Source organism: Bacillus rossius, chromosome 11 (assembly GCF_032445375.1).
Source record: "Bacillus rossius redtenbacheri isolate Brsri chromosome 11, Brsri_v3, whole genome shotgun sequence".
Classification (NCBI taxonomy): Eukaryota; Metazoa; Arthropoda; class Insecta; order Phasmatodea; family Bacillidae; genus Bacillus; species Bacillus rossius.
The window spans coordinates 53,205,053-53,349,231 of NC_086338.1; the positions used below are offsets into that span (position 1 = coordinate 53,205,053).

General features: G+C 38.3%; 1 protein-coding gene across 1 annotated transcript; it reads left to right on the plus strand.

Moving 5' to 3' along the window:
- The first annotated feature begins 68,439 nt into the window (after positions 1–68,439).
- LOC134536476 (homeobox protein slou-like) lies at positions 68,440–103,388 on the plus strand. The gene is given in 4 exon segments (XM_063376196.1): positions 68,440–68,444; positions 68,557–68,578; positions 68,581–68,845; positions 99,116–103,388. Coding segments are annotated over 4 exon segments (927 nt in total). The 3' UTR covers positions 99,751–103,388.
- Positions 103,389–144,179: the final 40,791 nt, after the last annotated feature.

Consider the following 144,179-nt stretch of genomic DNA (forward strand, 5'->3'; position numbering starts at 1 on the left):
TAAATACATTTTGTGAAAATTCCAAAAAGAGTCTTAAATTCCTCTACTACCAGCCTCCAGTAAGCCGAAAAAGACATATTGGATGCCAGCTGGGAAATCCATAATATTTAACCTAGAAATTCGGAAAAAAAATTCCATAAATCATCAAAAAATCATCTATTAATGTTAGATCGACACAATAGATTTTTCATCTTTGTTTGATTCTCGGCCAGTGATAAGAGTAACTAAAGCTTAAAATAAATTCTAAATTCAGTTTCTTATTACCTAACTTTCGTGGAGTTTATTAATAATTCATTCTACGAAAAACGACTCTACACAAGATACTTATCCGAAGAAATAAATACACTGTCGCTGTGCCTAACATGGATGTCTAATATTTCGATACATGGAATACGTTCCAACCAGGTATTGTTCAGTGTTAGGCGTATAGACAAAGCATCTCCGAAACAAGAAATATTTTTTAGATGATCCTCAAAATATATTTTTTAAACAGGCAGTGTTCAGTGTCAGCCGTTTAGACCAGACATTTCAGAGTCCAATCATGTCCCGAGTACAGACTTAACTATCCAAAATCAATGAAAAGGAAGATATTTAGAGGCAAATAAAAAAGGAAGTACAATCGGAAGCATAATCAACGAGAAAGAAGAACAATTGGAAGCACAATCAAAAAAGGAAGCACGTTCGGCAAAGAGGAAGCACAATCAACGAAAAGGAAGCACAATGTAAAAGAAGCACTTTTGGAAGCACAATAAAAAAGGAAGCTGTATTACGAAAACTCAGTCTTAGTTAGACATCAGATTACAAGTAATAAAAATAAATTTTTAAAAAACAATAATTTCTTTATTTTTCAATATAATACACATGCAAGTTAAACAAGTGATTATTGTATGTAGACAGCTTCTCTCAGTTATATAATATTATATGTCTTGGGAAGATCCTAACATATTAGTAGATCGCCTGAGACCATTGGTGGCATCGGTTCGTAGAGGAAACAACTCGCACATCGACGAAGTAGTCTCCATACTTAAAGAACTGAGGTAAGCTGGCTACATACAATAATCATTTGTTTAACTTGCATGTGTATAATATTAAAAAAAAATCGATTATTTAGATTTCAAAAATTCAATGTTTTCTTACTTGTAATTTGATTTCTAACTAAGACTGAGTTCTCGTAATACAGCTTTCTTTTTTTGATTGTGCTCCTAAATGTACTTCCTTTTTTATTGTGCTTTCTTTACGTTGATTTTGCTTTCTTTTTGTTGATTGTGCTTCCTCTTTGTCGAATATATTTCCGACTGTGCTTCCTTTTCGTTGTCTGTGCTTCCTTTTCGTTGACTGTGCTTCCTTTTCTTTGAATTGTGTTTCCAATTGTGCTTCTTTTTTGTTGATTGTGCTTCCAATTGTGCTTCGTTTTCGTTGATTGTACTTCATATTTGTCGAAAGTGTTTCCGATTCTGCTTTGTTTTTTGATTTTACTCTCACATGTTCTTTTTATTGTGCTTTCTTTTCGTTGATTGTACTTCATCTTTGTAGAATATGCTTCCTATTGTGCTTTCGTTTCGTTGATTGTGCTTCCTCTTTGTCGAATATTCTTCCGATTGTGCTTCATTTTCGTTGACTGTGCTTTCTTTTCGTTGACTGTGCTTCCTTTTCGTTGACTGTGCTTCCTTTACTTTGAATTGTGCTTCCATTTGTGCTTTTTTTCGTTGATTGTGCTTCCAATTGTGCTTCTTTTTCGTTGATTGTGCTTCCTATTTCTCGAAAGTGTTTCCGATTCTACTATCTTTTTCGATTGTGCTTCCAATTGTGCTTCCTTCTCGTTGATTGTGCTTCCGATTGTGGTTCCTTTTTATTGTGCTTCCTCCCCGTTGATTATGCTTCCTTTTCTTTGGTTGTAATTCCAATTGTGCAAACTTTACATTGACTGTGCTTGGTTTTTTATTGTGCTTCTATTGTTTTGATTGTGCTTCCAATTGCTTTTTCGATGATTGGGCTGTCAATTTTGCTTGTGCTTTTCAATTGTCGGATGTGCTTAGTATTGTGCTTCATTTTTGTTGATTGTGCTTCATTTTTGTTGATTGAGCTTCATTTTCGTTGAACGTGCTTTCAATTGTGCTTCCTTTTCGTTGATTGTGCTTCCTTTTTGTCGAATATGCTTCCTTTTTTGATTGTGCTTCCAATTGTGCTTCTTTCTCGTTGATTATGCTTCCGATTGTGCTTCCTTTTTTTATTTTGCCTCTAAATGTCTTCATTTTCATTGATTGTGGATAGTTAAGTCTGTACTCGGGACATGATTGGTCTCGGAAATGTCTGGTCTAAACGGCTGACGTTAGACACTGCCTGTTTAAAAAAAATATTTTGAGGATCAACTAAAATATTTCTTGTTTCGGAGATGCTTGGTCTATGCGTATAACACTGAACAATACCTGGTCGGACTTCTATGTTAGGCACAGCGACAGTGTATTTATTTCTTCGGATAAGTATCTTGTGTAGAGTCGTTTTTTGCAGAATTTCTAGGTTAAATATTATAGATTTCCCAGCTGGCATCCAATATGTCATTTTCGGCTTACTGGAGGCTGGTAGTAGAGGAATTTATGACTCTTTTTGGAATTTTCACCAAATTTATTAAATAAGAGTTTTAACCTAAAATTATATATATTTTTTTTGATCAAGCGAGAATCGAACCAAGCACTGAAATCGATCGAATAAATCAATTAATTATTTGCTGGTTATTTTTATTAATTTTGTAATTCCCAAATTTTTAGCTTAATAAATACAAATTTCCAAGATGGTAGCCAATATGTTATCATGGCTTACTGGAGAATGGTAGACTATAAACCTAAGCTGGTTTTACTGAATATAATTTTTTTACGTAAAATTATTTTTTTTGCATTGATCAAGTAGCTACCGAACCAAGGACACGAACTGGTCGAATCAATAAGAATATTGATTGCAGATTTTTTAAAAAAAATGGATTTTGGTATTCTCCCCGAATTTCTATCAAAATAAACACATATTTCCAAGATGGCGACCAATTGTTGGAATGGTGGTCATCCTGGCAATAAATAATTACTGCTCTTTAATGAGTTAAAATTAAAATAACACGATGGTAGCGCCCTTCGGCAGATGAGAACAAGATGGAGGCCTCCAGCAGACGAAAACAAGTCGGTCGTGACGTCATCCTAACTTTCGATATACGTAGCCTATCTACCTTGCCGTTAGTGGTGGGAGGTCTGTCTCTCGGTGGCTTCTGTGGAGGTAAGATCCGTTGTCATTTTATTTTTGCTCTCGCCGTTTTCGAACCGAAGACTCCATGACTAGAGCGCATTTTTATTAATTTTTTATTGTATATAATATTTTTTATAAATTAATTATTTTCCCCCATTTAAAACTGATAATAATTACGGATTTATAAATATGGCAGTCGTGATGTCTTATTTCAAAATGGCAGATTTTTTATTAAAATTTTATTTATTAATGTTTTTATTAATTTAAATTTTTTCCCAATTTCATAGCATAAATACTACAGATTTTCAAGATGGCGGCCGTAACGAAAATAGCAATGCTTACCTCATAATTTAAATGGCGGCCACGGCATCCTGATTGTCAAGGTCATGACCTTGGAGGCTTAGGGAGGCTTGTAGATGCGGACTTATAGCCTCTTTGCGGACTTTTCAAGTAATTTTTGAGGACTAAATCGGGAATTTTTACCTCGAAATATAGAAAAAAATTTTCATGTTTTTTATGATTTATTTCGTGGAATTGTTTCCAAAAAAAACTGGGAATTTTTGCGGCTTTTTGCAATCATCCAATTGGAATCCCTCATTTCATTTTAATGAACCAATTATGATATATTTCTGATTTAAGCCCACTGTATTTGTCACTGAATAGTGATGAAAGTAGCTTTAGGTCAACTCGCCGCAGAGTAGAACAGACTGCGCAAATTATTTCTTAGAATTTTTGCCATTAGAGGTTGGAGGTCTGTCTGTCGGTCTCTTCCGTGGAGGAAGGATACGTACTCATTTTTTTTTTTGCTCTCGCCAGGTTAGAACCGAAGACTCCATGACATATGTGCGTTTTTAAGTAATGTTTTAAAATTTTATCTAACTAATGTTTTTATAAATTTAAATATCTCCATTTGATGATTTCGGATTTTAAAAATGGCTGTCTTTATGTCTTATTACAAGATAACGGAATATTAGGGGGGGAAAAATGTAGGCCTATTAATAAAATTTTTATGTCCCGATTTTCTGCATAAATAATACGGATTTTCAAGATGGCAGCCGTAACTGAAATTGCATGGGGTATGTAATTAAAAATGGTGGTCATGGCATCCTAACTGTCCAGATCGTGACATCGGAGCCTAAGGGAGGCTTGTAAATGCAGACTTTAAACCTCTTTGCAGACTTTTCAAATCTTTGACATTTTTGAGGACTAGATTGAGAAAATTTTATCTCAAAACGGAAAGTTTTCCCTCGAAATAGAGTATTTTTTATTTTTCATAATTTTTGAGATTTCTTGGCTGATTTCCCCCCCCCCCCCCCCGAAACTGGTGAAATGGACGGATTTTGGCTAATTTGGGGCAAAATTTGGCCAATTTTAAGGAACTTTGTAAAATTTTGAAGGTCGTCATCCAAAATGGCTGCCCTGACGTCACAATCCAAGATGACTGTCAGCTCTTTCGGCTCCTATTGGCAAAGAAGCTTGGGCCAGAAAATACTTTTCTATACTACTTGTGACAAATAATATAGTTATAGGTATCTGTGTCCTTTCGGGTCGATGTATGTAGGCCTATTGAACCAAGAGGGTCTTCGCTGATAATTATCGCTAACGCCAAATATCACTGTGTTCGTCTGTGCTGTTATTATATTTTCACGACTGAATTCCTTCCGCGGGATTCTTGTGCTGTCTGATATTTCAAGTTTGAACGCGTCTGTGCGTCGTCGTGCTGTCCATAATGCATTGTCAGGAACATCGTTGGTTTTTATTTTCTGTTTGACAATCAGCTGATTTAGGCTCTGTTTTCTGTGGTTTTACGTTTTCATTCTTATTTCTTCTTCTTTTTTCACATATATTAATTTTTACATTGACAAACAGTGCAAAACTGTGCAATGGCGCATGACCAAGAAATTGTGTTGAATCATATACACATAGTGGCGCTTTCTATCGTGTCGATTTGAAACACACGGTCTGTTGGGAGTTGTCGGTATCCGCCTGATGCTGCAGCAACACAACACGGACGTCAAGAGAGAACTAGGAGCGGGAAGGGGGTGGGGGTGTAATAGGAAATACGCCTGGCGGCTCGTCTCGGAAGCTGCGCAACTCACTAAAAGCTCGCACGTCTCGGGAGCTTTCCCCTCCCCCCTATATTCATTCGACCTCGCCTCCCCCAACCGTCACACCCTCCGGTGGCGCGGCGGGGGAAGACTGTGGCGGGGTCTGTTGTGTCGCGACCTCCGGCTTCTCTTCTGCGCGCTGCGCCAACACGTGCGGACCGCGTGCGTCCGTCATCCGTCATCATCTGTGTCCGACAGACCTGACTGCCCGCCCACCCACGTCACACGTCCAACCACAACCCACCAGGGTTTAATTTCCAGCAACTCCGCGTTCGACACAATTTCTGTGTTTCCGTGGCCCTAAGATCCTCTGGAAGGGTCGTTACCACAACGCCGAACGTAAAAATATTAAAAATATTAAGATATTTGTAATGATTTACCAAAAGACGATTACCTGCCGGTTTTGTTTGTTTTTTTCAAAAACTAATCACTAACACACGTCAATAGCCTCATCTCAAAAATTCAACATCAAACAACAAAACAACACGCTGTTTACTAATGAAAGATTTTGGGGGATCCCGCGATAGTGATTCCGGACACAGACATGCCGCGTTATCTACCGTCAAACTTTCGAACTGAAAGAGCAGTTGGTTTTTTTTTTTTTCGGGAGCGTTCGGTTAAAACGTCACGAACTTACTTACCACTGCTACGATATTACCCGGGCTTACCTATTGGCATATCTTTGACATTTGGTACACTTGAGTTTAAAGTTACGGAAGAAAAAAAAAACTGGCAAATCTGATTTCGAAAAAAAAAAAAAAAAACACACGCCGAACGCCAAATTGACCACAACGCTGACAGCTAGAAAACTGCTGTGTACCACAACGCCGAAATACAGTAACGCCGAAAAATGTTGCTGTGGGGATGGGGGGGGGGGGAGGGGGCACAGGAGCAAAATGGAAAACAACTGAATGAATTTGTGTGCTAACCTTACCTAACCTAACCTTTGTGGCAGTCCTGCAATAACATTTTTCGGCGTTAATGTATTTCGGCGTTGTGGTACACAGCAGTTTTCTAGCTGTCGGCGTTGTAGTCAATTTGGCATTCGGCGTTATTGTACGTTCGGCGTTGTGGTGCGTCCCCCTCTGGAACGTTTGACACCCGAAATGCAAGATAATTTGTCCCCCGCATCTCCGGTGACGTACCACAATTATTTCGCCCGTTTGCGTGCCATGATTATGTCACGCGTTATACCGTGAAGATCGGGCGTGCCGGAAAACTTGGTGTTTGTTTGGAAACACGAGTATCTCGCTTTATTCCGACCTCCCCTGAACCAGCGAGACTTGTCGCTGCTGCTGCTCCACTTAACCTGGAAGTAAATCGAACTCACGCGAGCACACAACCATAGACTGACTCTGGCGAAGACTTGGGAGTGGAAATGCTGAATCAATATGTCGGATGTATCGTTATTTTGGTGTCAATATTTTAATGACAATATTTTTATATCGGTATTTTTTACCGATAGTATCGAACAGGATAAAAATAATACTATCCACATTTGGGAAATGTATTTTTAACTATACGTCGATTCTACACTCTTGAAGTACAAATATTAAATAACTAGCTGGCCGACACGGCTTCGCACGGCTATACTAATGGAAAAATTTAAGCCACATCTCCCATTTACAGTAATGGTAAATAAAAAATAATTCAGTGAAAATTTATTACAATGCTGTATAATGTACCGGAGAGAAAATGAATAGCACCGATGGTTTCCCGACTCGTGCACGCAACGTACAACTGATGTACCCGTACTTCGCTACGGCAGTCTACAGGCTGATCACTCTTGCACCGCTCATTATACATGCCCCTCCTTGTGGGTACGCCACTGCCGCGCGATGCCCGTTGCCATGGAGACGCAGAAGGCATGAACAATGCAAAATCCTGTTCTCATGCAGACAAAGTGCCCACTGTTGCCTGGCTTTAACCACCCATGGGATCTAATTTTCGGAAAATGTCATCCTGCGTAACATAAGGAACATTACTGTGAAGTTTGAAGTCTGTAAAATATATATACTTGAAAAAAAGGGAAATTTTTGATATTTAAAGTACCCGCAAAATTTCAACGGTGATGAGGACTGCACTAATAATGAAATAGTCGTTGCCATAGAGACGAATAAAGCATCAACAAAGCAACAGCCATGGTGATTGCCTACCAACAACTGGAATTTTTTATATATTACGCCCCAGAAACTCCCCTTGGGATCGTATTTCCGCATAATCCGTTCTTAGTGAGCGTCTACATCACAAAATGAGTAAGTATGCTAAATTTCAAGTCAATCGGGTGTATAGTTTTAGAGATCTCGTGATGAGTGAGTCAGTGAGTGGTATTTCGCTTTTATATTTTATATTTTATATTATATATATATATATATATATATATATATATATATACAAGTCCTTGTCAGAATTGTAACGGGAGAGGAAAATTATTGATGGTCCGAAAAATGAAAATTAATTAAAAAATAATAAAAATTATTCTATTAAAAGAAAAAAAAAAACAAATTATACACAGAGAGAGGAAAAAAAACAATAGTTTAGGTTTGCGATTTAAAGTGATAAAAAGTATTCAAATACTAATTGAACTCTTATAAGGGTACTGATTGCTTCGTGGTTAATATCACACGGGTGTTTTTTACTTGTATGGGAAAATTAAGAATGATAAGGCATATAGTGCGTGGCAACAATGTTAATAGGCAATAGGAAATAAACTTCTAGCGCCTGCGGCATTGTCAACACACACTTCGTACGTGTACTGCATGTTTTATCTAACCCCCTCCAACGCATTTGATTCTAAATTGGACTTTTAGTAAGGATCCCTAATGTTATTGATAATATAATATAGCTTATAGCCTTCCTCGATAAATGTACTATCCAACACTGAAAGAATGTTTCAAATCGGACCAGTGGTTCCTGAGATTAGCGCGTTCAAACAAACAAACAAACTCTTCCGCTTTATAATATTAGTATAGATAGATCGAGACCGGAAAAACTCACCCATTAATTCGCGATAGCCTGGACTCAACTCGTTCACATTCATGCTGCTTCAGTGACTGTATCACAGTACCTGAAGGACTCTCAGCTGGTCTCGAAATACCTGATCCTATATGTTACTAGGGGACTTGAAAAATTCGCGGTTTCAATGGCACCTCCAGGATAGACTCCACGAGCCTCTATGTACTCGGGCAAACTACACCTGCTAATTGGCTCCTGATTCGTGACACCTGGTAAACGGAATACTCGTGATTCGATACTTATTTTTTTTTTAGAGTTTTACATTGGCTCAAGAGTCCTTCAGGTAAACTGTGTTCTGATCACTGAAGCAGCATGAAGGTGAACGAGATCGTATTATAGCCTACACTGTAAAAAAATGTAATTTTTACAAGGAAAATTTTTGGAAGCCCAGTTGCCAACGATATCACTTGTAAAACTGCAAGGCAGAGTTTATTAAATTGCAAATGATACAAAGCTCTGCCTTGCAACTTCACAAGTGATATCGTTGGCAACTAAGTTTAAAAGAACTATGCTTGTAAAAGTACAAAAAATAATAATTACAGTGCATAGCAAAATGAATCCGCTAATTTTTCCGGTAGGTGCTTATTTTTTTAATAAAAATAAATCTGACGTTTGTTTCACGCGAGAAAAATCAAGGAAAAAAAAATACTGAGGTTGAGGGAGGATTGTCCTCGTTTATTTTTCTAGCAAAAAAGTGATGGTGGGGGGAGGGGGGTAGATGGGAAGAGAACTGGCAAGCTCCTCCTTCCAACTTCACTGCTGTCGCATAAAGTTCAGATTTACCAAGCGGCGTTAGGATGGCTTTGTAAATTTTTTATATATTTTTTTTTTTTGCTGTGTTCGGGAATCGAAATAGCTGCGGAGGAAGACACCATGCTCTTGTCGGTCGTCAGTCGCGTGTTTAAGGGGGTGCGGACACTAGGGTCGCGTGGGACAGCGAGCCAGAAGGACCGCAGCGGCTTCCAGGGACACCGTCAACGAGTGAGACCACGAGTACAGTCTGTCTCACTCTTGGATTGCAGTATACAGACCATGCGGAGACCACTGTTGCCAGATGTTGTTACCACCCACATCTTCAACATTAAATTCTTATTTTTGCATACCATCTTTGATTATAATAAATTTTAATATTTTTTGTAATATTTTTACTTTTTAGGACCATGAATTAGTGTATATTAAAAGTATTCTCACAATTGTAGTCATTCTGTCAAAAACATATTAACTCTATGCAAAACACCGATTATTATTTTAAAAAAATTGGTTGTCTGTAAAGTCGGTTTACGGACGATATTTTAACGTGACAACGCCATAGCAAAATATTGATGAAATGATTGCATACTTTATGAATAAAATTGAATCATTTTTATTTAATAATAAAATAATAAATAAGCTTGAAATTATATCTACTAGTCATCAGATTTTTAAAATGCAAGAATAATTAACCTTCATTGCCGAAATTGTTGTTGTAATAAGCAATGAAAACCACATTAACTTTTCACTTCATTTATAAACAGTCGAGTGGAAGAGAGATAGATGCGGCGCAAGCGTACAATGAGCGTAACGAGACTCAGCGTAACGGAACAATGTGTGTAACGGGACACTTTTTCGTGTGTGCAGCCGGTGTTAATCGACTTATTAGACGTTGTCACATCAAAAGAAAATATTTGTAACTCTCAAGTCACTTATTAACAAGGCATCACATGAAACTATGTGCTATTCTCAAAAGAGCGAACATTTTTAGTTATAAAATAGTGTTTAAAAACAATTGAAAGCAAGATTGCGTCTTTCAATTACGACTCCTTAGGAATATACAAATAGAATATTTCCATATGACACTCCTTGTGAAACACAAAAAGAAAATGTATTTCCAAAATTATTTTTTTCTAATTTTGCTTTACAAAAGAAGTAGTTTGGCTTATGGGTTGTAGCCGTGTCCTTGGCGAATAATTCACTGACGTTTCGGTCGACATTGCAGTCGCCATCATCAGGGAGCAGTTACCAGGATGATGGTGACTGCAATGTCGACCGAAACGTCAGTGAATTATTCGCCAAGGACACGGCTACAACCCAGAAGTCAAGCTTTTTCAGACAATGGCCGTGAAAGCCTGCGAACATTATTGCTTTACAAAATAAAAAGTTTCAGATACATTTTAATAATTTCTTATTACATTACACCATTTCGCTCCCTGGTGTAAGTACATCTGGCAAAATAATACACCGATACAAGGACAGAACTGGTGGCAGAAATCGTGCCTTGGAAAGAGAAAGTAGATACCCAATAGATTGCACACTGCATTCTACGGATGCGACGCGCAATAGCTAGAGACCGGAAAAATTCGCGGTTTCGATGGCCTTCAGGATAGACTGCACATTCCCCTGTACACTCGGGAAAACAACGCAACTTCATTGGCTGCCGACTTGTAAGTCGTCTCATCTGGTTTGTCTGTGATTCGATCCTTCTTTGGTTGAGAGTTTATAACTGGTTGAGATTCGTCCAGATGAACAGTAAGCCAATAGCAAAATCATCTAAGAGGTATATGTGTTTGAATTCTAGCCTATCACCGAATGAATCCGCGAATTTTGCAGGTCTCTAGCAATAGCTCTTGACACGACCCCGATGGCTGGCCAATCCCCTGCTAGCACATGATGCAAGCTACCTCTTCTTCATGGCTGAAACCCTGCATGATTAGAGCGTATATATAGGCTTCGGCCTGAGATGACTTGAGAGACTTTCCTGGTTAGACCCCTCCCAAACACACTTAGTTTAAGTTAGGTCCTTTTCGCTTCGGGAACATCTCCACAGTAAATGTTTCACGAGAACGTTGCATTAAAAATTCAGTCTCACCCCCACTTAAAAAAAAAAAAAAAACCAACATGGCGAGCCGTAAGATGGCTGCGAGCCGCAGAGGTGACGGATATTGGCGCTGGAAGAAATAAATAAAAAAGAAACCCACCCGCGACGATATTTCCCCCAATTCCGGGGCAGGATTAATTGGGTGTTTTGGGTGGCGCGACGCTGCCGACGGTAAACGCGGCGTATATCACGCCCGACTTAGCGCGAGCATGGCAATTAAAAACCCCAACCCCGCACCCCCCCCTTTTTCTACTCCAAAAAAGAAAAATAGGACCTTGCATGAGGGAGTGTAGGAAAGGGGGAGGGGCGGGACCGAGAATAGTCTAGGACAGAGGGTGGCCACGAGGGGGGGGGGGGGGGGGGAGGGGAATGAAGTGGCAGCCGAGATGGCGAAGGGATCAGCCACCAATTTGTCTGTCGAGATGCTGCGGGGACGGAAATAGACACCTGCCTGCCCCCTTCCTACTCCTTCCTTCCCCCTCTCCTATTTCCCAGCTCCCCCTTTCCGCGTCCCCCCCCCCCCCAACCTATATCCCGGACGGTGCTATAGTCTGGCTCACCCTGGGATTGCAGTACAGAGAAAATGGCGACCACTTTTGCCGCCCAGCTTGTTAACATTAAAAATATAATTTTGCGTAACATCTTTAATTATAATTACTTTTTAACATTGTTCTTAATTGTACTATTTGTTGATTATTCTAAGACCATAAATTAGTGTCCATTGACAGTGGTATTACAGTTGTAGTCATTCTGACAAAAAAATAATAACTCAATGCTAAACACCAATTATTGTCTCATCGTAAAATTACTTATAGCTAGGGACCGGAAAAATTCGCGGTTTCGATGGCCTTCAAGATAGACGGCACATTCCCCTGTAGACTCGGGAAAATAACGCAAGTTCATTGGCTGCCAATTTGTAGTCTTCTCAGCTGGTTTGTCTGTGATTAGATACTTCTTCGGTGAGGGTTTATAACTGGTTGAGATTTGTCAAGATGAACAGTAAGCCAATAGTAAAATCATCTAAAGGATATATCCTATGTGTTGGAATTCTATCCTATTGCCAAACGAATCTGCGAATTTTTCCGGTCTCTACTTATAGCAGTCGGTCGCTACTAATAACAAGGCATTCCATCTAATTATATGCAATGCTAAAAATAGCATGAATTTTAATTTGTTTAAAAATCGACGAAAACATTATTTGAAAACAAGATGGCGTCTTTCAATTACGATTCCTTATAAAAAAATAAAAATAATATCAGATGTGTCTCTTGATGAATTACAACAGGAAAATGTATTTACAAAATTCTCTTTCCAAATTTTTATATTCAAAATATAATGTTTCAGATACATTTGAAAGAATTTTTCACTGCATTTCAAAGTTGTGTCTAGAAAGTTTGTGCTCTATGGCGTGTATCTGGCAACAAAGCATCACAAAACAAAGGACAGCGCTGATTGCAGCTGAAAGTGCATCGGAAAGAATGAGTAAATGCTCGCTGCAAACTAAGAATGAGACACGATGTATCTCGTCGAGAAAACTCGTTAGCAAATTAGACCTCGAACTTTTAGTTTGATTAGGACCACGATTAGAGACACGCTGGCAATTTTTCCAGATAGACTGCAAACATCTATACCTTAGCATTGATTTGACATGTTCACAATGGTTCCACCACTCCCCTCTTCGACTGTGGGCCAGTCAACTACCAGCTGGCAGCGGAGAGAGAGAATCACATTGAGCCACTAAAAAATGGAAAGGTACTGGAGTAAAAAATTATCAGCCAATAGGAAAGCAAATGTGGGTGTAGTATCCGTAGCACGGTGGATTTTAGCCTGAAATCAAAACGAATCTGTGAAATTTCACGCCTCTAACCACGAATATTTCGCATGTTCATTAGAAGCCAGAAGAATTCGCGGATTCATTTCGCGACAGGCTAGAATCCAAACTCGTTCACATTCATGTTGCGTCGGTGATTGGACCACAGTTTACCTGAATGACTTTGAGTCAATGAAAAACCCTCACCAGAAGAAGTATAGAATCACAAGTATCCCAGTTGACAGTTTACACAAGCTAGAAGCCAATGAGCAGGTGAAATATATAACCCCGAATACGTAGAGGATTTTGGAGTCTATCCTCGAGGTCATTGAATCCACGAATTTTTCCAGTCACTAAGCATTCGTTTCACTCCTGACTAGACTCCACTTGCCTATACACAACCAAGTCTTTATAGAGTGCTCACTGGCCAATAATAAGCTCACATCCTTTGGCGGGTCACACGCGATAGGGTAACTACTTCTTCTCCTGAGTATTAGTATATAATGCCCGATACTGGCGTAATGTATTTCTTATGGGACTACGGCCTGATGGCTTGCCTATCGCGAGGATTCGACTATGTATGTTCGAGCGTGTCCGACGCTCGATGCCTATGATCGGGTGTTCGTCGACAATCTTCGGGCACTTTCGTCTTTTTCATCCACAATCCTGCACATTTTTTTTCATGGTATTGGTTACTCCTACTGTACAAATCATTTTACGTTAGACCTTATGATGGTTCCTTAAATCTATTTTTTTAAAAAGTTAAAATTTTACGGAGGTGGGCGGATTCGAATTCACTGTCAGTTTACCAGCTGAGCACTTTTGACCACACTGCTACCAAGCCAACTTTGAAGCAGGTGTCTTTATATGTTTATACCTAAGTACTATTTTTAATTTCGAAACATTACATATCAGACCTCTGGGTTGGAAAATGTACGCCTTCTGACTCGCTACCATTGAGACATTTACCCAACCGAGAATTAAATAAGGTATGATAAATAACTCATGCTTGGACTTGTAATTTTTTTTAATATGAAGGAATAATAGTATTATCTTCTAAAGTTCCCTGCCGCCATATTAGTTTAATTTTTACCCACTAGAGTTCAGTAGTATTTAGTTATTACCGGAACGTCCGAAAAATAAATACAAATACAAATAACATATATCTTATTATTGGTGGAAACGATACATTTGGCCGTATTGGACTGGAAATCGTTGTAATGGTAATTACCGTACTGTCTAGGTGAGATCCTGATAAAACCAATCCTTAAAGCAGATATTAATAATTATTCTTGATAATATTTCGTCATTGCATTGATATCTCATCGTTCATCCCATCTCTATGAAATTTTGCACGCTTGATTTTTCAAACCATGGAGGTATTAGTCTATGGAGTGGTTGTATGTTCTGTAGTTGAAGTCAACTGGCTAGCAATACAAATCATAGCCATGAATTTGTTTAATAGCTTGAAAAGAACACGCTAGGAAGAATAGTAAATATGCCACCATGTAGTGAGTATTGATAAAGATACATAATACCAACACATCTGCAAGAAATTATGGTTGGACGTCATTACAAACAAAAATTATTTTGCTATAGGATAGATTTTAAAAAAGGGGTTAGAGGTTGCTCTCATTTTGACTTATAGTGTTAAAATGACAAAGATTGGATACATCAACTCCCTTACCTACTTCTTAGCTCCATGTTTAAAACACGAGGAAGGTCACTGTTCAGGTGAGATTCCGATAATACCAACCCTTAAAGCAAAAATTAAGGTGGCGCGCGAGTAGTATCGAATAATTACCAGTAAGTACTTAATGTCAATTCCTCTTTTTTATGGTCAGACTAATAATGGTGGCGTGCAAGTCGAGAGAGAGAGAGCGATACAGAGATAGAGAGATAAAGAGAGATTAATATAGAGAAAGCGAAAGAAAGAGAAGTAGAGTGACGAAGTGAGATAAAGAGGGATAGAGATAGAGTGTGATGGAGAGATATATAGATTTAGAAATATACAGAGAGATATTTAGAGAGAGATAGAGAGTGATATATATAAATATGTATTATATATATAGGAGATTTATATATATACACATATATATATAGGGATAAAAATGAAGGGTTAGAGGTAAAGAGAATTATACAGCTATATTTCTATATAGTTATAGACAGATATATAGATATATAGATATGAAGATAGATATAGAGATATAGACGGATATGGATATATATAGTGAAATATAGAGATACATAGATAGAGAAATGGAAATTGAGAGATATTTAAAGATATGGAGGGATAAATAAAGGAGATAAAGATATATTAAGATATATATAGATACAGAGAGATAGAGAGAGATCCTTTGTATGTGTGTACAAACTTAAAAAAAATTACACAAAATAATTACAAAGAGGCATTGCAAAGCATGCCGGGCATTAGCCATTTTTAATTAAAAACAGTAAATTAATGAAATATGGTGAATAATCCTAATAGAGGCTAAAATTCTTCATCTACTAGTCTTCAGTAAACTGATGATGATATATTGACAGCCAACTGGAAAATCTGTAAATATTTAGCTAGATATTCGGAAAAAATTCTAATTTTTTTTAAAAATGCCTATTAATGTAAAGATTGATTCAATCGATTTAAGTACTTGGTTAGATTCTTGGTCAATGCAAAAAAATTAATTTAATCAAATATTACATTAATTTAAAATAAAAAGCGACAAGTTGAAGAAATAAAAAACCACAAGTTTTTTTACGAATAAAAAATATTAAATGATTTCCACAAGTACAAAAAAACAAGCAAATTACTAGCGTTTCTCGATTTCTAGTCTTATTAGAAGGCGAAGTAAGTCCTTTGCATGACTTGGCATGTGTTTTCAGGGCAGTTCTACATTACAGTCGATTATCCAGGCGCGTCTAATCAGTAGAGACCTGCAAAATTCGCGGATTAATTTCGTGATATGCTACAATTCAAATAATTATACCTTAGCGCTGCTTCTACCACTGGTTCACTGTTAATCTGGAGTAATGAGGGCCAGTTAGAGACCCTCGCTCAAAGAAGTGTCGAATCACAGACACTCAGTCGAGACGACTCACAAGTCAGCAGCCAATGAACAGGTGGCATTTGCCCGAGTGTGTAGAGTGTAGTAGAGTCTATCCTGGAGGTCATTGAACCCGCGAATTTTGCAGGTATCTACTAATCAGTGATCACGCACAGCCAATTTTCGGCCATGCATGTCCAGTCAGCGGCTAGGCTTGTCCAGATGTTGGCTAGACACATCAAGTTGGTGGTTAGGTACTTCCAGCATATGATCAGGCTAACACGATCCATTTGGCGGCCAGGCACGAGCAGTCGTTGGCTAGACACCTCCAGTCTGTGGCCAGATAAGTTATGTGGACTTTTTTTGTTGAAAATTCTAAGTTATGGCTGTTTAAGTCGTGTATTTGTAAGTTATTTGTGGATCCTTCTAGAAAGAAGTATCGAGTCACAGGCTACGCAGACGAGACGCCTCGCAAGTCAGCAGCCAATTAAAATTATTAAATTAAAAGGTGGCATTAAACGCAAGTACTGTGTACTGGGAATGATAAACGTAATCCTGCGCCTCCCCTCCCTTTTCCCACTCTCTTGGAATCCTACGGAATTCATCCCCTGGTGGAGTCTATCCTAGAAGCCATTGAATTTACAAAAATTTTCTGTTCACATTTATTTTAAATCGTTAGCGGCAGCCACTATTTCGTAAAAATATCTGAATGCTCATTAGACTCCAACGAGTTATACCCCACGCCAGCGTCTTCTTTCCTTGTAATTGGCGGCCGCCTGCAAGAGAAGCCATTGCCTTTTTTTTTTTTGGTCGGGCCATTCTGTGTGCTGACAGCAAACACGTACCTGAAAGGCAAACCCGACCAAACACTAAACACAGAGAGCTAGCTACACATGTTTTCAACACACATCGTCTGAAAATACTCTGTAGAAACTAACATTACTGTACCCACGCTGTTAGAAATCACAAGTAAATTACGGACTTTGCAAAGAAGAATTAACCTCTATTAAACTTAAGAGTTCTTCGTAATTTTCAAATAACTCAATCTTCTTAGAAACTACGCCGTAATTTGGATTTACGAGTTGTGTGTTTCGTTCTAAAAAAAATTGGTTGTCTGTAAAGTCGGTTTACGGACGATAGTTTTACGTGACAACGTCATAACAAAACATTGATGAAATTATTGCATACTTTTATGAATAAAAATTGAATAATTTTTATTGAACTATCACTATTTTGTATGGATACAAATAAGGAGTGAAATGAAATCTACAATTTAATTGATAAATATACTTTTATTTGTAATTATTAATACAAATATGTTTATTACTTCAACGAAGAGATTTTTTTAACTATAACTTTTATACATGTTTGCTATTTAAGTTCTTCCAATCTGTGTTATTCTGTTAAGGATAGGACGACGATAGGAAAAGTAGGAAACGAATGGGAGTGTTTCAAGTTTAATGTGCCTCGAAAAAGTCAAATTGATGGTTGTTCCAATCGAGTGGAAGAGAGATAGATGCTGCGCAAGCGTACAATGAGCGTAACGGGACAATGTGCGTAACGGGACACTTTTTCCGTGGGTGCATCGGTTTATTAGACGTTGTCACGTCAACAAATTAGTGGTCTAAACAAGTTTTTGAAAAGGGTTTTTTCAAAGAAAGTGATTTCAGTGTCCGTAAAATTTACGAATATCCCAGGATAGTGTGTAACCAGGTTTCCTCGTAAACGTGAGGGTGGAAAATCCTAACAGTGTAGGTATATCACATGGTTTGTCTGTGCCTGGGCGGCGGAGGGGTGGAGGAGGGGCCGAGCGAGGGGATGAGCCGCGAGGGAGGAATGAATCTGTCGTCGCCCGCCAGGGACGTCGGGGTGGCGATAAAAGCCGCAGGGGGCTGGTTACAGGAACCCGCTCCGCCCGTCGACGGCTTGACTGCCGACGAACCTCCCTTCTGCGCCCGGGGTCGGGTGCACGTGTCGCCCTCCCGTGGCGCCGACAGGAAGCACCACCTCGCGTCGACCCCCATAGCGCGCTCTCTGGACAGCTCTTGCAGACACGGCCCAGAGTAGCTTGTTCGCCAGTCAAACCGGCAGTGTTACGTGAAGAGGCCCAATGACAACGGGTTAGGGAAGAGAGATATTCACCACGTGGAGTGAAGATACCCAATCACTGCATAGAGCATAGAGTCCCAATCACCACATTGATTTTTAAGACACCCAATCATCACGTGTAGTGAAAAGACATAATCACTAGAGCATAGAAACCCAGTCACCGCATTTAGTGAAGATACCCAATCACCACATGGAGTGAAGACATTCAATCACCTCGTGGAGTGAAAAGACTTAATCACTACGTAGAGCATAGAGACAGTCACCCAATTTAGTGAAGATACCCAATCACCACATGGAGTGAAGACGCCCAATCACCACGTTGAGTGAAGAGACACATAATCACCACGTGGAGTGACGATACCCAATCACCACATGGAGTGAAGACACCCAATCGCCACATGGAGTGAAATACCCCAATCACTACGTGTTACTGAAGAGACCCAACCACCACATTTAGTGAAGAGAAACAACTCACCATGTGGTATTCCTTTGTCTTTGTGCCACAATGAAAGAACTGAGCATCTCGGACTTATAATTTCTAACGCATGTAAACAAAAGCACCTGACACATCAGCTTAAATCGTCAGTTGTAACACCAGCTCGATGTAACACCGGCATTTCAATATGGCTATTTGTGGCGTTTGAAGCAAGCCCTGGCAGAAAAAAAAAATATTTTTCTCAAAGACACCCTACAGCCGACATAGCTGCTCCCCTCTCGGACAGTAGTTAGGCGGGTAGGAGTGGGGCAGCTGGGGCGATTACTTTGTTGCTACTCGCCTCCTTAATTGCTACTTAGATTTTTATAATGATGTATTTCGCCCACCCGCACCCGACGACTTCCGAAGAGGAAGTTAATTAACTTTCATTAAAACAAAGTCTGGGGGAAAAAAAGTATTTTTTTTTATATTCCGGCTTAAGGCTTCTTTTTTTTTTACATCTGAGGAGTGAGGAAAAGTGGAGAACCCGTTAGGAACTTTTAATTGTGTTTCTTTAAGGTCCGTGACCAGGGATGAGAGGTTATGAAAGGATGATAGAGGAAGGAGAAGGGGGGAAGGGGGTTAAAAGGCAAAAGAATCCGGAGAGAAAGGCGTGAAGAGTGTTGGCATAGTTGCAATCTCCTTCGTAATAAGCTCATTTCCCCGGGAGAGAAGTTGTGATCAGCGCGGAGGGGCGACAAAGATTCGATTGTGCGAGCCGTTAGTTTATTGTTAATTACAGGCCTGTGTATTCGAAGGGGGAGGTGTGGGGGGTGACGAGGACGTGTTGGACAGGGGGGGGGGAGGGGGGAGGTTTTGTGCCCACGTAATCCTTTTTTCCCGAAGAATCTTCGTCTGTACCGGGAGACGGGAGTCGTCACGGACCAACGGGAATTTTGGCAGAGGCATAGAGGTTTCTACCCCCCTGCCCCCCCCCCCCCTTTTTGCCGCTGGAATGTTAATATACGCCTCTTCGTGTCTATCCGGAGTCACACACACGTGAAAAATACCCTCTCCAACAACCCCTCCTCAAAACTCTATACCCCTCTTCATTTTTTTTCTTTTTTTTCAAAATCTCGCCGCCACCTGGGCTGCGGACCAAGAACAAAACAGCCCGCTCTTAAAAATTAATTAGGTAGAAAATGCCGGTCTCTTTCATTTGTGTGTAGTAGGGGGAGGGGGAGTGGGGGGGAGGGGTAGGGGTAGGGGAGAGAACCTCAAAGTAACTCGCGCCTCATTTGGCGTCGCTGAAAGAGCGTCCTCTGGTCTGTTCCGCGCTACGGCGACGGCCTCACGGGTTTCTCCGACGCTTCTTTCACTCGCCGCCGAGACGCGCGAGGGAAGCAACAGGAAACAAATAAAAAAACAAAAACGAAACAAAAAAAAACAAGTAACGAGAAGCGCGAGGAGGAGGAGGAGGAGGAGATCGCATTAAGGGGCCCGCCTACCTGGGCACACATACGGTGTGCAGAGCTTCAGGAAAAACAACGCGATTTCAAAACTACTCAAGATATCCGAGTGGGGCCTATTTAGGAATAGCATTTAAGAGTTCGCTGAGGGCCGAAAAGTACTTTTAATTTCGGATTAAGTTTTTAAACTGTATTTTTAGAAGCGTTAAAATGCCTAAAATGCGTGTTTTCAGAGTAATTTTTAGGCATAAAACAATCAGTACAGATTCTTGAAAGCACTTAAGGGGCTTGCATAACACCTTTATCTTCATTTCTCCGCCATATAATGTTACGGTCACCGCTCAAATTTCACAGTTATCCTGTGACGACGAGAAGACAGCGCGCCAGTCCAGAGGAGACACCGCGCTAGAAGCACCAGCGAGCGTCGCGCTTATCATCCCGCCTCACTAACACACATACCCCTGACGAGGCGGGCCCCTTAAGAGGCCACTCCAGTGTTTCAGGGGCACTATGCAACCCGCGTTAACCTCATAAATTTCAATGCTATTTTCATTTTGCTTATAACTAATTAACTAATATAGATTTGGAAATGATGCTTGCTTGATATGTAAGACAACGATGCTCTTATCAAAGCCCCTTTCTTCAAAAACGTGCATAAATTATTGTTCAAACCTAGACAATAAACTTATGCATATTAGTAAAGATTAGTATAAAACCATAATTTATGCACGTTTTTTGAAGAAAGGGGCTTTGATAAGAGCATCGTTGTCTTACATATCAAGCAAGCATCATTTCTAAATCTATATTAGTTAATAAGTCATAAGCAAAATGAAAATAGCATTGAATGTTATGAGGTTAACGCGGGTTGCGTAGTGCCCCTGAAACACTGGAGTGGCCTCTTAACGTCGCCGAACCTCCACTTCCTGGCGGCGACGACGACGACGGCTCGCTGAGAGACTCGCTGGCGAATTACCGTCGCGTGTGAGCGTCGTGCCGCGACGCGCCAGCCGGCGACGCCTTCTCCCCCCGCTCTCTCCCCTCCCGCGGGGCTGCCGGACGCCACCATTCGCGCCTAAACTTCGCGAGGCCCGTTCGCGGTTGCCCATCTTCCTTGTCGTTAACAGCGGTCTTCCTGTAGGCTAACCCTGCAAGTGTAGAGACCGGAAAAAAATTCGCGCGTTCATTCTCGCGATATAGGCTAAAAATACAAAATAGTTATACCTCAGTGCTGCCTCTGCTATTGGCTGGCAACTCAACCTGGACGACTCTTGAGCCAGTGAGAAACACCCGACTGAAGCTGTATTGAATCACAGGCTGCTACGTTGGGACGTATCCACAAGACAGGCAAGACAGCAACCAATGAGTGGGTGACATTTGACCGAGTGTACGTAGAACTATGGAGTTCATCTTACAGGTCATTGAACCCGCGAATTTTTCCGGTCCCTACCTGCAAGTTGGGTACTCGGCAGGTGCCCGGTTGTCAGGTTGCTGTCTCCCGCGTACGCTAAACGCTACGTTGCAGGTCAAACAGGCTACCTGCATCTGTGAGATGATGTTTGGCAACAGATTATAATTAGAGACCGGAAAAATTCGCGAATTCATTCGGCGATAGGCTAGAATTCAAATACATATAACTTTAAGATGATTTGGCTATTGGCTTACTGTTCATCTGGACGAATCTCAACCAGTTATAAACCCTCAACCAAAGAAGGATCGAATCACAGACAGACCAGATGAGACGACTTACAAGTCAGCAGCCAATGAACTTGCGTTATTTTCCCGAGTGTATTGGGGAATGTGCAGTCTATCCTGAAGGCCATCGAAACTGCGAATTTTTTCCGGCCCCTAATTATAATTTATTTATTAATTTAAGGATCAAGTTAAGGCTTTTAGGCTTCTCCAGCACTTAACCGCAGTGCTAAACTGTAATTTTTTTTAAAGGGACCAGAAATATTCATGTACAATCACAGAAATTTTTACATTTATATAAAAACAACGTTATCACTACTTGTTGTCCCAGTAGCCTACCTCTAATAGTTCAAGTTATTTGTAAACCGTTTCCTGCATAACTTTCAATCATTTCTAGCGTAAATTAATGTTTTCTATGGTTTGAAATAAAATGATTGAATGAAACATCAATTATGCTCATATATTCGTAAGAAAAACGCATTTCATATTTGCAAAAATAACCATAGTTGTGTAATGTTTTACTAAGTTACAATATAATTCTTGTAGTTTTACAAACTATTTCTTGGCAACTGGTTTCGAAAGGATATTTTTGTAAAGGTACAGAAAAAGTTTGCCTGTTGACACAACTACACATGAGGAAAGTCATCCTTTGCAAACAACCTGACCTAATAGCTTAAGAACTAAAATCTTCTCATAAGCGGATGTGGTAGTGGGATAGTTGGCGACATTGAAAGATGTAGGTAACTCGCAACCTCAAATCTCTAAACATCAGTCATTCTGGTTTTCTGTTCGCGAAGGCCTACTTTATAGATTCATGTTATTAGTTCTGATACGTAAATAGTACGTAAAATCGTTGTGCAAGCATTAAAATTCTTGCAAACGTTCGTTCTTTATTTCTTCAAACCCCCCCACCCCCACCCCCCCCCCTCCCCATCAGTCCCAGGGAGTATATTTCAGCGCGTCCAGGCGATCGTAACGGAAATGAAAGACCGCGGAAAAAAAAAAAAAAATTGCAGCGAACGCATAGAGTTCTTGCCGTGATGGACGGCCGCAGTGCTGCCAATAGCCTGTTTTCGAGGGCAGCAACTCTATGGCGATGGTTGAGATTCGCAATGGACTCGGACGAGCAGTTGAATGCGCTCGCGGGGAGATGTGTGTAATTTGAAAAAGTGTCGGTTTTCGGTTACGCGCGGGCAGGGAAGGTTGGGTGTAAAGGGGAGGGGATGGGGGTAGGAGGGGGTTCACGAGGCCATGAAAGTTTGACGAAGCGCCGGGTGTTAACTGTCGCGCAGCGGCGCGGGCGCTGGGCAGACGGCGGCGAATGGGTCTACGACGTCGAATCCCGAAAGAGGAATGAGCGATATGGAAACGTGATACTTCTGAGGGTCCCCGGAGAACAAGCGTGCATCTCGCCCTTACAGCCGTAAGTATCTATAGCCATGTCATTTGGCGGGAAATGTGACAACCACCGCGCCTTGGGGGAAAAAAAAAATGGGCTCGAGTAATTTTATGTACAAACGTTAGAAGTTATAGGTATTTACTTGGCGTACTAAAAAAAAAAACTGTTTTTTAATTTAAACGCAAATAATTAATAGAAACAAAATAAGTACAGGACTGGAGTGTTTATTTTTAAACATTTGGTAAAGTACTTTTAAATTCAATGAAATAAAACATTAAATAAACACTCACTGTTTAATATTAGTATAAACACTTGAATAAAAGTAATTACATTAAGTTAATAAAATATTCGAGAAATTTTAATTAATAATTAAAATAAATAAACATGCTGAATATTTATTTTTATTTTCCAAATAATATGTGGTAATTTATAATGCTAATCAATTATACATACGGGGACATAGCTTTACTTATATAAATACTCTTTAAAAAAGACGATAAAAAGTTTATAAACACAATTTCGATTACTAATATTCACAATAAATAAATGCTTTTTTTAATGATATGGACCAGTAAATATCAATACACCGATAAAAATGGAGGTACAGTGGCGGATCCAAAATCTCGTGCGTGGAGCAGGTGAGTTAAGACTGGATTAACCCTCCACACTCCTCCATCTCCAATTACATCTGCCTCAAAGAGTTATCTGGAGCTCACTAACTAACAATACACACTGCAGGCCTTTCCAATTTTCGAATTTAAAACAGTTGTTCCTGTACTCCCATTAAAAGAGTAAAAGCTTGCCACTAAAATAGTTTTGGTTAGTAATTTCTCTTTTTTAGGTTGAAACTATTTTTTTTACATGTCTGATTTACTTTTTAAATCGTCTTTAAAGCGTATTGTGATAAACAAAGCAATCACGAGGAATTAAATACGAAACGACACTGTACTCTCGGGCCAATGAAGACCCTATTGTTACATATGGATATCAAAATTAGTTTTATTACTTAGTCCATGTCTATTTATTACCTTATGCTTACAGATTAAATTTTGATTTCAGATAACAGGGTGATGCATGTCCACGAAAAATATGAGTGAGTATTTCAGTGCTCACCAGAAATGTGTAACGTATACTTAACCCTTGGTAAAGAAAAAATAATTATAGTGTTCGCATGATTCAAATATACTTATCATACGAAACTTGGACACGAAATATAACGTAGAATTATTAAAAATAATACTGAGCGTGATACCCTAATGTACACAAATTGTGTTTTCAACTAAATTAATGTACGCGTTTCACACGTAGTTTCCACACCCGCCGCTAGAATTCGCTGACGGAGCAGCTGCGTCGACTATCGAATCATTCCATTTGCAGAACAAAAATTTAAACTACGGTATATAATAAAATGGTTCCGATTAAGGAGAAAAATATATACACACATCACAATTGAGCTGTATGCGTGAGCACCCTTAGCGGCGAATTATAAAAAACGTACTGGGGGTCATAAAAAAAGTGAGTTTTCAGAATAACATTTAAAAAATATTTCCGGGGCTGATCCCTGTCCCCATGGATACAATCCCCAGAAAAAGGTCTAGCCGAACTATGTTCCAACTAGAGACTGGAAAAATTCGCACTTTGGATGACCTCCAGGATAGACTCCACCATCCCCTACATACTGGGGCAAATGCCACCTGCTCATTGGCTACTGACTCGTGACACCTGTCAACTGGGACGCTTGCGATTCGATACTTTTTTGGTTGAAGGTTTTTCATTGGCTCAAAGTCCTTCAGATAAACTGTGAGCCAATCAGAGAAGCAATTTAAAGGTACATTTGTTTGGATTCTATCATATCGTAAAATGAATCCGCGAATTTTTCCGGTCTCTACTTCCAACCAACCTGGCTGCCCACACTGACGGCAAGAGCGCCTTGGCCCGCTCTTGCCCCGAGGGCCCGGCGCTCGGCCGAAGTGAGCGCGCTGCTATGATACGCCCTTCAGAAAACACCGCAACTGCTGAACGACTATAAGATCCAAATTGAGTGGTGAAATATTAACGCGACCCTTCGCACTTGGCGTGTTTATTAAATGATGGCGCGGCGGCCGACCGCTGCAAGGAGGGGGCGGGGTTTTAAGGGGGAGGGGGAAAGGGGGGTGGGGGTAAGGGGCGGAAGCCCGCCCAAATAATAACCTTATTATATTTTAAAATGCCATTTCGAGGCTTTCCCGCACGTGCATGCGTCCCATGTTGATATGCCTGAGCGAAGCGACCGCGTGCTGTAGCGACATATATCCTCACTCCTTAATAAACATTCATCGATGTTTTTTTTTTTTTTAACGAAGGACTACGTCAGAGAACGGGCCCTCAGCACGTCAGAGGTGGTTAGATGGAGCCTTAGCCTCCTGACATGAATCAACTCTAGTCGGTTGTGAGAAATAGGAACAATGGAAATGTATGAAATGTTAGTTACAGGACTACGATGGCGGTTATGATGAAAGTTTTTGTTGTTAAAACATAGACAAGAAGATAAAGATAAGGAGTGAACTGATATGAACACTGTTTGAGATATAGTTGGATATATATAAACCTTTAATAGAATTATGAGATTTAAGACATTTTTAAAACGCTTATAATAGCGTTTGTAATACAGCGTGTGTTTATAGCTATGGTTGGCTCATATTTGTTAATACTATTTACAGCATTAGAAGAAATATAATACAGTTATTGTTATAAAAACACCTCGTAGCCCCTGAAACCCTAGTAAAATGTCAACATTATTATTAATAAGAATAAAATGGCGTGATAGAACAGAGGAATAATAAGAATGTACAAAACTCCTAGTATGCTCACACCACGGATAAGAACTAGGAGAAAAGAGAGTTAAGCAGATTTTTAAACGAAAATATCTGTAATCTCTACAGTAAGCACCATTTACTTAATTATTTAATTATGCGATGCATTTCGTAGAACTTCCTGCCGCTGTAGAAACCATATGTGTACGGAATAAGTCAACTTTCCATAAAATCAGGGGGCAAAAAAAACACAGGCAAAAGCAAATTATGCTTTAATAAATGATAGACCTGGTTGAAGAAGGGGTTGCATTCTAAATCATTTTGCTTCTAATATTTAATGTTTTTTTTGCGCATTACTTTAAGTAAATTCATAATATAAACATATGTACTTAATTGTTAATGTAACATTTTTTACCAAGCAAGTCCTTATTTAATGATTTTTATGAACTTAGAGGCAAATTTTTATGACGGTTCATAGCATGTGCTAAAAGCATGAAAATATTTATGGATAAACTGTTCTTTGAACTCTTTACTTTTATTACGAGTACATCATTCATTAAATCAATAGTAATTGATTTTCCCAAACCCATAGAAACCTGAGTTCTATAGTATTTGGTCATGGCCGATAGCCTCCCCGCTTTCATGTTTGTTTAGCTCAAATGACTTCGACTTCGACGAAACGTAAAAGGAAATATTTTAGTAATTTTTTGCAAAAAAAAAAAATTGATACGTTCGATTTTTAATTTGGCAATTTTAATTCCAAGTGCGTAAATAACTTTAAAACAAAAATCTTATTATTGTTATTAGTTTGCTAGTTGGGTCACATTGTGTCTCATCTTCTACAAAGAAAAATATTTTCTGTACTATTACAATAGATTCCTTTGAAAACCAATTGTCAATAAATGGTTTGTTATACTACAAGAAAAATATTGTAACTTTGTACACTTGGCTATGGTTATTTTTTCATAAATGAAATATGTGTGCAAGATGTTTGTGCTTATTTAATGCGAGTCATCATGAAATATATCTCTGTCCTTTCAATGAGACTAGAACTCTGTGCTGTGTGCTGTACCTATGTGATAATTATCTGTCACGTGGAGATGCCCTTAAATTAAGTACATGCCAAGGCATGCAAAGGACTTGATCACACTACATAAAGACTGAATTAATCTAGAAATGCTAATAATTTACTGTTTTTCGTTCTTGTAGCTATTATGCAATTTTTTTTACAAATTTTGTTGTTTTATTTATTGAACCTCTCACCTTTATGGTAATTTAAATTAAATAAGTATATTACTTACCTGAAATCATCTTTTTTGCATCGAGCAAGGACTGAACATCGCACTGTAACCGATCGAGTCAATCAGTAAATTAAAAGGTTAGTTTAAAAAAAAATGATTTTAAGACTTTTTTCTCCGAATTTCTAGGTTAATAATTACGGATTTTCAGCAACATGGCGGACGCCACGGTAATAAATAATACTGCACTCTAGTGCGTAAAAAATAAACTAATATGGCAACAGCACCCTCTAGCGGACGACGTGTGTACTAGCGCTCCTTGTATCAATTACTGAAAACAAGATGGTGGCGGCACCCTCTAGCAGATGATGTGTTCACTAGTTCTCCTGGTAGCAAGTATTGAAAAAAAAAAAAAAAAGATGGCGGCAACGTCCTCTCGCAGCGCAGGTGATACTATTATTTCTTCAAAATAAACCGAAAACGTTCAAGTCCAATGTGTGTTTTTTTCATATAAATTTTTTTAATGCTCAGTTTACAAAACCAAAGGGAAATGGTTTGATAAATTTTAACATGATGGACAGTATTTAAAAAAAAATTCCGTATCGAAAATCAGGTCTAAAGAGAGGGTTTAGTATTTTTCAAGTATTTTTCGGTTTTACCAGAGCTGTTTCATTAGGTCTATATAGTTTAAAATTTCACTTTGCAAATCGAATGATTCGATAGTCGACGTAGCTGCTCCGGCAGCGAATTCTAGCGGCGGCTGCGGAAACTACGTGTGATTCGCGTCCAGAAATGTTAGTTGTGAACACAATTTGCGTGTATTAATCACGCTCGGCATTATTTTGAAGGATTCTACATTAAAATATGGTGGGTCTATTGTACGTATTTATTAGTGTATTTGCAACACGAGAACACTTGAAGTTTGCTCGTTAACCGAGGTTAGATGTTACACATCACAGGCGAGTACTGAGAGACACTTGCGCGCATGCGCTTCTGCTCGCGTGGCAACAGCGACATCCCAGAGTCGTGTTCATCGCGCGAATCAAAGTGACGGGACCAAAACCGAGGCGAGGCCTGCGAGGGGTCATTACCATAACGCCGAATGTCAAAATTGACCACAACGCCGACAGCTAGAAAACTGCTGTGTACCACAACGCCGAAATAACAACTGAATGAATTTGTGTGTGTTTCTTAAATGTACCTTAACGCCGAAATACCACAATCAAACATAACCTTACCTAACCTAACATAGCGTAATATAACCTAACCTAACTTAACCTAGCCTATCCTATCCTAGCCTAACCTAGCCTAACCTAACCTAGTCTAACCTAACCTAGTCTAACCTAACCTAACCTTTGTGGCAGTCCTGCAATGACATTTTTCGGCGTTAGTGTATTTCGGCGTTGTGGTAATTCGGCGTAGTGGTACACAGAAGTTTTCTAGCTGTCGGCGTTGTGGTCAATTTTGACATTTGGCGTTGTGGTATTTCAGCGTTGTGGTGCGTACCCGCCTGCGAGGCTTTAGCTACATATTTTGTAATTTTTGGAATTCTCATCGGAATTGACGGGTGTGCGTGTCGTTAACGGCGCAGTTTACTCGGACCGAAAAAAAAAAAGATTGAGAGGTCAGCATATCTCTCCCGAGAGCGGCGTTTTCTTAAATATTTCATGGATTTATTGGCCAGAGAACTGTGGTCTGCCGGGGGAAGATGTGTTGGATTTGAGTTGGTGGGGGGGGGGGGGGGGGAGAGGAAACAGAATATTCTAGAAAGACCTTTGCACACATGGAGGTAACAACATAGAATTGAGAGGAACGTACGTCATGAACCCATAAACACAGCTGAGTTTGATGTCCTGCCACAACGGTATAGCAAGCAGTCAATAACGAAAATCATTTGAATCAAATGACTTTCGGCCAAATTTTACCTTTCGGTTAAATGACTTTCGGAAATATATTTTTCGGTCCAGTGTTTTTTTTCGGTCAACTGCCTGTTGCCAGAGATAAATTTTATTTTTTTCCAGAAAAATAAATATCCTGGTTTCAGGTGAATTGACTTTTCGATCAAACGACTTTCGGTCAAATGACTTTTCGGTTGAATGACTCGGCAAAATTACGGTCGGTCTATTGCCTGTCGGTCAAACAATTTTCGGTCTACTACCGCGGCTCCCGTTTGCATGTTAATTTTTTGATGGGTTCACACTTCAAAGCCCCAAACATCGCCACTGAAAAAACAGCTGTGGCGTGATTGGAGAGTACTGGGCGATGTGATACTGCAATGGTTCCCCACTGCCTTCCACGATGAGGAGGCGAAGGGAGAACACAAACTCCAGTCCTAAAACCGGGAAGAAAATTTTTCTCTACAGGTGAACACTGTAATTTTTTTTTGTAAATGGAAAAGTTAAAATTATTTGTAAACCGTTTCTGAATAGCTTTCTAGCATAAATTGCGTATATGATAAGCATGTCACAACAAAATAATGTCATTTGGTTGAGTTTTCGATGTGTTTTCAATGGTATTAACAAAATTATGCTTGAATGAAACAAAAATTAAGATATAAAATTTTCCGCAAATTTAGTAAGACATACCTATGTACTCAGTTTTATCTTGAAAAACGTGTTTCATATATGCGAAAATAACCATAGCCAAGTGTTTTGTACACGAAGAAAGCCGTAAATTTACGAAGATCCCCAGATAATTTTTAGCCAGCCTTCTTTATAAATTGAAGGTGAACATTTTTTTTACAGTGCGATTACCTATTTCAGTTTCAGTTAAATTCATTTTACTAATCTAAATCACTTAATGAGTTTCAGAGTGTACATGTTGTTGTAATAGTAATGTCGTATTTGAAGTGTAAGTGTGTGCTTCAATATCTATACTACATGAAACCCAGAATGCGAAAGCGATATGTTATTCTTTGAAAATGATTCCCACTTAATTAAGTATGGATCTGTACGCTCCATATTGGATTTTTTTTTGTTTCTTCATAACTCAATTATAATCCGTCCCGACCAGGACACATATATTAATAAAAAATGTTATTTTTGAATTATTCATGTTTAGCTGCAGTTAATTTTGTCATGTGTGTAACCGAAATGAAAAGAACTTACGTGATCATTAAATTATTTGTATAACGTGAGAAAAAAAATTATGTAAATTTAAAGGTATCAGAACCAGAAATTTTTTTTAAAAGAATTCTGCATGACTATGATGTTAGATGAAGTAGCTTGGCTTCTGGGTTGTAGCCGTGTCCTACTCCGTACGTAACTGCTCCCTGATGATGGCGACTGCAATGTCGACCGAAACGTCGGTTGAATTATTCGCCAACGACACGGCTACAACCCAGAAGCCAAGCTACTTCAGAGAATGGCCGTGAAAGCCCTGCGAACATTATTATGATTTTAGTTATTTTACAAGTAGGTAGGCAATCTACGAAAGTATGAAAGAAATATTCAAGATGAGAGCTCCATCAGGTTTGCGTCGTGCGAGTAACGGAACAAGACAAGATGCTCTTGCGGCGGAAGTAGGAAGCCGGGAGGGGGGGGGGGGAGGCGACTTTCCAGGAAGCGGCCGAAAAATCACGAGCATTCTCGTCCCGCGCTCCATTGTGCTGCCGCAAACAATGCGGCGAGAGCGCGCGCGCAAAGTTTGACGCGGAAGTGCGACTTCCACCCCTCTTCCACGCCCGTTCAGGAAGAGCTTGCCTCCTTTTTTTTTTCATACCGTTCGAAAAAAATAATTAAATTATTACCCCGTGCGCGGGTATATCCCCCCGCTCGCCTCTCGCTCGACAAGAGAACAATACCGTCAATGCTAAGGTTGTTAACGGATTCCGTGGAAATTTCCGACTCCACAGCGGTTTCGCGCACTTTTTAAAATATTACGCAACGGATTTTTTTTTTTAATGTTTTCTACTTTCGCACCCTCTTCTCCTTTCTCGCGAACGCGCAAGCATGTTGCATTGTGTTCCACGGAAAACAATCCTTGGAAACACGTACATGCACGACGTGTGTATAATTTTATTTCGGGCAGGTTTTGCTCTCGTTGTTGATGCGAAAAGGGTTTTTTTTTGCAGGGGGGGGGGGAAAGGGGAGGGTTGGTAGTTCTGAAGCTCCTGCAAACATGCCTACAGTTGGCTTGCTCGTTCTGCGGGAAAGTAACAAAAAAAAAAAATTCCCCGCAAACGCGAGTGTGGGAAACATTCCCAACCTTATTCAAACATGGTCTTTTTGGGACGAGTTTTCGTTGTTTCCAAACCTGTAGCTACTGCAGGAGAGAAAACAAACAAAAAAATTATTATTTTCTGAATAACAAAAAAAGTATTTTAAAAAAACCATTGACAGCACACTTGTTGAGATCTGTCAAAAAACCCTTCTTATCTTAAGGAAGTGTGAGATGTAAGGGGCTTGTATTTTTCGCGAAAATATTTAGCAATGTAGTATCGTCTGAATTTAGTGATTGGTTGATTTTCAGTCAAGTAAATGTATACTGTTGGTACACGAATCACAGCCATTCAGTGCGGAAGCAAACGCGTTCTGATTGGCCCAGTCAAATAAGGCAATCGCTTCTTTCGCACAAGGAAGAAACCTCTGGCGTGGTCATAACTCACTGCAGTCTAATGAGCGTTTTAGATTTTTTCGCGAAAATAAATATCCCTATCCATTTCGTATCAAGATATCTGATATGCAAATACGCTTGGTATCAGGTGTTAAGTAGGCAAGTACTGAAAATAATTAGCAGAGAAATGAAAACAGAAGTGTCCTGTAATATATATACAAAGAATAGTAGTAACAATATTTCGCTAACAGTAGCAGATCATTCTAAAACATAATATATCATGACTTTAAATATTAAGCAGCGTCGAAGTGGGAGTGAGTACCGACGTGACGTTTCGCCCTGCATTGCTGCAGGCATCTTCATGGTTGAGAAATCAACTGACAGCTAGAAATTGGTAGGACTCTAGAGCTCTAAAGCCAATAGGAGGAGGATTTCGGTATTTGTCATCTGAAGATGACCCCTGGCAACCATATGAATAGAGCCATACCAATTTCTAAACTCTCGCGTCTCAACCTCAAAAGCTAAAAACGTTTATTATGATCGCTTATGCCTGGAATCATATATATATATATATATATATATATATATATATATATATATATATATATATATATATATATATATATATAATAGACTGGAAAAATTCACGGTTTCAATTACCTCTAGAATAAATCACACAATCTATGTACTCTAGCAAATTACACCTTCTCATTAGCTACTGACTCGAGACACCTGTTACAGAGGATTCTTGATTCGAGACTTTTTTGTTGTTGTTGTTGAGGGTTTGTCATTGGCTCAGACACCTGCAGATAAACTGTGGTCCAATCACAGAAGCAGCATGAAAGTGACGAGGTTGTAGTCCAGCCTATCACGAAATGAATACGCGAAATTTTCCAGCCTCTATTCATAACATTGCCGATTGCTACGGTAACAATCTTATTGTTGTCAGTAGTAGAGTCTGGGGGCTACTGGTGCAGGTTCAGGGTGTAGTACCTGTGGCGCCAACCGCCATCTTGGATTGTGACGTCATAGCGACCATCTTGGATTACATTGACCTTTGACCTTGACCCCAGCGACCCGCTTGGGTCCGCTATCTTTTAAAAAAATCATTGGGTGGGAGGTAAATATCCAAAGTGTTAGTTTTAAAATGATACAATAACTAATCGACGAATAATTGCTTATTAAAAGACAATTTATGTGCGTAAAAATTACTATAGGTTTTTAATAAAAAATACATTTTCTTTATCAATGATACAGTGTTTCTGGCATGCCACACCACAAAATATATGACCACTAAAATAAAGTGAATTAATTTTTCTCTCCATTGTTTGCCTGATAATAGCCGAGGCAATACTTCTCACCATCAGTGTAATCTATGTTAGTAACATATTACTAGGGACCGGAAAAATTCGCGGGTTCAATGACCGCTAGGATGAACTCCACAGCTCTATGCATACTCGGTCAAATGTCGCCCACTCATTGGCTGCTGTCGTGTGAGACGTCCACAAAGTAGTAGCCTGTGATTCGTTACAGATTTGGTAGAGTGTTTCTTATTGGCCCAGAGTCCTGAAGATGCGTTGTGAGCCAATGGCAGAAGCAGCATTGGTGTACAACTGTTTGAATTTTAGCATATCGCGAATTGAATCCGCGATTTTTTTCAGGTCTCTACATATTACGAAAGCTACTATCTAGCGGTTGGGCCCAAAACTACTTCAGAAACTAGGCAAAGTCCCGGCAGTTTAGAGTTTCTCCGCAGCGGTCTCTCGGCGAAGGACGGCCAAAGTCAAACCCACCTCGCACGCGCTGGGGTGATAGGGGGAGTTGTGACAGACGACGGCAGAAGAAGTTTATGGAAAATGAGAAGGGGGGGGGGGCAGCACGCATCATTGCGATGGATGGCGGGTCTCCAGTTTTCCGAGCAGAGACTAGCGCCCCATTTTTCCTTGGCATGATTGCGCGCGCGAGAGACGCGGCTCATTCGTTATGCTATACTCCTGAGTTTTGAAGTCATTAATTTGGGGAAGGGGCGGCGCTACTAATTACGTCGTAAAGTGTCACTCCTGTAACTTCACGCCGCCGCGCTCATTTATCACCGGGAACAGCCCTGGTGGCGTTGTTGGCCGGGTTTGGGTGGATGGCGGGGGGGAGGAGGCGGGGCGAAAGTCAAATGAGCGGGATGGAGAAAAATTTGAAAAGGAGGAGGTTGGAGGATTGGGGGATGGGAAATATAGGAGGGTGGGGCGGAAAACGGCAACATGCTAACCCGCGTCTGAAAGGAACCCAAATGACTTCGGTTAGAGGGGGGAGCGGCGTAACACAAGCACAGGGTTGCCAAATGTACCATTACTCTCGCACTTCGGAATATCCGCCACCGTATACTAGCATTAAATGATTCATGCAATAGGGAATTAATATTTAGAAGAATTATTTTTAAGATAAAACTTCATTGCAGTTTTTTACTGTTTGGCATGGAAAAAAGTTAAAGAATAAAAGAGAAAACATATATTCACAGAGAACAAGCATAAGTCAGCTGATGTCGAAGAGATGGTCACAACGGTGAAAATAAACAGGTATTATGGACAAAAATACGACAGCACAGACAAACACATTGACACTTTAAATATCAGACAACACAAGCCTGATAGCGGGAACACATGCCAGTTCCAGAAACGTCGCGACTGTTTTGTCATAGAAACCTACTGTGTTCGTTGTTGCTCTCGTCGCTGTGTTGTCAATAATACCTGTTTATTTTTATCGTTGTGTTCGTATGTTTGCTACGTTGTCCAGTTTTGTTGTCTGTCTGCATTTCCTGTTCTTGTTAAAACTGTTTCGTCGTTGTTAGCCCACTGTTCGCCTGTGCTGTTATTTTTTTTCATGACTAAAATTCTTTCACGGAATTCTTGTGCTGTCTGATATTTAAAGTTTGAAATTGTTCGCCTGTGCTGTGTTCGTTGTGTTTTCCATAATCCTGTTTTGTTTCTTTGGGATTATCTGTTTGACATCAGCTGATTTTGGCTGGTTGTCTGTGGGTTTATGTTTTCATATTTATTTCTTATTTTGCATCTTTAAATTTTATTTCCATGACAATTAGTGAAAAACTGAAATTGCGAATGTCCAATATAAAACTGCATTAAATCACGATATACGAGGTAACTTCTTCAGGTGCTAACACAGTTGCAATCAGACTTGTGTTTACCGTGGATCGCATGCAAGAGTTGTAGTAATTAAAATGCCACGATCTGTTAGCTTTTTTTTTCTCACCCCAGTCTAGAACCAAGCCACTTTTTTCTGTCGTAATTTAGTGTATTTGCCCGTGATTTAAAAATAATTAATAATGTTGCAGCTCTGGTTAATAATTTTTAAGTAGTTCTATCAATTCAATAAGAGATTTTAAATTTTTTAAAGAACTTCGAAAACAATTTCTTGATATTTTAATTATAGCATTAACAAAGAACCTGAAGTATAGTACTATAACGTTTTGAATAAAAATAACTTTAGTTTTAGAATATCATTCAAACATCTCTAAAAGGATTTAAAAAAAAAAAAACGAGAAAACATAAATTTCTCAAAGTTATGCGGAAATAATTTTTGAAACATAATGGACTGTATCGTCAAAAAAAAAAAGAGTTTTGTGACAAAATAGTACATACAAACGATAAATTCAAAGCTGTATAAGACATGATATCATGATACCAGTTCAAGGAATGACTGATGTAAGAAGGGTTAAAATGATAATGATACCACCCCTTTTTTTCCCAATCTTCATAACAAAACATTTGTTATGTTTGAATGAAATTTGTTGTTAGTAGTTTTCGGTTGGTTTGTTGACAGTTTTCTTGGATAATTCTGGCCTCATTATTATTTTTTTACGATTCTTCCTTTAATACTTTTTAATAAAATCAGGCATTAGCCGTATTACAGATAGGGTTTGGTTATCAGTGTAACGGGATTAACTTCACATTTTAAGTCCTACACCCACTCCGTAAAATTATACCTCCGTAAAAAAAAAACTCTCTTAAGGTGGAGTTTCATATACGTTCCATGTTGATTTTTGATGTGAAACATCTTAGCTCTCGTTATTGGTAGGGCAGTTGGTAGGAGTAATTTCGTGAATGGAACGGAAGTCGCATCGAACGGAAATGTGTAACCATGGTGCTGCCATTTGTGACGCATGATGCGAACCAAAGTTTGCAAAGCCTAAGGGAAGCTTTATAGTATTAGCTTTATAGTATGAGTTTTAACAAGATGTGCAGTATTTTTAATTAAAATTCCTTGTCGAAATCAGGTTCAAAGCTGGGGTTTAATATTTTTTTCATGTATTTTTCGTTTTTTGTCAGAACCGTTTCCTTATAGGCCTATAGTTTAAAATTTATGACAGCAAAATGAATGATTCGATAGTCAACGTAGCTGCTCCGGCAGCGAATTCTAGCGGTGGGTGCGGAACTACGTGTGATTCGCGTCCACAAATGTATTTGAAGAGACAATTTGCTTATGTTTATCGCACTCGGGATTTTTTTTTTTAAAGAAATATACGTTAAATTTCGTGTCCGATTTTCGTATCAAAGGTGTATTTGTAACATGATAACACATTAATTTGCTTGTTACCGAGGTTAGATATCACACATCACCGGAGAGTATTGATAGATTCTCTCTCTCTCTCTCTCTCTCTTTCTCTCTCACGCACACACAATATATTTTTTTTTCATTAATTTTAGTTCAGGACTTTTTTCTGTCAATTTAAACCTGTGCCTCTATTGCATTTGTTGTTACGTCACAAATATTTTCAATAATTAACAATTGCTGTAAAAAGGTTACCAATTGATAAAAACTACAAAAATATGCGCGGCTTTTTACGCCAGTTATATTACAACTCAGCGAATTTATGTTTAAAATATTTGTGACAGAACCTAAAATGCAAGAGAGGCATAGTGTATAATCTAAAGAAATATATTTTTAACTGTTAGTAACGTCGATAAAATGAATAAAAACCATCAATGTGGCGACTGAGACTCCGCTTTAACCGCGAGTATTGCGGTATGTGGTACCATGACAGCGGTACGGAAACTGCCGGAATGCCACGGCAACCCTGTAGGGAAGGGAAAGAAGAGTCGAGGTAGGAAGACCGGAGAAGGAAAGGAGAGGAACACAGAGAGAGAGAGAGAGAGACAGAGAGAGAGAGAGAAGGCTGTTAGCGGCGGCAAATTGCTGTTGGCTGACGCCGGCGACGGATAAAAAGCTCGCGGACTAATGACGAGACAGACCGCGCAGCAACAGATTCATGGCCCCTGGCGTGGAACAGCATACAGAACTATATGGAGAAAAAAAAGTGTCATAGCGAACGCAGCAAGCAGTAAGTGTACCTAATTCCGAGCTTCAAAGCACACAGGACAAAAAGCAATTCAGTTCTCCTAGAAAATATATTTTGGGAACCAGTTACCAAAATATAGTTTGTAATACTACAAGAAAGATATTGTAACGTTGTACAATAAATTGCTATTTTTTATTTCTGCAATTTTTAAATATGTTTTTTCTAAATAATACTGAGTATTACCTTTGAATATATATATACAGTATATATACAGTATATATATACAGTATATATATATACAGTATATATATTCAAAGGTATTACTCAGGAAAAAAAAAATTATAAGTAGAATATGTCCTTGCCCGGCAGGACTTGGAAACTGTTACAAACACCGGCTGTGTAGTGTAGGGGCTGCGGACGCGCAGTTTCCTGCTGTTAGTTACCACATTCACCGCCAGAGAAGCGCGCGCGGCGACTTACGCTGGGTTCACAATTAAAAAAATTAAGCGAGTGCATAGCAAGCCATGCACACGACCTGTGCACACGACCTGTGCGAACTGCGAAATCGGTTCACAATTGAATTCTTACTGTTAATTTCAGCCAATGAAATTTCGCGAACTATGCGACATCTGTTAGCTGTGTTAGTAAATAAACATATTAACTTTCAAAATAACGATAATACTTTTATTATCTCGACATTTTCTTACCACAATATGGTTAATAAATATAATAATATTTCTAGTCCCGCCAAAAAAGCACCCTGCTCTTCTCTCATTGGCTGTGGTGCCATGCGTACGCGACCTAAATAAAATATATTCATTTCACTCCTATGCGCACGACCTCGCTCCCATGCACACGACCAACTTTCTGCTATTGTGAATCGTTAGGTTAGGAAACATGGCGTTAATATCCTATGCACACGACCTACTGTTACTGTTACTGTTATTTTTTCAATTGTGAACCCAGCCTTACAGCAAGCTTTGCGCTGGTGATTCACCGTCCCCCGAGCTGTAAATATCGTTAGCTCGGGGCGTGGGGAGAGAGAGAGAGTGAGAGAGAGAGAGATAGAGGAGGTAGTTTTAAAGTTTAAAGAGAGGGATGCACGGATTCTACGAGCGATGAAGCAGTCGACAGTGGCGTTTGAGGGCAGGAGAGAATGATTAAGTCGCACGGATGAGGAAGGGGGAGGGGTCGAAAGGCTAACGGGCTTCGCTAACCAGCCGAGGAACCTATCAAACCCTCGTCGACGTCACGGCTAGCAGACGCGAGGTGTACCTATATTTAAAACTGCGCGGAGGATGTTCCCCGGCGCTGTACGTCACGGGCTTTTTTTTTGGGGGGGGGGGGGGGGGAGGTGGAGGAGGACGATGACACGTCACGAGTAACTTGCCGGTTAATTTGTACCACGTGGCCTCAGTGGCGTCCTCCGCACGCGAGGACGGCCGTACCGAAAATAAAAGAGCAATTTACTGCGAATGGTTTCACGCAGATAGATGGAGAGATAGAGATAGATAGATAGATAGATAGATAGATAGATAGATGGATAGAAAAGTTTGTTCGATAAACACAAATAATTGTTTGTATATATAGTGGTGAAAAAAAATTGAGAGAGTCTTTCAGTACTCCTCAGTAATGTGTAACGTCTAACCTCGGTAGTGAGAAAATTCACGTGTTATAATGTTGCAAATACTTACATTTATAATACGAAACTCGAACGCGAGATTTAAAGTGTCAAGCGTGATAAATACACGAAAATTGTGTGATGTCAATAACATTTCTGGCCGCGAATTACACGTAGTTTCAGCACCCGCGGCTAGAATTCGCTGCCGGAGCAGATACGTCGACTATTGAATCGTTTGATTAGCAGACCGAAATTCTAAACTACATACATAATGAATCGGCGCCGATAAAAGCGAAAGAGACTTGAAACAATATTAAATCACGGCTTTGGCCCTGGTTTACGACAAGGAATTTTATTAAAATACTGCCCTACTGTTAAAATTAATTAAACAGTTAATACTATAAAGTTTACGTTTTGTATTGGTAAACATTCGTTCACGCCATCCGCCACAGATGACAGCATCTTGGTTGTTATACATTTCCTTTCCTTGAATTCCGACGTATTTACGAAATTACTCCCACCAAATGCCGTATACCGAGAGCTAAGATGTTACACGTAAAAAAAATCTCTTTTCGCTTACTTAGGTAATATTATAAATAATAATGTTTGGCCTTACCAAATTAAACGTTGAAAAATTTGTTTTTGCACACCTTAACAAAACACTCAGTTAATTCAACGAAACAAATTTGATTGATTAACAAAATATTTACCGCTACAAAATATTTGTTTGAATCAACAGTAAATATATTTTTATCTCCGGGTACAAAGAAACCCTTCTCTCGGTATCATTCAGTCCCTTAAGGGGGTGCCTCCCATTTCAGGTCATTATTTTATATTTACCTATATTGTTACGATTTACCGCGGGTTCGTAAAAGATAGTCCAATTAAAGATTTTATTACACACACAGTTTTATTTATTGCCACTATTTACATTACTAGCAAAAAATCTAAAAATGCCAATTAATCAATTGTACTTAAAAATGTTGCTTCCCCAGTCACTCGTTTTTACAATCCACACGCCTCGCTGGGCCGCACCTCTGGCGCAACTCTCGCCGCAGCACCCCTCGTGGTCCTCCGTCGCAGGACTCCGTCACCGCACTCCGCCGCCGCCGACGCACTTGCCTTCGCCGAGGATCCGCTCGACGCCTCGCTCGGAACTTCGCTCGGGACTCCGCCGCGCCCGCGACACTATCGCCTGGAACTGAACTCATCGCCCTGGAACCTTCGTCCAGGGACTTCGCCGCTCTGCCGCACCCGCGGCACTATCGCCCCGGAAACTCCGCCGCGGGAAAGCTCCCGCCTGAACTCTCACTGACTGACTCTCTCTTCTTCTGACTCTGAGGCTCTTATATATCAGCCGCCATTTCTAGAACTCACGAGTGCAGCTGGGGCCTGTCGCGTCATTCCGCGCCGTCCCGACGGCAGTAATCTCTCGAAACACGTGTCGGCGGCTCGCGTAACTCCGCAGCTGTCAGGTGTCAGTTACGTGTCAAAGGCAGGGCGCCGCGCGGGGAGTGGAGGGAAGGAGGGGGAAAAGCGACAGTCCTTGTAATCTTCCAGGCGCGCGCGGCGCATATCATGTTGCGGCAGCCGCCAGCCAGCTCTGCACCTGCACATGTCGCGGCCTTGCTCACGTTCGTAACAATATTCATCACTGATCAACTTTTAGACTTTTTCAATTGTTTAACTTTCACGATATGAAAAATATATACAACACTTACTTTTTGCATAATTAGCTGCCAAAGTTACATTTTTAACGTTTTTGGGTTGTACAACTAAGGAGAATTTAATTTATTGAAGAACTGAAACTTTTTATGTTTAACTGCAATGCCACTGGCTACTTCATGATATGGTTTGCATTTCTAACACAAAAACTCATTTCATGTTTCTTGGCTGTCAAAATAATAACAAATTTGAGAATTTTGAAATGCCTGGTAAAATTAATTAATATTTTCTGAAAGAAATTCAAACCATTTCTTGAAGTAGACAGTGGCATTGGTAGTTAAATCTAAAAAAGTTTCAGTTCTGCAATAAATTAAATTCTCTTTATTTGTACAACCGAAAAAGTTAAAAATGTAACGTTGGCAGCTAATCATGCAAAAAGTATGCGCTGCATATATTTTTCATTTCGTGAAAGTTAAACAATTGAAAAAGTCTACACGTTTATCTGTAATTACTGTAAATATAACATCTTGACCTGAAATGGGTAGCACCCCCTTAAGGTAAGTACATATCGGTTAACAAAATGTCGGCAACACGTATATATTGGCTGTCGTCAACACGTATCCCGTCAACTATAGATACTCATACACATCAGGTGCCATGACATCAAAAAAAAATTGTTATCTGTTACTTTGAACATGACCCCACAAGAATAATCTTGGTAAATTATAAAACAAATTGGTACTTTTACAAGGAAAATCCTTGGAAACTCAGTTGCCAACGATATCACTTGTAAAACTGCAAGGCAGAGCTTTGTAAAATTACAAATTCACAATTTTCAATTTTATAAGCGATATCGTTGGCAACTGAGCTTCTCTGTTAGAAATAAATAATTACTGAATTTTTTACGAAGATTTCACCTCAGATAAACGAAGAATCCTTCGTAATTTCAGATACTTTATCTCCATAGAAACAACCCCATTTCTCCACTTCTGGATTCTGTTTTAGATATATACAGACAGAAATATGTGTAAGAAATATGTATGTTTTTGCAGAAGTTTTTTACTCCTTGGAAACTCAGTTGCCAACGATATCTATAATATAAAAATGAATCGCAAAATGTGTTGGTAAGCGCATAACTCAACAACGCCTGGACCAATTTGGCCAATTTTTTTTTAAATGTTCGTTGAAGTTCAAAGATGGTTTTTACGGCGAGAAAAATCCAAATAATTGCCGGAAAAACCCTAAAACCAGCCCTTTTCTTTTTCCCATACAAACGTTTTCTAACTAAAACGAGCACTCGTTGTTGTTTAAACAATGTAGGTATGTTCCTAACGTCAAAGAGTCAATTTGGACTTTATTACCTCTGTACAAAGTTCAATCATATCTATCAAAACAGTGTGCGTTGGAGCACAGATAAACAAAAAAAAAAATAAACCGAAATCGAATAGTTCAATTTGGTCGGCTACGCGATATTATTTCATTTGTTTTACTTTAAAATGTATCAGTTTTCAAGTCATTACATCAGTCAAACAAAACCAGCGTTACCAAAAGTATTTCATAAGTTTAAGTTTTTTATTATTTCATTTCCCTATTTTAAATACAGCTTGAAGGATTTGACTCCAAGTCATATCAAATTTAAAAAAAGTTGAAACAACAACAAACTGTCAATATCAGTGTTTTTTTTCTTGGATTTTAGGTTACCTACCCTAATGAGTTTGCTTTTGTCAACTTATACACGAAACAAATTCTTACCTATATAGTGTTTTGTGCAGTGTTTATTTACCTATGATCGCTAATTATTGTATGTGACAAAATAATCTGTAATATAGATATGCCTCCTATTAGACGAATCAATTTAGGTAGAAGAACCCGAAATGCTACAAACCATGCTAATTACCGATCTAATCATGCACTACAATGAAAATAAAAATTATGTTTCACACGATTAACAATAAAGAGATTACTTATTTTTTTATTTATCTTTTTATTTATATGTTTTATTTAATTATATTTCTTATTCACTCACCCTATAACCAGGGTGACGGTTCTGTTCAGGAGAATTTTTTGCCCCGACTATAAAATATGTAGGAACAAAAAAATGTCACATTACAAATCATTTTGACAGGACTTTATTGCAATTTAGTTAGGCAGTACGAAGTCTGCCGGGTCAGCTAGTCTCTTATAAAATTGAAAATTATAAATTTTACAAAGCTCTGCCTTGCAGTTTTACAAGTGATATCGTTGGCAACTGAGTTTCTAAAGATTTTCCTTGTAAAAGTACAAACATTTCTACAGTGTATATTATCAGTGAACTATGATTATAAAACATCTCATTTTTCAGCCCTAAGAAGTACAAATAAGTAAAAGTAGTTTAAAAGAAGTAAAATAATTTGAAAACTATAATATATGATCTATTTCAGTTGCTTTACAATGAGCCCAAAACACGGAGTTTCCCAGGGCCTTAACTGCAGCTGAAATTTTAATCCTGGGTAATGACAAGGCAACTGTGGTGTCTATTGGTGAGAAAGGCCGCTTTTATCCGTTGCTTCTGGCATTCAAGTCATTCAAAGCCACCCAATCTCCCCCTTCGCGGGTCCCACCCAACAACCAAATAACTATTAATTTACTCCAATTTCTCTCACCGGAGTGAAGCAAGTCTGTGTGTGCTTGGAAGTAATCAGACGAGTTTGAAAGTGATACTGTGTTCGCACTTTTTTTTTTTTACTTAGTCGCTTGTTCGTCCTTCTCGTCTAATGAATCTGTAATCCGAGTTTCTTGCGACCTTTTAATCGTTTTTCTCTACGACTCATTCTGCTCCTCCCCCCCCCCTCACTTCCCCAACGATCCTTTCCCCTTCCGAAGCTACCAACTAACTTCTTTACACCCTGAAGCCGAACAGTCTTTCAAGCCTCTCGTCCCATCAGATAGCAATTACGCCTTGAATACTCAAACTCCTACTTAGAGTTTGGCTCCTCGCTTGTGTGCAAGCATTGTAAGCTGCGAGCTGTTCCCACAGACTGTTTCGAAATATAGTTCTGCTCACCCACCTCTAACCTGTCCAGCCGAAAAAAAAAAATAAATAAAATTCTTTTGTGGTAGAGTCAAAATGACGCACAATAAATGTATCTATAATAAAAAGAATCAGTACCTTGCGCCATACTGCATTCATTTAATTTTCAATCGCACACGCAATTAAAAAAAATGTTTAAGTAGTGACATCAATAAAATATACTTTGAAAGTTCCTCAAAATATTTATTAGTGAGGCAAAATAATACATTGTGTTCTACCCACAGTACAGTCAGTGATACAAAAAATATAGTCCTAATTTTTTAGACACTGAATTAATTTGGGGGAAATTTAGTAAAGTTGAATCAAAGGAAAATATTTAGTTATTATTGTTTTCATTCCCAGCAAAAAAAAATGTTACGTTCTTTAAATGATAAGTGCAATGGTGAATTTTGATTTCATACCGTTTTTTTGTACATACGCCATTGCAGTTTTTCACTGTTTGTCACGGAAAAATAAAATCAAGAACGAAAAATAAAAAAATAAAAAATAAAACATAATAAACCAACAGAGAACAGCTGATGTTGAACAGATGGACCCAACTATTAGCCTATGCAGGTATTATGAACAACACAATGATGACAGCACAGATGAACACGTTAAATTAAATTAAATATCAGATAGCACAATAATTAGAGGAAAGGAATTTCGTCCTGAAAAAAAAATAACAGCACAGACGAACACTGTGGGCTAACAACGATAAGACGTTTCCAACAAGAACAGGAAATGCAGACAGACGACGAATCTGGACAACGCAGCAAAATACGAAAACAACGATGAAAGTAAACAGGTATTATGGACAACAGGATGACGAACATAGCGAAACAACTGCTACGTTTCGGGAACTGGCATTGTTTCTGTCATCAGACATAAAAATAGGGATAATTTGTGCGTAATGGTATTTAATAAACTAATTCTCTAACAATAATACCTATAGTTTAAATTATTACATGATTCATTGTCGAGTGAGCAAAATGAAAATAAAAAGTGAAAAATGTTTTTTTTTAAAATAATTAATTATATTATTTTAAATAATTAATTATACATAAGCCTAGAGTTAACTGAAAACGGTTTTGAAAACAGTGTGGAAAAGGCTGTTGGGTCGAACAGGTGATGCTTCACAACCCCCTTCCTTCAACCCCTTCCTTAGGCATGGCTCATGATTTATGAGCCCAGAGCTGGAATTCAGGTAGTTTGAGGCTGTGACATACAAGCGCGCGTGCTTATTAAAAGTAGTTTTATATGCGTGAATCATGTTTAATTACTTTCTAGTAATTAGTTTATTCATTTAGTTTTGTATGGTAGGTTTGTAAGTTTTTAAACACGTTCTTGTTCATTTTCTGTTATTTTAGGTTCGCCTAGTTATGCATGTTTGATTTGTTATAACTTTTCTTTTAATGTTATAAAATGTATGTGGTTAAGTGGTAGACTTAGCTTCGCCACGTAAAATAAATAGATAGATAAATATTTTTTTTGACGTGATAACGTCTTATAAATCGATGAACGCCGGCTGCACGCACGAAAAAGCATGACTCATCGTCACGTTCCGCCTGAGCCGAGCGTGCAAAGAACCGGCCAACCACAGTGCGAGAAAAACTTCTATAATATCAAATAGGTTAAAGGCGGGCTTTTTAAAAGCAGCAATTTAAAAAATTTAATATGACGTTATCACGTAAAATTATCGTTCGTAAACCGACTTTACAGACCACCCCTTTTTTTTGTCATGAAAAAGATTGCTCTACAGAGCGCTGGGTCGCGCTCTGACGGCGCAGCTGGGAACTTGGCTTGTGAACCAGCGTGTGACGGCCTCTTTCCAGCGCGGTCGCGGAGAATTACAATCATAGTTCTCATTACGACCGACAGAAGACTCCAATCACACCCTCCACACCTTCCCCCCTCCGCGCAGAACGTAGTTAAAAAGGCCCCCTCCACCCCCGGGGGGGGGGGGGCCGTCATCTGGTGGGGTCGGTAGGGGTGGTAAAAGGGCAAGGACAGAGGGATGGATGACTACAGTGTTGCAGACTACTGGATACGAAAAAGTATATTGTCTGAAGTTATCTTCAGTGTTGCAGTATGAGATTTGAAGATGGCGACTGCAACGTATGCCCGAAACGTCGGTGAAACCCTCCGCCTTCGACGCTGTTAGACCGCATGGATCAATAAACGTCTATCTCCGTCTGATTGGATTAGTCACCAAACAGCAGCTTCGAATAAACTGACTGTGTATTTTTTTTCCTTGTCAGTAGGTGCAAGTATTTGGTAAAAAAATAATAATCTTTAAAAAAAATTGTATGCTAGTCCATGATGATGTAACGTCCTTGCAATTGGTGGCCTTGTGTGGCCCAGACCATTCTGGACACGTTTCCTTCTGCGTTGGATGGCTGTGATTCGAGGTCGACAGCAGACGTGTACCTACGCTGTAATTATTTGTTATAAATAGAACAGAAATATTCATGTAAAATTGTAGATGTTATGTTGTAAATGGTAAATTTACATGAAAACAGCTGTCAGTAATGACAACTGGATCCGGCGCACGACTTAATTTTGTACGGTCCACATAAACAAACCAGTTATATACTGTATAGTATTAACAGTCTTTGTTTGCGTATATTGAATAATTTGTCAGCAGACACTGTTTGGAAGCCAGTATATTCTAACAGAAATTATATATATATATATATATATATATATATATGGTTTTTCGGTTACTCTTATCAAATTTAGAGTTGTTTTGGTAACTATTTGAAACTATTTTTAACATATTTTTTTTTTAATATTCACATGTAACATATTGTTTATATTGGTTATTCTATTAAACTACTTACATTAAGTAAATGTAAGAAATTTAATATTACTTCATATGTATCAGGCCCTCGGATGAATTTCAAAAGTAATATCTGGCCCTCGAAAACATCGAAGTTAAGCCATCACCGGTCTATGTCTTTTTTTTTTATTTTTGTAACCAGGTAGGGCGGCAATCTATTATTTACCTCTGCCCATTAATCATCTTCTTAACCACGTGACGGCCCCACTGAACGAAGCGTTTTAAAAATACTTTCGAACGGATGGGGGGAAAAAATGATGATAAAAAAATACCTAACGAGAAAGACGGGAGCTGACGAAAAAGTTAAATGAAGGTTTATTAACTCTAAAAAAAAATATATAGGTAAGCAGGCTTCTGTTTGCAAGGATGAAGACGTCTGATTAACCGGTACTAAAGAACACGGCTATGATCCGTTTCCTCTTTGATGGTGAAAGTACTTTCAAGATGACCTTCGTTTTCAACCAATTGGGTCAGTTTTTTTTTAAGAAGGAGCGATACTATCTGAAAGACGCCATGTTCGGTTTCAACTATTGTTATGCCATGAAAAATTTTAACGTTTAGCATTAAGAATTTGCCGACGTCAAACACGAGATCACACATTAAGAGATTTACAAAGAATATGATAACATGTCTATTGGCAGTATAAATATCTATAGTAGCAATTAGCAGAGACCGGAATAATTTGCGGGATCATCTTGTGATATTCTAAAATTCAAATAATTATACATTTGTGCTGATCTGATATTGGTTCACTTTTAATATGGAGGTCTGTTGACCAATTAGAGAATCTCAATTAAAAGAAGAAAAAAAATGGGTGCATGTTTAGCTTCGACCTTAAAGGCATATAACCAGCCTTGGAAATCATTTTTGAACTGAAGGTTGCGATTATAGTGGATTTGTGTTCTGACGCAAAGAATTTAAGACGAGTTTGTAGGAACAATCAAACAATAGGAATTAAATGGAAGTGTTTACACCGCCTGCAACAGCCTCTGCAGAACACGTCAACACTAGTTGGTCGTTCAAACAAGTTTTATTTTTGGCATTCAGTTGTGACGTCTACATGCGTTATAGGTTAATCAATACGTAATAACAATGGACGTAGAAAAAATAATTAGTCTGTGGGATATGGAAGAAAAAGCAGATATCTTTCTCGGCAGAAGTGGGATAGAATTTCTGAAGAAATGGGCACAATAGTCAGTATCAATTTTATTATATTTTATATTTTTCTCTTAGATGCACATTTAAACTTTAATAATTTTTATTGGACTTTCAAGGAAATAACGGATCACCTATGCCTTCCGTCTTCGCTGGTGGATAGAGGTATACTGAAACCACTATGTTCTGACGAACAAATCTGAGATATTCTGACGAATTCAGAACACGCGTCCATTGTAACCGTAGCCTAAGTCGTCAATAATTTTCTAACTTTGTTCTTCTGATTAACCTGCAACCGAAGTTGTTTGGGCGAAGTATGATACACACTGAATGCTCTCGTTTTCGAAATAAAGAAAGAAACAATCCTCCTATATATGATGAGGGTTATACAGAGTGTCAATAAAAGAATTTCCCAGTTTCAATGGTATATTATTACATTTAAATTTACACTATTTACAACACAGCATACATCAAATTCAAGGTAAACTAACCTAGTTTTTCTTACAAATGTTACAAATGTACAATATGTGCACCTTTTAACTACACGGCACACATCCAACCTAAAGTCCAATTCTTCCTACACTTGGATTAACAAGTCCGGAGTAATGGGAGCAATGGCCTCTTCAATTCTCTGGAAAATCATTAGGTAGCGGCGGAACGTAGACACGAACTTTTATAAAGCCCCAAAGGGAAAAAAAAAATATCGCATAGCATTATGTCAGGTGTACGTGGAGTCCAGCGAAAAATGAGCTCTGTCGTTTCGACCATTACGACCAATCCAACGGTCAGGGATTTGGATGTTCAACCACTCTCGTGCAAAGAGATTCCAATGGGTAGGGGCACGTTGAACTGAAATATTACGGATTCACTCATAGGAAATTGCACAACACAAAACACTTTACGTTCAGGAGTGGCCATTGTGTAGATGGCACTTCAAGCGGGAAAACAACAAAGCAGTACTCGCGCTTGCGCTCATCTAAAACTGTCTGAGCAACTCTTTGATTGTGACCTTGAACCAACACTCTACAACGCTCAAAGTTGATGCTATTGAAATTTTTTTATATCTGGGACATTCTTTTATTGACATACTGTATTTAAAAAAAAGGGTTTTGTCTGTAAAAGTCGGTTTAAGGACGATAATTTTACGTGATAACGTCATAAGAAAACATTGATGAAAAATTTCATAGCCTACTTTTTTTTAATCTTCTAATATTATTTACAGTTTTTGCAAATTTAATCTAAATAATTTGTTTGAATTATAATCACGAACAATTAGTTAAAAAGCTCGCCTTAACCTGTTTGATGTTTCTCGCGCGGTGGTTGGCCGGTTCTTGCTCGCTCGGCTCGGGCGGAACGTGACAATTTTTTCGTGCGTGCAGCCGGCGTTCATCGATTTATAAGACGTTATCACGCCAAAAAAAAATAATTAAAAATGCAGCTTGGCTTACGGGGTATCTACTAGTTCCTAAACAACACCTCCTTAGGGCCCGGAACTAAGAGCCCTCGGGATCGGCTGCGTGGTTCACCGACACCTGGCGAGTCCTTCGCGAAGTCGCTGTCCGACGGGGAATTGAGGCTGCGTCACCCCTCGTCTCGCACGCCCGCGCCGATCAGATCCGCCCTGACGGATCGGGAAGGGGGGGGGGAAGGGGTAAGTGGAAGGGGCGCAGCAGATGACCGATCGACCACCCCTCCCCTCCCCCCTTGTCACCCGGACAACACCGGGTCGCAATCAGTCCCGGAGCCCACCCGGCTAAATTATTTCTTTTTCTTCGCGCGGGGCGAGTCTTTCATTTCGCGGGGCCAGGGTCCTGTCCTCTCTCTCTCTCTCTCTCTCTCTCTCTCTCTCTCTCTCCCACCCTCCCCCCCCGGGAGGCTCCTCTTTCTCCGAGAGCACCGGAGTAGATCGGCCATCGGGTGCGCAGGAGCGAGGCCGGAAGGGCAGAGAAAAAGACGCCTCTTCCTCACCAGAAGAGACGTGCCGAGTAGCTCCGGGTGTCGTCGCCCCAAAAAAGGGCGGGCGGCGGCGTACAGTCGACGACTTTTTGGGTCGTTTCTTCATTTAGAGAGAGCGCCCTCCAGGGCTAAGGGAAGATTTGAAGGAGGGAAATGGATTTCGGGGAGGGGGGGGGGGTTGGAGGGGGGGGAAGTGAGTTTCTCATTCTGTCGCGTCACGGTCCAGGTGCTTCGCCCCAAAGTAGTTTTTTTTTTTTTTTGTTTCTGTCCCCGTTTCAGAATCACACAAAGAACTATTGGATTTGCAGTTATGAGATGTGTGCGTTACCCGACACAGAGGAAAATTTTTTACAAAAGCTTAACTTTGAAAAATCATTCCCCAAGAAATAGTTCGTGACACTACAAAGTTTTTACAACACGTGGCTATGGTTATTTTTCCTTGCATTTCGAGATAATGCTGAGTATTTCTGATGAAAATTGACACATAATTTAATAATTTAATTCATGTTTCATTTTGACATAATTTTTTTTTAAACCACGGAAAAGATTAATGAATATAGGTACAACAATTGGATTTTATTATATTATGCTTTTTTATGTGCGCAGTTAAAACTAGAGAGCTATTTAGGGAACGTTTACAAATAACTTTAACTAGTGGGAGAACTGTTACAACACAAAGCATAAATCCCTGGGTAAGAACCCGAAACCAGTATTACGGCGAACACTACTTTGTAGTGCTACAGATTTTTCATGTAAATGTACAACTTTACTAATATCTATAATTTAACATGAATATTTCTGTTCCATTTACAAAAAAAAAAAAAACGGTATAGACGATCTCAAGCCAATGGTATTCATTCAGCCATCGGCAGAGTAAATAAGAGAGAGGCAGGAATAGCATCCGACATAAGCGGCAGCCAATGAACTGTTGACCATCCGTAGGGTACGAGAATGACAGGAGAGTCTCGACTGGTGGTCAGACCTACCGTAAAATTACCTACATCTAATTATATGATGAACAAATGGTTCCGCTAGAAGAAATGTCTCTCACCTAGTCAGGGATCCACATAGATACACACAACTTAGAACAGTGATAAATACAATACTAAAAAAAAATTCACATAACTATGAACTGTCGTAAGTTAAAACGATCATAACTTATAAACACAACGTAAAACACGAAACTTTGAAACTTCGTAACTTAGAAAATCATAACGTAGAACTATTATAACTTACAAACACATCTCTTAGAACTGTCATAACAATGCCGAATCGCATAACTTACAATCATCATAACTTAGAAGTATATAACTAGAATCACAAAACGCCGAACCACACAACTTTTAATCGTCATAACTTAGAAACATACAACTTAGAATAGGCATAATTTAGAAAATTATATTGTGTGTGTTTTTAAGTTACCTGTGTGTTTCTATGTTACGAAACAACCCGCCTAGTAAGAATTCATCCAGACTCCAGTAAAATGTAAAGAAAAAAAAGTATTTTTCTTAAGTAATTTAATTTTTTGAAAGCTAGTCTGTAAGAACATTACTTTATAGTATGCCTAGTAAATACTTAATTTGTAATTTTTCTCACACGATTTATTTTGGCACTTACAAAATATATCCTGTAACTCTATCATAAATTTACCTAGTGATTATATTAATTTTAAATATTACACAGGAAATAAAGCTGCCATTTACTTTTTTTTTGCAGATTTAGAAATCTTATGAAATTTATAATTCTTTTTGGAACCTTGCATACAAAAAATTATTTATATCAAATAAAATTTAAATAAAACATTATGGGCCAATTTTGTTTTTCTCTAAAAAAGTATTTTCATATATGCATATGTGTTGCTAAACGTTAAAATATGTTTAATGTAGTGTTCCAAACTATTTCTTGGAAACAAGTTTATAAATGAGTCTTTTGTTAAAGTAAAGAATTTTTTTTTCTGTGTACACGTAAATTTGCGAAGATCCCTGGATAGTTCGTCCTCTTCGTTCATCCGAGGTGAACATTTTTAACGGCGTACAGGACTGCGCAGACTAGCCTGACGCTCGCAGGCTTTCACGGCCATTGTCTGAAGTAGCTTGGCTTCTGGGCTGTAGCCGCGTCCTTGGCGAATAATTCAACCGACGTTTCTGGTCGGCATTACCGTCGCCATCATCAAGGAGCAGTTACCTACTGATGATGGCGACTGCAATGTCGACCAGAAACGTCGGATGGATTATTCGCCTATAGGACACGGCTACAACCCAGAAGCCAAGCTTACTTTAGCCTGACGCACCCTGACGACAGTTCGCGACTGAATATCGTCGCGCGCGCGATTAACGCGCCGCGGGTATTCACGAAGCTGTTTATATTCACGCACGAGCGCCACTACGTCGGACGGTAATGAAGATGATTACGACCCGTCGCGCGCCGTTTTGATTACTTGCGTTTCCCGCAGGGGGCCGCGTGTGTGTGTGTGTGTGTGGGGGGGGGGGGGGTGGAGTTGGGAAGGGGGTGTTAGGGGTGACTCTGCTCGCTCGACGTACTCTATGGCCGGCCGCTGTTCGCGTTGCCTGGCAAATTAAGCGGGAATTATGCACGCTCCGTCAATTACACCGCGACACTCGGCGCGATTAATCAGTTTTTCCCTCACCCCGCCCCCCTCTTTGTCGTGTCACGCGACGGAATAGGGGGGTTGGCAACACTGATAGCTGGTTGTTTATTTTTTGTAAAGGAGGGGGGGGGGGGTAGTGTCGGTGGGGGCTATCGTGGTTGAAATAACAACCAGATTTCAATATAGTCCACCGGTTGCGGAACCACGCGTAAACACACGGCTGCACCTGCAACACCAGTGTGTACCTGCAGTGCGATGAATAGCGACGCGGTATCCTGTTTATTGCTTATGAATATCTAGAGAAGTCATCAACTGTTGTTACACGTTATTATTATTATTATTACACCGCAGTTGCATGAGCTTTATCCGTTTTGAAATTCCCACCGCCAGCTGTGTGTAATGAACTGGAATTTAAATCAGGGCGAAAATAACTGCACGAAAAAAAAAATATATTTATGACTGTTGGTAATGATCAGATACAATCTTCCGTTTGGTGTAGAATTCAACTGCGAGTAGAACTCTTCGTGATTATAATTAGTGTTTAATAGTTAGTCGATGTGTGAGGGCACATAAACGAACTTCGTTCCGAATACTCATTGCCGTAATTACAAATTACTAGCTGAAGTTGCCTGGGCTGAACACAGGGTAAAGGGGATTTATTTTTTTTAAAGATGTAGACAGTAAAATTTGTCTTTTAAATTTGAACGCCAAGTGTGAAACATTTCATAAATATACCAAAATGCGGTTTTAAGGGATGGGAAATGCGATCGGGGTGGTTTCTGAAAACTCACGTGGCCAGGAAGATGGGAAGGCTATTTCGAAATCAGATAAAGCAGTAAATTATCTCCTTTTTTTAAAAATATTAATTGTGCTTAATTTAAATTATATGTACGTACCAACATTATGTTTGAAGAAATAAAAAAAAATTGATGGAGATTTTTACAAAATCTTATGTAGGCAGTGATCTTTCACTTTTTTCTAAATTATATGTTTAAAAGATATTTTCTCTTTATTTTAAATGTCATGTGTGCAAATTTTCATCAAGCAGTATCAAATTTCTGTTTTAAGGGGTGGGAAAATGGAATATAGGTGATTTTTCGACAATATACTTTTCATCTTAATTAGTTGAAGACAGTAATTTTCACCTTATTTTGAATGCAAAGTGAACAAAATTTCAACAGGTAGTGTCAAAGTTATGTTTCAAAGGGTAGGAAAGGAGGATGGGGTGGTTTTCCGAAATCTAATTTAGACAGTGACCTTCCTCGTGTTTTAAAGGTCAAACAAAATTTATATATATATATATGTATGTGTGTGTGTGTGTGTGTATATATATTATTGAGTATTTGGTAGAAAATAACAAAATACATTTTTCAATAAAAATTAGTAAGGCATTTAGCTATTATAGAACTTTTTAAAAAGTAAATTCCTGGGAACACTATTTTGTAGTGATAGAGTGGTTTCATATAAATGTATAGATTAGATCAATATTTATGTTCCATTTGTGAAAAAAAATAGTTTAGAGAAGAAAATATAAGAAATTTTTTTTGTGGCAGACACGAAGCTTTAATTTCAGAGCGTGAGCTGAAAGGGTTGCTGACAAAAATTTGATAAGTATAGCGCAAATATATATATATATATATATATATATATATATATATATATATATTGAATGTTGCCGGAGAAGAAAGATACATTTCAGCGAGCGTAACTTCCGTCTACAACTGCATCCCCTTGTGTTTCGTATTGCGAGCAAATGGGCGGTCATGAAGTGCCGCCAAGAGACGAAATCCTTGAGCGAATTGGCGAACAAAATCGCTACAGCCGGATTGGGATTTGCAAAGCACAAGAACACAAGAGAGGAAGAAGCAAAGTCTCTGGGTATCAGAACCAGAGACAAAACCATTCGAATCTTAGAAACGACTGCCCAAGTTATCTCTCTGCTGAGAAGGAAGAGAAACCGAGAAAATGGATCAGTTTCATTCGCTCACAGAACCAGTGGCGGTCTTATGGGAGGATCCGTTCTGCAATTCGAGCCTTCCACCCCCACATACCCCCCTATTTTTACTTCATTTCACCCTCAAAACAAAACAAAACTAGAAAGAGAAATCAGTGTTCTACAAAACGCAGCTGTTAATCGAAATTTTTTTAAAATATGATTGAACATTTTTTAGTGCTGCATTGTACTTACTATGTGTGTGTGTGTGTGTTTTTTTTTTTTTCATCTTTGGTACTCTAAAAGGTTTTAAGGCCTTTTCAGTACATCAGAAATGCCTGAAAATAAGATAAGTGAATAAATATTTTTTATATCTATATCTCTACTTAGAAGCCTGCAAAACGTTAAGCTCTAACTCACTCATTCAGAAATCCAAAAAGAGCGGGGGTTCGTGAAGGAGTGAGCTGTTGACTCCCAGGTTACAGCGACGTGACGAACTGGACGACAACGTGATGGTTAGAGACCCGTGAATTTCGCGGATTCAATGACCTCCAGGATAGACTCCAATATCCTCTACACACTCGGGCAAATGCCAACTGTCCATTGGCTGTTGACTCGTGAGTCGTCTCGACTGGGTGGCCTGTGATTCGACATTTCTATGAGTGAGGGTCTCTAATTGGCCCTCAGTCCTCCAGATTAACAGAGAACCAATGACAGAAGCAGCACTAAGGTATAATTATTTGAATTTTAGCATAACACGAAATGAATCCGCGAAATTCACGGGTCTCTAGTGATGCTCACGAAGAGCTCTCCACTGGGAAGACGAGGACGCGAGATAGAGTGCGTCCTCCACCCTTGCGGCACCACAGCCTAAAGAGCGCTCTCCTACGAGGGCGCGAGGAGTGCCCTCTTGGCTCCCAGGGTACAGCGACGTGACGAACTGGACGGACAGCGCGAAGGTCACGAGGAGTGCGCCCTCGACTCTGGCCGCAGAGCATCTCCCGCGCGAGGTAGCCGGGCCTCGGAAACAGGGCGGCAATCTGGCGCGCCTATAAGCAAAACGGCGGGATGCGGCGTTCGGCCATTAGGCCCTGATGGCGCGCGGCGCCGCGGGGGTTTGAGGGACCCGCTAACTGCCTGGGAGGGCGCACACCCCGTGCGCTGGGGAAGGGGGGGAGAGGGAGGGAGTCAGCGCTGCATAATTCAGCGCCGGGACACGCCGGCACAACGCCGGCACCGCGGTTAAACTTGCACCAGGCAAAATGGCGGGCGCGGGGCCAGGGTTGGAAGAGGGAGAGGAAAAGGGGGAGCCCCCCGTGATATTCCCTCGCCTCGCGATGGTCCGCGGTAATTGCATATTAAATCTCCGGCTCGTTCGCGGGGCGGCTGCGATAATTAGGTGTCGCCGGGCGCCGCGGTTAATAATTCAACCGGCGAATATGGCCGGCTCCTGCGAGCGAGCCACCCCCCACCCTCCTTTTCAACCAACCCCTTAACTGAACCCGTTTCCTGCTACTCACAGCCTTAACAGACTTGTCCCTCTGTGGCGCAGTGTTTCCGAGAGGGGAGCGTGAAGTCTTATGTCTGTAAAATTACACACATTTTAAAAATCTCCACACTTACGTGAAAACAACTACTGTTTTTACTACAAAATAGTCTTCGCAATAATACTGACTTCCTTATTCTTACCCGGGCATTAGTTAGAAGTTATTTGTAAACCGTTCCCTGAATAACTTTCCAGTAATAACTAATGAAATATAAGCCTGACTAAAACGAAATTATGTTGATATGTTGGTTTGAAAACTTTTATGCTTGAATGAAACATCAATTAAAATATAAAATTATGCGCCGGTTTTCGTAATAAACACTCAGTATTTATTATTTCGAAAAAAACGTATTTCGTTTAAGCAAAATACAACCATAGCCTTTTGTTGTACAAAGTTACGATATCTCTCTTGCAGTAGCTATTACAAACTATTTCTTGGCAACTGGTTTCCAAAGGAATTTTTTTTGTAAAAAGTACAGAAAATTTTTAAGTGTGTATGAACACTAAAACGCACGACGGCGATTGTAGATATACTCGGGCGCACCGTGTGCGCACACATTATTATATCACATTGTAATAAATAACTATTTTATAAAATGAAATACATAACGACGTCACTTCGATTAGGAGTTTATCTAAAAAAAAAAAAAACTATTTTATGTATCATATTTTAGATAGTCGTATACTTGCCGAAAACACATGAAAATAACAGTATGTTTGCATTATAACAAAATTGAAAAATCGTGTACTAGGATAAATTAATTGCTCTCACGCATACTAGCTCACTCGCAAATTCCACGCTCAGATACTCGTACAAAATCTTAGGACACCCACAGGAATTCCAAATATTCTTCTGCCCTACAAATTTCCTATCCATCTACCAATGAAGTTTCTCTTCTAACGCACGTTAAGGCCAGGCAATAATTTTTTTTTTCGCACTATTAAATTGGTGAATGTCATATGCAGTAAATTTGAATCTTCTATCAAAGTGATAAAACTATTGTAAAGGTTTTAGGCCCACTAAGGTATTACCATACTCATATAGATGAAAGTATCTTGGATGTGCCACAGCAAGGCAACAATATTATACTAACGTTTGGATGTAAAGAAACAAATAGACCTAAGTCAGGTAAGCATATAATTACAGCACTGGGCGGGTGTCCAATTGGTTCGGGCCCACTGAAATCTTGGAAATGATTTAACCTTAAACCTCTGTACATAATCAAAAGGCTTAGGCACTTTTAAAGCTATACCTCACCAAGCCTCATTTGCAGAATGTCATTTCAAGGGAGTAGTAACCTAAATTATTATACTTCTGGAAGTTTATGATTTTTAAAAACGATTTTAAATATACTGTTACGATTTATTATGTGGGGAGAACTGGGTTCGTAAGGGATACCTAACACAATCACTTTTTATTACAGTTTTATTAATTACTAATATTTACATTTCTAATAAATAATTGTACCGTCAGTTGGGGTAACATTGGCCCTTTGAGGGTAACTTTGGCCCAAGACAAAAAACATGTTAAACCATGTTACAACTCTTCCAAATATTTATTAGATGTGATGATACATATGTAACTGACGGTACTTAAAAATGTTCAATCACTAATCAATGGCACTTAAAAATATTTGTTCTCATGTCACTCAATGTCTGACAAGTACCACAGTTCGCACTCCTCACTGGAGCTGGGCTCGACAGTGGTTCGCCCCTCACCTCGCGCCTGTCCACACACGCAGGCTCGCGTCACTCAGTCTCACTCTCACGGTCCCGTCGCTCCTCGTCGCGCCACTCTCGAGTGGTTCTCTCACCCTCTTCGCCGGACTCGCACTTCCCTTCACTCGCGGAACTCTCCGAACTCTCGGAACTCACCCGGAACTCGTCGTGGAACTGCCATGGAGGTCGGCGTCGCTGCTCAAGTTCTACTGGGTCGTTTTTTTTTTCTCCAGAACCGACGAGAGCAGCTGTGACGAGTCTCGTCAACCCGGGCCGACCGGACACCCGAACAGTCCAGAAGGGCGGCGTCAATTCACGCCACTCCGCGCGGCGGCCCGCGTAATTCCCAAAGTATATCTGTTGACATTGATTCATGACTAACACTCTAAAAATAAATAGTATTTTTTTTTGTAAACGGTTTATTTAAAATTATTTACTCTAAAATTATGCTAGAAATGTAGTATTAGTTAGTCTTCAAGTTGGCCAGAACCTTTAAATAAACGGCTATTTTAGCGATTAATAATATTTATAAACAATCAACTATGTATTATTGATTCAATTGAGAGAGAGAAAAAAATGGGTAACTACAAAATTACAGAAGCGAAATAATTGAGGAAAGTAGCCCGTGGGAAGTACACTTGCGAAGTACACTTGGACCGCTCGCGCGCACTGTGGGGCGGTCCCCAGGCGGGCTGCGGTGTGTTGTATCAAGGGGGGGGGGGACTTCAGGGGGTCGATGAAGCGATGCGAGTGGGGAGGGGGTGGTAGCGGAAGGATGAGCTCCGCAGATGGCCGGTTGAAGCGGTCTCCTAAGCCAGGGGCCGGGGGGACGGGAAGGGAAAAGTGTAGGATGGGAGATCCCGACCGCAAACAACCCAACCAAACCACCCTCTTCCGCAAATAAATACTTTAATTTATATCAGCCGTGGTTCGCGTGGGGAGGGAGGATGGTTGAAGGGGTTGGTGTGGCAGGGGAGGAACAGCCATTAGGGTAATTCACAATCAGGAGGATTGTCGGCAGCCGAGGGGCTTGTTTCAACACGGCCCCCGCTATCTCCCGCGAACAAACGCCGCCTTGGGACACGGCTGCCAACTGCGCGCCGCGACAAGAGGATCCAAGCCTCGGGAACCCGTGCCGACGAGCATCTAGAGTCTGTCCCGGCGTGGCGGTCCATTGGGCAATCTTCAGATGTCTAGAACTGGGATATTGGGCCCTATCGTCCTGGGCCGTAGCCAGGGTTTTGTGAAAGTAAAAAAAAAAATTAAAAAAATATTGGTTGTCTGTAAAGTCGGTTTACGGACGATTGTTTAACGTGAAAACGTCATAACAACATATTGATGAAATGATTGCTTACTTTTATGGATAAAATTGAATAATTTTTATTGAATTATCACTATTTTGTATGGATACAAAGAAGGAGTGAAATGAAATCTACAATTTAATTGATAAATGTACTTTTATTTGCACTCATTAATTCAAATAAATGTTTATTACTTAAACGAAGAGATTATTTCAACTATAACTTTCATACATGTTTGTTATTTAACTTCTTCCAATCTGTGTCATTCTGTTAAGGATAGGACGATGATAGGAAAAGTAGGAAACGTATGGGAGTGTTTCAAGTTTAATGTGCCTCGAAAAAGTCAAATCGATGGTTGTTCCAATCGAGTGGAAGAGAGATAGATACGGCGCAAGCGTACAATGAGCGTGACGGGACACAGCGTAACGGGACAATGTGCGTAACGGGACACTTTTTCGTGCATGCAGCCGGCATTCATAGTTTTATTAGACGTTGTCACGTCAAAAACATTAAAATATTTCAACGTATAAGTTCCCTTTTAATTGAGTTTAAATAGGGAATTGACAAACTAAAATCTAAGAGAACAGCAGACTTTAATAAGTCCAACGTTTACACATAGAAATTTAAGTATCTAATTATTTTGCTTGAAATAAGAAAATTGAACATTTTATGTTTTATTTTTCTTAAGTAACTTTTTTATGTTATCGGTAAAAAATGTCAGGAATTCAAATATATTTTTATAAATGAAACACACGTGTCAAGTTTGTATGAAAGACACGGTTACAACTAAACACGTGTGCAAACCGGCATTAAATGTAGACTTCTTTCAAAAAAAAAATTCCTGGGCTAGATGTGGAAGGAAATGAATTGATTGTAGGTAATAAGGATTTAAATAATCCTTACAAATAAAGCTCCCTGTGACCTTATGTTGCTAAGTGCTGTAATTTTCTTATTGTCTTCACTAATTTTTTTAAAATTTAAATCCTGGAAGGGAGCATAGACCTCGCCCCTCCCCTGGCTTCGTCCATGTGTCTTCAGTTTCAGTAGCAGCACACAAACACCCCCCCCCCCCCCTTTTTTTTCCCCAACACCAAAAACACGAATAAAGTGAATCCAATTTCAACCAACAAACTTCAGGTGCAGGTTCATTACGACAAAATAAGTTGAAAATATAAATGTAAGAATTCAAATGGTCTAAAGTGCATCTCCCAAGGGGCTGGTTTTTACGTCCTTGAAGTTGGAAATGAACAACATTCTTAATAGAGTAATTATTTATGTTGGAACACTGAGCGTTTGGATGATTTAGGTTATAATTGAATGAAGGTCTGCAATCACATAAACTTTTGTCACTGTAGCAAAATAATTTCATTGTAATAATTGGGCACGGTAACACGTCACAATAATATTTTAAAAATAAAGGTTCTAACCCCAATTACCTATTCCAATAAAATAATTTTGTCACATTGACATAATTCGCGGTAGTTACAGAATTTCGTTCAGTTAAACACAATTCAGACTCTCAACATTCTATCTTAAATAATTCTTTCTATATTATTTACAGAAAAAATATTGTCCAGCTCCGACTTTAAAGACGTAGGTATAAACTACCAGCCTCGGAAAGACCTCTAGACCAAACGTCGTGTAGATGTTTGTAAAATTATAGCTGTGTTTGCCTAAGGAGCGTAATGATTTGTGGCTGTCGCTTAGCGAAAAATCACCAACACACACAAATCATACACTCGTATACACAGTCATATTTTTAAGACATGACTTATTCTATCTGTTGATTGTTAAGTACTCAAACGTAAACTAGCCTTAAAACTATTTTAACGAATTTCAATAGAAATAAACATTAAAATCTGAGTATGGCAAGAATGTGTGTAGGTTTTTTTTTATTTGGCATAACTAAGAACTAAGTTAAGATAACAATTTAGTTTATAAGCCGCCTTTCAGTTATCTTCCCGGCAAAAAAGCTGAAGCGTTGTTAAAGACTTAAAAAAAAACAATGAATTGGTACAGAATTTACTAGTAGAGTGCAAGTTTAGTGCAGTACATTAATTTTGTACCAAGAAAGCGATTATATATAAGGAAATCGTATCGCAGCTTCATTAACAGTAGGTACACTTAAAACAGGTGAAATTAATTTTTTTTACGTATTAACCAATTTTTTTTAACTAAAGAAAATCGTGTAATACTCTAGTTTAAGTTCCTTTAGGTTGCTATAAATGTAATAAATGCTTTAAATTTTAATAGTATGCAAACAAGCTTGAACCTCTGTCAGTTATTAAAAATATTTAAAACCTTTTCAACGATTATTTGACTGACCAGATTTTAAGGTAAATATTTAAATTTAAATTAACTTATTAATGGGTGATAACTATTTTATTTAGTCCAAACAAGCTGAAATATTTATTTTGCAAATAGTTCATAATTTTTTTTAAATACCTACTTTATTATGAAATGCCCTAGTTTGACTGTGATATTGTTTAATATAATTAGATAAGTACATGACACAACATGACATCCGCGCTTTGTTCACACTTACATGATAGCTAATTACGGTCTCGCTGAGAAACAGGCTATATTTCAGTAATCAAAGCGAATCACTGTGCTGTAAATATGCGTACCTCCAATTACGATTCTTGATAGAATGACGACTATAGACTTCAAACCAATTCTATCTGCGACTAATGATTCCTAGAACCGTTAATGTATACGTAATGCTTTAGAGAACGCATTTTAACCCCATTTTTTTATTTCTATTCTTTCTTCATGGTAGAATTATTTTTAGTATTGGGTCATAAGAGAATGGATACTATGTTTGCATGTCTGTAACCGGAAATACTAATTATACAGAACGTATTAAAATACTATAAAAAGACAAAAACATTCCAGGCTAAGTGGCGTAATCTGTTTCTTTGATTTGAAGATTATAAAAAAAGTAATACAATACCAAGTGTTATTACTGGAGAAGTTTGAAAATATTTCCAATCAGAAAGTTTTACAAAGTTTTCACGTAATTAAAAATAAGAATTTTATCTTGGCAGTCATATTATATAGCACTACGTATTCATTAAAAAATATATATAATTACTAAACTTTTCATTTAAAATAAACTATTAAATTCTTAAATTTTTGTAAATCCATCATCATCTTTTAATAATATAGCGCGTTACAATATTTAATATAATTGCTATAATTTGAGTGGTATTAATAATTTAAACCTCATAAAATTATTACCGACATGTTATCATTGTAAAATTGAACCATACACTATCCCTAGCTGCCACACAAAATTTTATTTAACGTTATTTGTATGGAATAACAGCTCATCGCCTTAAATGAACAAGCACATAAAAAAAAAAAATAGCGCACTCGTTCGTGGTATAGCCTACAGGCATGTACGTCGTTATAAAAAGGACACACCAGGGAAAATACAAATGAAAGTCTGCTTAAAACACTTAAAATATTTCTAATAAAATAAAATTAAGGCCATTTTATTTAAAACTAAAAGCAAATATAAAACTATTAAATACAACAACAAAAAAAAAACTATGATTAAGACCTAGTTACCAACATAACCATGCGTTACAAACATAAACACTAAAATTAAAATACCAAACTAAACAACCTAACCAAATAAAAGTTACTATTATAAAAATATCATACATATAATAGCGAATAGCCTACGTATTGTCTTTCCAGCGTCTTGAAGCCGTCTAGCAGCGCATGTCTCACAGTACTTGCGTTAAACCATGATACATACACCCGGGTGTGCGTGCCGTGCTAAGTCAAGAACTCGCCAAGTCCTGGAAAAGGTTCCGTCACAACAAAAAACTCTTCAATTATCGACCGTTGAATTAATTTACTTCCAACAAAACAGTTGTTGTAGTTGTGAGCTGTGATTTTACTGATGCTATGATCAGTTGCTTGTAATCATATCACAGATCAAGATGTGGGAACAGAGCTTTATGACTAATAATAGCAAGGGCGTTTTTAAAAAAGGGGGGGGGGGGGCAGGATGATGGGGGAGGCAGCTGCCCTCCTCCTTTCCGAAGTGAGGAAAAAATATAAAACAAATTTCAAAGCAAGCGCGGCTCCAGAAGGGGGGCGGTGGGAGCGATAGCCCCTCCCGAGACCAATTTGATTGATTAGTGTATATCTATGTTTACTTAAATATTTAATTTCATATGTTAAACTTTTATCTCATCAAAAGTTGCATGGAGCTACTAAGGTTCTGTATTTGAAACATGTAATTTGTAAATAATATTCCAAGGCCAATATCTGACCACTTTCATTTTTGGCAACCACGACCTTTCTTTGTGCGATAGCCCCTCCCGAAAAGTCATCCTGAAGTCGCCATTGTATCAAAGAGTTGTGGATGAAGAAAATTGGTAACAAATCCTCAAAAAAATATTGTTAAAAAATATTTTATTGATAAATAATGCTCTATTATTGTATACTGATGTATATTATTGTACGGGACTACAGACCTTCCTCTCCCTTGAAATAAAATGAATACCATAAAACTGCCCTCCTCTGTTGAATTCCGAGTTACCTTTTCTGGTTTTTGAGCTGCACTGTTAAATTGTTTTGTAAATTTACACATTCGGTTTAAGTGCATTTTTACATTTTGTTTTTGCCATTTTATCCTAAAAAAAACACATAACCTACAGTTGATTAAATTTCACACATTTACTGGGCAAAATTACTACTAAATCAAGTAATTGTACACCAAATTTAGGTTTATTTTTTTTTAGAAAATTTAACATTGGTGTCGAAAAACACAGTCGTCATGTAAATTAACGATTATTCTGACAGTTGTACACCCACAATGTTATATTAAAATTCCATTAACATAAAATTTAAATTACGAGGTATTTTGTAATAATGATACACCTGCGTGGTGTGTGCAATTTTATAAAAATAGTATGCAATTTAAAGCACTATTGTCAAGTGTATAAATTGCCTACTCATTTTTTATCCTTGTGTGTCTATCAGGAAACAACCTTGTGTAAAATTACAACAACATCGTATAATTTTATAACAAAATATCTCAACGTCTGTGTAAATACACATATTTGTCGTATAAATTAACGAGTCTTTTAAAAAATTTGCATCCAAACACAAAAAAAATATTTTGTAATATTACATTCACAAACGTTTAGTAACTTTACATTTTTTTAGTGCAATTTTTAAAATCAGTACAGATTGTGTGATTCTACACAAATGTTTCTAGATAACCAAATTGTGCTACAGGTTTCGATAAAAATGCACAAATGTAAATATTTTATTTCAACAACTTTTGTGTTAAATAACACATTTGGTTGTACCTAGAATTAGACATAGGGTAAACCCTGGTAATTTCGTGATAACACGTTAATTCATGATCATTAAAATGGTAGAAACAATTGCAAGTCAATTTTTAATGTCAGCATAATGTATTTCAAATTATTTAGTATAATAATATTGTAATTTATAATTAATGTTTTGTATACCTGTATTTATACTTGGTAATTTCGTGGCAATACCACGATAATATCGTGATAGTTTATTATTCTGCTTAACTATATTAAGGAAAAAACTAGAAAAAATGTGCCATTAATTTTAATAAGTTTTTTTTTTTTTTTTTTTTAGTTTTTCATGTTCATTTCCTTATTTATTCCAAAAACAGACTAAAACATCCTACTGTTAATCATTTCTGTAAACTAAATAGTAAAAATAAAACAAATTGTCTCCATAGCAAATTATTGGAACTTAGTTTCAAAACAGATTAAAAACATTTTATTTCATGTGGCTACTGGAACTCTTCCCCCAAGCTTGCTTCAATGGCCGGTAAACTCCTACATCCAGTGGATGGAAATAGGAATAGTGTGAAGCGGGAATGTGAAGAGGAAAATCCTATCCTCTTATCGCAAGTGAAAGACATCTTCCAAAACATGTGAAGCAAGGTCCATTAGAAGGACAACTGGTCTGTTTGGTGGGATGGAGTTGATAAGTGCAAGAACCACTCACGAAAGATATCACTATTTGATTCAAACGTTTGGTGAGAGCCTAGTCAAAATTCCTGGGGTGGCATCCTTTACAATATCATCAATTATTATCCCAATACTCTTACAAATGACCTCTGGCATTCACACGCAGAAGAAAGGTGTGATTTTAACCACGATCGGTATATGTTCTTTTGTACACATTATTTTTATTTTTTTATTTTTAGAAACGCTGTTACCACTTTAGAAGATTTAACATCGTACGACAAGGCTGTTTCGTCGCAGTTAAACATTTGATATAATGGACAGTCTTTAATTGCAGCTTTATAGAAGTTCATCCGGGCTTGCAAAACATTAATTGATTATCTGTACGTAGAAATGATTTCTGGGACTCGAGTGTCAAGTTATATCGATTCTTGAAGTCCTTCCACCACTATTCACCTGCTGGATCTTCGTCACTATTAAATGGGTGTTTCTCCCCGAAATCATTGCATGTTTGCAAGCAAGTCTACGAATTTGAATGGTTAACCCAAAACAATGTTCCTGCATTGCGATGATATGGTTTAAATTCTATGTTCTAATTCAATTGACAAAGCAGAAGGTTTCCCAAGTTTTGGTAAACAGATTCCCAAGTGCCCAAGCCTTCTTCATTCTTGATACTCGTAATAAAATCTTAAAGATTGTACCAACGTTGCATTCTTTCGATAACTTGTACACCGAGTAACCATTCATTACCATTTGTGCAGCCTTGTAGACTTCTTGATGGTTATACGTAGATTTTTAGTAGCCATCTGACATACAAGAACAAAACAAATCGTTAGTATTTAACTAGTTTTGCAGGTGTTATAAAATCTAAACATCTAGGCTTCTAAATAACAATATTTAATTTTTTCATTCAAAGTTACTCAGAAAATAATTTTTAATTATTTAGGCTCACATTCACTAAGTAATTTACAAAGACCAAGGAACTACCAAAATACAAATATTTTATTATTTATACTGACGAAAACCCATTTATTTATATTAAGTAGGTTACAAAAGTAAAATTCCTATTGTTTCATTGTTCTTATTGTGCTTCATGGTCGTGAGGTTAAAATGATTGACAAATAATCAGACGGTTATGGGTTCGATCTCCTGCTAGGCAAGTAAAATATTTTTGTAAGTAGTGTAACTTCATGTTCAGCGTTTAAGTAAATTTATTAAATGATGCTGTAAAATTAACTGACAGATATGGTAAATTTACCGATGACTGCATACAACACAGAGTAAAAATACACCAACAGCTATGGCTAGAAAACGGAAAAATTCGCAGATTCATTCGGCGATAGGCTAAAATTCAAATAGGGCCTACATATAACTTACCTTTTAGATGATTTTGCTATTGGCTTACTGTTCATCTGAGCGAATTTCAACCAATTATAAACCCTTAACCAAAAAAGGATCGAATCACAAACAAACCAGTAGAGACGACTTACAAGTCAGCAGCCAATGAACTTGCGTTATTTGCCCAAGCCTACATGGGAATGTGTAGTCTATCTTGAAGGCTATCGAAACCGCGAATTTTTCCGGTCCCTAGCTATGGCATGTACCTATACCAAACCATAGCAATTGTAATTTTACACTAAATGTATGTGCCAGCCAAGCTCCACCGAAGTTAGTGTCATTTTTTAATCTACACTTTTTGGTGTTTTTAACTTTTGTGTTTAAGTAAAAATACGCCAACACATGTAGGTGTAAAATTACACTAATTGTAAGATCGGTAGAGACTGCTGCCACATACCTACATTTAGTGTAAAATTACACAATTATTTTACATTGTGGATACCTACGCATTTGACAGATACAAAAAAAATTAAAACGACCAATCTTTTACGTACTCAGCCAGCCAACTATGGAATGTCGTACCAAAAAATAATGACAATAAAAAATAAAAACTCAAGTCCGAACAAAATTTTTTTTTGAGAGTAGGTAGGCCTATTACTTCAGAAGTCCTACCTACACTATAACTGAAATTGAGGTTACAAATAAATGTTCATGTAGGCATGGTTATATAGCTAGTAAAACTATTTTTTATTTGAAATTATTATTTATCCGATTAAGTTTTAAGTTTGAAAAAGTTAAATATAATGTGCATTAATTAGGTAGATCTACACGGGTTATCGAAAAACAACCCTTTTCCGGACTGTACGTAGGTAAATAAAAAAAAATTGACCTTAGTTAGGCCTATATATTTTTTAATCAGTTCTCTCAGAGCCCTCACTGTTGCAAGTCTGTAGGCCTACTTACGGACCAAACAAACAGGTGTGGGTGGGCCTCACAAGAGCTCAGCTGGTCGTCATAAAGCGGAAACAACACGTAACTTAGAAAGCCACAACTTAGAACAACCATAACTTAGAATTTTCGGGCCGGAAGGGGGAGGGGGGGGGGGGGGGGAGAAACAACTCATTTTAATTTTCACAAGTTGGAAAAATCGTGAACTGGAAATACAACTAAAAAAAATTACCACAAATTACATATGTAAACTAGTACATCAAACCACATAACTTAAAAAATCATGTGTTAGAAAAAACAATGACTAATGATAGTCATTAGGAACACGTAACTTAAAAATATCAAACGTTAGAACCATATAACTCAGAATACGTGTAACGTAGAGAATTATCAATTGTTACAATTTTTAAATGTACTATTAATTAGTCAAAATACCGCACGTAGATTAAAGTGACTAGATGCACTCATACACAAGCTTGCTTTTGTGAGTGCTACATTTCCTGTTTAATTAAGTGGATTGTAGTCATAGTTTAATAATAAAGAAATATAAATTTTTATATTATTTACCTATTATTATAATTCCATATTGTAGCCAAAATGTAAATAAGCCTATTATTTATTATTATACTTAATTCTATCTTTTTTTTCTTAATAACGTTTTTATAAGTGGTGTATTTCTAAGTTCTGTGCTTGTATGTTGTGTTTTTAAAGTTACGTTTTTTATAGGTTGTGTTTTTCTAAGTTATGTGTTTGTACATTGTGGGTTTCTAAGTTTCATTTTTTATGAGTTGTGTGTTTCCAAGTTACATTTTTTATGAGTTGTGTGTTTCTAAGGTGCATTTTTATGAGTTGTGTGTTTATAAGTTATGTGTTTCTATGTTGTGTTTTTTAAGTTACGTTTTTTATAAGTTGTGTTTTCTAAGTTATGTGTTTCTACAGTGTGTGTTTCTAAGTTACATTTTTATGAGTTGTGTGTTTCTAAGTTACATTTTTATGAGTTGTGTGTATCTAAGTTATGGGTTTATATGTTGTGTGTTTCTAAGTTATGTGTTCCTATGGTGTTGTTACTAAGTTACGGACAGCACCCCGTCGGTGCGGCGCGGCGGTGTGTGCTCGCACCGGGACTCGAGCTCGCTCGGCGCCGCTTTCAGGGCGCGTCTGCGGGTCCCGACGTGTGCCCTTGTTGCGCGCGACCCGCGCTAACCGGCGTGCTCCTTAACCCAGACCGCCTCAGTTAGCTAATAATGAAGCATTGCCATTAGCGCCGCGCCACCGCAACCGTCCCACCCTCTTATCGCGCTCCCCGAGAGGGTAAAAAAAGGGGCGAGAGGAAGGGAGAACACCCAATCTCCGCGCGCCCGCCCCGTCGATCTACAAATTGCCGTCTCAGCCAATGGCGCGGCCGGCGGGGCCGCGGGGGAAGAACCGCGCAAGCGGAGAGCGAGTAGGGGAGACGAGCCGGTTCTGGCCCGCGGGAGAAGGGAGGGCGGGGCCTCTCCGGGTGGGCGGGGCCGAGAGGCCGGCCATGTCCCCCCCTCCACCGCTCCGCCGCCGCAGGGGGAGGGACCAGCCGGGCCGGGGTGGGAGGAGCGAGCGAGACTCCCGCGCTGGCGGGCAGTCGCAAGGCGTCCTCCAGGCCGCGCGCTAGGAGGTCTCGGACCACGTGGACCCGGGTGTGCCAGGGCTAGTCCCGGCAGTGCGCGAGTGTCCGCTGTGCGAGGGCTGTGCCGGCGACCAGGGTGGGGGGCGGGGCCATGCCGTGAGCGGCACATGAGCCGGTCGCGGCCCGGCGGCGGCGGTGCGGCACCATGGCCGTGGTGACGATGCACCGCCTCACGGGCTTCGGCCGCCCCCTGCGCTACGACGCGGAGGCGGCGAGCGAGCACGGCGACGACTACGCGGCCAGCGACGAGGAGGAGGTGAACGTGACGGACGCCGACGGCGACGGGGTGGCCGGAGGGGGCGGCGAGGGCGACCTGGAGGCGGAGGCGCTGGCGGCGGCGCCCGTCGACCTGACGAGCCGCCCCCGGTCGCCGCCCGCCTCCGGCCGGGGGCTCGCATTCTCCGTGGAGAACATCCTCGACCCGAACAAGTTCACGGGGCGCACCGCCCCCTGCTGCTGGAGGCGGGACGCGGAGGCGGGTGACGACCAGTGCTCCGGTAAGTCTCACAGCAGTGTGTACAAGTGGAACTCATATTTTTAAAAGCCCTGAAAAGTGTGTTTTTAAATGTTTGCAGCAAGCTATTGATTGGTGACTATTCGGTCTCGCTAGCTCAATCGGCAAAATTTATATTTATATTCAAAAATGCAAATACACTATCCCCCCTCCCCCTATTTTAAAAAAATCTTTTGTAAACAATTTTTTTTTTTCAAAATTAATTTACACATCTTACAATACTAGGAAAAAAATTGATACTGAAACTAACCAAACGGTTTAGTATTTACTAAATTTTTGATAGGCCTACTTAAAAATGTAGAATTTGTAAAAAGTATCTAAAATACAAAAAAATTGTATTGTGAAAACTAAATGTCGTATCGAAATACTTCTTGGTTAGATAGATGTCTCATGGTCTGCACTGTTTACAAAATATTCACGAAATAACAAAAAAAAAATTAAATATAGGATAATTTTATATTAAATAAGCTCGTGGTATTAAACTTTTGTTAGGCACTGTAGTTTGCAAAGTATTATGTCCTTATGTTACATATGTTTCAATTACAACTAAAGTATTGTAAGCCAGTAAAAAACCTACTTAAACGAAGGTCTCTTAGCAGAATCATTTGCACCTGATGGTCAGAACGTGGAAATAGGTATCACTAAGTACCTACTAGTGAACGCACTGATGACGTCGACCTGATTATGTAAAATTCGCCATCGTATTATCTGGTTGCCAGAAGATTGCAAGGCACTCATATATTATAGCCACTGTGCATTATGTGAAATATTTAGTTTACGATTGAAATAATGGATAGGTACAGAGTTGCTAAGCTGTCGTATAGGCCTACTCGAGTTAATCGGAGGAACTCCTTAAAGCAGGAGAAATCATCGCGAACTAATATTTTTCTAAGTGAGATCTAACTGATTGAAGAACAACCAATTAGAATTATTTATAAAATACATTATGTGTTTGTGCTTCATTAATCAAAAAAACTACTTTTTTAAGCAGGTTATATGACAGCTAGGATATACTCCACAGTCCTGTGCATGTACTCGAGCAAATGCCGTCTGTTAATTGGGCTTCCCGTTGGTCCAGAGATGCTTAGAGTCCACGGAAAATGTCAGACACAGAAGCAGTTGAATTGTTCGAAATGTATCTTACATCGGTCTCAACTTATTTATCTTCAAGCGCGGGCCAGAAGTCTCACGCTTCGATGATTGAATAATGTAAACGAATACAAGCTATTTATACTTTTCGCAACGACTGAATGAACTAGGGCTTAACGGTCGCGTTCACATCGAGATTATTAGAGACGATGAAGCTTTATATTATGTGGGTGGTGCATTGGCGGGAAGGAGAACAAAAACAAGGGAGGGGGGTTGCAATCAGAGATAACTAGAGACCGGAAAAATTCGCGAATACATTCGGCGATAGGCTAGAATTCGAATACATATACCTTTTAGATGATTTTGCTATTGGCTCACTGTTCATATGGACGAATCTAAACCAATTATAAACCCTCAACCAAGGAAGTGAATCACAGACATACCAACTGAGACGACTTACAAGTCAGCAGCCAATGAACTTGCGTTATTTGCCCGAGTGTACAGGCAGGGTGGCCAGCCAACCGGGAAATCGGGAAATACGGGAAATAGCCAGGATTTCTTAAAAAAAACCAGGAATACCTGGAATCAACCAGGAATTTTTATTAGAACCGGGAATTTTTTTTATGAAGTAACGATCACAATAACATACGGCTGTTAAATGAGCACGTTCACCACCCGTCGAAGCATGACAGTGTGCTCGTGTGCTATATTTTGTGAAAGTTAATTTGTTCATATTGCATTTAAAAACTTTTGTAGTACGTAAGAAACCGTTAACAATTCAGACTTCCATACTTATTATGTTTCTGTATTCAAAAGCAACAGCATTTTGGCTGAAAATGTTGTTGTAGGATGGTAGTAATTTCTCGCACGGCATGTTGGTAGCACTAGTTTTGTATGTATATTTGTTTTTACTTTGCACTCATGTTGTTGCGTCACGGTATCACGGATACTTTTCTCGAGTTTTTTTTAAAAGTTTAGTTGTGCGGGACGTTGTTTTGAATCTTTTAATCTAACATGTAATTGGCGCAGACTATCAAAATGTCAACGAGTTCGGTCACCACATACAATGACAAATGTACGGAAGAGTTTGAATGGGTGGAGAAAGATCCAAAGTGCGGGACGAACGCTATTTGCAATTTCTGTAATGATAAAATCTATATCGGTAGCATGGATGGGAAGAAAAGCATTAGCCAGCCACGCAAGAGGGGCAAAACACGTGCGTTTGGTGTCAAGTAATTTTTGTGACGTGAGATTATAAATTTTTGTTGGTGGTAGGTTTTGTTTTAAGCAAGTTCATTGATTTAATTTTTAAGCCTATAGTTAAGTTGTATATTGTTTAACGGCAATAAAACATCATATTGTGTGTGCTTTGTGTAACAAAAATGCAAATTGTATGCAAATATTGATAAAAACCACCCTTGAAAGAACCTGGAAAAAACCAGGAATTTTATTATCCCAGAAGAGTGGCCACCCTGACAGGGGAATGTGTGGTTTATCCTGAAGGCCATCGAAACCGCGAATTTTTCTGGTCCCTAGAGATAACGCACATGCTTACGGCAACGTCAGCCACGTTTTCGACTTGAGAAAATTTTCGCATGTTATCCAGTCGGGAACCGAACCCGTGACCTCCCCGGGAGGAGGAGGAAGGGGGGGGGGGGGGGGTGTTACTCTGACAACTTCGACCACCGAGTCTGCTGTATATCTAGGTGCCTAGCTCTGCATACATAGGCGGGTCCGAACCCGCGAACCTTTCGCATGCGAGTGAAAGGCGCTACACGAGATCGAACACGCTAGGTAAGCTGTCTTGCTCGGAGTCTCGACTCTCTCCCTGTCTCATTGCACTAGATTAGGCCCTACTGAACTTGCTCGTTACGCTTAGCTATGTTCTTTTTTATACACGAGTTTTAAAAAAATATTTACTTTCCCCCCTCATTTTTTTTGCACTTTCACTACAATTCACAAATTAAACAGGAAAATTTAACACTAACATAAAGCAAGCTTGTATGTGAGTGCCACTAGTCACTTCAATCTACGTGCGGTATTTTTAATAATGTAAACATTTTAAAAATTGTAATTTGTAATTAACAAATAAATAAAAATAACGAAAGAAATATCACATTAGTTTTATAAAGTTTAAAGTTATAAAGAACTATTAATTTAAATACAAGATAAAGTATTAGAGTTTTTCAGAAAAAAATCTAAGGCCTATAGGTTGGTATGTAGCCTATATGAAAAATTATAATGTAATATTTAAAGAAAAAATTACGATTACATAAGTTACTACATTAAATAAAATCTAACTTAAATATTAAAGAAATCTCTTCCCCAGTCAAACTTTTCAGCCAAAGACTGACAATTTTTTTTATTTGAAAATATTTTTTTATGATGAATAACTGCAATTTTTGGAAGCAAAAATTCTAAATATTTCTGTGAATTGTTTTTTATGAAATAGAAGAATATGTAATTTGTTGTTCTGTATATGCCGTATAGGATAATTATTAGCTACATAGTTTAACTGATTTTCCATTCGATTTGATTTCCTCAGAAATAGAATAGTGACAAAAATTAAAAGCCTATTGTAAGCTTCAACTACCTATAACATCCGGGGATTGTATGTTTGTTACGACTGTTTTAGAACTGAATGTCTGTTAATAGCTGGATAAGTGATTTTCAATGTGGAAATAAACTGTGTAGTTTGTCATGAAAGTAAAACCAATCAGAAAATAATCTTAAATTTAAGGGTATTTACATTTATTCAGTCTCTAAAAAATTATCATTGCTACCACATTTAAAAGATCTAGTTAAAAATGCGTGGGCAGGTAGCCTACCACAGAATAAATATTAGCCTAAGGTTTAAAAGTGTCAAATATTTTAACGCGACAATGAAGTATTTTCATATTGACCAAGCACTAGATATTGATAGAAAAAATGTTTTAGCCTTAATACCTACATAGTTTCGGGATCACTGCAAAACTGATTTTACTGTACCCCTGAAACATTTTTGCAATATGGTGACATAGCACAACACAAATTAGTGTAATTTCCGTAGATATGTGGTCTGTTGTAAAATTTTGTTTATTTTTAAATCTGATATAAATCACTAAATAACGTATCACTAAATATTTTCAGTGTTTTCTTTTACCTTGTAAGTATAAATCTTTAGCATTCGAGAGTTTAATAATAAATAATAACGTAGGTCTTCCTTTTTTCTTGTTAATAATAGCTTCACAACTAACTCACTCAAAGAGTGTTGAACGTGCAATTTACATTTTTATCACTGTATTTTCTGATTGATAGGTATTATTTCAAACCATCAGGGCTTTAAACGAGACAGTGCTGCCTTAAACCCAATACAGATTGTATGAGGAAAATATTTAACAAAATTTTATGATTATAAAAATTACTATTTTAAATTATGCTATGCAGAATGACTTGAGCTGTAATTGCTCATACGCAGGGCAAGCGGTTTAAATGTGACTTTTCAGCAAGCTTTCGAAACTTAAACATGCTAACGCATAACACCAATTAAAACAGCCTTCGTGAGAAATAACCTAATAATAATACACTAAAACAGGTTTTTTTAGCTTTTAAAAAAATTCGAGTATTTGGTGGATATTCATCCAATCTTTTTTTTAAGGTAAATAAAAAAATATTTCTAGATTATCCTTAAGTGCGAATATTGCCCGCCCTTTCGTGTAAGCTACTACCTACTTAATTTCAGAAGTTACACTTTACACGTTCACTGATTCTCTGGAGTTACATTTATTTTTACTGTCAAATAAATTACACTTGTTTGAACCAATAGTAATCGAACTCATATTCGAAGCCTACGTCCGTGGTATCACTGTAACCACGAAACATGCACATACTCAGCCAAAATTATAATTAGGTATTGAAATTTAAGAAACAAATTTAGGCATTTCGAGTTGCTGTGTATTATGCCACTTAAATGAGAAACTTAGGACTGCTCTTAAGGATGAAATTTGACTGCAAGGTGAACGAATTTCTAGTATTCATCCCACTAGACATCACGTGAGATACAGTGACTGCCCTTTGATTTTGCAGTACATTTACGGAAATTTTTATTTTGTTACTGTCTCTGATTGGTAAAAGAAGCTCGTTCTGAAGTAGCCTGGCCAATGACAACACAGTTGCTGCGTTTAGCAGACATCAATGATTCGCCTGAGGTTGTTTAACATAAATAAGTTAGTGTTTTGCTGACTATCTTTGCAAAAATCATTTTCGTAATAATTAATTTGTCGTCGAAGTTAAAAAAAAATCACTTACTACCTATAGGTGACAGTGCTCATAATTCGCCAGTACTAGGTAGCGATAGATAGGATATGATATGTCACTTGGATAAAAAGTTCTCAAAAGTAGTAGCTACCAGTTGTACCCATTTCACAACTGTCACTTTCAAAGCATCACACGTAGTTTGTATACAAATACTGTTGACAGAACAACAATAGTAGAAGAACTGTCAAATTTTAGACAAACTACAAGAGAAAAACTAAAAAGGCCTACGAGTGCGAAACCGCTCTAAAATTATACATTATACAAAATTACATTTGAATTGATTGTCAATGTTACGATAGCTCTTTTCTAGCGATACAGGAGCTTTTTATTTTGTGTTTAAATATCGCATACCTATAAAATATTGCCCATTACCAGAAACGTATATTCTTCCGAAAAAAAATCAATCAGTACATTAACAATAGACACGTAGCTTGGTTCGTCATGAACAATGGCAAGTAAATAAATAATGGCAAGTGAAGAAATAATGAAATCACAAACATTACATTTATTTTTAGAGACGACATGCAATATTATAACAGGCCCGAATAGCCCATTAAAAACCCTTAATTTTGTCCATAAGTATTTTCCATTCATTTTTTCAAACAATTAATTTGGAACGTATTGTATAAAATGGATTTTTACTTTTTTTCCCTACTAATAATTTATTACAGTAATCGATGAATAAAAACTGCCGAGACATAAATGTTCAAAAATTTATTCAAATATTCAATAATAAGCTTCCCTTTTCTTAGCAGTTATAAACTTAACTGGCTCCGTAACCAGTAGGCCTTATTACAATTTAAAAACTTTGTTTTGTACTTAGGTTTTATGTAAACAAAAACAGCAAGAAGATGGTTTGAAAATTGATATCGTACTTTATATATTTTCGTTACTTTTTAGTTTCTTATAGTGTTTAATTGTTATATGATAGTGAAATTATTAGTGCGAGTTACATTTTTTTTTTCAGTTAGGGGAGAAATAGGCAAAGTGGCCAAGATAAGGTTTGTCGATTTTTAAACTGACTTGAAATCAACGTAAAGACTTCAAAATGAGTGGTTGTAGTACTTCAACTATCCTAGTACATAACATATTTTTTCAATCAGCGTATAAACCAGTTAAGTACCTGAAAATATTCATTTTACAAAAATGACCCAAATGGCCAATTTTCCCGATATGGTGAAGCAAATTGGGAATTCAACTTCAAAGTAAAAAATAAGTGATAAAAATAGTTTGAACTTAGATAATAACATATGTTATTTATAAAAAGTTACAGAAATTCACAACATTTACCAAAATTAACTGGGAAAAAAAAATTAAGGTTTTCAAAAATTCTATGGAAGAAGTTGGAAAGTTCAAAATGCGAACAAAGGTTGCCTCAATAAACTTTTTTTACAACATTACAAACAAGTTATGAATGTTTAAAAATATAAAAAAGCTATCCATCAATTTAAATTTTTACAAATGAAAGAAAGCTATTTTATTATTTTATAGCATAGAGTTCGTGGGCCCAAAAGAAACACATTTCACACCGAATCCATTGTTCTTGTGATCTTGAAGCTGAAAGACTTTCTTTGCAGTAGAGACACTCTACTTCTTGTTCTTCATAGTCATCATCTTAAAATAACACTGTTGTTGGATTATTGTTCACGCACTTAATTGTTTTCCTTCTGTCCTCGTTTCCCTTCTCCTACTCTTGTTCTGGACTGTAAACTGTTCGATATCTTCCAAACACATTCTTATTTTCAGTGGCATCCTTTTTTTATATTAAGGACTCTTCTCTCTTAAGGTATTCCTGGACATTTCAAAGAGGGTTGCAGCAGTTAAAAACTCAATTCCATCTTCCGCGGCTCGAACCATTACATCTGCATCCCAAGACTGCTGAACCCCTTTCCTATTATATTTATAGACCTCAGCTACAAGTAGCAGACAGTTCCTGAAATGGAAAAAAAAAAATCATATTAAAATGAATACAGGACTAATTAATAGCCTAAAATATAGACTATAAAAATAAAGAAACCATCATAATAACAACTTCATAATACACATTTTGAAATATTATTACTTTAATTGATTATGATTTGTTATTATTAATACTGTCACTTAATTGTCAAATGATAATAAAACATGCATTCAAAGTGGACTTTTTTTTTTAAATCGGGAATGGTAGTAGTAGGCCTACAAAAAATTATTAGTGCTCGGCGGAAAAAGTGGCCAACAACCACCACCAACTTGGCCACTTTGCCCGAATTGACTCCATTAAACAACAGTTGTTCTTCCTTCACAACCCGGTGGAAGCATACGATCGCCAATGGAAGATATTTGTAGTCAAGGTATGCCACTTCAAAAACAATTTCTTTGAGAAATGTTAAGTGACTTGGTTTCATAGCAAGAAATACACAAACTGAGCACTTATCTTACTTATTTCAGGATGATTAAAAAAACCCAAAAAATTATAACAACTTGGAGAAACGACACGCTAGCAGCATAGGCCTTGTGGAAGTGACTGACAGCATTGGGAGGAGCAAGTTCGGGTGTTCCCCGGGCGATGGCAGCACCTTACAGCCCCCCCGCAGCCCCTGTGTCCACTTTGCCCTTCTCCCCCCTTTCCCATAGACACCAGACTACATATCAGAATATGTTAGCTAATCACAGATGTTTTTTTTACTATATAATCGTTCCTGTAATGATTTGTTACGTTCGTATTGTATCCCTGCAGATTTCCTTGCAAGAAAAAGAAAACTGAACACCCCCCCCCCTCAATTTTGTAAACTGATGACATCGCCTTAAAATTCCAGGCAAGCTCTGCGCTAATGGCTAACAAACATTCACAGTCAGGATATCGTGTGCTAATTTTATGTGGTAATTTACCAAACGAAAATTAAGTCAGAAATGTATTTATTACTTTTTTCTGATGTCAATTCAAAATGATCATTTATGTTAACTTTAGTTTCTCAACATTATCGCAGGTACATACTACGTGAAGCAAGACGATACATTAGGGCATGCCTAAAGTAATTGTTTAAAACAGTATTTAAAATTCAAGTCAGAATATAGGTAAATACCAACAACCCTTCACATGTAGTTTGTCATTTCGCGTTATACCCTAGAAATTGTTTTCTCACTATATTAATTTAAATCTGGATGCAAAAATGAACAAAATAATTCGTGTGGTTTTTTTTAAATTTTTTTTAGAGCGAGCAGTTTGAAAGAAAGTCATATAGTCAATGTAGTTCCAAATACGTAACCGGTGTGTTTCTTAGTTCATAAACTTAGCTGTATTTCGCAAGCATTCCTATCTTATTCAATTTAAATTATTGACAGAATTTTTAATTCTCGTAAAAAATTACTAAAGCTTTAAAAAACCTATCAGAGACCTAAACAGTTATGCAAGCAGATTTTATGTAGCTTAAGGACACTTTATTGATATACGTGGATAAAGGAGGTTAATGAATAAGACGCCTAGAGACTTAAAACGTGTTTACTCGCAAAAAAAAAATTAAGTCTCGAACGTACCTAAGCATATGCCCTTCGACTTTAATATACGATTTTCTCGCAAACTAATTTAACAGTAGCAAAAAAATAATATTAATTTTTTTTTCTACTTAATAAGCTAAAATGTTTTAGAAAATTTTTATATTACCTCAAGTTTTAAATATTTTTTAAAACAAATATATTTTTTACTTCGACGATGCTGTGGATCCGTATGAAATGTACCTATAGTCTAAACATAAATTTTATGGTTTTCGATTAGCTATACAAGATGCTATTTTGAATTGGATTATCAAAAAAAAATATATTATTATACTTAGTGTAACACAAACAAATATATAAAATCTGCTTTTAGGTACTGCCATTAATTTTGTAAATTTTCTTCGGCAACAAAAATTAAATGTTACTAACGAACTAAACTCTTCATTCTAGAAACTTTTTTTTAAAATTTTGACGACTATATTGTCTAATAGTTGTCTGTAAATATTTGTTAAATTTAGAATGAGTTTATATGGTATGTGTAAACTTTCCTCGCAATCATAGTAATGTGAGATATACACACGTGCATGTGAACACATACACACGTGTGATAGCCAACACTCTTGAGTGAAGGGTGTTTAATATGGGGTTAGACCAACAAAAAATAGGCGAGGGGGGGGGATTTGTGGACGGGTCTAAGGTACACATGTTAGAATAGCTTTTTTTGATGTAGGGTGTATTATGTCTTAACGGGGCATATGTGTCAAACGTATAACCAAGCCAACCAGCCACTCACTTCTAGACTGTCCTGAGATAATGAGACAGCATGATGCTAATTATCTCCCATATCTTCCACTGATAATTGCCGTCAAAACAAAAGAAAATAAGTTTGTGTTTTATGACACTAGATAATGTCTGCAAACCCTAAATATTTTTATTTGTGTTTGGATTTATGATAATGATTAATTGTAGTTAGCCTGATAACTCTACGTTCATCTGCTGTGAATTATTTGCAGAAAAAAAACGGGTTCATGCAGGTTATTTATTTTCCGTCCTTAGTAAACATCTAGAAGTAGCACTATTGTATAGGTATAACTTATTGCATAACCATTAAAAAAAATGTTTTCATGTTATATTAGCGGTTGTCTGCGACGCAGATATCGCCGACAAAATTTGTTTTCTGTCTATGAATTTTTCTGGTCATATCCCGCCAAAATTAATTTTGTAAATACTGCCATATTTGATTCTTCTGTGTACACAGAAAAACTTTCTGTGCTTTTACAAAAGATTCTTGTGGAAACCAGTTGCCAAAAAATATTTTTGTAACACTACAAGAAATATATTATAACTTTTGTACAACACGTGGATATGTTTATTTCTGCGTATATGAAATATTTTTTTGAGATAATACCGAGTATTTATTGGGATATTGGGCGCATAATTTTATATTTTAATTGCAGTTTCATCCAAGCAATTTTTTTAATCATTGAAAAGATAATTTTATATTCAAAAATTTAACTTTATTTTATAGTATCATTTTTATTATGTACGCAGTCCTTCTAATAGTTAAAGTTTTATGTATAACGTTCCATGAACAGCTTTATAGTATAAACTTCACACATTAATGACCATAATTAAACAAAATAATGTCATACAGTCACATATTTAATTATATTTTCCATGTTTTAAATATTTTCGATTGTAGAGAACATCAATACAAATTTAAAATAACGTGCCAATGTTCGTAAGCGCGAAAAGAAATATTCAGTATTGTTTCCTAAAACAAATTTCATAACTATATAAAAAATAACCATAGCAAAGTGTTCTACAAATTTACAATATTTTTATGTAGCATTATAAACATTTTCCTGGCAACTGGTTTCCAAAGGAATCTGTTGTAAAAGTACAAAAATTTTATAATTATCTGTATTTCTGTGTTTCGATGTTAACAACACTGTAAAAACATTTTTGTACTTTTTACAAGGAAAATCCTTGAAAACCCAAATACCAATGATGTCACTTGTAAAACTGTAAGGAAGAGTTTGTAAAATTTTCAAATGCTACAAAGCTCTGCCTTGCAATTTTACATGTGTTATAGTTGGTAACTGAGTTTCCAAGGACTTTGCTTGTAGAAGTACAAAAAAGATTTTACAGCGAAGGTAAACAATCACATGGATTGAATAATAGTTTGTATGCTGAACAATTAACAAGTTTATGATTATTTTTAAATATACTCTACGATGAGTATTGAGAATTCGTGTTCAAAACAAATTAACTCAGAACCCGTTGATTTATTAATATTTCCGTAAATTTACTAACATCCCTGGATAATCTTCAACCTGTGTTCTTTAAAACTTTGAGGTGAACATTTTTAAAAACTTGCCGTTTTTACTTTATATCTTGTAGGTATTCATGTTTTATTGGTTGTATTATTTTTACTCGTGTTCGGCAATGAAACACATTCATTCAAATAAATATGATAATTTTATTTCATTATTGTCATCAAACTTTAAATATAAGACATTAAATGTTATCTACGTACCCAATACAAACATACCTTTTTTTAGTGTCCTACTGCTAAATCATGATTTTGTTTAGTAATAATTTTAATACCAGCATAGTATCATAATTTTCTTCCAACCCCACTGAGTAGAACCAGAAGTTCGTTTGATGTATCTAAGGAGTATTTGTGGGCTGGGAGATTTTTTTCATAAGAAGGGGTCTATCAAAATAAGCTTGAATAAAAAAAAATATTAAGGCTTAAAATTATTATCTTTTAAGAGAATATACTAGTTACAAGTATTCGTTATTGATATGTACGACTGTACCACGTTACCAGTACAAATTTTTGTAGGTATTTTAAAATAGAAATTATTTTAAATACATATATGTACTCATATATTTGGAAAATAGGAGTATAACATGACCTTTTCAATAAGTGTGGCTGTAAATAATCACGCAGAATTTTTTTTATAGTTGGAGTTTCCGCCATTACAGTAAAGTTACCCAATTATTTTATTGTTGTGCTACAAGTAAAATATTTTGTATTGTAAATCTAAGTTTATCGTAATTTGGGGGACTCTAAAACTGTATTGTTTAGAAAAGCCATTGTTTTTATATATTTCTTAGAAATGCTTTTCAGTGAACATAAACAATCACATCGATTGAATAATAGTGTGTATACTCTTGTGGATTTTTTTAAAAAAGGGTGATTATTTTCCAAAACTTCATACTTATAAATACTTATAAAACTTAATAAATTTTACAGAGAAAACCATTAATTATAATTTTATTTTGCATCACGCATATAATTTTTTTGGCAACGGAGGATACTGAAATACTTTATTTTCGAATCGCTTCAAGATGAACTCTACTTGACGACACAGAAAATAAATGTACCTCCAGATAATTGTAGCTTTCTGAGACTGGTATTTAAATTTCACTAATGTAAAGCGTGCAATAACGTCCACATTTTTATTGTACTACCGATTTTCAAGCTTCCATTATTATTTAATTGTCATCTGCGGTGATGCAATTACAGAATGTTCTTCTTACATGTGTGAACAAACATGAATCTGGCGAAAGTTTATGCAAAACTTAAAACTAAATATGAAATATTAAGAAATAGTAGAATATCTTTAGTTGAATAAAAATATTAATTTTTTTTATTTCCTACTTCATTTACTATAACCGTTTACAGCACATGGACTCTAACTCAAGTCTGCAAGTTGGCGATTAGCGTATCTCTAATTTGAGTATAAAAATACTATAAATGACTAATATTTATGACGTGTGTATGTTATACCTTAAAGCATACAAGAATAAACCTATAGTGTCACTATTAAAAATTATTTTCTTTAAAATTTGCGATGGTTCTCAAGTTATTTATTAATATACTTTGGAGACAGATATATATGCTAATTTTATTTTCAAAATAAAACCTTTAAGTTTGTTTTAGATTATAAAATAAACAAAAATTATATCTGAATATAACAAATTAACATAGAAAATAATTCCGGGCTATTAAAAACAAATACTTTAGGAAAAGTTAAAAATATGTTATTTTGTATAGGTACTGAAAGAATATTTTACAGTACGTTATTCTGGGATGTATGCATCTGGAATATATGCAAACAATAATCAATCAAAACAAGAAGTAGGTACCTATGCTACTGTTGTCTCTAAATGTATGTTTAACACGTGAATGATTTATTAAATGTAGTATGTATGTAGGCCTATATATGTATATATAGTGTGCACTGTAAGAACACTTATTTATGGCAAATAAAAATACATCGAAAAATCTTTTTTTTCTCTTCCGTATCAAATCATGCAAACATTAAAACAATAATAAAATTAAAGTAAAAATGATTATTAATTGAAAATTTATTAATTTTATAAGCTTTGGATATTATTTAGAAATAAATTTTTATTAGAGGTTACTTAGGTTGTAACGCAAACTTTCATTACAACAATAGTAACTATTTTCGTCATTAAACAAATTGCTTTACTGCCTTATGACAATAAATACTTGCATGTAGCCTACTGTGAATATAAATAAATGTGAAACAAGAATTTTGTTTGCAGCCACATAACTCACCAGTGGCTTTTTGTTTTGATTGTCAAAAAAAAAATTCTGTGGCAAAGAAAGCTGTTTAATAATGTGTAATGGAAGTTGTAAAACTCTACACTGTATGGAGATGTGCCTTTGAAATGTGGTAATTTTTTTATGAATTAATAAAATATATTTCCTTATCATTATAAGTAGGACATGAGTAATTCATGGGAAATGTCTTCACCATTTGCATGTCTTATCACGGCAAGTATTATCTGTCGATTGGAATGGGAGACCGGCCTGAAGAGAGAAATTTTTTTTTTTCCCCTCCTCCAATTTAGTTTGTGCGGGGTAGCTAATAATCAAGCGACGAACGTGGTTCTTATGTTTGCCGCCAGGCGGCAGGGTTTCTGCCGTCAACACGCGCGAGTGTTTGCTTTCGCAGTGGACCTAGCCCCCCTTTACCCCTCCTTCACCATTACCCCCTCCCCCACGGGAAGGGGGGAGGCATTAGGCCGGGTTCAACTTAAAAAAAAAAAACGCGATTACAGCATAGGCAACACACTGTTAACCTGAGAAATAAAATTTTTCTTTGTCACAGAAAATGTTTTTTTACGTCTATGTCTGCCACACGGTCATATAGCAAGGTCTGTCAACTACCTGTCCGTATCCTAGGCGAAATGCATCCGCTTAATGAAACTCGCGGCTGCTAGCGAACTGAAGGCGCTGATAAAAGTTTAGTTTAAAACCATAGAACTTTTTCAATAAATGGCGTTGCCTTGAATTTGTAATGCGCTATCGTTTTATGCATCCGCCACGTCTTACTGAGTGGGTTTACCTGCGTTCCCACGAAATGAAGCTGAAAATTGGCGTCACGGTTTTGCTGATGGATAGCCTTGATGCACAGAGATTGTGCAATCAATGGGACTTTAAAATAAAGATTCCCCGTTTTTTCAGGTGTATGTCCTACAGACTTGAAACTCGGTAGTGAAGTTCCTTATATTATTAATGTGTTTTGCCCAAGCAACATCGGGTACTTCGGCTGGTACTTATAAATGATAGGTAGAGACTATAAAAAAAATTCGCGGGTTCAATGACCTACAGCATAGACTCCACTACACTCTACACACTCGGGCAAATGCCACCTGTTCATTGGCTGCTGACTTGTGAGTCGTCTCGACTGAGTGTCTGTGATTCGACACTTCTATGAGCGAGGGTCTCTAACTGGCCCTCATTTCTCCAGATTAACAGTGAACCAGTGGTAGAAGCAGCGCCAAGGTATAATTATTTGAATTGTAGCATAAAACGAAATGAATCCGCGAATTTTGCAGATCTCTAATGATAGGTAACAAAGTTTAAGGGATAATATTAGACGAAATGTGGCTATCAATTTCTCCATCAAATAGCTTTGGACACATAACCTCAGACACTTAAATTCTATCATTTGATCTAGCTCAGAACTTTTCACTTTAATCCAATTCTCAAAATTTAAATTTTACTTCACAGAGCTGAGTAACGATTTTTGTGGATATTTTTGTTTGAAAATATTTCAAAATTTAAATCACATTAAAAATCGTAAAAAAAAAAAAAAAAAAAAATCCCTTTCCCCACAGTCTACAGGCGTAGGTAGATTTCGAAGTACCTATTTCTTGGGACATATTTTGGAAACTTCTTTAAACTTTTGGAACAAATTAAGAACTTAATGTTCTTACTCTAATATTACGACATGATTTATTAAACAGTTTCTGATTTTCCATGCAGCGAAAATATTATGAATTTTTTTTTTTTTTTTTTAACTTTATGCATCCAGCATTGAATAGCTTAGAACGAATTACATATTATGCTAACTAAGGTAGTAAATTCAATTTTTTTTGACTTACAAACACTATTTTTCATACCTGCACTAATAATGTGGACGTATAAAAATTTGCTTTCGACCAAATTTGAGATATCATTAATGTGGTTTAAAATAATTTCGAACAATTTTGATACTTAGGAATTTTTAAAAAATTTTAATTTCAACCCTTGTTTAAAAAATATCTTAAAAAAGTTTTTAGACAATATAAAGTTTAAAAAAGAATGGATTCGATAGTGTTCATGGCAGGGAAGTTTTATTTTATTATCTTATTCGAACCACAATGTTTCAACCCCTTACAATACTGGTTTGTATTATCATTTATCAACAATTGTTGCAGACCAAAGTTTTAGATAAAAATGTTAAGATTTACAATCATTTGGAACGGATTTGAAGATGTGCCTACTAAGGGAGATGTGAATTTCTTTTTTATAATTTAACCCCTCTTTATGCAACCTTTGCAATGGTTGGTTGTATCAGAAATTGTTTAAAAAAAGGTTTTTAAAAATATATGTACGGTTAAAAACAATTTGAACGGATTTCATAGTGTGTCTACTAACGGAGTTATTCAATTTTTTTAAAATTCAGCCCCTGTTTATTCCACCCCTTGCAGTAATTGTATGTCGTATAAAATTATTTGAGACATAAGTTATAGATAATAATTAATATTTTTACGATAAATTAGAAGGAATTAAATAGTACATGGTACGAATATTATTATTTTTTTTTAAATTCCACTCCTGTTTTTTTTTCCAATCCTTTGTAGCAATACTTCATCTTATCAAAAATGTCTTCAGACAAACCTTTAAGATAAATATTAATAAATTTACAAACAATTTAAATGTATTCTATAGTGTGCCTACAAAGGCATATATTTTTTTCTTCCTTGAACCCTTGTTCTTTCCACCCCTTGCAATTATAGTTGGTCAAATCAAAAATTTATTTCGACAAACGTTTTTGGTATTGCTCCTACGAGTTATAATACTTTCAAACGGATGTGATATTCGTCATATTAGGACAGAATTTAGAGCAATTTTTATGTTTTTATGTTTTTTTAAACACCTTCCCCATTTCTACCCCTTTGGTAGAATTCAACCGAGATTTTCCATTACTATATATTTTATGTGTTTGTTTGGAAGTGATTTGTGAAAAATGACGGCAGTTATCGTGTCTATATATATGTAAAATATTTTGAGTTGACGATGGTTTTGGGGTCTATGAACCATGAAACGAAAAACTATATAAAAAATTTCAGGAAGTCACACCATGGTAACGGTTACAATTTCTTCGAAATATACTAAATAATGGTCCGCGATATAGAAAATATATTCATTTTAACATAATTTAAGTCATTTTTACCTTTACTACCTTTTTGATCTCCCATTTCAAAGATTCATTTATTTGTGAACGCAAGCTTTTTTTTTTTTTTTTTTTTTTTTTTTCGTTTCTACTGATCACCTCATATCATCAAATTTGTCAAACAAAAATTGGGTTCGTGAGGGACGTTTTCGATGTCGTTATAATCCTCCAGCATTTGTTGACTAAATTTGTGGGAAGGTGAAAAAAATTGCCAACATGACAGGTTTTTTTTTTAAAGAGGACTGAAATATATAATTAGTAGAGACCTGCAAAATTCGCGGATTCATTTCGTGATATGCTACAATTCAAATAACTATACCTTAGCGCTGCTTCTACCACTGGTTCATTGTTAATCTGGATTAATGAGGGCCAATCAGAGACCCTCGCTCAAAGAAGTGTCGAATCACAGACACTCAGTCGAGACGACTCACAAGTCAGCAGCCAATGAACAGGTGGCATTTGCCCGAGTGTATAGAGTGTAGTAGAGTCTATCCTGGGGGTCATTGAACCCGCGAATTTTTCCGGTCTCTAATAATTAGGATAATACTGCATTGTTTCCTGATGTGGGTGTTCGCGAACGACGGTTCCCCGGCTCGCATGTTCGGCTTGCCGCCACGTGCGTTGTAAATTATTTTTTTTGTAAATGGAACAAATATATTAATGTAAAATTACAAATATTAGTACATTTTACATTAATGTGCAAACAAAAGAATTAACCCCAAAAAGTGTTTGCGGTAATACTGTGTTTGGTTTCTTACACGGGCATTTCGTGCTTTGTGGTGTCCTAGTTGAAGTTATTTTGTAAACCGTTACCTGAATATCTTTCCATTATTAACTGCGCACAGTAATAATCATGATGCAGCAAAATAAAAGTCAAGTTGTTGAATATTCGATTACCTTTTCAATGGTTTTAAAATAAAAAATTATTTCATATATGTAGAAAAAAAATCGCAATGTCGTTCTTATGGCATTACAAACTGTTTCTTGGCGACTGGTTTCCGAAGTATTCTTTTGTAAAAAAAAAAAAATTATTTTCTGCGTGGTGAAATGTTGACCAGTGCTGTACTTTTGAGTCGTCTGGCGGCGACCCTCTTGTCCGTGGCTGTACGCACCGGGGCAACAGCAAGACGGGGCAAGGCGATGACAGTTTTAACTGCGACACTAACGCGCTCCGGTTGGGCTGCGACCCCTCTGGGCCGGGGGAGGGCGGGGGACATGGGCAGAGGGGCTTTCACGTCGACAAACCATAAACACAGCTGAAGGGCGCGCAGTCCGCAGCTCCTAGCGCTTAAGCCCTACAGTTTTTATTTTACTGTCTGACTTTTTCTAGTTGGTAAAATGAGGTTACTTTGGGTCGAAGGCAAAATTGTTTTTTCCTAGATCGATAGTCGAGTATTTTTTTTAACATTATTCTATTTATAATTAATAATGCTGTTATTGGTACAATAATATCGTTGTATTTGTTATTTATGGTCAGAACCAATCATTATTTTCAACTGGAAGTCAATTATGCTTGTATATCGAGTTGCTGCTACTTCCAAGAACTGTAAAATTTGAGACAAGTAATATGACACGCATTATTTGTTGTTAGAAATATTTTTCGGCGATGAAATGCGAATGTCAAATGAAAAAAAAAAGTTTTAAAGCAGTTTTCAATGTAGCCTACACGTTGAGTTGTATTGGCTATTGTTAGGGACCGGAAAAATTCGCGATTTCGATTTTCTTCAGGATAGACTACACATTCCCCTGTACACTCGGGTAAATAACACTAGTTCATTGGCTGCTGACTTGTAGTCGTCTCATCTGGTTTGTCTGTGATTCGATCCTTCTTTGGTTGAGAGTTTTTTAATTGTTTGAGATTCGTCCAGATGAACAGTAGGCCAATAGCAAAATCATTTGAAAGATAATTATATTTATTTGAATTTTAACCTATCGCCGAAGAATCCGTGAATTTTTCAGGTCTCTAGCTATTGTTTTATTGACATGAAAACAAATTGTGGTTTCAGTACTAAAACTCGATACATAGAATCTTATCGTTTTAGGATTAAATCATTGGGTTACCCAGGTTGTGAACTTTTGAGTGTTACAGGTAGATGGTCCTGCTGAGCTGTATTTTCTATAGAAAACTTGAGATTTGATTGATGTTCCCGAAATTCCAAGCCCTGGTGTCCCGAAACTGCAAATTCGCAAATACCTGGCTATAGTATTGGACCCACTAACTATTGTGTCTCGTTGTTTTCTTTTCCGGCTCACATACTCGATGCTGATTGGTCGAGTTGGCGAGTCACGTGTTTGCGGGCAAGGTAGAAGTTGGCCGCTAATAAATATTCTGCACCGCGCAGACTCGTCGGCGTGTCACCTCTGCATGCATTCACTCCGCGGGTTGGGCCATGACTCAGAACAGTTATAACTAGAGTCCCGGAAATTTCGCGGATTCCTCTGGCCTCAGGATAGAATTCAAAGTTATAGGTGTGCTTGACCCATGTTTACTCTCCCATTGGTTTATTTCTTAGCGAGAACATTTTTATCCTTGTTATTTGGCACTACCTGATTCGCTTACTTCTCTCCTAGCTGGTCATCGTTGGCTCACGGTCGTAGAGGGGCGTGTCCAGATAACTGCGGTCCAGTCATGAACACAGTGCGACAGTGTGGAGGTTTGCATTCTAGCTTGCGACTAAATGAATCCGCGAAATTTCTGTGGCTCTAGTTATAACTAGGGCCATGCATATTTCGCGAAAAGATTCCGAGATTAGTTATAAGTTAAAACACTGTAGCATGGTCTGTGTTTAGTGATTGGATGAATTTCTTTCAGGCGCATGTAGATTGTTACAACACCAATCACAGTTATTCAGTGGGGAAGCAAACGCGCTCTGAGTTGGCTCGGTCAAAAAGGGCAACGACTTCATTTCGCAGACGGCCGCCAATCACAAGGAAGAAAGCCCTGGTGCGGGTATACCTTGTTGCAATCTAATAGGCGTTCGGATTTATTCGCGAAAAATGCCTGTCCCTAGTTATAACTATAAAAAAATCCACATAACTTATTATAACTGTCATTACTTAGAAACACGTAAGTTAGAAACGTACAACGCCGAATCACGCAACGTCGTAACCTAGAAAAATCATAACTTGGAACCATCACGACTAATAAAAACACTGTCATAACTTACAAACACATAATTTAGAAACACACATAGTTAAGAAAATGCACTATGTAGAAAATTCTATATTGTGTTATTTCTAAGTGGCTTGCGTCCAAGTTATGACATCGCATCGGGTTAAGTGTTGTGTTTTGCGTGTGTGTGGTGGTAAGGTGGTGGGGGGGGGGGGGGGAAAGGGGCTGAGGAAACGTAAGTTTTCCGGGCGTCGTGACGTCTCCCGCGGCGTTGCCACATCGTCATCGCGGGTCGTAGCCACGGCAACGGCGCAGAGTCGGGCGCGCGGAGGAGGCGACCCGCCAAAAGGGTTGGAGATCGATGGTCTTCCGGAGCTCGGTTACTTGGGCCACTCCCCCCCTACCCCCTACTCCCTACCCCCTCTCCTTACACCCCTTCTCTTCCTGGCGGCAAGGCATCGCCAAGTCGGCAGCAAGGATCTACCCCCTCCTCCCCCTTTACTCTTCCTGCTCCGAGCCACGCCGGAATTTGCATGATCCTCCCGGTCCACCCCTTTCAACCCCTTTTCCGAGCGTCGCTTGCTAATAATCCGAATAAATGAGTGCAAGTAATTTGTCCCCTTGTTAATTACAAGAAGGGGAGAGGGGGTTTGGAGAGGCTCAGTCTGAGAAAACGAGTGGGGTAGGGAGGGGTGGTAGCGGAAAAAGGAGGATTGTTTTAGAGTACTTAGTTAAATTCACCATCATCTTTACAATGCGCGAACTTTTGCTTCCTTCATCCCCCTCCCCCCACCTACTTTTCCCCTCTACCCGAACAGATCGCAATTCCACTCCTTGTCTTCTCGTCTTCTTCTCAGCTACAGGCGGGAGCCCGGAGTCAAGCCGTGGAAGCAGTCACAAGCCATGTAGATCAGGGTGGCCAACATTTAGATAATGATCATGAGTACAAAAATAAAATTAAAATTGAGTTTACTTATCTGTATCTTTTTTTTTTTTAGTATCGACAACAAAACCTCTCATTCCCTTCATTTCTCTGATTTGACGCCATTTTGGTTTGTAGAATATAAGTACGAAAATAAAGTGGTATAGGTCTCCTCAATTACAAATGAAGAGCATAATTAAAGAAATATCGGAACACCATTCCAGTGAAATTACAGTTCTCAGCTATATCGCTTGAAGAGCACAAGACATATGTCTCAGCACAATATCAGAAATATTTTAGGTCTCATCTATATCAACTAAAGACCATAATTAATTAAAGACGCAATTTGTAATGTATAATTATGTGTGCAATCACTAACAACTAAAGAGCATAATTAAAGAAACATCTGAGCACCAAATCAGTAATATGACAGGACTAATCTCTATCAATTAAAGATTATAAATATACATAGGCCTATATCTGAGTAGAATATCAGTAAAATGACAAGTATTTAATGTATCAATTGAAGACCAAGATCAGAAACACAGCTGATCATCATATAAGTAATATAAAGGAATTTAATTAAATGCTGCCCTCCTAGTTAAAATTCATGAAATAATTAATATGTATTTTGAATTTTAGTTTTTGTTGTGAAATTTGGTGAGCGTCATCAACCACAGTTGGCAGCTCCGTGGCTGTTATACATTTCCGTGACATCGACTTCTGTTCCATTCTCAAAATTACTCCTACCAAAAGCCGTATTCCGAGAGCTAAGATTTTACACATCAAAAATAGGTACTTGTCAGTTATTACATTACCAAGATTTCTTGTCTAAATAAAAAAAAATTGTTTTAATGACGAATCATACAATATTTTTGCTAAGGATGAAATAATTTTTGTTTGGTGCAATGTTTTCACCGGATAAAGGTTAAATGAAGTTCACTGCTAAGCGTGTTTCGATAATTTGGAAACTCTCTAGCTCAAAAGATAACTAATTTACCAAAAAACTAATTTTTAAATCAATTGCGAACAATTTTGATGTCGACCCAGTTAATTATGTTTGTGTTACGTACAAATTTGCTTGATGCAATCAAAAACTTTTTGTTACTGCACGTAAATAATCGTTTTGGTAATAGTCTACAGCACTTTCTTACCGTGATATATTCATGGAATTTTATTTTGGCGGGAGTCATAAAGCATGACGAAATTCTCTGAAAATGTGTTCAAATATATTTTTATGTCATTATTCTTAGTTTAAAAATTATTTTTAATGTGGTTTACAGTTTACATAATGCAAGAACAGTCTCCAGGAATTAATAAATTGAAAATTCTCTGAAATATGCTCTAGAAATTTATAAACTATAATTTTTTTTGCTCTTGAAATGCTGAGAATATGGTAAATATAAGGAGAAGTAGGATTGAAATAAATGTATAGCATTCAAATTTGGCCGGCCGGTATACATCCAGGTTGTGCAAGGGACTTAAATGCCATGTTATTCAAACGTGCTACAGCTTTTAAGAATAAAATATTTGCTCCAATTTGTTGTGTTAATTCACTCTAATTTGGACAAACATGGTAAGCGCAAACCTGAAAATGCTTTAGTTTAACCATTCCACATAGGTACCTATACTTGGTTCTGTACTTATAACATTTAGAAGTAGGTACAGTTGTTCTTATGGGCACATACTATGTTTAATATTGTAATTTACAGAATAGAACTTGTTTCATTTGAACTTACGTATTTTGGAACAGCGGATGATGAGAATTTTATTTGAATAGAGCCAAGTAAACTGGCCGGATAACCTTGTTATCATACAAACGTTTCTCTGTTTGGTGACCATATTCCTGTTATGGAATATTATGTGGTTTTTATATTCTGTTGACAACAGTAATTTTTTTGCTTAATTTGTGCTTTTGTATTTTTTTTTTTTTTGTAGTTTTCCTCTACAGACATACACATGTGCTCAGCAATGGCGTATGTCCAAAAGCTTACATCAAGTTTTTTTTATACGGGCAAAATGGAGGATTTTTAAAACTGTTGTGAGACGTGACCATATCCAAAACGAGCTCGTAGATTATGTTTGTCCCCACACATCAGGTATTTCCTGACATAAATAAAACAAAATGGTTCCACTCCAGGTGTCACGACTCGCTCATATCTTCTGCTAGTGAGGTCCTCGGAGGTTGCTAGCGTCGACACGTCAGTACGATGTCGCGAGGTGACTGACGATGGTCGTCTTCCACGTCGTCCAGACCCGTCACCTTTAACGAGCTTATCATTGTCACCTCCAGACGTTGTTCCCGCTCAGCTATGCACTGCAGTTTTATATATATATATAGGCACACCTGTATTTCGCGATTTCATTTCATGTCAAGAGTCATGGCAAATTGTGAGGGTGGAGCAGTACGGTGACCACATTCTCATTGGCCCCGTCAAGAGCGGGACGACACCTCTCACCGACCTCAGCCAATAACCACAGGAGAAAAGCTACAGTATTTTGTGAAATACCTTGACACGAAATGTATTCGCGAAATACAGGTCTCTCTCTCTCTCTCTCTCTCTCTCTATATATATATATATATATATATATATATATATATATATATATATATATATATATATATATATACACACACACATACATACAGAAACAATAATCATGTAAAATTGCAGATATTTATAAATACGTCAAGCCTATAACTTTTATCTAAAATCTTTGTCTGAAACAATTTTTGATACGACGAACCATTGCTGAAAAGGTTTGAAAAACACTGGGGTAGAATTTAAAAAAATGTTCATAATTTCCGTACCACGTACACCATTAAATTCGTTCTTATCCTATATTGCAAAACCATAAATAATTATCTACAATTTTGGGCTGAAATAATTTTTTTTAATGACCTACCATTACTGCAAGGGGTTGAAAAAACACGGGGTTGGAATGACTAACCTTCTTCCGCGAGATAATCTGTGCTGCCTGAAGTCTAAGGTTTGACTCGAGCTGATTTAGGCTCGTTCTCCGTGGATTTATGTTTACGGTTTTCTTTTTAATTCTTAAAGTTTTTCCATGACAAACAGTGTAAAAAAAACCTAATGGCGTACGTGCAAATAATTTAATTAAATAAAATTTTTTACCATCGCAAGTGTCATTTAAAGAACGTTTAAATATACACTTCAATACAAAGTAAAAATTTAAAAAAAATTGTGAGCCAGTAGTTTAGTACTCGCGAGAGATGTGTAAAATCTAACCTCGTTAACGAGCAAATTTCATGGGTCTTCGTGTTGCAAAAAACACTTTTAATACGTAAATTGGACACGGAATTTAAGGTAGAATTCTTTAAAATAGTGCCTAGTGTGATAAATATATACACAATTTGTAGACACCTGAAAAATTCGCAGGTTCATTTCGTGTTATGCTAAAATTCAAATAATTATACCTTAGCGCTGCTTCTACAACTGGTTCACTGTTAATCCTGGAGCAATGAAGGCCAATTAGAGACCCTCGCTCAAAGAAGTGTCGAATCACAGACACTCAGTCGAGACGACTCACAAGTCAACAGCCAATGAACAGTTGGCATTTGCCCGAGTGTGTAGAGGATATTGGAGTCTATCCCGGAGGTCACTGAACCCGCGAATTTTTCCTGTCTCTAACAATTTGTGTTTTTAATTACATTTCTTGACGCAAGAATTCGCTGCTGGAGCAGCTACGTCGACTATTGGATAATATTATTAGCAGACACAAATTTTAAACGATATAATGAAACAGCTCCAATAAAAGCGAGAAAAATAAAAAAGACTTGAAAAAAACCTAAACCCCGGATTTGGACCTGATTTTCTGCAAGGAATTTTATTAAAATATTCGCCATCTCGTTAGAATTCATTAGACAGTTAATATACTATAAAGTTTACATTTGGCTTTGTGAACTTTGGTTTCTCGCCATCCGCCACAGACGGCGGCACCGTGGTTACACATTTCCGTTCCATGCACCTTCCGTTCCATTTATAGGGACCGGAAGAATTCGCGGGCTCAATGACCTCTAGGATGAACTTTATAGTTCTACGTACACTCGGTCAAATGTCACCCTCTCATTGGCTGCTGTCTTGAGGAGGTGTCCCAACGTAGCGGCCTGTGATTCGATACAGCTTCGGTTGAGTGTTTCTCACCGGCCCAGAGTCGTCCAGGTGAGTTGTGAGCCAATAGCAGAGGCAGCACTGAGGTATAACTATTTGAATTTTCAGGCTGTCGTGAAATGAATCCGCGAATTTTTCCGGTCTCTATCCATTTAACATAATTACTAGAGTCCCGGAAATTTCGCGGATTCCTCTGGCCTCAGGATAGAATTCAAAGTTATAGGTGTGCTCGACCCATGTTTACTTTCCCATTGGTTGATTTCTTAGCGAGAACATTTTTATCCTTGTTATTTGGCACTGCCTGATTCGCTTACTTCTCTCCTAGCTGGACATCGTTGGCTCACGGTCGTAGAGGGGCGTGTCCAGATAACTGCGGTCCAATCATGAACACAGTGCGACAGTGTGGAGGTTTTCATTCTAGCTTGCGACTAAATGAATGCGTGAAAATTCCGTGGCTCTAATAATTACTCCTACCTATTGCCGTAAACCAAGAGTAGAGATGCTGCACAACAATAAAAATAAAGTTGTATCTCGGGGAATGTTCTTGAAGTCGAAGAGGAAGCTGGCAGCCACCACGTGACCCGTGCCAAGATGGCGGCCCGCCCGCACGGCGTGGTGCTCGCTGTTTCCGCGACTCGCGGAATCAGAACCCCCCCCCCCCTCTCCCTAGCTCGTGATCCCTTGTCGTCATGACGACCTCCTGGGACAGGGAGAGGGGGAAGCGAGGAGAGGGGGAGGCGCAGAGGTCGAGGTTTACTAATTCATAGTTCGACCGCCGCGCGGCTCGCAGCGCTGTCTGTTCGCGGCGCGGCGGGGCAAAGCCACCGACACCTGGTCCGCTCGTTGCACAGAACTACACGCCGAGTCATCAGCGGAGGCCGGCAAAATTTCCTGGTTTCATTTAGCGGTTAGGCTAGACCCCAAACTCGCTCACATTCGTGCTGCTTCGGTGATTGGACCGCAGTTTACCTGGAGGACCCAGAGCCAATGCAAAACCCTCAATCAGTCCCTAATGATAAGAGACGGGAAAATTTCGTGAATTTATTTCGCGATAGGCTAAAATACAAATCGTTATACCTCAGTGCTGCCTCTGCTATTGGTTCACGACTCACCTGGATGACGCTGGGCCAATGAGAAACACCCAACCAAAGCTTTATCGAATCACAGGCTGCTACGCTGGAAAGTCTCACAAGACAGCAGCCAATGAGTGGGTGGCATTTGACCGAGTGTACGTAGAACTATGGAGTTCATCCTACAGGTCATTGAACCCGCGAATTTTTCCGGTCCCTAATAATTACATGATCTATAATTTTTGTCTGGGCTAATGTTATGAAAAAAAACTTACCGTTTTACTGAAAATCGCGGAAAAAACCTTTTATTTTACCTTTGACCTCGAGTATTTTTTTCCCCAGGTACCGGATCGATGAGGACTTTTTAAATTTTATTTATAATTAGGTATGTTTTGAACAATTTTGCCGACTTTCAGCTTTTTTGTGAATTTATGTATCTTCGGATGTCTATATTGACCGGACAGGACTGTTAGCGATAGGTTAGACTCCAAATTCGTTCACATTCGAACTGCTTCAGTGCTTGGACCACAGTTAACCTGGAGGACCCAGAGCCAATGCAAAACCCTCCATCAGTGTCCGATGATTAAGGACCGGATCAGTTCGCGATTTCAGTGACATCTAGATTAGACTCCTCAGAAAACAATTTTTCTGTACTTTTACAGAAGATTCCTTTGCAAATCAGTTGCTAAGAAAAAGTTTGTAATACTACAAGAAAGGTATGGCATGGTTATTTTTACATATAAGATTAATTTTTTCGTGTTAATAATACTGTAAGTATCTATTTCTTACGAAAATTGGAGCATATATTGATATTTAATTTATATATTTCATTCAAGCATATTTTTTAAAACGACGGAAATGATGATTGAATAATCAATAATTGGACTTTATTTAGTTTTAGCTCTATTGTGCTTATTAATGTGCGCAGTTAATACTGGAAAGCTATTCAGAGAACGGTTTATAAATAACTTTAACTATTGTAGGTAGCCTACTGGGACAACACGAAGTATAAATTCCCGGGTAAGAATCCGAACCCAATATAACTGCGAACACTATTTTGTAGTTATACAGTTAGTTCCATAAAAAAGGTACAAATTTACAAATATCCGTAAGTTCACATGAATAATTCTCTTCCATTTACAAAAAAAAAAAAAAATACAATGTAGACACCTGCATAGTTCGCGTTTATTTCTCGTGCCAGACCAGAATCCACGGACGTGTGCGTTGTCAAGTCCTTGTCACGTGTTCACTGGCTGCTACCACATCTTTATGGGCAGGCATGAATCGCGAACAAAATCTGAACGACTATTAGACTGCAATAACGAGGTATGTCCGCACCAGCGGATTCTTCCTTTTGATTGGCGGCAGTCTGCGAGAGAGGCCGTTGCCTTGTTTGATCGAGCCCCTCAGGACGTGTTTGTGTCCGCACTGAATAGCTGTGATTGGTGGTGTAGTAATCGACGTGTACCTTAAAGAAACTCATTAAATCACGTAACGCAGACAATGCTACATAATTTTAACTTTCAGCTAGTCTCGGAATCTTTTCGTGAAATATGCATGCCCCTGTTCATATTCTCACCGTGTTTCTTGTCATTGGCGTAGTTCTTAGAGCGTGTAAAAAAAAACTACTCGTAACCCGGAAATCTGGCGGATTAATTTGCTGTCAGGCTTAAACTTACAACACTATGGATACTCTATCCACATTTGCTGTTTTCTTACTCCAGTACCTCTTGTTCTTCTAACTGGCTTACAGTCCTAGAGGGGAGTGGGGGAACAATTGTGAAGCTATAATCAACGCAGTGTTAACGCATAGATGTTGACAGTTTAACTGATGACCCAAAATAATATGCAAAATTTTCCGGTCTTTACCAAGGAACATGGTTAGAGATCGGAAAAATTCGCGTATTCTTCGGCGATAGGTTAAAATTCAAATAAATATACCTTTTAAATGATTTTTCTATTGGCCTACTGTTCATCTGGACGAATCTCAACCAATTAAAAACTCTCAACCAAAGAAGTATAGAATCACAGACAAACCAGATGAGACGACTACAAGTCAGCAGCCAATGAACTTGCTTTATTTGCCCAAGTGTACAGGGGAATGTGTAGTCTATCCTGAAGGCCATCGGAATCGCGAATTTTTCCGGTCCCTAACCATGGTCCTTGAAAGTGTGCGAGCATTTTGCATTCTAGACTGACGCCAAATTATAACGCGGGATTTTTCCGGTAAATAAATGTTTGTGATAGCGAAACTATACTGGAAATATTTCATTAATTAAATCGATATAAAAATAAGTAATCGAAACTTAAAAAATACATTATAACCCTGGATTGATGACCCAATATTCTCCACAGTTTTAAGCCGTACCTCATTACTTCAATGGATAAATGAGATTCTTGGTTCAAATCCTTTAAGAGAACAATAAATTATTTCAATGTGTTTATACAAATTATTATTGCATTTTAAACCTTCGCTTTTTTAAGAAAATATTTTATAGTTACTTATTTGTTTAACTGAGAGTTAAAGTAACTTTCAATATTAGCACAACCTGTTAATTTGGTTATTTTACTCTAGGTAGGCATATGATCTTAATTTTTTTACCACCATCCCATGTTCCCGCTTTTTAAAGCTGAATTTTCGTACTTCTTTATGAAATTTTGCTTACTTGAGATTCAAACTAAGACAGGAATCAACGTCTACTTCTGATTTTAAAATAAAATCCCATCCCCCATATACCAGCTTTTAAATATCTGAAATAAAAAAAATCATTGTTGTGTTCGAGTTACTCTGAAAAATATATGTATACCTGCGTAAATCCCAGGCAATGCCAGTTACTTCAGCTCATATGAATTTATACATAAACTTAACTATTTATCCATTTGCTGTAAAATATATTTTTGTGACGAAAGTTATGTAACTAAAAATAGATAATATTTGTAACTAAAAGTTTCAAAATATTTTAGTAGCCTATATAATATTAAAATAAGTATAACCTCTAACGCATACATAAGTTCACACTCCTTTATATTTATATAAGTGTGTGTATCCTACTTGGCCTAGATCTTTGTTTGGTCTTAATATTTCATGTGAATTGCTTGGATGTTTAGTTGATAAGTAATTTTTATAGTTTACATAACTTCCTTCTATAATTTGACTGCAATTGTATGATTTCTGGTAATTTACGTTACGTAAATACGTTCATAATTAAATGTTCTTCTAGATGTGATATTGTTACTTTGTATGATTCTTTTCATAACTATGATATAAGTTGATTCCCATGCCGTGAAAACTTCAAGTACAACACAAAGGCAAATAAAACTTAAAAATGAGAGCCTGTAAATATGTTTGTTGTAAATGTAACAGAAAAATTCAAGTAAAATTACAGATATTAAATTTATATTACATTTACATAAAAAACAACAGAATCACTACAAAATATTGTTCGCGGTAATACTGGGTTCGGATTCTTACCCGGGAATGTATGCTTCGTGTTGTGCCATTACTTACCTACAATAGTTATGAACTTATTTGGAAACCTTTCACTGAATAGTTTTCTACTATTAACTGTGCACATCAATAAGCGTAATAAAAATAATAAAGTTCAATTATTAAATATCCGATTTTATTTCCCGTGGTTTTGAAAATTATGCTCGAATGACACATAAATTAAAATAAAAATTTTTTTTTTTGTAAGAAATATTCAGTATTATCTCGAAAAACGTATTATGCTATAAAATAACCACAATAATGTTCGCAGGCTTTCGCGGCCATTGTCTGAATTATCTTGGCTTCTGGGTTGCAGCCGTGTTCTGGCAAATACTGTAACTAACCGACGTTTCGGTCGACATTGCAGTCGCCATCATCAGGGAGCAGTTACCTACAGTTACCTGCTACAGTAGGTAACTGCTCCCTGATGGTGGCGACTGCGATGTCGACCGAAAACGTCGGTGAATTATTTGCCAAGGACACGGCTACAACCCAGAAACCAAGCTACTTAAAAATAACCATGGCTAGATACCGGAAATATTCGCGGATTCATTCGGCGATAAGCTGGAATTCAAATACATATACCTCTTAGATGATTTTGCTATTGGCTTACTGTTCATCTGGACGAATCTCAACCAGTTATAAACCCTCAACCAGAGAAGGATCGGAATCACGGACGGACCAGATGAGACGTCTCACAAGTCGGCAGCCAATGAACTTGCGTTGTTTGCCCGAGTGTACAGGGGAATGTGAAGTCTATCCTGAAGGCCATCGAAACCGCTAATTTTTCCGAGTCCCTAACCATGGCCGTGTGTTGTACAAAGTTACAGTATCTCACTTGTGGTATTGGAATGTTTTGTTTTCTGTGTTCCCTTGGAGTGACGGGGCGGGGGGCGTGTGTCCGCAGGCAAGGAGCTGTCGTACCACAGCGACGACCTGGACGACGGCTCCAGCAACCGCGAGGAGCTGTGCAGCGACGCCAGCGACGCCAAGAGCACGGGCAGCGGCGGCGGCGGCGGCGGGGGCGGCGGCAAGAAGAAGAAGTCCGGCGGGGACGGCAAGCAGCAGTCCGGCGGCGGCTCGGGCGGCGGCCAGTCCGGGGGCGGCAAGCCGCGGCGCGCGCGCACCGCCTTCACCTACGAGCAGCTCGTCGCGCTCGAGAACAAGTTCAAGACGACGCGCTACCTCTCCGTGTGCGAGCGGCTCAACCTGGCCCTGTCGCTGTCGCTGACGGAGACCCAGGTGAAGATCTGGTTCCAGAACCGCCGCACCAAGTGGAAGAAGCAGAACCCCGGGATGGACGTGAACAGCCCCACCGTGCCGCCCCCGGGGGCCGCGGGGGGTCCGCCCCACTTCCCCGGGTCGTCCTTCCCCCCGCACCACCAGCACCACGCCGCGGGGCTGCTGTACTCGGCGGCGCACCAGCTGCCCTACCCCTACCCGCTGTCGGCGGGCCCCCCTCCAGGCGGCGTGCAGGGCTACGGCGCGCACCCCTACTTCCACCACCTGGCCGGCCACCACTCGCTGGGACACTCGTCGTGAGGCCTCTCGCTGGGATCTCCTAGACGGCCGTGGGCGGTGGTACCTCGAGACCAGAATACCCTCCTGGGACACTTGTCGTCGACCCTCTGAGAGGTCATGCCATCCACATCGGAGTACCTTTCGCTGGACGCTCGTCGTGGGATCTCCTAGATGGCCGTGGGCGGTGGTACCTCGAGACCAGAATACCCTCCTGGGACACTTGTCGTTGACCCTCTGAGAGGTCATGCCCTTGGATCGAGATCAGAATACACTCCTGGGACACTCGCCGTTGACCCTCTGAGAAGTCATGCCATCCACATCGGAGTACCTTTCGCTGGACGCTCATCGTGGGATCTTCTAGACGGCCGTGGTCTGTCTCTGGGGCACTTGGGCGGGGGTACCTCGAGATAAGAATACCCTCCTGGGACACTTGTCGTTGACCCTCTTAGAGGTCATCGTGAAAATCTTCTAGGTGGCCCATGTTCTGTCTCTGGGACACTTCATATAAGTGTTTGTTTCCTCAAGATCAGAATAGCATTCATTGGGATACACTCGCTGTTGGCCCTCTGAGATGTCGTGCCCTCCATATCGGAGTGTCCTTCGTCGGATACACGGGCTTCGGTGTACTCATCGTGAGATTTTCATGTTTCTCGTTAATTTTGGATCTGAATGCCTTTCGGAAGTTTTGTCTCTGAGGAGATTCATTATATTAATTATATCTGAATACCACTCAAGGTGTATCATGCTCCTGAAACACTTTTAATGAGACCCATATGTGGGCATAACTTCCATATCTCTCTGGAAATGATGTTCTTACTACACTATTCAGGAGTAAAAGCCATTCACGGTAAATTTAGATCTTTGAAAATACTTCAAGGTGTCGAGGTGTCAATACCATCGAAAGCCGAGTGAAGTTCGTCTGAAATCATTCAGAAGTTTAAAGTTTATAATCGAATATAAGTTGGGTGATGGAAAATGGAAGACGCTGTATGTAAACAGAACTGCCATAATAAAAGAAGCAGTTTCTGAGGAACAAATAAGAATAACCAAGTGGTAATACTCCTCTGAAGTTTTTAGAGCCATTATTTTGTACTTTTTTTTTCACCATCTTGTACTCTTGGTGGCACATCATTTGTCCTTTTACAACTCACTGGCCTTCTAAGGTCCAAATATACAGGGCTTGCTTGGTTGTGTACAAGTCACCTATGGACCCATGTTCTACAGATCTGAGACACACTCTTTGAAAAATCAATAAAAAATTCAAGCGAGATCTTTGATATGGTTATTCTTTATCCAATCTGGGAGAGACTAAGAACAGACAATCTTCGTGTAATAAAACACGAGAAATATCTTTCTGAATCAGTAAAAAATCAAGAATCAGATTCCAGCGATTCGCAGTCAGATATATCTTATTTGGAATAACATTTCTACTATTTCAACATTGTCAACTAATACTTGAAAGAATATCTGCTCTCATAACCACTCTACCGAGTGTAAGAAGCACTACTTCTGCAAATTGGCTGGACTTTACTGAATGGAATACTCATCACAAGGTTTTTAAAAAGGTTTTTTCCTTTTATACCAGAATGCCTCGCAATGGAAATTATAACCCTGGGGCACTGGTGGAAAGACATGTATGTGGCCATGCCCCTTAGCAATTTTAAAGGTATTCTGAATCAACGTCAGCGAGCTAATAAAGTCCACGGAATGCCAGAATACATCTTCATTGGATCAATGAAACCATTAACAACATTTCCTTATTTTCATCATAGATGTTGTCGTTGTTTAAGTAACATTTTAAATGATTGGAGCAATGTTTCTACTGTTTGAGCTTTGGAAAGTAGATCATTTTACGAACTTCTCGCAATTTAACGACGCAATTTTAGCCTCTGGCTTGACTACTATTGAATTATACTTTTTTAAGTGCTAAATCAAATACTGTCTCTGTTATAAAAAATATTCAAATAATACATTTTACCGATTGGTGATTTTGTGTTTAAAAAAAAATTATTCCGCTAGCTCAGACAGATCAGACTCCTGCAATTAAATCTGCTGCATTGTAGTCACTGAGTCCTACGTATAATTTCAGTGGCTGAAAATTTACAATTTTCGATATAAATCACACTGTTTCTAAGCGCTCATTTATATATTATCAAATATTTCTCAAACCTTGTTAAAATATACAGCATTTCAGATGTAGAGCATCTAACCAGATAAAGTGACTAGCAGAAAATCACTGCAAATGGACGAATTAGGCGAATCAAGCCACAAGCAACAGTATCTGAAACACTAAATGTATTTCTCTGTCTCCGCCTCTCTCTCGTATTAATTAATTCACATTCAGGATTTCACAGTAAAGTATTGGTTAAAAGATTTTTTTTTGGAGTGAGACCAAAAATCTCCTCTTTCAAAAATGAATAAAACTTATTTTACTTAGGCAAGTAAAATTTAGGTATAGTAAAATTAGGTATGTTTTTAAAATTAATTTGATTGTAATAATTCTGTTTCTCGTTGCTGATTAAGTCACCCTATAACTGATTTTCCTTCCTTTAATTATATCTTTGAAATTGACTGACTTATACTAGATAGTGAATATACATAGGACTAAGAATTTTCTAAGGGCCTCTGTTATCTGATCACTGTTTGTTGTTTGATTGTTTGTAGTCAGTAGGTATAATAATGAAAATCGTCAAGATCCTCTTTGAAAGAACAACACAATCAACTCTTGCGTACTTAGCGTTACAGTAAAACCTGAATATTTTTGTAAAAAAATGACAAATGTCTCTAGGTTCAGCATTCCTTCTTTCTTTTCCCATTACCCAAGAAATTACAATAATTTGTTTGCAACATTGTTACCAGTGACTCGCATTTTAACACACAAATCAGTACGATGCATCTTTGGGTTTAATGAATAAGTGTTTTTAAACATGCTTGTTAAAATACATAAGAAAATAAAAATATTTCAACTTGCTCCTAGCAATTAACTATTCAATTCAATAAGAAAGAATTTCCAATGAACTGAATTTATGCAACACGTACACATATTTCAAATTTGCAACTTTTATATGAATTAACTTAAGTATTGATTCAATAACTTTGAAGTGATACCTATTAAGTTTTCAATGTGTTTTTTTTTTTTTTACTGAGAAACCTTTAATAGTTCGAAAGCAAAGAAATACTTAAAGACACAAAATGTTTCAAATACTGATGCCTGGCATAGGAAAAACACCTTTCGTTGCAAGTCTTCGAGATCCTGAATTCCGAAAATGGGGCAAAAGAAAAAATCGAAGTCACTGAATTAGTGGTTTTTGATTGTAAATCGTGAGCTAAACTCAAAAGGTGAAAAACGAAATCCTGTGGTGAGAAGTTTTCTTGGAACTCGCTTCTTTTTGGTGAGACCAACAAGCGTTTGCGGGTAGTAAAAAAACCAGTTGTGTGGTTGTGCTTCGAACATACGGCGGCAAAGATTCTTCTTCTTCTCCTGTCTCCTGTCGCACGAGGAAAAGACCTTACAGCAAGCAGACCGAGAAGACATGTGTCGCGACATTTTTCTGTGAAAACGTTCTCTGTCCGAACCTGGTATTTATTGTTGAGAGATCATGATGAATATTGTGAAAATGTTAGATTTTTCCGTAATAATGAACTGTGGTAACATTTTTTCCAAACTGTTTTGTCATTTGTGTGTTCTCCTTCTGCAGTTTGCCAAGTCACGTGACTTTGCGCTTGCGGTCAACGGTAGCTGGTGAATCGTTACTGAAAGTAGGGTTACCTGATCGTCAACATTAATATACATATACATTGTTTGAAAAAATTTTGCGCAATATCCTAGAGTAGGTGCTCATCTGAAAAAAAATTCCGGAAATGGTATTTTTGAGTAGGCTACACTTGTCCCGAAAAATGCCGTTAAGTAATTTGAATGTTACTAATCTAACAGAATTTTAGTTGCATTCAATAGTATTTTTGTACCCACCCAACCGTTAAAACGATTCTACAGTACAGTACTCTAAATGTAGGTAGGCCTACCTAACTTAACCAACTGTTACAAACTGTAAATTACAAGTAAACTACTTGGAATATCACACTCTCGTTACACAGAATCATATAATAAAGTGGGACGAACTTAAAAATGATCTTTTCAGACTTGAATTTTTATTTTTACAGTAGAGCTCAAACTCTAGAAGATTACTAAAATCTGTAACAGGCCAGTTAGAGGCTATTTATTTTATTCACAGTCAAATAAAACAAAATAATCCATGATTATATACAACTATAAAATAGTCTGACACGTCTTTATACATCAAACACTAGACAGCACAATTAAATTCAAATAACTTCGTACTCTTAACTGTAATCACTTAAACATAGAGAAACATTTGTCCATATCTAGATTGAATTTACATTTTCTCCTTAGCATTTCTTCCGATGATTAACCCAAATACTTCCTCAAAAATTTAGTATCCATGGCATAAATATCCTCTGGTTTGCGATGTAAAAATTAAATTAAGTTTACTATTGACAAAATGTCTTTTTCACTTCATACACAATAATGAATAGCCAAGATATAATTTATTTAGTGTTTTGTTTTCTAGCTTCGTAAGTTGGGTTTACGATTGAAAACATTTAAGAACTTAAGAATGTAAGTAGCTATAGTTTGCATTTTGAAGGCCATTTCGTTTAGGAAACGTTGTCGATTTATGATTTTTTCAATGTAGCATTTTTATCCATGAGGAAATTTATTATGTACGCGTACCTACTTGAAATACCAGGCATATAGATAGAATTAGCTATGTCAACTAAAATTTGCAACATTTCAGCTCGTAACCTAGAATTCGTACACAAATTAGGATAAAAAATATTTAACTTTAACAGAAAATAATATTTCGTGTTACGCTAAAAAAATTCCCGAGTCAACAAAAAATGACTGTACCTAATATGTGTTCAGGTATTATTAATATATTTTTATAGACTTCTTTGATGATAAAAAATAAACAAAACATTTCAGAATAATCAACTCCCGAAATAAAGAATTAATTAAAATTCTAAAAACATTTTTTTTAATATTTCTTGCCGTGTTCTTTTAAGTATCTTATCGTTTCTTGAAATGATGCTGATAATTCTTTATTTCCTACTACTTTCCTACTAGGCCTATTTCATTACCTGCTTTCTCCAAGGAAACATTATTTCACGCCAACAACACATTCTACCGTGCTCCAACTGATGCTTCCCATAATAATTAAGGAAATATATAAAATACTAAAATTTATGTTAATTCTTAAGTCAACAGCTGATTCGCATACGACCTATCACGACACCAACACGATAATCTTAAACCAATACCTTTGTATACTTAGAGTCACATCTTAAGCCATTTCTTAACTCTTATAGTACCTAATTTTTAACCGTGAACTCACATTTACTATCCATCCATAGAGATAGCAATTATACTGAACACCAACTAAAAGCCTGACAAGTACATAGCTTTATTCACCGGGTTGTTGCAAACGCCTTAGACTAATAGGTATTAATATTGTAGTGAAATATGAAGGAAAATAATTTAAAAAATAATAGTAATGAAAAAAGAGGAGGAAAGTAGATGAATTGGAAAAAGAGGACATGTGGCCTTAAAATATCACTTCTGGTAACTTTATCCGGAAGTAAACCTGAAAAAAATACGAGGGGCACACAACGGCTAAAGAAAATAATAATAATGTGGCATCATCCAAAAATTTTAGTAAAACTTCAGCACCAAAAATATTAGGCTTGACAAGTAATTCATTAGTTAAAAGTGATAAAAATTAATGCCGCATTACCATAAGGCGGAGTTATTAAGAAAAAAATCATTTCGCAGTCACGAGTACCCTCTTATTTCCTTTTCCGTGCAGTCTCGCTATTGACAGACTTACATTAACTAACAAGACTAGAGAAAAACATTAACTTAGTAAGCCCGACAAAGTCAGGTATGGAATCAGTGCTTTTATCTCTGGACAAATGGGAGTAATTCAAAATACAATTATACAATTATAGGGTTTTTGCCCCCCCCCCCAAGGGAAAGTTACAGCCCCCCCCCCTCCCACCAATGTATTTTGAAGAGCTAAGGTTATTTCACACAATAAATTGTTTATTCGAATCACATTAAATTTTTATCGAACTCAATCTTTTGAATGACACATGACGTCACTACCACAGCCAATCTTGTCTTTCAAGAGATTGAGTACCTACATTTATTTTATAAAAGTGTTGGTTTAATGCATTCGCGGGAATCGTAGATACATGTATCGAAAAAAAATTATTTTTTAGAATGGATATGAAACCTTATTTCGTAGCTAGAATAAAATAAAAGGGCAACCTTAAATTTGTAAATATATTAAATTTAAATTAATTCTTTTGTAACTCAGAACTTTATTTAAATGCAGTTTTATTCCAGAAAAACAAAAATAAATTAAAAACACAAATTAAAAATTGATGAAGGAAAAAAAAGTTAAATTATTAATAAACGTTACTGAAACAGCTCAAGTTACGTAAGTAAATCGTGTTTGAAAATGTGTTTCAATTAAAACTTTAAGTGATTATTAAAACCAATCTTTGGAGTGCATTCAGTGGGTTAATTTCAATTAATATTTGATGGAATGAAATGACATTTACCTAGATGGAGATGCTGCAGAAAACCAAAATTGTTTTGTAAAATGCATTGGTTTTACATGCACTGCAACAGCACATGAACTCTTAAAATGTCGTTCAAATGTGAGTATACGCTACGGTGCGCACACTTGTGGTGTAACAAGTTTTCCGTTCTCAAACATTAAACGAGGGAGCTTGGAGCAATTTGGCACAGTTTTAACACGACTCGTGCGATCTAATCCTGATTCTGCCATTCTGGTTCCAAAATTATGTTTATCTTTCCTTCTCAATATGATTGCAAGCTAATATTGGAACGGTTTCTTTCTACAAGCCATGGTCGATTCCTTTTCCACACGGTAGGAAATATTTGATGATGTTTCTAAACGTGTAGTAAATGAAAATTATTAACATGTACAACGGTATGGGAAATTTACAAAATAAATAAGGTACATTACCTATGCATTTGATTTCCTCGTAAATATAGGAAGGGTATGATAATTGAATGGTACATTCCCCAACAATTTCAAATTTTAATCAGCATCATCATCACTGCTTACAGACTGCGGTCGGGTCAGCAAAGAAAAATGCCTCCTCCATCTTCCTATGTCCTTCTACCATTCATCCTCCTTGACTGTTCCATTCTTCTTCTCTCTCCTGCACTCCTTTAACCACCCGCTCTTCCCACCTCCTTCTTGGTATTCTTTGAGGTCTTCTTCTTGGGTACTTAAAACTGCATCATTTCACTAGGCGGCTTCTCTTTTTCCATTCTCTGGGAATAACACAAATGAAAAGATTAGGAACATTGTCAAAAACACAAACAATTTTATGTTAAGGGGGTGCCCCCCATTTCAGGTCAAGATTTTTTATTTACAGTAATTACAGATAAACTTATAGACTATTTCAATTGTTTACTTTTCACGAAATAAAAAATATATAGGCCTATACAGCGCATACTATTTGCCAAAGTTACATTTTTAACGTTTTTGGGTTATACAAATAAGGAGAATTTAATTTATTGCAGAACTGAAACTTTTTAGGTTTAACTGCAATGCCTCTGGCTACTTCCAGAAATGTTTTGAATTTCTTTCTTAAAATATTAACTAATTTTACCTAGAATTTAAAAATTCTCAATTTTGTTACGATTTTGACAGCCAAGAAACGTGAAATGAGTTTTTGTTTCTGTCACTGCGGTTAAAACTTACGCATTATCAATTTTTTTTATATGTGTAAACAACTTAGCTCTCGCTATACGGCATTTGGTGGGAGTAATTTCGTGAAAATTTAACGGAAGAGGATGACCGGAAATGTGGAACAAAGATGGCGGCCCACGTGTAGCAACATAAACCCGTATTATAACCATTTTCGTAAAAAAAATTAGGTCACACGCGAAACGTATTGGTGCGCCAAATGAATTTTTTTAAAAGTGAAACTATCCTGAAATATATTTTTAATTATTGCGTGTTAAAGTTTTAGCTCGTGTGTTTTTACCAATCATGCTGTTTTGTATGTAGGCCTATACAAAGCTTTACAATGTAGGCCTAACCTGCATTTAAACATATAATTCCTTTATTCTATTTTTTGTGTTACGAGTCAATTATGTTTACTATTCTTTTCGACTCTGACATTAATTTGCGCGTTTTTGTTTATTATTTCATTCTTACTTGTCAATTGTTTGCATGAAAAATACCGTGTTTTTATATTTTTCACTACATATATAAATATTATATGATCTTTTATTTTCACCGATAATTGGGACATGTTTGAGTATGAGTAAAGTGCCGCAATGCATGGAATAACAGAATGAACCCAACTTTTCTTTAAAACTTGTCCACACAATACTCGCCATAGCTGTTCCGAAACTACCTATAGCTAGAGACATGCAAAATTCGCGGATTCATTTCGCGATAGGCTAGCATCAAATAAACTATATCTTCGTACCGCTTCTGCGATTGGTCCACATTTTATCCGGGGAACTGTGAGCCAATGGGAAACACTAAACCAAGAAAGTGCCGAACTACGGACAGCCTAGTTGAGACGTCTCACGCGTCAGTAGCCAATGAACAGGTGTCATTTACGCGAGTATTTAAAGGACTGTGGAGTCTATCCTAGAGGTCAATGAATCCGCGAATTTTGCAGGTCTCTACCTATAGCGCATCAAGCGCACTAACATTAATTATTTTATGTTATCCTACCTTCATCAGCTCACGAACGCTTCCTCCCCCCCCCCCCCAACCACCCGTGAGGGAGAAGTCAAACCCCGGGCACATTTTACACCATATCCTGAACTCGGAAACACTCTAAATAGAAAATAAAATATTTTTGAAATTTTCGATGTTTAGGGGCACTACTCCCCTCCCGCCCTCCTTTTAACCGGGCACATTTCCCTCCATAAACCGACGTTTTGGATCAGAAATACTACAAATCGAAAAATTATTGACATTCAACCGATAACCGCCAACACGTGGTGTGATGATGCCATTTGTCGCCTCTGAGCACGACTGTGCCGAAGGCTTAGTCCACACAGGCTTTCCTCGCAGGATCATTGGGACCTGAGTGGGGCCTTCGATGAGATGCGCTATGTTATATTCTGTCTCGCGCTTGGATTGCAGTACAGAGTAAACGGCGACCACTGTTGCAGATTAATACTGCACGGCTTGTTGTCATTAATATTCTTAATTTGTATATGATCGATAACCATAACAAGTTTTAATTTGTTTTAAATTTTACTAATTGAATTTTTAAGACCCTAAAATAATGATCTTGATAGTATCATCACAGTTGTATACATTATAAAAACTTTAATTCTAAACACTAATTATTGTTTTACATGAGAAACTATTTTTAGCTTTCGGTGACTATTAATAAAAAAATTGTTCCATTTATTATTTACTGTTGGTCAAACAGAGCCAAAAATGTTTATCGAATGATATAAAAAAACATTTGATGGCCAGAACGTTTGAAACTAACATGTAATATGGCGTCTTTCAGTTACACTTTCTTAAAAGTAATAATTGAATATTATTTTATGACCGCAATATTTTTTTTTCTTCTAAAATTGTCATTCTAATTTTCACTTTTAAAAATAAATTTAGTTTGTACTTTTTTTTTTTTTAAGTTATACGTTACATTATACAGTAGTGACTAAAACCGTTGTGTTCTTTGGGTTTATCTGGCAAAAGAGCTCACCGAAACAAGGACAGCGCAGATGGGAGGTGTCGTGCATCGGAAAGAGAGACAGAGTAAATGCAATTTAAACTGCACACGCTGCAAAGGGTTTGATGAGGGTAGGTGCGGGGAACCAGCTGACCTTGAAGGTCGCGCCCCGTCGGTCCGGTGAACAGGGGGCGAAGCAGAAGGAAGGAAGACGGACGAACCTCCTCCTCCTCCCCCCCCCCCCCAACCTAGTCCCCGTTCGACGGCGAATGGAGCGGAAAACTGGGGCTCGTTTGCCGAACCCCTCGTTACTCACACCTCCCTCCCTCCCTCCCTCCCTCCCTCCCTCCCTCGTCCACGATGCTCTCCTGATAGTTGCGACGTGACTGACTCCGTGGTCACGGTGCTTCGACCTCACAGCTTCCCCGACTAAGTCAAGTCTCACCCCTTCCCCCTCCTTGCTTCACAGGATACGTCCAGGGGGCGACACCGGAGGACTTCTCGGAAAAGGTAAGGGGGGGGGGGGGGAGATGCCGTGCGAAGAAACAATGCCACTGAAAGACATGACTATAGAGACTAGAGACCGGAAAAATTTCGCGGATTCATTCGGCGATAAGCTAGAATTGAAATACATAAACCTTTCAGATGATTTTTGCTATTGGCTTTACTGTTCATCTGGACGAATCTCAACCCAGTTATAAACCTTCTCAACCAAAGAAGGATCGAATCACAGACAAAACCAGATGAGACGACTTACACGTCGGCAGCCAATGAACTTGCGTTATTTTCCCCCAAGTCTGCAGGGGAATGTGTAGTCTATACTGAAGGTCATTGAACCCGCAAATTTTTCCGGTCTCTAATAATTAGGGACAGGAAAAATTCGCGGTTTCGATGGCCTTCAGGATAGACTGCACATTCCCCTGTACACTTGGGCATAAAAGCGCAAGATCATTGGCTGCCGACTTGTGAGTCGTCACATCTGGTTCGTCTGTGATTCGATCCTTCTTTGGTTGAGAGCTTTTTTAATTGGTTGAGATTCTTCCAGATGAACAGTAAGCCAATAGCAAAAATCATTTGAAAGGTATATGTATTTTTTGAATTTTAGCCTATCGCCGATTAAATCCGCGAATTTTTCCTGTCTCTACTACCTAATAATCACGTGTCACTGCAGAGAGTGTGTGTGTCTTCTTGCGGGGATCGTCTGCCAGGCTCCCGCCTGACGCCGCTCCTGGGAAGTGCCTGTCGAGCTCAGCTCCGTGAAACGTAAAATTTATTCCCCCCTCCCTTCTCTTTCCCAATTCACCCGGTAGGCTATCCCTCGACGCAGGGGGGGGAAATACGTCGTCGAGGGAGGTATTAGACCCGGAGAACTCGGCCGGTTCGAAGGAATGAGATGTGTCTCTCTCTCTCTCGCTTTCCCATTCGACGATCGGGCAATTCACCCATTTGACGCAGACTTTTAATCCCTCCTCCTCCAAACCCCTTCCCCCCCCCCACCCCCCGCGCCAACCTGGATCTCCGCCTCTCGGAACTGTCTCTCCTCCCCCGAGGGAGTAGACGACTTCCGTCGTGAACCGACGATCATGAAGCTATCCCGAGAGTGGTGGTTAGGTGGGGGGGTTCCGACGATGAGTGAGTTGCCTTGGAAGGGGGGGAAGGGGGTGACTTGTTGAGCGTCAATACATTTCACGTGGCACGGAACTGGGACTTTTAACATCTCGCGTGGAAGCCTTCATTTCAAAAGGGTTGTTGGCCACACATCCTTCCAGAAGTTCTCCGAGGACTGACGTACGCTCGTGAAAAAAAAAAAATTCCCTTACTGCAAAGATTGATATATTTTACAGTCTAAGAGTATTTTGAATAACGTTATCTTAACCTTACCTAAGCTACCCTTCCGGAAAAAAAGTAATTATTTATTACACTGACCGAACCTAACCTAAACTTTTACTTCGGTAAACTTCGGAAATGTTCGGTTTTTTGGTTGTCGCTTTCATCCCTGTGAACGGTAGGCCTAACACCAACCACGGAGATAAGAAGTAAGGGAGTTGGTGTGTTCGGTATTGGCCATTTTAATACTTGCAAGTCAAAATGAGAACAACCCTTCAAACCTCCTTTATTTTCCTATCTCCATAGCAGAACCAATTTTTTTTTTTGGGTTGTAACAAAGTTTAACTTTAATTATTTGCAGGCGTGTTGGTATTATGTTTGTTTAGCAATACTTGCTACATGATGGCATCTTTTCGATTCTTCCTAGCGAGTTCTTTTTAAGCTATTAAACAAATTTATAGCATATTAACCTTTATTTGTTTTGCTATCCAATTGTTAACCAGTTGACAACTACAGAACAGACAACACTCAGTATACTAATACCGCCATGCTCTTCACAGCGCGGGAAGCCTACATTTCACAGGCACGAGAGTCACACCCGAACATTTCCGGAGTTCTCCGAAGTTTGCTGATCTCTCGTTGAAAAAAGACACCATATGGCAAAGATTTATATATTTTACGATAATAGGGTATTTTAAAAAACGATCACATAAACTAACCAACTTTTCATGATAGTAACGATAATCTAACCTTACCTCCCGGAAAAAAATAGATAGTTTTTATTTATTACACTGATCGAACCTAACCTTTGGCTTCGGTAAACATCGGAACCATTCGGTTTGTGATCGTGGCTTTCATGCCTGTGAACTGTAGGCTGTCCGCAAATCTCATAATGTTGGTGCGCCTTCTTAGGACACAAGAGTTTCCAGAACTCCAAATCCCGAGAAATGCAGGAAGTATTGGGCTGATGTCACTGCAAATCAATTTTTTTTTTAGTTTCAGAAAAATCAAGCAACCCCCCCCCCCCCCCAACATCATTTACGGCCGCGGGATTAACTACCCTTCTTGTGATTGGCCGAAACGCGATTTCAACACAGCCCCTGTCGCATGTTTTCTTTTGCGTGAATGAGCTCTTTTTATTATTTTTAATCCTCCCACGATATTCCTGATCTATTTTCCCCCAGCAACCTTGTGGCCTTTGTGAGGAGATGGGAAAGAAGATACAACTCTGGTTAGACGTTTAGACGTTTAAGAGTCAACAAAAAAATCACGGGAATAAAAAATAGAACCTAAACTTTCGCGGCAAGAGCCGTGTAAACATTTGTGACCATTTACCCTAATTAAAACATACTCAGTACCACAGACTCCGTTTATTTAAGCTATGTATTTCAGAATAAATCATGATTTTTGCAATATTGTGATGCAAAATAAAACCTACACTTTACAAAACGAAATAAAAAAAATTGTGTGTTACAATTGTTTGCTGTTACTAACAGCAAAATAATTTTTGTTCACGTTTGTCTTATGAAACTACATTATCATAAATTAAAAAACGAAATGCTATAGGTAACGTTTATTTAAATGTTTTATTACAATTTTTTATGTGCATGTCTACAAAAAAACAACAAACATATCTCTCATTACAATGGTACTTTAAAGAAATTGTTACTATAATATGATTATGTACACAAAAAAATCCAAATGAAAATACACAAGTTCAAGTATCGGATTTATACCCGATTAGTAAATAATATTACAAATATAAATGATTTTAGACAGGAAAAATTCGCTTATTCATTTCGTGATATGATAAAATGGAAAAAAAAATTATATACTTGAGCCGCTTCTGCTATTCGTTTACTGTTAATCTGGAGAGTTCTTGGCCTGTTAGAGACTCAGTCAGAGAAGTGTTGAATCACAAGTCACCCAGTTGAGACGCCTCGCAAGTCAGCAGCCAATGAGCAGGCGTCGTTGGCCCGAGTGCATAGAGGATCGTGGAGTCTATCCTGGAGGTCATTTTTTTTCCATTCCCTGTGAACGGTGTGATTGGAAGCGCTGTGAAGCTTCTAGATCATACTGGCCGATCACGAGAGGAAGGCACCTGCTATTCCCCCTACCCCTTGCCCTCTGCCGGGCAAAAATGGACCGGGAATATCATGGGAGGAAAAAAAAAAATTGGCGAAGGGGAGTTGAAACCCTGATACGGTCACACACACAGGCTGGTTGTATTGAAATCGCGTTCCTTGCGTTATCGCCGATGCCGGCAGAGCCAATCACACGAAGGGTTGTTCCGGCAAAGGGGGTTATGGGCAGGAGGTAGTGGGGTAGGGGGTCGGACAGATGAAGGGAGGAACGGGTCGCTCCGAGTTATTCCCGTGTATGGGAGTTTAGCATAGCGCTTGCTCGACTGTGAAAAAAAGGGGGTTGATGCGTGAAATAGGTTTACGGTGGTGTGTGTAGGGGAGGGGGGGGGTGAGAGTTTTGCGTCGCAGGGGACGGAGCTTCATCGAATTTATAAGGGGAACCAATTCTTTTTTTCTCTATTTTTTTTCTCTCTCCCGTTGTCGCGCCGGCAATGGCTGAGTGAGTGGGTGTCAACGTTTGGGGGGGGGGGGGGGGGGGGAGAAATTAAAAAAAAACTCGCTATCCTTGGAGTGATACGCGGGCGAAATACTCGCTCTGAGCCCTGCCGGCTAGCGTGTCACGGCTGTTTGCACCCTATAATTAGTTTGATTTGCATTATGGATTATTTTCATCATTTATCGTCGGACAAGGAAGGGTCGGTGTGGGCTGGCGAGTGAGGGGGGGGGGGGAGGGGGGTGAAAAGGGAGGGAGGACGTGGAATAATAAAGTGCGCCCTCATCATTTGGTGTGGAAACTAGATCCAACCCCCTTTTTGTCCTTCCAGCAGCCTTATCAACCCTTCATGAGGATGGACTTAAACCAGGACGAAAAATCGAACGCAACAAAGCCACGACTCACTTGACAGCGATCTTCACACATATTTTTTTTTAGTTGTCCTATAGATTAGGCTGACTGTTACAAAAATTTACAAAACGTAGGGAAAAATAAGCTTTAAAAGGCATAATACACTTCAGTCAGGTTTACTTTTAGTTCTGCTGAAAATTATCTTGCTGTGTATATTTATACACACTTCACTCGTTGGGGGAGAAGCCCCCAACACCCTCACCCCTTTTCTACTTGGGGGCTTTTCCCTAAGAAGGATGGATACCGTTTTGAGTTTTCACCTCAAACAATGATGGTGCACAGTACATTATCCAAGATGGTGTTCTCCAGCAAAAACAAATTAAAATAAAAGAGGTGGCCTACATCAGACGAAAAAAATATGGCGACCTACAGCAGACGGAAACAAGATGGTGGCCTACAACAGACAAAAAAAATGGTGGCTGTAACCTCAGAATCTAAGAAAGTGTCTGTTGTTTCATAACCCAATATGACGTATGTGACATTAGAATCCACGATGGTGGTCTGAGTTTAATAGTCAACTGTAACTAATTGGTGTTATTGCGGGGTTTTGGCGCCTATTCTCTCCGCAGTAAATCTCAGGAACGCTGCTGCTGTGTTGATTACCCAGACTGCTAATCCAGCTAGCACGTCACTGCATTGCATTACTGTCAAGAGAGTAATTATTAAAAATAAATTTGGTAGTGTTGTGTGACTAGTGGAAATTTGCATTACCTATGAACAGGTCTGTTTTTTACGTAACTGACATTTACTGTAAATGAAATAGTAATAGCTGGAAAACATACGATTTTAATGGGTTCTTAAATATTGACGTGAAGTTGCTGTTAACATGCAATTCATCTAGAGGAACAACCAAAATAATTTACAGTGTATGTTAGCATTTTTATCAGACCTATGTGTCAGTACGTATATGTAAATGACGTCACAGGAACACATCAACTACCATGCCGGGTCTAGCTATAAGCTGTCGGAGGCTAGAGGCTCTCTTCCTAGGACCTCCAGGTGGTCTGCTGCGACGCTGGAACACTGGACGCTGGAAGCTGTAATTGGCGAACTACAGGAGAGCTGATGTAGCCGGGGGTCTGGCTGAAGAGTCGACTTCCCTCTCGTACTAAAAAGTCTGTTTTAATTTGGATCGGTCTCACCAAACGTCGTGGCCGATCGTAGCTGGCGCTGACATCAGTCGTCCGGAACCACTACGGGGACGAACGGGACCGACGCAGAAGTTGGCACTTGATGTCACCGATACTCCCTATCTAGGACTTATTCAGTCCAGAACTATTCTCACAAATCATAATATGGAGAATTCTGTATATCGCACGACCGCGGATGACGCGAATCTTCAATTCCTTGGGCGGCAACCAAGGCTTTGGTTCGCCCCAGCCCGAGAAACGTCTTCCCGCTGCAAGATGGCGATGGCGTCTTCTCTTTCTTCCTCCTTCTAACTATTTATTTTCTGTCCCTAGCAACCAAGGAGCTATAGAAAAATCATCAAACTAAATTAACTGCATAGTGAAATAAAACTTGGATATTAGCGTGTAAGAGTGCTGAACTAAGGCAAAAGAATAATGCTTAGAAGACCCTGAAGTTAAAAGGTGTGTTGTCTCTGGCAATTAGATGTGTTATATAGGTTAACTTTGGTTGTCCTCTTTACAATAAAATAATTAAATACATAAGATCGGCTTATGAAATATACAATTAATGTTACAATAATAATCAAAATAATAATAATATAACTGTAAACAGTTGGACTGGTTACAGTGGATGTCTTAAAATGGCGTAAAAATCTAGAAAACAAGACGTCATAATTAAAAATGGCGGAATCCAATAAGGCCTTCGTGACGTCACAATCCAAGATAGGGGACCCCTAAACCGACATCACACCTGGCACCCATGCGTCGGACATACCTACTATTATATACTAATGTATTATACTTACTTGTTAAGTGATGTCTAAGAAGGGATAAATCCAAAGTCCCAATGAATAGGAAATGAGCTACCCTTAGAAACTAAAAAAAAAATCTCTAAAGGAAGTTCGTTTTTTCAAACATATCTTGAAAACATTTTACTCTAGCAAAAAAAAAAAAATAAAAAAAAACGTACATGTGAAGTTACAAGTCATTAATTCTTTAAAAACATTTCTTATAACATTTTTACCTCTTATAAGTTTTAGAGAAAATCTCAATTGAAAATGTATTTTTCAGATTTCGTCTTATAAATCTTTTCCCCCTAGCAACTTGTTTATGAACTGTGCCTCGCACGATAAAAATGCTTGTAGTCAATATAGTTGAGCTTTAAATTCTGTATTAATTGGGTACCTCGCAACTTTTTTAACAGACATTATTCCTTTAAAAATATGTATGTATAAAATCATGTATTATACCAATGCTCTTAAACAAAATGAGAAACAAAAAGTATAGTAAATGTTAATAATTAATATTAATAATTTTTAAATAATATGATAACATTTTGGAATAGTAATGAGACAGACTAAACTGTTCTTAAGAAATAATAAACGAATTAACATTGAATTTTGACTTATATTCTCCTTATCACTCATCCTCCTTTATTGGCGGTTGATGTTCGATTGAGGGGACAAATAGTTTAGTTCCTCTTCTTCTTCGTCCTCTTCTTCATCTTCAAGGGGACTCCCATGTATGCAGTCACAATGGAATTTTTTACAGACAGACTACTTTTCTGCATCCACATTTGGCTCCCCGTCCTGTGATGTACCTGCAAACCACGCGGGGCAAAACTTCATCATGGGTGACTGGTTCTTTGGTCTTAAACGGATTTAAAATGGGCCTGCTTGAATTCTCAACCCCATTGCTCAGTGGTAATTAATTTCCCGGCTACAACTGCAGTTGGTACACATGAAAAGTGTGCTGCCTGGAGACTCCCTCCGTTCAAGGCAGTGCAAAAAACATCAGGACTTACATTGGACGTTGAGTTTATGAATGAATTGTACCTGTGCTAATTAAGGGAGAATGTTCCGTACAGTCGAAGGAAATATTTGTAGCCAGCCTCTGCAACGGTCTCGTGTGTGGATTCTGGGCTGTTGAACACAATGGAAAAGTCGAGCAGGTTTGGATGCTTCTTGATCAGTTTAAGCATGCAGCATTTCCGTTCCTGTAAAAGAAGTAGTATCACTGCCACAGATGGCATGGACGGAAAAGGATGCTGATTTTGGTCCCGATGCTTGTAAGGAGAATATCTTAGTTCCCAATTTACCATGGCTTGGCTTTTCGAACAGAATTTCTTGACATGTTGGAATCAGCGCAGTTAGCAAAACCATAAGGTTGACATCCTCTCCAACTATTGACACACATCTGATGACGATTTATCTATGGCGGTTATGACAAATATGTCATAAAATTCTATTCTGTTTACCTGTCAGCATTAGCATTAGCCATGATTTTTTTTTGTCATTTGACATTTGTATACCGATATAAGTAGTACAGGAATGGCGACCCTGTGCCTAGTGCCGGTGCGAGGAGCTACAGCCGATTTCCGCCATATTGGACCCAGAGGGGAATGAATAAAGAGAAAAATGGATTACTTATATAAAAAAATATATAGATTTATGATGCATTTTTACGCTTTATTGACATGACAGAGTTGCGGAATTTATATTGTTTCTCATTCTTAATTTAATGCAATATATTTTTGTAGACACCGTTAGATTTTTTATTTTTGAAGTTATACTTCTTTAGACGCGTTATTAAAAAAATGATGTGAGTGAAATTTTAAGATGCGCGCGCATCACTGTAACACAAAATTAACAGGTTGAAGCTGCCCGCTAAACCGCTAATTAAGTCTCGAAAAAAAGCCACCAACAAAATAGAAATAGAACCTCTATTAGTCGCGAATGTTGGCACGCTTGTCGCCTCTGATCACTGTTTTCATATTTATAATATTTATCCACATGTTTCTAGTTTCTACATTCACAGCACGTGTTTTAGTTTCATACAAGTGTGAATTATATATGAGCTAATAAATTATATTCAGTAGTGATTTAAATTGAATATTTTGATTAATATTATTTACTATTCGTAAATATTAGAAAAAAAATTGTGCCTTTGTACTTTTTCAAGTGCTCCAATATAATTGAGGTTAACTATCCGTATGTATTATTTGTTGATATAAATTAAAATATTATTATTTAATATATTTAATACTAAATATTATTAAATTATTAATGTTAAATATTTATTATTGGTTATTTAATATTTACAAAATAAAGAAATAAATTTAATAAAACATTTAATAAAAAATTTGTGATATAAATTAAAATCGAACATCAAATTAAAATATTAATTTTTAATATTTATTATTAAATTTAATAAATAATAAATATTTATAAAATAAATGAACAAATTTAATGAAAACTTTTTGATAGAAATGAAAAGTGAATATTAAATTAAGAACATAATAAATATTAAAAAAAAACTGAAATAAAATTTTTGAATTTATTATTAAATTTATTTTCTTTTAAAATATTAAATAATCAAAAATAATTTTTTAAAATTAAGAATCTTATAATATTTAGTACAAATTATGTCATATAAATTGATTATTCTCTAAATTTTATTTATTTAATTTATCAAATTTAAACCGAACTTTATTGACTGTGTTGACTTCTTTTTCCAACCCTTTTATTGTTTTATTGTAGTTAATTATTTGCATGCAATCAAAAACTATTTTTTAATGATGCCAAAGAAGTATAACTTCTCACGCGCGTACATAAGTACACGCACCCATTTTTTTTTCAGTTGAAAAACCAACATAGAGCTGACCACGCGAGAAAAATTTAAGGGTGAATTCCAGCCACTTTCTTAGTTTGGCACTGGGGCTTATTGACATTATAAATGCTAACTTTAACAGGAATTTCAGCTTCTTGAGTCATGGCAAATTATTGGAATGCGGGTAATCAACACGCTCTCTCATTTAGCTCTGTGATGCACAGACTGGTACGTCAAGGTTACGCACCAGAAAAACCGTGACGCCAATCTTCAGCTCCAGTTTGTGGGAAGGCAGGTAACCCCTAGGCAAGACGTGACGGACTCACCAAACGTTAGCGCTTTTCAAATTTAAGGCTTCGAAATCTATTAAGGAGATTCAAAACTAAACGGTTATTAGCTCCGCTAGTTCTCTAGCGGCCTCAAGCTCAACTAAGCGGACGGGTCTCACCAAAGGTTGCCAGACCTTACTATATGACCGTGTGGCGGACATCGAATGTTCAGTAAGTGGACTTCATTATGTTTAATAATACTAGAAAGCTATGCAGGGAATGGTTTATAAATAACTTTATTTTACAACGATACAGTTGTTTTCACGCACATGTGCCAACTTAGTAATATCTGTACTAATTGTCCATGTACAAAAATATTACGTCGTAGAGGATCGGAGCTTAAACTAGTCACGTGGTCTCATTACCGTTGTTTGAATTGCACTTGGTTCAGCCATTTTGGCTTGAAGAGATAATATTACAGTGTTCCGGTCCAGATATAGGGTGCATCATTTCCGGGATAAAAAGTAGCCTATGTAACCCTTGGGGTGTAACTACCTTCATGCCAAAAAAACATGTCAATGCGTCGCTCCGTTGCATCGTGAGAGGGCAATCCAACAAACACACTTTCGCATTTGTAATATAGGAATTTTTCCTTTTTTTTATATTGTCCAGGTATAGGTACGCAATTGAATGTAGTCCTGTTAAACTGTCTGTACGATGCGAACACTGCACTCCGCCCAGTGTTTGGTGTCCCACACGCGGCTTCGCGCGTAAGGGGAAGCCTTCTTTTCACAGACGAGAGAGCCAAACGCCCGATCGTGCATCTTCGTTTTTTTTTTTTTTTTTTAATTTTGGACAACTCATGATAACCAATGGTCAATTAGGTTAGGTTAGCTACATTATAAATACTTTAAAACATTGTGGTACGGTTGATTTGGTCAGGATAGCTACATTAAAGATACTGTGAAATCACGTAAACGGTTTCCTAGCGCTGGATAGCTGCGTGTTAAAAAGTTATTTGCTAAAAAAAAACTTCGGGGAACTTCGGGTGTGGCTCTCTCGTCTGTGAAAAGAAGGCTTCCCTAGCGCGTTGTGGCGAGAGCCTGCGTTCAACCGAGGCCGGCACCGGAGGAACGCCGCTTGACCCTGCAGGTTGGCTGGAGGGCGCATGTGAACCGGGCGCGCGGCGCGTGGCGCAGCAGGGGACATTATCGTCGCCTAATGCCCCGGAGAGGCTGGTAATAACTCGCGTTAGGCAAGGAGTTGACACCGGCCCCCGCTGGGGTGGAGGAGGGTGGTGCTGGGGACGCCATTGTGAGCTGCAAACACACCCTCTCCCCATCACTATCACGAGGCTACACTGCAAATAAATACAGCGGTAACTGCACTGTGTCGTGGAACCTTACGTCTCGTATTCAACACTTTACTGCAAACCAGTTGCCAAGGAATATTCGCACCTATATATGAAAAACGTTTTTCGAGTTAACATACGGAAATTGGCACATAATTTTGTAATTTAATTGCTGTTCCACTCAAGGATAATTTTACTAAACCACTGGAAAGCTAATCGAATAATCAATAATTGGACTTTATTGACGTGATAACGTCTTACAAATCGATGAGCGCCGGCTGCACGCACGAAAAATTGTCACGTTCCGCCTGAGCCGAGCGTGCAAGAACCGGCCAAACCAACGTGCGAGAAAATCTTCTGTACTTAATATCAAACAGGTTAAGGCGGGCTTTTTGACTAATTGTTCGTGATTATATTTAAACAAATTATTTAAATCAAATTTGCAAAAACTGTAAATAATATTAGAAAATTAAAAAGTATGCAAATTATCATCAATGTTTTCTTATGTCGTTATCACGTAAAATTATCGTCCGTAAACCGACTTTACACCAACCCCCTTTTTTTGTTTAGTTACCTAATACTGGCAAGCTTTTTCAGGGAACGGTTTACGAACAACTTTATTTCGCAATGATACTGTTGTTTTCATGCAAATGTACCAATTAACAAATATATGTAATTTTACGTGAATATTTCTGTTTCATTTAAAAAAAAAAGGATGTCTGTAAAGTCGGTTTACGGACGATAGTTTAACGTGACAACTTCATAACAAAACATTGATGAAATGATTGCATACTTTTATGAATAAAATTGAATCATTTTTATTGAATTATCACTATTTTGTATGGATACAAAGAAGGAGTGAAATGAAATCTACAATTTAATTGATAAATTTACTTTTATTTGCACTCCTTAATTCAAATATGTTTATTACTTTGACGAAGAGATTATTTTTTACTATAACTTTTATACATGTTTGCTATTTAACTTCTTCCAATCTGTGTTATTCTGTTAAGGATAGGACGATGATAGGAAAAGTAGGAAACGAATGGGAGTGTTTCAAGTTTTAATGCGCCTCGAAAAAGTCAAATCGATGGTTGTTCCAATCGAGTGGAAGAGAGATAGATGCGGCGCAAGCGTACGATGAGCATAACGAGACATAGCGTAACGGGACACTTTTTTCGTGCGTGCAGCCTTGCGTTCATCGATTTATTAGACGTTGCCATGTCAAAAAGTTGTACAGCGTAGAGTATCGGGAGACCGGGAGCTTGTACGCCAGCATCGCGCGGTCTCATTACCGCGCGCACAATGGCGGGGCAGAAGGGCGGCAGGAGCGCTGACAAGGAGGGGGGGGGGAGGGGGGGAACTCGATTGGGACAGATTCATTGCCAGTATTTACGCGGGCGAGTCGCGGGCCTCCTGGGACACTCGCCAGTGCGTCATCGCGGCCCTTGGGGGGCAGTTCCACCCGTGCAAGGGGGGCTGTTCCCGAGATCGTTTAAGAACCGCTTTCATTCGCGACTACCAGACCCCCTACTTGCCTTCCCCACCCCTTCCTCACACCTCTCGCAGGGCTTTATGGTACTATACATACTTCTTTAGGCGCGTTACGAAAAAATAGACGGTGAATTTTTTTTTTTACAATATGCCCGCACCACCCAAAGACAATATTCACAGGATGTGAAAAAAAAGATGCATAAAATAATAAAAAGCATGTACGTGCTTTTAAATAAATAAAAAAAAACCTCTAGTGATTGTTACTGAACATAGGGCCGTAAAATTAAAAAAAAAACATTAATTTCGTGTGAATATTATAAATTGTGTAAATAAACTTTTTAAAGTTTATTGATATAATAAGCTGAGGTAAAATTTCCCGTATGTATAATTTATTTGCATGATAAATTATTACATCATTATGTAATAAATAATTAACATTAATAAAATTAATAAATTTAATAAAAATTATTGATTTACATTGTCAATTAATATTTATCTCTATTATTTTACTAAATCAAATAAATAATTTTTGTACACATGTTTATATTAATATTGAATACAGTTAATTTTAAAAATTTAATGAATTCAATATATACTTTACAAACGTTTTTATATCAATCCAGTACTTTTATTATTTTATTTATAGATATTAATTATTTGCATGCAAAATTCAAGTAAGGTTTTTACTGCGCAAAGTAAGTTCAACTTCTAACGCACGTACATTAGTAAACGCACACATTTTTTCCCCTCTCTCCCCTTCGGTTCTGATTGAGAAGTCGAGGTTTAACTGAAGATGAGCCTTGTTGGTAGTTTGTTTATTGATGATGCATCAATATGCCTACGCTATTCTGTGTTGTAAACGGAACAGTAATAGTCATGTAAAATTACAGATATTTGTAAGTTTTTACATTTACAATGAAATCAACCCGTTAACAGTAATACTGGGTTCGGATTATTACTCCCTGAATAGCTTTCCAGTGTTAACTGCGCACACTAATAAAACAAAATAGAGTTAAATGATTGAATATTGTATTATTTCGCCACGAATTAAAAAAAAAATGCTTGAATCAAACATATATTAAAATATGAAATTATGCGTCGATTTTCGCGAGAAATAATCAGTATTATCTCGTAAAACATAGGTATTTCATATATGTAAAAATCACCATGGCCACGTGATGTACAAAGTTACAATATCTTTCTTGTAGTGTCACGAACTATTTCTTGGCAGCTGATTTCCAAGGAAAACCTTTGAAAAAGTACAGGAAATTTCTTTTTGTGTTAGTGTATTCTTCCGCTAGCTATTGTTTCCTTGTAATTATCGGTCGTATGCAAGAATAGCTGTTGCCCTATTTGGCCCGAGCAGAGACAAGCTGGCTTCCGCCAAGGATCGCTGTGGTTACACATTTCCGTTCCACTCACAAGATTACTCGCATCAAGCACCGTATCCCGAAAGCTAAGACGTTACACATAAAAAATTCGCGTGTGAGTTGTTCTGCCTGTAGTTTCCCGTAGCGAAGCACGGGCGCATCAGCAAGTAAATATAGAAAAAAAAAGGGGGGGGGGGTTGTCTGTAAAGTCGATTTACGGACGATATTTTTACGTGATAACGTGAGTGGAAGAGAGATACGTAGATGCGTCACAAGCCGAACGCTTAGGCCGATCGTGCCTCTCTATCGCCTTGTTCCGCGCTCTCGCTTGCACGCTCGGCTCAGGCGGAACGTGACAATGAGTCATGCTTTTTTCGTGCGTGCAGCCAGCGTTCATCGTATTATAAGACGTTATCACGTCAAAAAAAATTATAAGAGCAACCTTCAGGGAAAGCATTCTCGCGTGTGACATAGAATGCACATCGCCGCTCAGTTCCGCGGTTAGACACTCGTTGGGGTTCCCCCACTAGTAATTTGCGTGTGACACCACTTAATGTTCTACACCACATCCCCTCACCCGTTACTACTGTAGAATAAGCACAAAAGGGGGGGGGGGGGGGAGTGTTTCGTCCGCCAACCCACACCCCACCGCGACCGACTTCGTCAACTCATCCCGGCCCCCTGATCGGATATAATGACGAGATGTGAGAACATGGGAGAAGGGGTGTCTGGGCGGTCACAGGAGCCCCATTCGACCGACACGTCATCGCAATAATCGCCACTTGACACCCCTGCGATCCACGCTGCAATCGCAAAACCGCCGCGAGAATAAAGAAACTCTCTTCAGGCCCCATCACTAGAGACCGGAAAAATTCGCGGATTCATTCGGCGATATGCTAGAATTCGAATAGATATACCTTTTAGATGATTTTGCTATCGACTTACTGTTCATCTGGACGAATCTAAACCAATTATAAACCCTCAACCATGGAAGGATCGAATCACAGACAAACCAACTGAGACGACTTATAAGTCAGCAGCCAATGAACTTGCGTTATTTGCCCGAGTGTACAGGAGAATGTGTGGTTTATCCTGAAGGACATCGAAACCGCGAATTTTTCCGGTCCCTACCAATCACGTTCGACATATCCGTGACGTCATCGCCGCAGAAATCGGCGGACGCTACCGTAATTCTAATTGCATTTTTTTAATGCGAACGGAAATGTGTAACCACGGTGCTGTCATCTGTGGCGGATGGCGAGAAACCAAAGTTCACAAATCGAAAGGGAAACTTCATAGTGTTGATTGTTTAATGAACGTCTTTTTCGCTTTTATCGCAGCCGTTCCATTATATAGTTTAAAATTTCGGTCTGCTAATCAAACGTTTCAATAGTCGCCGTAGCTGCTCCGGCAGCGAATTCTAGCGGCGGGTGCTGAAACTACGTGTCATTCGCGTCAGGAAATGTAGTTGAAAACCCAATTTGCGTATAGCCTATTTATCACGCTCGATATTATTTTAAATAATTTTGCGTTAAATTATATGTCCGAGTTTCGTATTATAACTGTATTTGCAACATGAGAACACATGAACACACACAGTCATCAGCTTATAAGGTAAGTTCTGGAAATGTCATTGGTAGGCTGTGCTTGACAGCTGGGCTCTTCGCCGAAGTAGAAATTTTTGGAGAGATTTCTAAATTCAAACAAGGCCTTTCTTTTGAGATTTTTTTAACGATCTTTCTTTAAGTTCCGGCTTCAGGTTTAAAACTTAGTTTTTATTTCAACGCGGAGGCTGGGAATTAATTTTATTTTTGCCCCATATAATTCTTAAATAATTTTGTTAGTTAAAATTATTATTTTATAAAGTTTGCCTAACACCTGACTCCCTAAAAAAAAACAAAGTAACATTGTAACAAAAAAATTACACTTTTAATAGGCTACAACTATAAAAATAATTGACGTCACTCAAACTGACCCAGTACCATAAAAACTGCAGCGAAGAAATTAAGGCTCTTTCGCATACGTCAAGTTGTCTATTTAATTTTCCTGCCATTTCCATATTTAAGGGTTATTTCTGTGAATTTATTACGATAGCCGTTTGAAATTGTTGTAGTTTACCAGTTATGTCAAAATTTACTATAGTAAACATGATTTGCTAGTGATCATATTTAATGATGACCACTTGTGTGACCATTTACGGCTAATAGTTTATCTTCTAGTTCATATCACAAGGTATGTATGTTTAAATTGAACAGAAATATATAATTACAGATAATTGTAAATTCGTACATTTATATGAAAACTACTGTATCACTACAAAATAGTGTTCGCTGTAATACTGGGTTCGGATTATTACCCGGGCAATTGTGCTTATGTTGTCCCAGTACCTCCAGTAATTAAAGTTATTTGTAAACCGTTCCCTGAATAGCTTTCCAGTTTTAACTACGCATATTTATAATCATAATGAAAATAAAGTCCAATTATTTAATACTCGATTATGTTTTACGTAGTTTAAAACAATTATGCTTAGATGGCACGACTTGGTGTAAGCTTTTAGACATACGCAATCGCCAAGCACATGTATGTCTGTAGAAGAAAACTACAAAAAACCATAAGACAAAAAACACAGATTAAGCAAAAATTGCAGGATATACACACCACATAATATTCCATAACAGGAATACGGTCAACAAACAAAGAAAAACAAAGAAAAATGGATCAAGAGAACGAAAAATCCCCCACAAATGATGAATTGAACCCCAAAAAAATTCAGCACAACAGTTGAAACGAGACAAAAACACAACAAAACGAAAATACGAAACAAACACAATAGTTTTCCAAAACAGAAACAAGCCAGCACAACAGTTGAAACGAGACAAAAACACAACAAAACGAAAAGACGAAACAAACACAATAGTTTTCCAAAACAGAAAACCTGATAGGTCAATTAAAATAGTAAATATTGCGCCAATTTTCGTAAGAAATGCTCATAATTTAAAAAATAAACGTATTTAATAAATGCAAAAATAACCTTAGCAATGTGTTGTAAAGAGTTACAATATCTTTCTTGTAGCATTACAAACTATTTCTTGGAAACTGGTTTCCAAAGGAATCTATTGCAAAAGTACAGAACTTTTTTTCTGTTTGGTGAAAACATTGTGACGAAACATAAAACTCAAGGTACTAATTATGATGAATTTATAAATAGAACTAAAAAATAATGACAAGAAAATTAAAAAGCCAAATTTTGGTGGCGAGACCATGTTTAATGTATGCCCAGTGCTAAAATGTGCATCGTATTTATATTGTACGCTAGCATTATAATTGGAATGGTTTTAGTATTGAATTAGTTGGCAGTATTTTTCTGAGTCCATTGCTTACGGGCATATATATTGCTGCGCGTCTTCTCACGGCGTTTACGTTACTATTCGTTTGAAGTTGATGGAATGAGTGAAGCGAGAGTATTGGAACTGAGTGAGTACTCGATCACTAGAGACCGGAAAAAAAATCGCAGATTCATTTGGCGATAGTTTAGAATTTAAAAATGCATGCCTTTCAGCTGTTTCAACTATTGTATCACAGTTCTGTGTGGACTACTCTATGTAGGCAAATTACTGAGGACAGGAAAACTCCGCGGCTTTAATGATCTCCAGAATACTCCTGACTCGTGAAACCTAAAAAAACGGAATGCTCGTAATTAATTACTTCTTTTGTTAATGATTATTCACTGGCCAGAGACTTTCAGGTTAACTGTGGCCCAATCTCTGAAGCAGCAAAAATCTTAAGCGTGTTTGGATTCTAGTATATCACGGATTTATTACAACGACTGTTTTCCGGTCTCCATGGATCACCAATTTGACGTGGGGGGTTTGGCTTTAATTATCGTCTCGCCGCCTCCGAGTGAGTAGAGAAGTACAGTCGTTCCGCGCGCACCCGGCTCGGCACCAGTTTGACGGGTAAATCAAGGCTCCTTCAACTGCGTTGTCCTTGGGGCGTAGGAAAGGCGGCGAGTAGGTGAGGGGTTCGGGTGGTTGGGGGGGTTAGGTCTGATCGCGCGGGAACCCGAACAACCGGTGTCTGAGAGTTCTGCCCACCCCCTCCCCCCCTCCCGGCCACCCTGCATCACGCCCTCTTTGAAATGCCTCCCGCGAATGGATGATGCACCAGGCGTGGCCGGGGCGAAGAGATTGGGCGATCTCCCTGGCAACACGGTCGCGGGACCCCCTTTTTTATCCTTTCTCTTCTCTTCCGCCCCTCCTTCCCACACCTTCATCCCCGCGTCTACGAGTAGGACCAGACCGCACCGCACGCAGCAGTGAAGGGAAATCGATTAGCGAGCGTGTGCTACAGGGAGGTGGCGAGGAGATGACGACGCCATCTTCGGAGATCAAGGGAGCCGTGGGACGCCCCCCTCCCCCCCCCCCCAAAGAGCGCGACAAGGATGCGGCTCATCAATTCTTTAAGGCCCTCCCCCCCTTCTTCTCCGCCTGACCAAAGGTGTTTTTGTGTTGGCGCTCGCCGGTGCTTATAGCTGTGAACTGCCGCGCAGTCTTCTCAGTCGCGCGCAGGGCAACCGTGAGATTTGAACTGCAACCATAACACTATGCTTCGGAGGAATGAAGGTAAAGGTGTATTGCATGTCCCTTGAGTACCAGGAGTAACATGCCTAAAAATGACTCTGGAAACACAAGTTTTATTAGCCATTTTCACTCTTCTATAAATACATTTTTTTTTAACGATTCGTGCCATGTGTTATTTTTATTTATTACAATTTGTTTGGACATACGCCATTGCCAATTTTCACTGTTTGTCTCGGGAAAAAAAATTCAAGTACGCAAAATAAGAAATAAAATGAAAACATAAACCCACAAAGTACAAGCCTAAATTAGCTGATTAACAGGTGGACCCAACGACGAAATTAACAGATGTTATGGACAACACAATGACGACAACACAGACGAACACATTCAAACTAAAAACATCAGACAGCACAAGAATTCCGTGAAAGGAATTTAGTCATTATAAATAAACATCACATACGAACACAGTGGTGATAACAACGACGAGACGGTTCCAATAAGAACAGTAAATGCAGACAGACAACAAACCTCGACAACGCAGCAAACATACGACAGCACCGATCAACACAATAGGTTTCCTGTGACAAAACAGTTGCGACGTTTCGGGAACTGGAAATTTATTCCCGTCATCAGGCACAAACAGTCTCTCTCTCTCTGTGGGTTTATGTTTTCATTTTTATTTGTTAATTTGTATTCTGGAATAATTTTTTTCCATGACGAACAAAGCAAAACTGCAATGGAGTGTGTCCCAAGAAATTGTATTAAATCTATAAATACATTTTGAAAACAAAGTGTGTTTTGAAATGCTTTTCGTAAACAGACATCACTCGAATATCTCGAGCAGTTTTCAAATCACGTGGTTTTTTTTTCTAAATATCTGCACACCGTGTGTGTGCCCGGGTAGGAAAGGGCCTTAACGGTCGCAGTTCGTTCCCCCCTCCCCCTCCTCCTTCACTCATGAACTCCTGGAAGTGGGTTGAAGAATCGACGGAAGCTCACTTTTTACGAAGACGCCGTGTTCTCTCTTAGCCTTAAGAGTTTTTTTGACACAAAACTTCAATTGAACTACTTATTACAATTCAAAAAACTTATTCGAGTCATTTAAAAAAAACCGTACGTAACCATCCAAGGAGCATTTTACAACTTTTAAGTGTATTTGATATTAAAGATAATATACTATTAGAGCTGAAATAATGCGTATATAACGAAGGTAAAAATCAGTTAAATTATGTATATCATAATTATCCTACGCGGCATAGATAGGAAAAATGTATATATTCCTCTATTTCATAAAGCAATTTCACGGAAATCTTTAGAATTTTTGTGTCCAAAAATTGTACTTATTGTTCCTAAAAAACAAATAAAAAATTTTCAAATTAAAAAAATATGAAAATCATCAGCTGAATAATTTAACTTATAAAATGATTTCTTTAATATTTAAATAAGTTTTAATGCAATGTTGTTATTTATGTACTCGTTCTTTTCCTTTAAACATTTTTTTGGAACAATATTATACTTCATCTTGCATTTAAATTAATTTTTTAAACTTTAAACTTTATTGAAACTAACGTAAGAATCTTTAGTAATTTTTAATATTTTATTTTACAATTTGCAATTTTTAAAATTTTCACTTAAGTCAAAATACCGCACGTAGATTAAAGTGACTAGATGCACTTACACACAAGCTTGCTTTTTTGAGTGCTACATTTTCTGTTTAATTTAGTGGATTGTAGTCAAAGTGTAAAGAAAGAGGAAATATATAATTTTATTATCATCTTGTTCAACTGAACAACACAATACATTGAAGTGTAGAAGTACGAACTCGCTGCCAACGCAGTTCAAGTCTCGCTAACAAGTATGCGTATAAAATCAAAGAGTGGACTGAAAACTCGGTTATGGTACTGACACGCCAAATGAGCATATAAATGTTTAAATATGAATTTATCCTGAGAAAACATATTTCAAAGACAACAACATATATAGGCCTATATTCCAGACAACGCTTATGATATGGGGGAGCTGAATTGTTGCCCTTGGAAGGGAAGCCCTTCAGGATTTTTCTGGCAATGGTTTGTTTGTACAGCGTCTGGAAGGGCAGCCCATCCAATTTCTGAAAACCAGTTTCTTTAAGTGTTTAAATAATCCTGAAAAATTGCCCCTTGGAAGGGCAGCCCATCAGGATTTTTTCTGACAGTAGTGTTTTTGAAAGGTTGTCTGAATTGTTGCCCCTTGGATGGGCAGCCCTTCAGGATTTTTCTGATAGTGGTTAGTTTGTAAAGCGACTGGAAGGGCAGCCCTTACAGTATTTAAAAATGTGTCTATTTTCGTAATTTTAATATCCTGAAATGTTGCCCCTTGGAAGGGAGTAGTGTTTTTGAAAGGTTGTCTGAATTGTTGCCCCTTGGATGGGCAGCAATTCAGGATTTTTCTGACAGTGGTTATTTTAGGTTAGGTTAGGTTAGGTCACTTTACAAACTAACCAATGTCAGAAAAATCCTGAAGGGCTGCCCATCCAAGGGGTAACAATTCAGACAAACTTTCAAAAACACTACTGTCAGAAAAATCCTGAAGGGCTGCCCTTCCAAGGGGCAACAATTCAGACAAACTTTCAAAAACATCACTGTCAGAAAAATCCTGAAGGGCTGCCCTTCCAAGGGGCAACTATTCAGGATTTTAAAATTACGAAAATAGACACATTTTAAAATACTGGAAGGGCTGCCCTTCCAGTCGTTTTATAAACTAACCACTGTCAGAAAAATCCTGAAGGGCTGCCCATCCAAGGGGCAACAATTCAGACAACCTTTCAAAAACACTACTGTCAGAAAAATCCTGATGGGCTGCCCTTCCAAGGGGCAAGTTTTCAGGATTAGGCTATTTAAACACTTAAAGAAACAGGTTTTCAGAAATTGTATGGGCTGCCCTTCCAGTCGCTGTAAAAACAAACCATTGCCAGAAAAATCCTGAAGGGCTTCCAAGGGGCAGCATTTCAGTCGCCCCTATTATATCACAATATGGCAAGGCGGCAAACTACATTTTTAGGTAACACAAAATACTGAAATAATCTTTAATAAACACAAGGCTTATTAAGTTAAGCCATTGAAGGACAACAGCTAAAGCTATATTACACAATTTTTTTTCATAAGATTCCTACGTAACCAGTTGCCAAGAATTAGTTCTAATACTACATGAATGATATTGTAACTTTGTAGAAAACATGGATATGTTAAATATTTGCATATGTGAAAGACATTTTTTTCGAGGTAATGTATTTATTGCAAAAATTGGCACATATTTAAATTGATATTTTATTGAAGCCTAATACTTTAAACCATTAAAAGGTAATATAATATTTAATAATAGGAAATTATTTTGTTTTATTACACTTATCAATGTGCGCAGTCTGGTAAGCTATTCAGTGAACGGTTTACAAATAACTATTAGAGGTGCTGTGACAACCAAATCATAAATGTCCGCGTAAGAATCCGAATCCAGTATTACTGCGAAATCCGATTTGTAGTGATACAGTTTCTTTTCACATGTAAATGTACAAATTGTGATTTTACATGAATATTCCCGTTCCAATTTTGAAAACAGTTTACAGTAAGACGCTCTAAGATATTACAAGGGCACTGGCGCTGATAGCTAAGAAGCGTGAGCACCGAAACAAGAAAAATTAGTAAACTTTCCCGTGAAACCATAAAGATACCGCACATATACACAAGCGTGTTCCAAACCTACACATGCACAAAAAACTAAGAGGTAAATCCCAAATAGCAAAACTATAAAGAACATGACTCCCTTATTTGGAACACCGTCAGATCCATTAAAATTGTTTGTAAATCTTTTATTTTTTTATAAAACTTTTGTCTGAAAAAATGTTTATAATCAAACCATTACTGAAAGGGGTTAAAAAAAAAGAATGAAAGACAAAAAAAATAATTACTCATGTTTAATAGGATCCCAAGCTTCAGGCTTAGTCCTGCGCTCGGACCTACATTTATAAACTACTAACTCTTGCCAAAAAAACTTTTCCGTCCCATTTACAATTTTTTTAAACTAATTAAATTTGAATTTTTTGAGTCATCCAGCATCAAAACCCACGAATGTATACATGTACAAAATCAAGTGTAACAGCGTGGATTTGTTACGGCCAGAAGAAAATGTTATAATTTCGATACCTTAAATTAAATAGCTTTATAAACATAAAACAATTCAAAGATAAAAAAAGGAACAATTTTAAGGTAATCAGAAAAAAAAAACAATTATCGCCTGAATACAAAGCGTACCTTTAAGTATTACTCGTTGGTCCTTTATTTGGAGGTTGGTAGTAGTCTAGAGAGCCCCTATCCAGCGTCTGTCCCGTGGTGCTGTTTCTCGTGTAGCCTACGTGCCAGGCGGATCGTCCTCAACCGATCCTGCCACGCGGCCCCCGCGGCTCTGTCTATCCTCCGAGGAGTGCTGCAGCCTTACGTCGTCGCGGCCCCTCCCCCAACCCTCCTAGTCTACTACTCAAGTCCCAGGGAGTCTGTGTATGTATTATTGATTCCTCCAAATCCTATTAGGTGCTGATGCTTCTCCGTCGCCTTGCGAGGAGAGAAAAGTGAGCATCAGAATCGCTCGTGAGAGGATGTTGGAGGGGGGGTTGGGGTTGGAGGAGGTTGGGGCAGGAGAATCGGTGTAGCGGTTTGTCTCAGGGGCGCGGGGAAAGGGGTAGGGCACTGCTCCTCCTGCACCGGAGAACGACGCGTCGTGTGGGAACAGGCGAGGCCAAAGCGAACACTCCTTCCGTACGTACGTACGCTCGCATACGCTCGTTCATAATGCATAATTCCGTGAATAACTACGCGAGGAGGGTATTTCCCGGGCAGGAACACTCCCCGAAGGATAAACCTCCCTGGCAGGGACTACCCCGACAGACATCCTCTCTGGCGGATCCCGGGGCTTAAAAACTTTCAAGAGTTCCGTCGCTGTCTGCGTGTGGCTGGAATCCGTCAATCTCCAGCAGCAACTTTTCTGATCCGGCAGTCCAAAAATAATGTCTCAATTATTTTCAGCCTATTTTAAATTTGCATGCTTTTGTACGAACATTCCTTGCACCACGTAAGGGTGTCAAATATATTCTGTAAGATTAATTATTTGAAATATTTCCTGAATAATAATAAATAAATATCTAAGATTCGGGATGCCAAAAATAACCTGTTAGATCATATTGTATGTTGTTTTCAATATATGTTATGATTATATAATTTCAACATTGACTCAAAATGAGACATATAATTTATGTATAATATGTTAAATGATATCATCACGATTAATTTTGATAGAAAGTAGAGCATTATCGATGTTATGGTAATTATAGTTTTTATTAACTTAAAGGCATGTCAGTCCTGGCATGTACTGAATACATGGAATCATGTGATATAAAGATTTAGATTAACCGTTGGTATTAAGCTTTCGTCTCAAAACTCTTTATTTTTAGTACCTACACCATTCATCAAATCAATAAAAATTAGGTTTCACCAAAACCATATAAACCTGAGAAAGTAAAGAGTTTTAACGAGTGCTGCATATACGAACGGTTAATACAAAACCATTAAATAAGGTCTTGTTGGTTAAAAAGAAGAAAAAAACTTCATAAACAATTAAGTGTGGTTATATTATGAATTCATTTTAAATGTGTTTGCAAAAAAAAACATTAACTATAAGAAGCAAAATAATTAGGGACCGGAAAAATTCGCGGTTTCGATGGCCTTCAGGATAGACTACACATTCCCCTGTACACTCGGGCAAATAACGCAAGTTCATTGGCTGCTGAATTGTATAAGTCGTCTCGGCTGGTCTGTCTGTGATTCGATCCTTCTTTTGGTTGAGGATTTATAATTGGTTGAGATTCGTCCAGATGAACAGTAATCCAATAGCAAAATCATCTAAGAGGTATGTGTATTTGAAAGGCAGCCTATCGCCGATTGAATCTGCGAGTTTTTCCGGTCTCTAAAAATAATTTATGTTTCTCCACCCCTTAAATGATTTTCGCACCAACCACCCGCAGCCTTGTTGTGTTCCAAAGATGTTTCCGAATGCTTAACCGCCCGGTGACTGCCGTGACGCGCTGGCTGTCGTACAGACGCCTCTTCACGTCGTCTGTCTCCCCCCCCCCGGGTCCCTTACCAAGGGAGAGAGAGGCCTTCCATTACAGCGGTGAGACCCCAGCAGCCGTGGTCCAGCCGGAGTGTTGCAGGAGTGGGATGGGGGCGGGCGAAGGGTCCTGAAAGTAGTCGTCAATGTTCGGTCGCGTTTAAGCCTCTTTTGACGGTTCGCTACAAGCGCCCCCGCTCTAATTCCCCGAAGCATGAAACCGCCCGCGCCGTCTTCGTTCGCCACCCCTTCTCCTTCCCCCCCCCCCCCACAACGATCCTCCTAGTAGTGGCCCTTAATGCGCGCCTATTGGCTGCTGGATTAGTGCTGGAGGCCAGCGGCGAGAAACACACTTTACCCTCCTTCCTCCTCTTGCCCTTACTTCCGTTCCTTCCCCCCCCCCCCCAACCTCCCTCGACGTGCGAGCCCCGTAGGCCGTGTCTCAGTTCGAAGAACCACCCCCTCTCTCCTAACCACCTCCCCCAACCCACCAAAACAAAGAGAGCTCTTTCGCAACCTTTTTTTTTTTCGGGAGAGCAATTCCGTGCTCGCTCTCCGCTCGTCCGGTGGACAAACAGAGCACTTATGCCCCGCGCGAACCGCCTTAATGCGAACTGCCAGTTCTCGCCCGCGCGGCGAGCAAGGACAAACGATTTAAATACAATCGATTCTTCCGATTTCGAGAAAATGCTTGCATGTAAGTATTAGCTCTCGGCATACACCATTCGGTAGGAGGAGTAATTTCGTGCGCGGAACGGAAGTAGCATGGGACGGAAATGTGTGACCACTGTGCTGCCATCTGGTTCACAAAGACAAAGGGGCAGTATTTTAATTTGAATTACTTGTCGAAAATCAAGTCAAAAGCTGAGAATTGTTTTTTTTTTTTTTGTCTTTTCCGCTTTTATCGGAGCCGTTTCATTTTTTTTTTTTTTTTTTTTAAATTTTGGTCTGCTTCAATAGTCGACGTAGCTGCTCCGGCAGCGAGTTCTTACGGCAGGTGCGGAAACTACGTGTGAATCGCGTCCGGAAATGCAGTTGAGAACACTAAATTCGTAGATATATTTATCATGCTCGTTTCCGAGGCTAGATGATACTCTGGCGAGTACCTACTGAAAGACACTCTCGTTACTTTTTTAAGTTAATATTTTTTTAGAGAAATAAACAAAAATAATAAAGAAATAAATATGGTTATACCATGAATTTATTCAAAATCCTAGCAAAAAAAACACGCGAACTATTAGAAGCGAAATACTTTAGGAAGTATAGCAGTGCAACATAAAACCCTCCTGAACAAAAAAAAAAATCCTCAAGACTTATAGCTAAATATTTTGCAAAACTTCGTTTCTCTGTTTGATGCCGGCTCAAAATTACCCACGCAAGAAAGAAAAAAAAACTATTGTGTGGGGAAAACACTGAAGTAATGCTGGCGTATAAGTGATGACTCGTGTCTTCTCGATTTTTGGCAGCGTCAAAAGTGAAGTGTTACAAACATGAAGTGCTCCAATCGCCCTGATGATGTCTGAAAACCTACAAGACAAAGAACCTCAGAGAGCGGGCGCGAATGCCCGCGATCATTACTGATGTGAGTTGTAGGTATAATCTTTGAAAGATTTGTGCAATGGGAGTGCATGACTTGATGTAGGCTTTTGGACATACGCCATTGCTTAGCACATGTATATTTGTAGAAGAAAACTACAAAAAAACACAAATGACAAAAAACAGAAATCAAGCAAAAAATTGCTGTTGTCAGGATTTAACGCCACACAATACTCCACAACAGGAATATGGTCAACAAACAAAGAAAAACAAAGAAAAATGGACTAACAGAAAGAAAAAAACCACAAATGATGACGGCACAAAAATACCGAACCCAAAAAATTCAGCACAACAGTTGAAAAGAGACAAAAACACAACAAAACGAAAATACGAAACAAACACAATAGTTTTCCAAAAACAAAAAAAAAAAGAGAAACGAAAAATAAACCCACAAATGATGAGAGCGCAAAAATATTGAACTCAAAAAAAATTCAGCACAACAGTCAAAACGAGACAAAAACACGACCAAACGAAAAGACGAAACAAACACAACAGGTTTCTAAAACAGAAACAAGCGACGTTTCGGGAACTGCTATCTACTCCCGTCCTCAGGCAGAGACGCACATGGTACGGAAACACAGGTGTCATTTGTTTTTTTTTTGTAGTTTTCTTCTACAGACATACATGTGCTAAGCAATGGCGTATGTCCAAAAGCCTACATCAAGTGTGTTGTATAGTTGTTTCAAGTCTACTCAGCTACCTGCGTGGTACAGAACTGGCCCTGCTGGAGTGCAACATTCGCCGAAGGGTTGGGAAAGGAAGGGGGGTGGGTTGGGGAACTTGTGGTTTCGGCAAGTGTGTAGGGTTTCACAAGGGGGGGGGGGTGTCTGAGGAAAGCAAGGGTGCCGAGTAAGAAACTCACCCGGGAATTACCGTCATTAATTCACCAGTGGCACGGTGTAGCGGGGGGGTATATTGGTGGAAAGGGGGAAGGGGGTGAACACGGGACATTAACAACCGAACACAACCCCTTTCGCTACACCTTCCTTCCTTCCAGGAGGTTAATTTATCCCCGGAGGTGAGATGCTTCTAGGAGTGTAGCAACCCACTACCATACTCCCCCCCCCCCCCAACCCAAACACTTTTTTCCTATAGGAACAACACACGGTAATTTTTTCCTTGTAAATGGAACAGGAAAATTCATGTAAAAATTACAAATGTTTGTAAATTTTTACATTTGCATGAACACAGCTGTATAATTATAAAATAGTGTTTGAAGTAATACTGGGTTTGGATTCTTACCCGGGAATTTATGCTTTGTTATATCTCAACACCTTCAATTGATCAAGTTTCTTTTTTTTTTTTTTTGGAAACCGTTCCTTAAACAGCTTTATCGTATTAACGGTCCGCATATTAACCGTGATACAACATAAAGTCAAATTTTTGAATATCTGATTTTCTTTTCAGTAGTTTTTTAAAAAAAATAATTTTGCTTGAATGAAACATCAAATGAAATATAAAATTATGCGCCAATTTTCGTAAGAAATACTCAATATTATCGCGCAAAACGTGTTTCAAATGCGCAAAGAAAAACCACCATAACCATGTGTTGTACAAAGTAACAATATATTTCTTGTAGTATTACAAACTGTTTCTTGGCAACTGGTTTCCAGAGAATTTTTTTTTTGAAGAACATAATGTTTTTTTTTCTGAGCACTGTGAAAAAGTATTACGTTTTACAAGAAAAATCTTTGAAGATAACTTGAGAAATTTTAGGTAGATTTCAAAGCAACACTACCTATTGTAGCCGTTACCATGGTGCAGCTTTCGGAAAAATTTAATTTAGTTTTTCGTTTCAAGGTTTATAGATCCCAAAACCATCGTCAATTCAAAAGTTTTTATATACCTACATACACACACACATATATATTTACTTTTGACAATGTCCGCCAAAGCATGCGATCTTTATTATGTAATTATTAGTTTAATTTTGTAAGAACTATTAAAACGAAAATGTAAAAATAAATCCCAGTAAGAAGTTATCGAACCTGAACCCTCAGATTATAAACCTATGCATACTACCACTACACCACGCCACACACTTAACAATTGAAGAAAAAATATCGTTTGAATAGTACCTTTGTTAGATTAAAACTTTAACTGACAATCCGCAATTATTGCGGCAAAGTTGCAAGTTATTGCTATGTATTCAAACCCTACAAAGCTTCCAAAAAAAAAAATTAATAATCCTAAACTTTACCCGACGTTTAAAACGAAACAGTTTTTTTTTTTTTTTTAATTTACCTACCTTTATATGAAACTCCCATTTAATCCAATGTTAATGAAGTGGACACATACTACAAGCGCCGTTAGATATAAAGGCCTCAGCGAGCTTCACTAAGTCGACGATACACGCCAAGGCAAATGATAGGAAGTTGCCAGACCTGACTTTATGACCGTGGGTTTAGTAGTATCCTGGCCGTTTTCATATGCATGTTCATGGGAGTGTTTGTGAGGTTATGTTCCTGTTTTGTGTGATTTTTTTGCATTATAAATTATAACGTATTTTTATATAGGCAATATTAAAATTGATAAATTTGAATCAACATTCAGCATTATTTTTGATTTCAATTGTTGATTTACATTCATCTATATTGTTTTGCTAAATTAAATATATTCATTTTTACACACGTTTTTGTATTAATATTGAATATCGAGTATTTATTTACATTTTTATTTTGATAGATTTTATACTTTACCCATCGTATTTATAATATTACTCAAATAAATTCATTTTTTATTTAAATTAATTATTTAGATGCAAAATTAAAGTTAATTTTTCATCACCCCAAGTAAGTATAACTTCTACCGCACATTCATGAGTACACACACTCCATCAGATAGTTGTTATTTAGTAAGTGAAATGCTTATCACCAAAACTTCAACTAAAATCCTCCTGTGGTGACTATAAAAGCATTTGATTTCACTAGGTTTTAGTGCCGATGGTGAAGATATTTGTCACAATATAAGCGAAACTCACCGCAAAAAATTAAAGTGAATAAAGTTCAGAAAATAGTTTCTGCAAAAATTTTTACGTACTTTTATTTATGTTTGTGCTTATTTTATCTTGTATTTGTAAAAAAAATTCAAGCAATTATTTATAATTATTCATTAATAATTGAGTAATGGTTACGCATTAAAAGTTCATTGTCCATGTTTCCACAACTTTGTTCTGCATGCAGTTTCAATTGAAAACATTTTTTTTTATGGACATACGCCATTGCTGGTTTTCACTTTACATATGTTGTAGAAAAAGAATTACAAGAAAGATGGATACACAAAAACACAAATACCCATCCTAGGAAGAATGCTGTGTTTGTCTGTACCGTCGTCGTTGTGTAGTCCAAAATATCTGTTTTGTCATTGCGTTGTCCAAGGTTATTGTTTGTTTGCATTCCACGTTCTTGTTAAACTGTCTCTTAGTTGTCAGCTCACTGTTCTTCTGTGCTGTGATTTTTTTTTCCCGGCGGATTCCTTCCACGTGATTCTTTGTGCTGTCTGTGTGTTCAAACATTTGGCATCGGCTGATTTTGGCTCGCTTTACTGCGTGCTTGCGTATTTAACTTTCTGGTTTATTCTTGTAGTTTCTCAATCACGTACACTACAAATTCAGCAATGGCGTCTGTCCATGAACATGTTTTAAATCAATCTTCCCTCGTTTCCAGAATCATTAATGAAGTTTCAATATCCACATTTTTTTTTCTTCTTCATGGAATCAGGAGTGAAACTACGGTGTGGGCAGTTAATGGAAAAAGAGCTGGTGTGCTTAAAAATTCCTGCTAGTGACGTAATCCTTCGTGGCCAGTTGCGGGGAAATGAGAGAGAGGACAAGAAGAATTGGATAAGGGGTAGGGGAGGAGGAGGTTAAAGGGATAATTTCTTTTAATTCCGTCGACGTCGTCGTATCGGGGCCCCCGCAGGAGCGAAGAAGAGGTCCTCTGGTCATCCAGACGTCCATTCAACCCCTCCTCCGCCGCGCTCCAAGGAGACAAACCTCCCCCTAACACCACGCCCTTCTACCCTCTCCCTACCCCGGACGCCGCTAAACCATGTAATAGATTTCGCTGCTTCCCCAATTACTCGGACAAGCCCGGAAGAGGGAGCCTTGCTTCCCGGAGAGAGGCCTCCGTGGAAAACAAAGAAACCAATTCCGGAGCAATTCGCCCAGATTTGCGGCCAGCTGTCTCTCTCTCTCTTTCCACCTCCTCCCCTTCTCAACCGGGCGTCGTCCTCTCTCTCTTTTAACCTCTTCGCGGCGATTTCTCTTCGTCCTTTTACCACACCTTCGCCTTCCTCCTTACTTCCTCCTGTCTCTTCCTGCTCCCCTGGTAGCCCGGTGTCTCCCTGGCAGCTTCGCGTCACACGGTTGGCCCCCGCATGCGGGCTAAGTGAGTTAGTTCATGGAACACACAAACAAAAATATTCACGTGAAATTACAGATGTTTTTTTGTACATTTGTGCGTTCACGTGATAAAAAAAAACCCGTATCAACCACAAAATAGTGTGCGCAGTATAATACAGGGTTCGACTTCTCACCCGGTGCATTTTATTTATCTATGCTCTGTTTTGTTCCAGTACCTCCAATAGTTATAGTTATATTTATTTGTAAACCGTCACCCTGAATTGCTTTCCAGTTTTAACTATGCACATAATAGGTATGATAAAACAAAATGAAAGTAAAATTGTTGAATATTCAACTATCTTTTTCCATGTTTTTTTTTAATATGCTTAAATTAAACATTCAAAATGTTTCAGGTTAATATTTTAGTAATGCCATATAATTATAACTTCGAAAGAGTGTGAAATTTTGTAGTATTTACTGTTTTAACAAGATGGACAGTATTTTAATAAAATTCATTTTCAACCATCAGGTCCAAAGCCGGGGTTTTGAATTTTTTAAGTTTTTTTTTTTTACTTTTATCGGAGCCGTTTCTAATAGTTTAAAATTTCCTATCGTTTCGTGCTGCTATCTGCGCGTAATTGTGGCAAGAAAAGTTAACGATTCTGGCAGCGAATTCTAGCGGCGGGCGCAGAAATTGCGTGTGTAATCCACGACCAGAAAATATAAGTATTGTATTTATTTCTATATTTATGACGCTGTGCATTAGTTTTGAGAGTTATGCGTTAAATTTCGTGTTCGAATTTCGTATTTTAAAATTATTTGCAACATGAACAAAATTAAAAAAAAAAAACGTGGATTTGTTCGTTACCGAGGTTAGATGCATACACATCTCTAGCAAGTACTGAAACACTCGCTGTCTTTTTTTTTTTTACTTTTAGATTAACGTTCTTGAATTTAGGATGGTCTTACGTGGATACTTTTAACTGTATTCATATTTGTAAAATATATTCAACGATGCAATATCAAAGTTGCTGCAATGCCTGCGGTAGGTATCGAACACACGACCCTCGCCACGTGAGTGACTGACACTGTGTATGCTATCTCCTATCTCCTCTGTCCAGCTGTTTTATATTATAGTGATGTTTCTTATTTATTGTCTTTGGAACACAGACTGTTCTATATTTAGAGACCGGAAAATTCGCGGGTTCAGTGACCTCCGGGATAGACTCCACTACACTCTACGCACTCGGGCAAATGCCACCTGTTCATTGGCTGCTGACTTGTGAGTCGTCTCGACTGAGTGTCTGTGATTCGACACTTCTATGAGCGAGGGTCTCCGATTGGCCCTCATTGCTCCAGATTAACAGTGAACGAGTGGTAGAAGCAGCGCTAAGGTATAATTATTTGAATTGTAGCATATCACGAAAAGAATCCGCGAATTTTTCAGGTCTCTATCAATAATGAGACAATTTAATTAACTCTGTACCGCCTGTGATCGGACCGAGAACGTAATCAGATCGAATTTATCTGTCTTATATAATAGGTATTTTTAAATTGATTTTTAGAAATTTTTTCACATTTGTTTTGGCTGATTTCTACGCATGATGAGATGATGTCGACGGCTTACTGGTACTGGTAAGGTTTATAAGCCAATTTGGGGATATTTCAGAATACAGTGGGCGCGAAGGACTACACTGTAATTATTTTTTTGTAAATGAAACATAAATATTCATGTAAAATAACAGATGATTCTAAATTCGTGCATTTGCCTGAAAACAATAATTGTAGCACTACAAAATAGTGTTCGATGTAATACTGGGGTTCGTATCTTACCCGGGGAATTTATGCTTTGTGTTGTCCCAGTACCGCCAATAGTTAAAAGCCATTTTCAAACCGTTGTCTGAGTAACTTCCCAGTATCAACCGCGCACATTTAATAAGCATAGGTAGGGACCGGAAAAATTCGCGGGTTCAGTGACCTGTACGATGAACTCCACAGTTCTACGTACACTCGGTGAAATGCCACCCACTCATTGGCTGCTGTCTTGTGAGACGTTCAAGCGTAGCAGCCTGTGATTCGATAAAGATTTGGTTTGGTGTTTCTCATTGGCCCATGGTCATCCAGGTGAGTTGTGAGCCAATAGCAGAGACAGCACTGAGTTATAACGATTTGTATTTTAGCCTATCGCGAAATAAATTCGCGAATGTTTCCGGTCTCTAAGCATAGGTACAAAGTAAACGATATCTTTCTTGTAGTATAAGAAACCATTTTTTTGAGCAACCGGGTTTTATAGAAGTAAACAGATTGAAACTGAAAATGATACAAGGAAAATAATTCAGGGAGACCCCCCCCCCCCCCTTCTCGTCCTTGAATCCCCGCCCCCGAAAACGTGCGGCGTATTCGATGACGGTGACTCGTCACTTGCTCCCCTGACGACGCCCGTATCAGGAGAGACTGCCCCCAGGCTAGGTACTCCCGCAACCGCCACCTCCTGCGGTTTCATTTTCCAATCAGCGCCTGAGTCGCTCCATTACCGCGACACCGGCCTCGAGTTGCCGCAATCCCACAACAAAATTGATTTCCTTTCTCCCCCTTCCCCCCTCCGCAACCCCCTTGCGGGGGTCCGCAACATGATCGTCGCAGGACCGCCGGGGGTGCGTGTGCGTGTGTGTGTGTGTGTTTCTTCCGAGGGCTGCGCCGCCTAGTCCTGTCGGCTCGTCAGCTCCGCGCGCGGCAGTTGTTCGTCGTGTCGGGTGTCTTCCGCGGCGCTGTTTCAATTATCTGCGCCCTGGCTGGCTCCCCCCTCCACCCCTACAACACTCTCTCCCCCCCCCCCCCGCCAACCCAACGAGGGGTTAGGGGGTGCGGGCCCCGCGTACGTCTCCAGGCGCGCTACGGAAAAAATGACCAGAGAGTGGATTTTTTTTTTGACGTGACAACTTCTGATAAATCGATGAACGCAAGGCTGCACGCACGAAAAAAAGTGTCCCGTAACGCACACTGTCCCGTTACGCTGTGTCCCGTCACGCTCGTTGTACGCTCGCGCCGCATCTAGTATCTCTCTTCCACTCGATTGGAACAACCATCGATTTGACTTTTTTCGAGTCACATCAAACTTGAAACACTCCCATTCGTTTCCTACTTTTCCTATCATCGTCCTATCCGTAACAGAAGAACACAGATTGGAAGAAGTTAAATAGCAAACATGTATAAAAGTTATAGTTAAAATAATCTGTTCGTTAAAGTAATAAACATATTTGAATTAATGAGTGCAAATAAAAGTAAATTTATTAATTAAATTCTAGATTTCATTTCACTCCTTCTTTGTATCCATACAAAAAATAGTCATAATTCAATAAAAATTATTCAATTTTATTCATAAAAATATGCAATCATTTCATCAATGTTTTGTTATGACGTTGTCACGTTAAACTATCGTCCGTAAACCGACATTACAGACAACCAATTTTTTTCGTAATTACGTTTTTACGATGCACGTGCAGCATGCAAACAGAAATTAGACAAGATGAAAAATAAACGCTACATACAAGCAGTTTTTATTACGCCATGTAAGTAAAACTTCTTACGCGCGTAAATAATTACACGAACTCATTTTTTTTTGTAACTGGAACAAAATTATTCATGCAAAATAATTAATGCTTTGTGTTGTCCGAGTACCTCCAATACTTACGCAAAAATAACCACAGACATGTGTTGTACAAAGTGACGATATATTTCCTGTAGAATAACAAACTATTTCTTGTAAAAGAACATAAAATTTTCTTTCTTTGCATAAAAGTGGAAGATCTTACTACCCTGAAAAGCTCAGGTTTTTATGGTTTTGGAAAAACTCAATTTTTTATGAATGATAGGGGAGAGCAGGGTAAAGTGGCCATCATAAGATAAAACGATTCATAAATTTTATATTGTAATTAAAATTGAAATATAAAATAACCCTTCATATAATATAGTTTTCGTACAATCAAAA